Source organism: Esox lucius, chromosome 23 (assembly GCF_011004845.1).
Source record: "Esox lucius isolate fEsoLuc1 chromosome 23, fEsoLuc1.pri, whole genome shotgun sequence".
Classification (NCBI taxonomy): Eukaryota; Metazoa; Chordata; class Actinopteri; order Esociformes; family Esocidae; genus Esox; species Esox lucius.
This window is the reverse complement of record NC_047591.1, coordinates 3,968,279-4,112,457: the sequence shown is the minus strand read 5'-3', so window position 1 is coordinate 4,112,457 and position 144,179 is coordinate 3,968,279. Positions and strand designations below refer to the sequence as shown.

Sequence of the window (144,179 nt, the reverse complement as noted above, 5' to 3'; positions counted from 1 at the left end):
AATTACAGAGGTGTTCATTTGTACTGTTCCAGACACATGCTGACATTAATTGTCTCATAAATGGGTCAATGATGTGATGGTGAGAGAGAAAGAAAAAGAAATAGAATGGAAATGTGTCCATAATTTATAGTGAATGAAAAGGAATAATCGAGTAGGAGGCATAATAACATTGTTCAGGGGAAGACTGGACTGCAACACAATGGATCTTCACTGGCCTTTGTTCTCTATCAGTGGCTGTGTAAGAAATTCAATTTGAGCTACACAAAGCGAAGATAATTGTATTGCAATCACAGTTCATTGTGTGTTTGTGTGTGCTTTACAATGGATATGCATCATATTCTTACCATTTCCAGTATTAGTTTTTGGTAACACTATTTTATCTGTACACTGTAGCATTTACTGACTGATTATCTACAGACTATTAGTAACATTTCAGTAACAATCTACTAACTCTAACACTAAACCTAAACATAGGCTTCATCTAATCTCTAACCTTAACCTTTTCCTCAAGTCTAACTCTAACTCTTATTCTAAATGTAACCCTTATTTCAGCAAACATTCGCTGTTAGTTTGTTGATAGTATAAATGCATGTAGAACATGCACACATGGTAGTCTTGACTAACCAAATAAAGTGTCATCTAACATTTTATAGGAACCCTATCCAGTGGGGTCGGACCAGGAGAAAGGGGGTACTAACTATATAGGGCCCTAAGAGTGTAGAGGGGCCCTCAGAGAACGCCTATGTACAGGATGTTCTTCTACACCCCTGACCCCATCCCCAATGCATTTATGCCCTAATAACTCTTTTGTTAATGATGTTCCATAGTCACCAGGTGGCGGCATTGAGCTACAATGTGATTTATCGCGTTCCTATTTGTAGTGGAGAATGCAGTGTTTGAATGAGAAACATTTCAGAAAGCATGTGATTAGAACTTTTTTGCAACCTAATGCAACCTAATGTGTTATATTAACATAGAATGAAAAGTAATGAATATAATCAATTTAAAACAGAATGTAATTAATTTGCTACGCTTGCTAAAAGCAGGTAGGAATTTTAATGTGCCACCGCTCTTGACCTATTTCAGGTATAAACCTCAGTCAAATCCGAATTGCTTTAACTCAGCTTTTCGCTATCATTCAGGTAGTACTTCATGACTACAGTAAGCTTGATGCACCCCATTTAATTCAGACTATAACATTCTAAACAGAAATCAGTGCCGCAAACCTTACATTTTTAAACTGAAACACAAGACTCATTATTGGCCATCTACAATAGCTAACTAACCACACAGATAACTCCACACCTACTATACAACCTAAAATTGGTCTCCATAACAACACAGTCTGTGAAAACCACATGATCTAATATTACTCCAGTTCTATTACCGTCACTACCCATTACTACTGTTTCATATTGGAACATACTTCATGAGTAGCAAGCAAACCACGTTTACTTCAGTAAATGTTAATTTCTGGTTTATACACACAAATTGGCAACTACTTCAGAGGAATTGTACATGGGTAAATATTGAAGACCATAGTAAAAGTGTAAAGAGCTGCTAGTCTCTACAGGCTGAGGCCAATCAAGTCTGAACGATCCATAATTCATTTTTACACAGCATAGACAGAGACACATGAAATCTTCATGGTCTTCCCATGTTCTTACGCTCCAATAACCTCATCATTAAGTGTGTGTGTGTGTGTGTGTCTCTCCTGCCACATGTTATCTTCTAGCCCACACGCATCCCAAGGTTAGTGGGTGAGGGATGTCTGACGAGTCTACATTATAGATGTTGATTGGATGTAATCCACCTAGCAGTCTCCCTGTTATCTACACCCATCAGCCATAGCATTATGACCACAAATAGGTGACGTAAATAACACTGATACACCCATCAGCCATAACATTATATACCACTGACAGGTGACGTGAATAACACTGATACACCCATCAGCCATAACATTATGACCACTGACAGGTGACGTGAATAACACTGATTCACCGATCAGCCATAACATTATGACCATTGACAGGTGAAGTGAATAACACTGATACAATGATCAGCCATATCAATATGACCACTGACAGGTAAAGTGAATAACACTGAAAATCTCGACATCATGGCACCTGTCAGTGGGTGGGAAATATTAGGCAGCAAATGAACATTCAGGGCCAAATTGGGATGGCTAGACAACTGTATCAGAGCATCACCAAAACTGCAGCCCTTGTGGGGTGGCCTGGTCTGATTAATCAAGTTTGCTTTTACATCATATGTATGGCCGGGTGAGTGTGCGTTGCTTACCAGGAGAACACATGGCACCAGGATGCACTATGGGAAGAAGGCAAGCCAATGTGATGCTTTGGGCAATGTTCTGCTGGGAAAACTTGGGTCCTGCCATTCATGTGGATGTTACTTTGACACGTACCACCTACCTAAGCATTGTTGCAGACCATGTGCACCCTTTCATGGCAATGGTATTCCCTGATGGGATTGCCCTCTTTCAGTAGGATAATGTGCCTTGCCACAAAGCAAAAATGGTTCATGAATAGTTTGAGGAACACAACTATGAGTTCAAGGTGTTGACTTGGCCTCCAAATTCCCCAGATCACAATCCAATCGAGCATCTGTGGGATGTGCTGGACAACCAAGTTTGATCCATGGAGGCCCCACCTCACAACTTACAGGACTTAAAGGATCTGCTGCTAATGTCTTGGTGCCAGATACCACAGCACACCTTCAGAGGTCTAGTGGAGTCCATGCCTCGACAGGTCAGGGCTGTTTTGGTGGCAAAAGGGGGACCTACACAATATTAGGCAGGTGTCTCAGAGTCAAGTAGAAGGTATGAAGGAACATCTCTCTCCATCCCTCCTGCCTCACTTCCAGTCCCTCTCTTTTTCAGTTTTTTTCTCTTTCTGTCTTCCTTGCTCCCTCATTCTCTCTGCCCCTCATTCTGTCCCACTTTTTGTTGCTCTCTCTTCAACCATCCTCTCTTTTTTCTTCCTGTACACCTCTCTCTCTGGCTGCGGTGGGTTCACCCTCCCACCTTAATCCTGAAGGTCAAAGATCCAGTTTGATGCTCCTGCTCCTGCCAGCTACCAGTGACGCCTCAGCTACTGCATATAGTTCCTATCATACACACGTTTGTTCACTCTCTCCGACGTGCACACACACACTATATTTCTCTGACACAGACAAGCTTGTTTCACTATGCTTAAAATAACTTTCTTGAGACCAAAATGTAATCCCATTATAAATCATAATTTCCTAAACCCTAATATGTATTCTAACCCGAACCTCAAACCCCTAATCCTAACTCTAAACCTCAATCTAACCATGATTCTAATTCTAACCCTAAACCTCAATATAATCCTAACCTTAAGCCAACCTAAAATAGCACTTTTTACAATTGAGTATTAGCAAAATGTTCTCACTTTTCCGGATTTGCCATGGATTCCTCTACTTGCAGAGAATTATGATTCTTACAAGTACATCAACACATGTACACTCAGACACACAAGCACACACACACACACACTACTAATACACACAAACCACACACGTCTTGCCAAGCCAGCAGCATTGAGTCTCCGTGGTTGGAATTTGTCTTCATCGAGAAGGGCCATCCAATGTGTGGTCTGTAAACACAGTACTTAACACTAATGTGATCTGGAACAGTGGCTGACAAACTAATGGGATCATTTCATTATCAGGCAGAGAAAGTCTTGAGTTATTGATCGACTGGCCAATGGCCATGTTGAGATGTTGATGGTCAGCATGGTCCAATCGTCTAACTTTGACTTTTTGCTAACATCACAAATTAAGTTACTGTAGATTTATTTTAGGCTCTCTCTGGCCAGCTTGTACTGTGAGTAAATTGTCTTTTGATTCTCTAGACATACAGTTGTGCTCAAAAGTTTGCATACCCTTGGAGAATTGGTAATATATGTACCATCTGTAAAGAAAACATAAGTGAGCAGACAAAACATATTTCTTATGGGATTTATTTCTTATGGGATTCACATTCACAGGTTGTAACAGAATGGCACAGTCATAAAACAAAACATGGCAACAAAGAAAAAAATGAACTGACCCCTGTTGGTCAAAAGTCTGCTCCCCTAAATTCTTAATACTGTGTGTTGCCCCCTTGTGCAGCTTTTGTGCAGAAGAATGAAAATTGCCTGCCAGTATTTTCTGATAACATGCTGCATTCATCTTGCCATACATTTTCACAAGATTCCCCATGCCTTTAGAGGCCCCCTAAAAAAAATATATCCACTTCTTAATAAGTGATTGAAATGTACTGATTGCCATTTGCAAGGCTTTGGATATATTTTTTTATCCATTTCCATCTTTATAAAGTTCCATTACCTTGTTACACAGGTCTTTTGACAGTTCTTTTCTACTCCCCATGGCTCAGTATCTAGCCTGCTCAGTGCATCAACGTAAGAGATAACAATCTCATTGACTATTTATACACAGACACTAATTGCAATTTAAAAAGCCACAGGTGGGGGAAATTTACCTTTAATTGCCATTTTCACCTGTGTGTGTCACCTTGTGTTTCTGTAACAAGGCCAAACATTCAAGGGTATCTAAACCTTTGATCAGGGCCATTTGGGTGATTTCTGTTATCATTATGATTTAAAAAGGAGCCAAAAACGATGTGATAATAAATGGCTTCATATGATCACTATCCTTAAATAAAATAGTTTTTTTGCATGGTCAGTCATATTTTCAAAATCAATCCTTTCAAGAAGAAATTCCTGTGACTGTATTCATGATGCAACACTACCTCTTGTGCTTAATCAAAGGTTGTCTGTAACAGAGAATGTATTCATTCAGTACTGTAACATTTCTGCCAAGGTATGCAAACTTATGAGCACAACTGTACATGCCTTAAATGTTGTCAATCCTGAAATAGGTGTGTGTGTGTGATTCACATTTATGTGTAACCCCACAAAGATAGTAAAACCTGACAAATAGGTTTCCACAAGGAAAAATACAATTTGGGTTCATTGCATTACTTTTTGACATTACAGATTATGATTAGGGTACAGGTGGGGTTAGGATTTGTGTTAGAGTTAATATTAAGGAATATGGAACATGAAATAAGGTCAAACCTAGAAAATTAGAATAAGTTATGTGTTCATACGGGTTTGGTTATATCATAATGGTGTGTGTTCTGCTTTAATAGGCTGAATTGAGACCAGGGGTCCTCACAAGGATAGTAAAGAGTGTCTATTTCTTGTTCGGTATAGGTTTAGGGTCACATTTATAGGTTGAGCTTGTGTTAAAATTTAGCTTTATAAGGTTTATGTATTGCAGATTAGGTTAAATAAATAAAATAAAGGTTAGGGGTAATGCACAACTGTGTGTTTGTGTGTGTGTGTGTGTGTGTGTGTGTGTGTGTGTGTGTGTGTGTGTGTGTGTGTGTGTGTGTGTGTGTGTGTGTGTGTGTGTGTGTGTGTGTGTGTGTGGATTGTTGTTACTATTGTAAATGTTTCCACCACATTCCCTTGTAGGAGCTTAAACATGCTCTTTCTTGTCACTCTGCTCACAACCTTGTTTTCGTTTTACTTCATCATGCCAGAGGCAGGAATCTTGTCAAACAAGTATGTTAAAACGAAATAAGAAAAAAAGAACTGTTACCGAGATAAACAATTAGATAATCTAATTAGCCTTCTAATGTATTACGGTAGCCAAACTGGCCATATTAATTTTCATGGGATGATACATAACTATTCTGCATATTCATGGACTATCAATGTACGTGTTTAGACTCATATGATAGGCTACTGCAGTCTGCAGCTGTTTTGCACAATAACTGATATTCAGCATAAACCCAAAATATCATAATCCACACAGAAGAAAGTAATAGTGTTGATGGTATGTCGTAAGCCTATATGCGTTATCGCCACGGGTAAATACACATGTTAATATATTTATCTCGGGCGCGTGGTCGGGCGTGGTTGGCTAGCAGCGGCTGTAGTCTGGAGGCAGGATCTGATGGATGCGGAGTGACAGATCGGGGTTAGCAGCCAGGGGAGTCCATTTTCCTCCACAGTCACCCACCCCACCTCGGTGCCTCACGGAGCGGACAGAGAGCCAGCCAGGGTTGCGATCTCTTCCAACTCGCCGCTGTGTCACAGAAACACAGCCTACCAGCAGTTGCACCGCACTGCCGGGATTAAGCCCGACCCAACCCTGAGCCAGTGCTGCCTGATCCGCAACTCTTACCAAGGGAAATCAGATGGTCTGCAGATGAGGGACACGTACGCGACTGTGTTGTTCTGCGTGCGACATGTGGCTCAATTAGGAATATCTCGTTTGGTGAGGCATGGCACTTTCTAATTGACAAGGTATAGATCTCACATGAGGTGTCGGCTGCTGCTTGCACAACTGACTTGCAACAGAACTGCAGCACGACGGCAACCAAAACCGAAGCGCTGTATTTAGGTATGAGCTACAAGTTTGCAAACCGTAAGGTGTTTGTTATCCACGTTGGGCTGGTACGGTTAGTGTAATTTTAATCATTATGGGTGTAGATTGACCGAGAGCTTATTCTCGTCACCGAGATAGCGATGGCTTTTTGAAGGGGATAGCCTCTACTAGTCTGCGCTATGATCTGGACCATGCCGCTTCTGCTGCTGAGGACATTGTGTGTGTTGTTGGGGAATGCACATGTATTATCTCTCAGAAATAATGGCGACATACGAACTAGAGAAACAGCGGGTGGTTTTGAGCTTAACGCAACAGACGAGACCCTTCAAACAGCAATTGAAGAGGGTCGTCGGAACACGGTATACGACAGCATTCGCTCGGGGGGACACACCACAGGTGCAACCTATTCCAAACAGACTCTCCAAAAATGGATGAAACATTTTAATTCAACTTCTGCGAGACATTTTGGATTAAAACAACACCACTTTAACAGAACACTGACGCTGGGGGATTCCTCCGCGACCCGACACAGGGACCCTACGCGCCGCCACAACAAGAGGATAAAGTTGAATAGTGAGATTGGCGTGGCCGCTGCCATGGGTACGGCAGGTGGATACAATACAGCTAAGCCCCCATCAATGGGCCAGCCACGCGGGGGACAACTGGACGGCGACAGACGTAAAAGAGGGACAAAAGACGAGCAGAAAATATTTAAGAGGGGGAGAAAAAGGTTGAACAAAAGCTCAATGGCTTTATCTGAACGCGCCCCTTTCTCTCCATGGGCTCCAATGCCCAAACCCCTAGCTCTCACCTCCACCGACATCCCTCTGGACTTTTTCACCAGGAAAAATGAGATGTTTACATACCGGGAGGAAAACCCTTGGGATGCCACTCCGATGACCCCTCCCAACACAGGGGATTTTGGAAACGAAATCAGAAACCCATTTTACCCCGTGACAAGTGAAACTTTTGGAGCATATGCAATCACTGGCGTTTCTGCCGTCATCTTCCTTGCTGGAATAGCAGGGAACATAGCCATACTGTGCATCGTATGTCAGAACTACTACATGAAGAGCATCTCCAACTCTCTCATAGCTAACCTGGCAATCTGGGATTTTGTAGTCGTATTCTTCTGTCTGCCCCTGGTCATCTTCCATGAACTGACTAAGTCCTGGCTACTGGGAGAATTCACCTGTAAAATCGTGCCGTATCTGGAGGTATATATTCCATTCTATTACACATGTTCACCTAGTATTTGTGGAAGATGGGTCAGGGGTCATCTGCACAACAGTTATCTTATGCATAGGCACAACTTCAAATAGTACTGCATTGTCTGTAATATGATTGTCATGAAGGATTGTCATACTTTTGTGTTCCAAAAGTCTAACTTGACTCTAATCCATTGCGCCTAAACACGGTGGATTAGCCGCACTCAGCACAATGGTAAACAAGACGAGTTTCTGGCCTACCAAGCTCAGATGTCGCCTCAACTCAAAATGACACCCGATGTGGGACTGCTACACCTGCTGGTTGCTGCAGAGGAGTAGCTCCCCTCCCCTCAGGATAGCTACACTTAATCCTCCTTTCCATCTCTCCTTGTCCCTCTTTTGTTTTCTCTCTTTCTCTCTCACTCACACGCACACACATACTCTCTTCACACACACACACACACACAACTCTGTTTCTCTGCTATATCTCCATCACAGACACATACAAACTCCTGAGGCTAAGTCACAATCACCACACCCAGTTTCTAACCATCTGCCTTTATGCTGACTGGGTATCGGTGGGATGCAGTGTTCAGCCAGCATGTCCACAGCAATGCCTTTTTATTGTGAGGCCAATGGAATTATGCCATTATCCTATTCCCATGACTCCTAATGTCTTGCAGTGTAGTAGCAAGAACTGGGGGAGGACATATTGGGTGTCTGCTGCAGAGACAGGAGTGCTGGGGAGTGGATGAGGAGAGCTTGGAGAAGATGTCTGGCTAGGATGTGTTTGGAGTGGGGTGTGTGGGGGCGGGGGGCCATGCATCCATGTGTCATCCGGTCACGCGTGCGTGTCCTCAGCCCAGCGTGGTTCTGACTTGATCCTGTGTGACTGTATGTGGGTTAAGTGCGGAGTAAAGTCACTCCGCAGGCAGAATGTGTGAGAGAACACTCCACCGGGAGGAGAGGAAGCCTCAGGCTGCATTACCCACTGACTCATATCTCTCTCACACATTCACACACACACACACACACACACACACACTTGAACTTGACATTTTATAATCAGCGTGGGGACCCCAAAAATGATTCCCAAATCAAAATCCTACAATTCCTACTAACCCTAGTCTTGTGAAGCCGTACCTCCAAATCTGAACTTTTGTATTTCAAAAATGATTTCAGTTGAGTTAAGATTGTTTTGGAATTTTACATTTCAACAACCCTCGCATGCTTTTTGAAAGTGCAGTAATTGTTGTGTTTGCCAATTCCTTCAAAATCAGGCTCTATATACTGTTGTAGAAAACCCAGCACACACGTCCTATTTTATCCTCTAAAACTAGTCTGAAGTCTGGTCGCACGACTGACTGACTTGACAGAAGCATGCGGTTTACCAAAGACACAGAATACATTTACATAATGTGAAGGGGTTTAAGTCAGCAATTTCCAGGCAATTCCAAGGTGTTACTATTAAGATCTATTGAGCGCCATTTGGAACTCTGCCTAAGTAAGGCATTTGATTGGGTGACATGTTGCAAGCCAATACTGGTTTACCCATTTAAGACAGATTTGCCTGGCCTAATATAGCATGGTGTGGTCTAAGAGGCTCCCCTAACCCCCTTTATCTATGTGTAACCCAAAACCAAACCCCTAAGCTAATTCTAACCCGTACCCCAGTTGTCAGTTTGACCGTAAATGTATACCCTTAGCTGAAAATAGCCCTCATGAAAACACCAGAATGTTTTTTTTTTGTTCCCACAAGTTGGCAAAAGTAGTAAAACCTGTGTATACATAAATACACACAAACCTAGACAAACACTCACAAACACCCAAGAATCACCCCACACACACAGACATGTAGAGACTTGCATTTGCACATTTTTACACATTTTAGTAAATCGTAAGCTATCATTAGGTACATGTAGGTACATACTTGTGGTAAGTACATTTCTCCTCTGTAAAGAAGCTATCAGCAAAGACAGTGCTAGTATGAAAACACGAGGGCAAGCTTTTGTTTTTTGGAAGAGGTAACAAAAACACTCAAATAAATTATTCAAGACACTCATTAAAGAGGTCGATTTTCGGGTGTTATTTGGAAGATGGTCACTGCTCTCACCCTCACGCACGCTCAAATGTCTCAATCCTGAGAGTCCAGAGTTTTGGACCGGCTAACGTTACGATGACAATGCCTTAGAGACCACTAGAGTAGCAGGAGGGCTGCCCCTACTAGTCCACTGAGACGTGAACAATGCCTCTGTCATTGACGGGACAATCTTTCTGTCTCTGGCTTTCTGTCTGCAATGTTCGGCGGCACCCGTTTATCTAGTCAAGTATGTGCTGGCTTGTGGGGTATATCTACTGAGTCGGAATGGAGGAGTCTGTTGTGTAAGGTCAATCACGGCCTGGTCTAGCGTCTGTACCCTACATCATCAGCCAGAACCAGTCTCCAGTAGTAACAATATTGCATGTTAATTTCTCCCGAAGTGACCAGGAGCTTATCTTGACTGCTCTGAGGGGGAGAGAAACTCACAGGATGAGCAGAAGAAGCCGTTACCAGTCCTGAACGGTGTGATATATGAGTCACTGTCGGACAGTTCATCACCCCATTCCGTAGGCTATGTTTTATATTGCCAACCCTGTGCTGAATAGCGATACTCCGATGCAAGCTGTAGAGAATTTGTCTCCGGCAGCTTTGTCCATTCTCTGTGAGAGCGGCTGGGAGGTCGAGGGGCTGCAGTCTGCAGTGTGATATTCTCCACCCAGTCGAATAGACGTTCCACTAGAAGGCATTCAGGTCAGAGGGGCCGAGCACCTGAATTGCATCGGGATTGGTGGGTTGCCCGAGTTTGGTCATGAGATTGGGTTTGTGTTGGAGAATCTGTATGTGTGAGAGATTGAGCATGGATGTGTGCACGTGTGTGTGCGTGCATGTGTGTGATGAATGTCTAGCTGGTTCAGGCTCTCCCTGTATCATTTGCACACTCTTTTTCTCACACAGACGCGATTACAACCTCACCTGCAAAAAAAATCTCTCTGTCTAACACCCACACACACACACACGTACGCTTACCTGCAGACATATAAATCATCTCACTCTCTGTCTCACACTTTTTAGGTATTACTAATATTGATGGGAACCCAGATATTATTGCAATTTAAAATCCTATTTTCCCATACATAAACCTTAACCTTACCCAAAATCTTAAAACCAACACTAATTCTAATCCTAACCTCAACCCCAATCGTGATTGTTTCCCTAAACCTAACCGCTGTGCTGAAAATGGTTTCAATCCTCCTTGAAACAGACAAAATGTCCTTAAAAGGATTTTTGGTCCAAATCAGGATAGTCAAACCTGTAAATGCAAACACACACACACACACACACACACACACACACACACACACACACTAGGCGTTCTGTGATTCCAGATGGGTGGGATGGCCTGCCCACCACTGATCATTGCTCACGGCGATCCTCTCTCTGCTGGCGTTCACTGTAATTATGGAAAAGACTCCCACCATCACTCCCTCCCCCTCTCTCTCCCTCTCTCTCTCGCTCACTCACACACACGCACACACACAGACATTCACACACAAACACACAAATGGACACACGCTTCCAACGACACAATCCCTCCTACCCCAGCATGAATGTAGTAACACAACCAGGCTAACCCTTCCACACAGAAATCACCACTGGGGCCAACAGCAGATAGACAGCCCCATCACTAGTCTTGCATGCTAACGGGCACATGCATGGTCATTATTTGGAAGATAGGTTAATTATTCAGTGTATATTATTAGTGTTGGTGAATAATGGATGTTGGGTGGTAATTATCCCATTCAGGGCTTTGTTAGTTAGTGAATGAGTAGATGTTTAGTTTAAGAGGACCACATCACACGAAGCATAACTCTGAAAATTGAATTACTGATAAGAGCCAATATCAAACATTGACTTATTTATAACTATGTGAATCATGCATTGGTGATGGGGATTTTTTTTTTTAAATCTGTGAGACTGTTTGGGCATGGAAATGGATCAGTGTTTTGCAAATGTGTTTATTTAATGTGGATCCTAGGAAAAGTAGCTGCAGCTTCAGCAGGAACCGATGAGTATCCAAATAAACAATGAAGTCATGGATGTTATTTTTGACATTTCATCGTATCATCATATCATGTAGACAACATGTTGTGTTAGTTGGCTGTACCTGCGTGCCTAAACTCTTGTCCGCCAACTCCTTGTTACAGTCAGTTTGTTCATTTCCATGACAGATCCAGATATTTTTGCCTCTGCAGATGATATGTATTAAGAAATACATTTGGAACATCTACATTTGGTGGTAATAGGTCTACGATGTGGAGGTCTGTGGCAATTCTCATCACTGGCATAAACCAGAACGGTATTCTCAATTTAGAGCTCATTTTCTACAATGTATTTTTATCTGAGCAATAACCATACATAAAACAGGGTTAAAACTGAAAATTAAATCGCTGTTGTTACAGTTCGGAGGTTACGTCATCGACCCCTGCAGCTAGCCTATTTCTCCCGGAACTCAGGTCCAGAATTAACCCTGTCAGCAGGCTTATGCGAGAGGATCTGCGCAGAGAGACTGATGATCCCTGTGGCTGCCAGGGTCATCTCCTGTTGCGTTACAGTCTTGGGAATGAGGCAGAGTGAGTGTTCATGACACACAGTCAGCCAGTAACAGACCGTAACTGTAAACTCCTTTGTCTCAAGCCCGCTCTTGGCGGGTGTGCGTGTGCGCGCAACACATTACCCCATTCATCAGCAGACAGGTGTCATAGCCATGACAGCCGCTCAGGATCCAACATGGCCGCCCGCCGCGGGTCACCCAGTTGCCATTAAACTCCAATTAATAACACAGGTTTTGAATGCAACTGCTCTGGGGGTGGGGGGGGGGGTGCTTAATCAGCAGAGTGAATGGCTCTTTATTTAACCAGCGACTGGGGAAATGTCTAAATCACCTGCTTTACAATCCAAGGACGGGAGATGGAAACAATGGCGGCGTACTGGCTGGCGAAATGGTCACAAACAGGCGGACATGACAGGGGTTAGGTAGACCGGGAGGGGATTTGCCAAATTGGCCCGCTAATCATAATGAAGATGTCAGGCTGTTGTGTGGATAATTAGGACAGGGACTGGAATAGATGCAGGCACGTACACACACACACACACACACACACAGCTCTCAGAAAGCAATGTTAGCTCCAAGCTGCATCCGCTGCCATGGCTGTTGGCCCATATCTCTTATCTGCATGTCTTTAGAAAGCTAGGCGTTTTGATATTCTGCCCTCTCGTGCATTCTGAAATCTGATCAAATAATTGGTTGTTCTGTTTGACCTTGTATCGTTTGACTTCAGCCCATTGTTATGCCTGTGAAATATTTACCATGTTGGCACCTGTGCATGCGTGTCAATGTGTACGTGTACGCACGAACCAAGCAGGGAGGTGCCCAGGGACAGCAAGCTGGGACACAGGAAATGGTGCCGCATTGGCCAGCAAGCTTTCTCTAGCTGTAATCAAACACAACAACCTATCACAAGGTCCAACTGAAGGTCATCAATAGTCACTAGGCAGACTACTAAAGAGGCATTTTGTTAACATTGAGTTTGTTACTAACTCAATGTTTAAACAGATGCTGTTTTTTAGATTATTGATTAAAGTTTTAATACATACTGAAAAGTTGTGCTCCTTTGAAGTTTACCAGAGTAATACAACATTCAGGGTACGAAAATGATTTATGAAAGGCCTAAAAATACCTTCTCACATTCCTACACCTTTTTCTTGTCCACCAGAGCATAAGACAGCATGGTGGTATTTCTTTATCTTTGATAGGTCTCTCTAATGACTGGCTGTTAGAGGAAGTGCTGTTCCTGCACATCATTAGAACAGTAGCAGGCCTGGAAGAAATCCATAGTTTTGTTTCTCCTCACTATCTCAGAAGGAATTTGGTGTTCGGGAGTCTGTAGCCTCTGTGGCCTTAAGGGGTTGAGTGGGAAAACATTGTTCTAATTAGCAACTGGGGAGAGACGGCAGATCGAGAGGGAAAGGAGAGCGAGGGAGAAATGGAAAAGCAAAGCAATTCAAAGTTTGTGAGAAAGGGTAAGGAGTGTGAGAGGGTGAAAGAGAGGAGGAAAGGCACAGGAAATGAGAAAAAGGAATTAAGGGGAGTGAGAGAGGGAGGTCTCCACAGCGTTTGGTTTATGTAGCAAACTGCAGCAGCGGTAATCACAAGGCGGGACTATACAATCATCTGGAGTTGGGTCTGGCTACTTATTATTTTTGTCTAGTAATGGCCTGGCACATCCTCGCACCACAACACAGACTAAGTAATTGCAGTGGCTGTGGACTACGTTCAAGTAGCCTTTCAGAGTCTAACCAAAGCAGAGCAAAGACCTTAATTCTGAACAATTGTTTTCTATCGGGTTAGGCCCTACACACCGTGCAGGCCAAGAATTGCATTTATCTCTGTTAAATTTAAGTAACGACGACAAAGTGCAATCATCTGTGCTATGTCTGAGGTAACATTACCTTTCTTGTTGGACCATTGTTTAGCCATTAACCATTACTCCCTGTATTTCTCTCAGGTGGCCTCCTTGGGTGTGACCACCTTCACTCTCTGCGCTTTGTGCATCGACCGGTTCCGCGCTGCCACCAACGTCCAGATGTACTACGAGATGATTGAGAACTGCACGTCCACCACGGCCAAGCTGGCAGTCATCTGGATCGGCGCACTCCTATTGGCTCTGCCCGAGCTCCTGATCCGTCAGCTGGTCACGGAGGAACCTGCCCTCCCGGACGAGCCGCCGACGGATCGCTGCGTGGTTCGCATCTCCACATCGCTCCCAGACACCCTCTATGTCCTGGGCCTGACCTATGAGGGAGCCCGCCTCTGGTGGTGCTTCGGCTGCTACTTCTGCCTCCCCACGCTCTTCACCATCGGCTGTTCCCTCGTCACGGCCCGCAAGATTCGCCGCGCCGAGCAGGCGTGCGTCCGTGGCAACAAGAAGCAGATCCGTCTGGAGAGCCAGATGAACTGCACGGTGGTGGCACTGGCCATCGTCTATGGCGCCTGTGTGGTCCCAGAGAACATATGCAACATAGTTTCGGCGTACATGGCGGCCGGCGTGCCGGAGCGGACCATGGCGGTCTTGCACCTGCTGTCGCAGCTACTGCTGTTCTGCCGGGCGGCTGTTACTCCGGCGCTGCTGCTGTTGCTTTGTCGCCCGCTGGGAAGGGCTTTCCTGGACTGCTGCTGCTGCTGCTGCTGTAGCCACAGCCACTCCACGGGCACGGCCAGCGACGACAATGAACACGAGTGCACCACCGAACTGGAGCTGTCACCCTTCAGCACCATACGCAGGGAGCTCAGCAACTACACGCCGGCCGGATCCAACTGTTGAACGCTCACACAGCCAGCGTTACCCCGCAGAATCCAAATAAGTCTATAAATTGAGGCCAGGTTTCCCCAACAGGCTGGGATTTTAAAGTTTACAAATGTATGAATATGATTGATAATCCCTCATTTCAGATACTGTCTTAAGTGAATTCGACACCTATTTACAGTAAATACAGGTCACTGTCACAGGTCAACTGCATTACACTTAAATGCCTTTGAGTAATGATTACTACCTGCTAACTAAACTTCCAGTGTACATTGGAAGTTTATTTAACCCTGAAAACAAAATATTATGCCTTGAAAACAGCCAAATACATAAAAATCTGATTTTTGCAACCACATTTTATTCCCACAAACACTAACGAATATCGCTGGTTTTTTTTTTTCCACCAATGATCTGTGTACTGGTCTGCCATCCAGGCATCTCTGTCCACCAGATGATCTGTGTACTGGTCTGCCATCCAGGCATCTCTCTCCACCAGATGATCTGTGTACTGGTCTGCCATCCAGGCATCTCTGTCCACCAGATGATCTGTGTACTGGTCTGCCATCCAGGCATCTCTCTCCACCAGATGATCTGTGTACTGGTCTGCCATCCAGGCATCTCTCTCCACCAGATGATCTGTGTACTGGTCTGCCATCCAGGCATCTCTCTCCACCAGATGATCTGTGTACTGGTCTGCCATCCAGGCATCTCTGTCCACCAGATGATCTGTGTACTGGTCTGCCATCCAGGCATCTCTCTCCACCAGATGATCTGTGTACTGGTCTGCCATCCAGGCATCTCTCTCCACCAGATGATCTGTGTACTGGTCTGCCATCCAGGCATCTCTCTCCACCAGATGATCTGTGTAGGCATCTCTCTCCACCAGATGATCTGTGTACTGGTCTGCCATCCAGGCATCTCTGTCCACCAGATGATCTGTGTACTGGTCTGCCATCCAGGCATCTCTCTCCACCAGATGATCTGTGTACTGGTCTGCCATCCAGGCATCTCTCTCCACCAGATGATCTGTGTACTGGTCTGCCATCCAGGCATCTCTCTCCACCAGATGATCTGTGTAGGCATCTCTCTCCACCAGATGATCTGTGTACTGGTCTGCCATCCAGGCATCTCTGTCCACCAGATGATCTGTGTACTGGTCTGCCATCCAGGCATCTCTCTCCACCAGATGATCTGTGTACTGGTCTGCCATCCAGGCATCTCTCTCCACCAGATGATCTGTGTACTGGTCTGCCATCCAGGCATCTCTCTCCACCAGATGTATACTACAGCTTCTCAACTGCGGAGTCAAAACTGCTAAAACTGCCTGCCCTTCACAACAGATATCAAACGGCTTGACCACAATCTATGCCCGAAATCCTGAATGATATTCGACATCTGGACGAACTAAACAGCTGTCCAGTTGGAAGCTAGGACCACTCAACTACTGCATAGGATAATATAACGCCATGAAACAACTAATGTATATAACTGCACGCATGCAGAGAAAAGGTGCTAGGACGAGCTATGTACATCGGCAGGGAGCAAACAACATCTCAACAGCTGTACTGCCGGGACAACTACTCAGAAACCCAACTGCACTACCACACTAAAACCACATGCTACTAAGCCTAGACCCGGCACAGACAATTGGTCTGATACTGGGACCTGACGTGAACGGACAAAGCGGAACACTAGAGACAGGACTATACTGGACCGGGCTGAGCTGGACTGTGCAGACTACAGTAGGCATTGCAAATTATTGGCTAGAGTGGACTGGGCTGGACGGAACTCACTCAAGTCACACCTTGGTCCAGGTCTTCACTCGCAATCTCGTTTGCGCCCTTGCCTTACTTACGTACTGGACTGTAAATACAGTATATTACACCACCCTTAATGAATCTACCGAAGGAATAACAAAAGGATATGAAGTAGGGATGTATGGATATGACACGCATATTGTAATTGTTTTCCTTTAACGCGCATTAATATAACTGTACTAGTCGTAGTTGATTTTTGCCTACAACTCTGCACTGCCAAACACCTTTCCTCTCTTTCTCTATGTGTCGTGCCCTTCAGGTAGCATCACAGTCAGTAGCCCTGTTTGTACCCAGCTCATACATGCATCCTTGGTCCTGATCTCGTTTGTTTGTAAGATCTGATTGCAAGTCTTTCAACTGTCTACACCTGCCTGGAAATCTGGGCCTAATCAGAATGTGGATAATATCAGTTCAAAGGACTCATGTGAGAATGAGGTACAAACAGTGCTAGGGTCTCTGTCTCTTGCGTCTTTTCTTACAGTAACTTATTATAAATGGCTGAGTGTACGGTGTCGTGATTCAAACTCTTGATATAGTCAGTGATTCATGTAATCTGTTTTATGGAACTTTGTGAGTATCTTCTTGACTCTGTCTGTATTTGATACCAGAAGATGTAAGCGCACACAGTCATCTGTCTAGATTCTGGTTTCTAAATAGATTTTTTTATATAGCCAAAATAACTGTCCCTTTGATTAAAAAGAGAGCTTTTGTCTCTAGTGCAAAACTGTGTCACTTTATTATATTTTCAAGTGTACAAATTTCTTGATATTACTGAACGGAATATAATATTCCTCATTGCAATTAGAATTTGTTTTTGCATTTACATCTTACAAACACCGAGTGTAGAACACCAAAGATGCATATTATTCCTTATGCTCATCTGATTGTGTGATACAAGGATGACGATAGCAAATCGCAGGATTGACGTGCATGAGTCTGTTTGTGGCAATAAGGAGAGGTTATTGTTACAGTATGATTATTATCCCCGTAACAGAATTTGCTTTCTGTGGAAGATTAACCAGAGACGGGTCTGTTTTACAGGACTGTTCTGTGTACCCAGCAAACCCCATTCACTCTGTAGAAGTTACTAGAACATTTGTCCGTTATGTTGTGGCTAATGCAGCATCATCCCAAAAACATCACTGATACATCAGGTTAACTGGAAGCCTAGTTTGATGGTTTAAGTTATATTATGTGGTTGTTGCACAACATTTCAGTGAATGTTAGGATGACATTCCAAGCATATAAATGTTTAAAATCAATTTAGAAACAATACTTGAATATATTTCCTTTTATTTCATAGGTTAATCCTAGCTAAAAGTCTGGGGATCGTTCTGGTTTGCTGGGGATACTGCTGCACTCCCACTGCTTTGAGGAGGTGGTCTTTTCTGTCTCACACCAACACACATCCGCTCTTTTATTTGATGTGGCAGAGGGAGAGCAAAGAAGATAGAGAGAGGGATCTGCTATTTCTGTCTGGAAATAAACAGCTCAGAAGGACAGGAATAAATAGACTACACAACTTCCTATTACTGACAGTGAGATGTTATAACTTCAGACTGTTTAGACCCACTGACAATTCATACAATCAGTCCTCTGACATTTTATCAAAACATTATTACTGTATGGTAACATTCTACTGACCATCAATCAGCATTCAATAATCATTATGCTTACTAATAATGGCTGATCATATTGATTATTGTCATTTTGTGGGGAACTGTCATATGGTAAGTGTAATCTGGTGCAGAACTGGTAAATCAGGCTTTTCGCCTATGTCCTTTCCCTCTCCGATTCAAGGAGCTAAATGAACATCCTGAGTATTGGTAAGTGAGAGGAAAGACTGATCTTAAAAGGCCAATTGTCTGAAATGTCTTCCTTCTCCTGTTCTCCATCTGATATTAAACTGCATTGTGAGCTAATGCTGTCCCAGATGGCAGGGAAGGCGGCTGTGCCATTGAGGCTGGTAATTTTCAGAAAAACACAAGGAATTCACTTCAGACATGACATCACAGGAAATCAATCACATTCAGGGACCCAGCAGCTACAGCTGTCTGTCATTCCATCTTTGTCTCTGTCTGTCACTTAAGAAGGACAGTCTCCTCTGCCAAATTCAACTCATTGTAGTCGACAGCATACAGATCCAGTTTCCCCACTCCTAGACACGTAAAAAAATGTAAGTCACATGATCATCCAGCTGAAATCTCCATGCGTCGGATGAGTCCCACCTTGCGAACAACCGGTTCTAGCCTACTAAAACAGCAGAGGAGCAGTGCATCCCCCATCCACAAACAACCTGCTGCACACCTGCACTTCATTTGGATTGTGATTGGTGACGTAATGTATGAGACAGGATGACATCATTTTATAAGAACAATGTGATTTTGGATAAAATCTTGGCCATTTGAAGGGAGTGATCATTTGAGTACTGTTTATTTTTAAGATTCCCTGGGGTGCTAAAATCCTGGTCACTGTATACGGGCAGTGCCCAGTTTAAATTGCCACTGTGCCATCCAGAGTAGACAGTGGCTGCCTTGTGGCATTGTGCTCTTTGTTGTAGGTTGGCCACCTGCAAGCTAAATAACATCTGTTGACTGTAAAATGCACTCTCATCCAAGCATGTATGTACCGGCGAATGTCTCCCGATCACATAAGTGGATAGTAAGAAGAACAACTGCCTAGCATTCTTTCATGAGAAAATATAATTTAGTTTTTTGTTGATTGTAGTCAAATGCTGTTATTTGGTGCTCTAGAATATTCCCTAATGTCATATGTGTTCAGTTGGTTTAAGAACCGATTTACTGAGACTGACATGGCAGTAAAATATCAGTATGCTGAGAAGTCTTCATCACTGACTAAACATACCCCAGCAATCATCCCTCTTCCAAAGTCATTTTCTTCTAGCCATTAGAGACAATATAATGTGCAACTGGGCCTGCCCAGAATATTTATCTGTGACCCTAAGCCTGATGGGATGTTAATTTTCACACCTGTTCGCACCAGTCAAGTGCGTTATGATGGCCCTGTCAGTAAGGGAGATCATAAAGGTAATTTATTCAAGAGTCAGATGCAGTTAAATATTAGCCTTTAGACAAGCTCACAGCCCAGCAGTGCTAGTCAGGTACACCAGGCCAGCTCTGTTATATTAGTCCTTTCTCCTCACAACACTGAGTCTTAGTGCTAATGCTAACTAGCCCATTCGCCATGCATCATTGCTAAAGCTAGCTAGCTTAGTCAAGTGCTCATGCTTTATCCCTTTCTTCTCACATCAAAGCAGTCCTGAAACTAAGCTAAACCTAATCGCTAGTACCTTTCTGCACATATTACTGTCAACCCACTCCACTAAATGTGTATTCTCCTGCTATCGCACTTCATTATTTTCGCTTTATTTATACGTACAGTATAATATCATATGAGCTGGGTTGTCTGAGACGGGTTTTGGACAGAATCTGAGTTGTTGACTTTCTGTTCTACTTGAAACACCCTGATTTTGACAGCTGTGTATGCCATGCTTGCAATAGTATTCAGTAGTAGAGGAATATTCTGTCTGTGTATTCTGTCTTAGACATTCTATTTACCTCGCTACTTTTCCAACATCTGCCTCTCCCTTAAAATTTGCCCTTTTCTCTAGCAGCGTGCTAAACCTCATACATTTTAATGGATGAGTTTTGATCTGTCCAGTCAAACGCATTCAAATGTGGCACAGCACAGAAGGAAAAATGCATAATTCAACAACAGCAACTGAACCAGCAGTCAGCTGTACAGAAATGGGTTCAGTTTTGAGACATGGCACTAGGTTGTTAACCAGGAGCCATGCTGCGTAAACGTATAAGGATCCAGTCAAGATGCGATTCACTGGCCCGAGACTTTATTTCCAAACATTTTCAAATCTCTAAGACGATCTGTCAGCTCCATTTCAGTTTAAACGGGTGGGGGCGAAAAAGGAGAGATGGAGAAAATGTTATGGCTTGATGCTCCTCACGTACAATCTGTTGATTCTTGAGGTTTTTCATTTTCTCTGACCTCATTATGGAACAATCAATCTGAAACAGGAATCTTGGACCTAGTTGACCCTACTGGATTCTGTGTGGGCACTAGGGTGTAGAAGTGGGTGCTGCCTCAGTAGAGATCAGAGAAAGACAAAACGTATGAGAGTTTTTCTATATGGGCATATAGGCTGATCTTGACTGCATTTTTATTTATTTTTTGTGACAAAATTTTCACCCACCTTTGAGAATACATGTTACTTTTCTTTCTTTCTGTTTCATGATAGTCCCTCTGGCTTTTGTTTGCCTGCCATTCATTTCTAGGTCAGCGCCAGCGCTGAATGGTTGGGTGCATTTGAGATGAAGAATGTATTCTTGTGTCTCTGAACTTTAAAGAGACTTTGGAATACCTTGTAAGACTGCCATTCCTCAGCTACTCTCTTCTGTCTATTTCTCTTCATCTGTTTTGTTACCATGCATGGCCCTTTGCAGTTTTGTTGAAGCACCGTTGGTGTTGAATGAATTCACCTCAAGGTTTTATTCTATTATTTACAGCTGAGACATAGGCCATCATTCTTGGTGATTGCACGGTTAACATCTTTCCCTATATCCCTCTGCTAGCATTCTGGCTAACACTTTGCAGCATTAACATTGTTTTATTTCTAACTGCTGTGGAGATTAAAAACAGTTTGGAGGACAATGTCAAACAAAACATTACACACACTACATGACCTTTTAATCTGATTTGATAAAATGTAGTGTTATTATTATAACATTTCATTTTGTTGAGTCATGTAACCATTTACCATTACATTCACATCCAAATGATTCCATTCTATATTCTGGCTATATTTCCCATTGCCCCACTACTCCAACAGCCAGAAAAGAAGTCAACCCCACAGTTTGTTTGTACACGGAGTGTTTTCCCTCATGATTGTGCACAGTAATGAAGCGCTGTGTTTATTTTTTGGTGCATCTTTAATTACAGCATTTGTCCTTCAAGTGAATTTTGTCTTCCCCTGCAGTGTTTATCTTCATTGATTCATTAACTAAGGCTCCCACTGATCGTCAGATGTATTGAGGAGAGCAGTCCAACTCTCCTCTCCGTGTTGCCTGGCAGTATTCCAACAGTGGCAGAGGGGGATTAAGGTGTGGGGTGTCGTTTCTGTAGGTGGATCGCACGCACGCACACACATGCACGCACCCTGCTGGGCTGTCTGGGTTCATCTCTCAACTGAGAAGAGGGTTCTGAGAGGAGTGTTTGCGGGTGACTGGTAGGGGAGAAGACACCTGCTGCTTCCTTGATTGAGGAGTGGGGTTGACGGATAGCAGGGAGCGTTGCCAGATTGGTTCTCAATTGGCTCGTAACGGTTGCCAGGTTGTACTTGGCCAATCCAGATGTGTTCAATCCACTGCGACTGTAATTTGTGGCTTTTTTGTCAGACCCTGCTTTTTTCACTTTAGGATTTTGTATAATTGATTAGCCATTAAAGTTAAGACACCTGACTCTCATGAAAATAATTTGTTTTTCAGTCGGACTGCAGAAAATTAGATTTTGTAAAGAGGTGGCAATTTCCTATTTCAAGTGAGTTTTTTTAGCTCTTAATCTCCCCACCAAAACTCCTCCTTATGTCTGTAATTGCATTAGGCAATCTACCGCAATCTTTCATGGCAATTACGCACTAGTGAGCGTGGCAAAATGGAACACTGTCACTACGGCAACTCTACTCAACCCTGTTGCCTTGGCAATTTCTATGGTGATTGCTGATGTCACAAAGCCTGCATTTTGGAAGAGGCGTTTAGGACCCCCCCCCCCCCCCCCCCCCCCCCCCCCCCCCCCAGTCCTCTTTCTCTGTGTGGTGAGGTGTATTATTAGCTTCCTGGCAAACAGCCTGTCCTTTCCTCCTGTTGGGTCGGAACCCAGCCACGTAACACAGTTACTGTGTATCTACTGGAAAGGATTTTAGCTTTACAGAGCTGTGACTGAGGATCAATGGCAGATAAGCTGACAGTGATTTCATTTCACACAGGCTGAGAGATGAGATGCATTGTCCTGTGGTACTCCTCACCTGTGTGGTTCTGAGCCAGAGCAGGCTCTGTGTGTGTGTGTGTGTGTGTTTGCGTAAACGTGTGTGAGAAACCCGCCTGCTGTTTGTGTACTTCAACGCACGTGGCTATGCCTATGTGCAAAACGTGCTGCAGGCAGACAAAAGAAGCGCCTCAAGGACTACAACAATGACATCCTGAAACACTGTAAAATCACGACCTACAACCCTCGGCTCTTGGACGGATGGCCTGGCAGGTGTCCTGTGCCAGAGAGGCAGAACAACTTTCCAACAACATCCAACAGGAGAGACTGAGAGAAGGGCCCAATGACACCAGCAGACTGTCATTAACCAAACATCTGGTCTCCAACGCCCCACCTAGGGACGAATGTGTGGCTCACACATTGGCCTCCACAGCCATGTGATAAGTCAACAGCGCTAACCCCTCCCCACCTCCCCTCCCTGGAGCAAACATCATCATTGGATACGGTGGACAGCTAAGAGATGCCTATGTCCATTCACACGCATCTATTTGTCTCTGTTGGTATGACGGAGATGGATATTCCTCTCTTTCCAGTGCTTGTTTTTTAGATTGTTCCGCTCCACTGCGGCAGATGCCTCCTCTGGAGCTGAATGTTGATGGCATGACGCTGGGTTTGAAGCAAACTCAACTGTCCCACTGCTGTGGAGACGAAGAGCTGCGAGCTCGGACTATCACCTGCCGTTCATTTCCCCCCGGGCTGGAAGGCTTCAGGATGGTTGCTTGAGAGCCTGCGGGTGATCGACACCACTGACAGACAATTGCCCCTCACACCTACAGACGAAACCATCTAGTCACCGCTCCCGGTTTGTGTGGGCAAATCTCAAATGAACCATAGACAAAATGCTATGGAAATATGTATACCATCTCATTACACTTCAGTCTAAAAATTATACGTGCTAGTTCCCTTTCCAGTGTTTATTCAATATTACGCACTGTGGAGTTTAAGATGACACCTGGGGCCTTATTTGTCATGCGTGCGTACACACAAATCAGTGCGTAAACCACGCATGCAATAATTTCTAGGCAAAGTGGGGCGTTCAAAAATATGAAAGTTTGCTTGAGAATGTTTGCACAATTACGCAAAGGAATAAAATAACCATGAATTCACACCGTGCAAAGTGATGGAATGAGGTAACTCATTCTCAAATGTGGACTTATGTGGAAACTAGATTTTTATAGATAGTCAGAATATCTCCAGAATATTTTACTTTGTCAGTGAATTTGTAATATAAAAAAGTATTTAAAGAGCAGTCTTGTTAATTTATAGACCCCTGTAAAACCATTGTCAATTTTTGATAACACTGGCCAGTTCAGTAGGAGGCCGATCCTCTGACGGAGTGGAAGAGAGAGCGCATTTATAGTGAATGAAAATGTTTTGCAGAAATTATAGTTGATAACTGGCTTGTACCACATCTACAATGATCAGCCATAACATTATGACCACTGACAAGTTAATTGAATAACAATGATAATCTAGTTATCATGGCAGCAAAAGAACATTCTGTTCTCAAAATTGATGTGTTAGAAGCAGGAAAAATGGGCATGTGTAAGGATCTGAGCGACTTTGACAAGGGCTCTTTGACAAGAGCATTTCCAAAACTGCAGCCCTTGTGGGGTGTTTCCCCGACAGGGTCCTGGGCGGCCAAGGCTCGCTGATGCACGTGGGGAGCGAAGGCTGGCCCACGTGGTCCGATCCAACAGACAAGCTACTGTACTGTAGCTCAAATAGCTGAAAAAGTTAATGCTGGTACTGATAGAAAGGTGTCAGAACACAGTACATCGCAGTTTGTTGCATATGGGGCTGCGTAGCTGCAGACCAGTCAGGGTGCCCATGCTGACGCCTGTCCACTGCCGAAACAATGGGCAAGTGAGCATCAGAACTGGACCACGGAGCAATGGAAGAAGGTGGCCTGGTCTGATGAATCACGTTTTCTTGTACATCATGTGGATGGCCGGGTGTGTGTGCATCACTTTCCTGAAGAACACATGGCACCAGGGTGCACTATGGGAAGAAGGCAAGATGGTGGAGGCAGTGTGATTCTTTGGGCAATGTTCTCGCACCTTACAGAACTTAAAGGATCTGCTGCTTATCAGCAGTCAGCTGGTACCTACACAAAGGGGACCTACACAATATTAGGCAGGTGGTCATAATGTCATGGCTGATCAGTCTACATTATATTTTATAGCTATCCTCACTATCAACAAAGTGGTTAAAAATACTTTTTCCCTGCTTGTGCGACAAAGAAAACTATCATACATCGTTCGAGTGCAGACGACACCGCAAAACTAAACAAACAATTTTTTAAAAGATGCATAATTTGATTTTATTTATCAGTAGAGAGGAACAAATTCAACCCCCTTGATTGTAAGTAGAGTCCACAGAGATTTTAGACACGCCTTGCTTGGGAAGAAACTTTTGAGAGTTCAGATGTGCCAAAACCATAGGCACTGGTCACCGGGGATGTGGAAAAACATGATATGTTCAGATGAGTCATCCTTCACTGTATTCTCCACAAGTGAGCGAGTGCATACCACACTGTTTAGCCTTATAGATTCCTATGTTTTTATCCCGTTTTTATTATTTTTATATTTCTTATTCTATTTTTTATTATTATGATGTTTTCATTTGTTTTGATGTTTTCATTTGAGTATTTGTTTTTATGCTATTGTATTTTTATATGTTTTCCTTTTTCTTTCATATGAATTGTGCTATATAAATAAACTTGCTTGCATGTGTGGCATACACCAAGAGAATGGTACAGGCCTGAATGCTTGACACCTACATTGAGGGGTTCTGGACGAACTGTTAGTCTGTGGGAAGCATATTCCTAGCATGGTTTGTCCCCTTAGAAGGAAGAGTCACTGCACATAAAGTTCTTCAGTGTGATTACCTTCATACGATGGGGAAACATTTCTATCCTGATGGGAGTGGTCTGTTCCAGGATAACCTTGGCCCCAGGCAATTGCACACAGTGGGAGGGACCTACTCTTTTTGTCATTTAATTTTAGTGGATAATTTCACTCTGGGGCATGGCTGAAAAGGTAGCAGTACTCCTAAAACAGACCAATAATCAAATTGATAGTGACCGATACTGATGACCAATGTGAATGGGCAAATCACCAGCGTTCATAAATTTTACCCATGTATGTTAAATGTATACTCACCTAAAGGATTATTAGGAACACCATACTAATACTGTGTTTGACCCCCTTTCACCTTCAGAACTTCCTTAATTCTACGTGGCATTGATTCAACAAGGTGCTGAAAGCATTCTTTAGAAATGTTGGCCCATATTGATAGGATAGCATCTTGCAGTTGGAGATTTGTGGGATGCACATCCAGGGCACGAAGCTCCCGTTCCACCACATCCCAAAGATGCTCTATTGGGTTGAGATCTGGTGACTGTGGGGGCCATTTCAGTACAGTGAACTCCTTGTCATGTTCAAGAAACCAATTTGAAATGATTCGGGCTTTGTGACATGGTGCATTATCCTGCTGGAAGTAGCCATCAGAGGATGGGTACATGGTGGTCATAAAGGGATGGACATGGTCAGAAACAATGCTCAGGTAGGCCGTGGCATTTAAACGATGCCCAATTGGCACTAAGGGGCCAAAAGTGTGCCAAGAAAACATCCCCCACACCATTACACCACCAGCACCAACCTGCACAGTGGTAACAAGGCATGATGGATCCATGTTCTCATTCTGTTTACGACAAATTCTGACTCTACCATCTGAATGTCTTAACAGAAATCGAGACTCATCACACCAGACAACATTCTTCCAGTCTTCAACTGTCCAATTTTGGTGAGCTTCTGCAAATTGTAGCCTCTTTTTCCTATTTGTAGTGGAGATGAGTGGTACCAGGTGGGGTCTTCTGCTGTTGTAGCCCATCCGCCTCAAGGTTGTACGTGTTGTGGCTTCACAAATGCTTTGCTGCATACCTCGGTTGTAACGAGTGGTTATTTCAGTCAAAGTTGCTCTTCTATCAGCTTGAATCAGTCGGCCCATTCTTCTCTGACCTCTAGCATCAACAAGGCATTTTCGCCCACAGGACTGCCGCATACTGGATGTTTTTCCCTTTTCACACCATTTTTTGTAAACCCTAGAAATGGTTGTGCGTGAAAATCCCAGTAACTGAGCAGAATGTGAAATACTCAGACCGGCCCGTCTGGCACCAACAACCATGCCACGCTCAAAATTGCTTAAATCACCTTTTCAGGAGATTGTCTTGACCAGGACCACACCCCTAAATGCATTGAAGCAACTGCCATGTGATTGGTTGATTAGATAATTGCATTAATGAGAAATTGAACAGGTGTTCCTAATAATCCCTTAGGTGAGTGTATATATACACTGGTAAAATGTATCAATGTGTTCATGAATTACATTAGCCTACTGGCTGCATTAGGGTAGGTACTGTGCTTGTGACGACCAGGGTACTTAATGTATACTAAAAAACTATCGGACTACAGTGTGAATTACATGTTCACAAAAACAGGGTTCTGCAATCATCTTCTCCATTGACTTTACAAATAAACATCTCGGATGAGCCAAACATAATGCAGAATTCTCCTTGACCAAATTGTCTAGTAATGAGATCACTTCCAGGATCACAATGACCCCATTCACAGGTCACAAGATGCCAATGAATATTTTGATTGGTATTAAAATCCAATAGAGTTCTGGCAGCCCATGGTGGCCCAACACCTTACTGAGAGACTTTATGTTGGTTTTTCCTTTAATTTGTCACCTGACAGTATCTCCAGGGCAGCTACCCAAAGTCTTAGCGGAGGTATAGTTTAGGAATCCCCTGCTAATCTGGTTCAATAACCAATGAAACAGGGTGAGGACCTTCCTCCCTATCGAATAATGTTAATTCTCAGCAGAAGCTGGAGGACGTAATATATTTTGCTGGTCAAAGTCAACAGGGTATTGAATATGGTCCCTACACAGAATTGCTAATGTCGGTGCTATGGCCGTCTTAATTGGTGGACAAGCTTTCTCAGGGCGCAGTACTGGCAGTAGGGAAGTGCATGGCAATTACTGTGGGTTGCAAAGGGCAACCGTTGGTCCATCCTGTCGGTGGTTCCTGTGTGGAACAGCTAGACCTAGACGACGATTTCCCTAAGAGGTTCTGTTTGGCTACACATCTATCTTATCTTGTGTGAGGGCATACACCCGCTCTCCTGATGACCTCCATAAGCTTTGCAGGCACCCATGATGCCTGAGTACTGCCACAAACTGTTTGCATTCCCACCATCAGGCAGGCGGTACAGGTCTCTTCGTTCCTGCACCAGCAGGCTCAGGAACAGTTTCTTCCTAGCTACTGTAACCCTGCTGAATTCTGCATCCTCACAGGGACGTTGTTGCACTACTCTCCTTGTACTACTGGACTCTGACACTGCTTTACAGAGTCTGATAAGGACGTTTTCAGTTGCTACATGTACATGTCTAACTGGGGAACCTCACTGCTACTATCCCTACATTTTATTTACCTTCAATTTGCCTTCAATGCACATTTAGAATTGCCAAGTGTACTTGCATTTGCCTTCATTGCACATCTATGCATCTATACATAAATAAATCAATACATCCCATTTGAAACATACATTATACTTAATACTTTTGCATTTTTGCATATTTTCTGCCCTCTTCTATTTGCACTTCTGGTTAGATACTAACTGCATTTCGATGTACTGTACTTGTATTGTTCAGTGACAATAAAGTTGAATCTAATATAATCTAATTGGGGAGCATGACGAGACAATAAAATCCCTGCTGACATGCCTTCCCCTCCAGTTTGCATCGCCCATGGGGCTTCCCAGACACTTGAAAGATTGTTCCAGACCACTGCACCGCTAGGGAAGACATCAATCAAGTCAAGATTGGCAATTTTTTTTAAATGAGACGTTATATGGTTCTTCGGATTTAACGCATTTCTATTAATTATACAGTGCAGTACTTTCTTTGAAGCCACTGAAGCAATATTAAGAATTACTCTTGACCAGTGCAACCACTGACAGAAATAGAACAGTGAGAAATTGGATTTCTTTACGGGAGGAGCACATCAATGTAATACACCAAACTGTGTTGCACTTTAAGACATGCAGAGGGAAGAGGTTAAGGATATTCATCGGAATAAGAGCAGATAACCTTGGTGGCACATCACCTTATCTCAGAGGGGAACCTCGTCTGTTCTGTGCTTGCTCTCTCTCTCCCATTTTGACTCTCTTTCCCAATTTCTCTCACTCCTTCTCTCTCACTCCCCCATTGTCTCTCCCTCCCTCTCTCCATTTGTCCCCATTTTCCATATTATCCTTCCATCCCTCTCGAAGAATCCCAGAGGGCGCTGGCAAAAGACATGTATTCAAGAGGGCTGTCAGGTGAACGGGCAATTGGATACCAGCCCAGAACCAGAGGGTGTACAAAAAACAATACAAAGACCCCACCAAGCCACAGAAATGTGATACTGTACTCTAGTATATAGCAGATGTCATGTTTCACTGTCGCGCCCTACACTGCTAATGTTCCGCCTTCATTTAGATGAGTGATCTTTAATAAACTAAAACCCTTTTAGCAGCGTCATGCACAATCATTCAGACGAACCTGGGCCAGCTTTTCAAATACACACGCACACCCAGTAAATTCCTCTCCCTTTCTCTCTCTCACACACACACACACACACAGGCCAGCTCTTGAATGCGTCTTTTAATAATGTTCATAGCCCATTTTTAAAAGGGTGAAGATGACCGTAGTGCCCTTGTAGAAGTTATAGCTGATGATAGCTTCATTTCTCCTCCATATCCCCTCTGTTGTCCCTCCCTCAGGTTCTCCATCGACACTGTTTGTGTCTCTGAGTCCAACAGCAATGTCTGCAGCTCTCGCAGCTAACGCCCCCAAACGGAAATGTCAGCAAACGTTTTCCGATTCTCATTGCAAAATGTCAGCGGCTTAGACCAAGCAGACAGCCAGTGGCTGACATTTCACAGGCCAAGTCCAGAAAAAGAGGATGAATAAAGCTGAAACTTCAAAAGGTGTCTGAGTACATGTCTCTAATGGGTTCCTATGGTTTCACAGTGCAATATATTAAACATTTCTATTGCATTCATTTTCATTAGGGTCCATAGCACAGAGTGGTAAAATGGAGTGTACTAAACATGTAGGGTGACATGTAGGAACTACAGCGAGTGTTTACTCACACAGTATTCTGGATTGACATGTTCTAGTTATTTGTGTTCCATATCCAAACTAATCTGTGATTAAATATTGATGAAAGGACCACAGTTACGATACATTTTAACTACTCCACCATCGGATTTCCATTCAACTTTAAGATGACTACATCTCAGATTCTGACAGATTGTGAAATAAATGTTATTCCACAAAACAAAACTTTGGTTTGATTTTATATTTAGCAACGCTGTATCTGTGTGGTATCCTGCAGACTGAGGTGGACAGAGCAGGGATGGAGCTAGAAAAAGCTATTGCTTCTATCATCTGTTTAAACCTCACTATCTCTGGACTGAAGTGTGCATCTCCTTCAAACTGCTCAGGCAATAGTTTACTTGTCTGGTGTCTCAGGTGGTTTCATTGTAATCTAAAAACCAACTTTCTTCCTGCTTCCTCTCTCCCTCCACCCTGAGTAACTCTCTATCTTATTCTATCTCTGTGTCGTCCTCTCTGTCTGTCTCTTGTTCTCACTCACAAGCTGGTACTCACATGCATACACACACACACACACACACACACACATATCTACACCCTCTCTCCATATCTTCTTTCAGAGATTATTGTAATATTTCACTGGCTAGGGATTCAACCATCAGGAATAGAATATTGCTGCTGTGTGACTTCTCCTTTACAAGCTGTTAGGAGGAGAAACTACCTCAGAGTCTGCTGCTAGTATAGCAGACACAAACCAGCTAATAAAACACTGCATATCAATATTTAATGAGGATTCAAGACCGTATGACCTATTGCTTTGGCAAAATTCTGTTGAACCCGCCTATTCAGAATGGAATATGGCCTCTAAACATCCATTAAGTCAAATCATTTATGGATCATTGACACAAACACTGAAGCGTGAGCAGATGCGCGCGTGCACACAAAACTATGCATCATTATTAGACATGATTTGCTACACACCTAACTAGACAATCAAAATCTGTCTCCCACTCTTGCTTGTACCGTCTCTCTCCGAATCTGTTTTTCTCTCTCCTTCTCAACACTTACACACAGTCAATCACTGGCCTTTCAATGACCATTTTCCATTGGGCTTTGTCAACATATAAACTCCTTTGGGGCCATTGCTGGCTAGCCTCTATCTATATCTGTGACAAAGTAGGACTGAAGCTATATGTATGTCATTTTCCCTTTTCAGTGAGCATGTCTGAAAACACTGCAGCTGTTCTGGTCCCTGTATGGAAAACCATCCAATTAGAATTCCCTGCATGCAGAGTGCAAGGTCAACTGTGTTTACTGTGCCTCATATGGAGGAAAAAAAAAACATGTTTATTTGCCCAGTCTTCTGGACTAGCTAGTAAGCCTGGCCACGCTCAGACCCTCCCTCTAGGCAGTAGGGAGATGTAAGTCACAGTTGTCAGGGAGGGATGGGAGTTTAAGAGAAAAGGAAAGAGAAAGCCTAGTGAACCATAAAGCTGAGTTCAGCTCATATGGTTGCATAGTGTAATACTGTAGGCGACTGAATGTACAGAATCAGATGATGCTGTAGAGACCCCAAATCACAGGCAAGACAAAGGCATGAGAAACAGAACATAATGTGCCACTGGGATCAGATGTATATGACCTGAAGAACCAAAGATGCACGAATGAAGCATTTGTAAGTCAAAAATAAAATGTAAGACAGAATCCCTACAGCTGACTTACCTTAGTACAGAGGCTTTCGGTTCTTTATAACAGTGTTTCCTAATCCCAATGGCTGCAACCTCACCTCAAAAATAGAAATAGCATAGTCTCTATTTATTAAGATATGTTTCCTATGGTTTGTATTGCTTTGTCTATGTCCATTATCCATTTCATATATGTTAAACATTACAATCATTTAGTACTTTATAACTTCAATATGAAACAAAATATAAAATGTTCGATTCAATACATACAGATCGGTTGGTAGGATACTAATACTAATGTTAGCAAGGTAGCTAACGTTAGGCTAGGAGTTAGAGGTTAGGGGTTACAGTTAGGTCAAAGGTTAGGGTTATAGTAAGGATTTCATTCATGGTTGGATATTAAGTTAAAAGGTCAGGCGAAAGGGTTAGCTAACATTCTAAAAGAATGAGTTGTATGTAGTTTTAAATTGTATTTATCTTTTACACAAATGTTGATGTTTGAATATATAACCTTTGGGATGCTATACATTCTCCTTTTATTGCCCGAACCTTATGCCTTATGATAGTCAAAGCACACCAAATGTTACACACTATTTCAGTAATCCAGATTTACTTAAACTATGTAACGTTTAGTCTGTTTGACCAGGCTGATAAGCACCCCAAAGGGTTACCTAGTTTTGTTATTGCTTCAAATTACAGGACTGTTGATTGAATCAAGTATGTCAAAACAAATCTGCACAACCCTTTGGGGCACCAGGAACAGGACTGGGAAACATTGGCAGAACTTCCAAGAGATTGCAAAGCATTTAAGTATGTTCATTTTGAAATGTACTTGTGTTTGTGAGGACAGGAACCACTATGTAACCACTACAGCTGGGTGCAGCTGGCTCCGATTGACAGACAGCCACCTTCAGGCATTATTCTGTGATGTTAGCTAGCTACTCCGGCAAATTAAATGACATGAATACGTTGTTCCAACAGTAAAATAAGGTTCAGTTTATACTGACTACTGTTTTGTGTGCTCTGTCATGAATGATGTTCAGTGACCAGCCAACCAGATACTACTTCATTATTGGTGGAGAAATATTATACTTATATAATATTATACTTTGTAGCATTCTTAGTTTTCCAAACCTCTCAGATATGCTACAAACTTCAAGCAAAGTGTAAGCTCCAGCCAAGCCACATTCTTAGGTGTGGAATCACTCCTGAAAAAGTACAGTTGTCCAAAACAACATACCTTTATGCTTGGAATAGTTATCAAGAATAATTAATCACGAAAGAATAATCAACCAGAAACAAAAATCAAGCGGCCCTTAAGCCATGTATTTCGCATGAGATTGTTGCAGTGGATACAATCACATGCTTTGTAGGTCAGGCGATTGATGTGGCCACGAATGACAGCTGAGAGCTGAGCGGACAGACCCACTTGAACCTCACAGACCAACTCCGAGCCACTGAAGGACAGGGAAAATAGTTCCCTATAGATAACGGGCGACAGCGCTGGAGCACAATGCTCACTATATAATGTAGGCTCTCACACAGACCCTGCTTTGTGCATGCCTTTGTAAGCATTTGTACTGAAGGAACAAACTAAGAACTGGCAGGGGGTGGGTTCACAGACATGGTGTGGAGTGACTCACAAGCAAGCTGAAGGAAGAGCATTAGATTGCACACTCTGATATCTCAGGCCATACTATGAAATCTTCTGGATCACATTTGGATGAAACCGAACTCCTTCATAAAATTCTGTCGTTTTCTGAATGATCCAACTTTGGGACATTTAGTGGATTTTCAGACGCCACCCATTCAGTTGCTGATCAGCTGTGTTTTTCAAGCAGGGTATGTTTCAAAGAAGACTCTCACTGCGGTCGTAAAAAAGCATGTCCCTACTTTTCAGTGCAGCATGTGGCATCGGATTGTTTGACAAAGGCGGTCACTTGCGTCACTCTAAGTCACATGCGCTGTAGGAACAACGGTTTCAGTGTGACAGTGCTGTCGCAGTCTGTTCCCTGTGTGGGGCGACAAGGAGTGGGAGACAGAGGTCCAAACGGACCGGCCAGCCGGACCCACGTCCTACCTAGCGAATACACTGAGGCTGGCATGGTGACACAAGGGCAGACGCACAAACACATTGAAATACACACGAGCTGGCACGCATCAGGACGGAAGGATGCTGGTAGTACTGGCACAGGCTGTTTGAGTCATTGCAGACCCAACCTCTTTAAAATCCATTCAGTTTTTTCTATTCAACCCACAGCCCGGACAGACATTGTCCAGTGGACATGTTCGTGAATGAAGAGTCGACTAGGAGTTAGATTAGGAAGAAAGAGGTAGCGGGGAAACTGAAATCATATGGGCGAAAGCACACTTTACTCATTAGGCGATTCAAAACTATTTTTATATGGACTACACATTCTCCTTAACAGTTCATAACGAGAGCACAGAGGAGCTTCAGAGAGCAAAGCTACGTATATTATCTGACAAGTACGAAACTAGACCGAATACCGTAATAAGCCACGGGAAGGCCTTCCTCTTCATCTTTATTGAACAGCGATTAGCGCTAGCTCCCTGATTAAGCTTATTTGACTGCATTATGCTCGGAGGAATCAAACTCTGCCGACTGTGGAACAAGACAGCACTGTGCAGTAGTTACCTACCTACCATACAGTTTGAACATGGCCATTATGCATTCTGATAGCTGTTGTTTTTGACCTGGGGCCTGTTCACAATACCACTTAGGGGATGGTATTCATAAGACGGTTGGCCTAATGGTCTGTCAGAAACATTAGTGTTACAAGGTGATAGTTGACAGAACTAGGTCTGGGTTCAGCCGGCAGTGGGAAGCATAGGGAGTCAACAAAAATACAGTTGGGATGAAATGTTTTTAAGGAATTGTTTTCCATTGAATTTCATATCCTAACTCTTTCCGTACAGTTGCTTTGTCTCTATGAGTATCCATACATTCTAAATCATGCTAGTTAAAGATGCAGCCTGGAATGTTTTTAAAGTAAAATTTGTGTACTGGATCTGTAATTTGTTTTTATTTTGTGTATTATCTCTAAGTACAATCGCTATCATCTCAGTTAGCCATGCAATTCAAAGTTTGAAAGATTTTTATAGCCTCATCTCTATTAGTATGTGCTTTCAAAGGGGTGCAGTGCTTTTTCATTTATGTGGGGGGTCCATTCGTTTATTTATTTATTCATAATGATGTCATTATTTCTCAGTCACAGTCTGGCATCCCACAGTTTTTGTTGTGAAATGTCCAAAATTATTTTTGTCTCTTTGGTTCTGTTACAAAAACATTCCTCAGTATGCATATATAGTTGTTATTTAACTTAGGCTTTAAAACCAGTAACTTGCCTGCATCATCCAATGGAAACTATGAATAGACTTCCTGTCAAAACGTAAGTCAGTCCGCAGCATCACAATGCCCCATCACAATTGGGCTGCCTACACAAACGCAGCCTAGTACCTGGCCTTTTCACTGGCTCATGGACAGCATTGATGTTACATTCAAGAGTGATCTTAGTAGTTTTGCCGTAGTGCAATGGACTGATGTGTTATTTTTTACTGATCTGGCTCCAAAAAAGAGAATGCTATAACCACTAGCTCCTATAGGAGCTATTTAATTCAGATGACTACATGATTAGTAATATTAGTCATCTCTAACATAGTGAATCAGATTGTTCTAGTCGGATGTGTTTGGCATAACATTTCACAGCTGAATGATCAGGGATGCTTTAAAAAGGTCAGATCCCTCTAGGGCAGTTGTGTGTGTCTGTCTGTCTCACCGACTGAGTGGGAATAAAAAGCTCTCTCTAGATGCGGTTCTGAGTTCAGCTCTTTGTTTTCTTTATATTGATTGTCAGCGGCAGGAAGGGGACTAAGCTGATCCTAGACCTGCGCTTACAAGATACCCAGGAAGGAGGAAGACCGCAGACACACACAAGAATATTGCAAAGTCATGTACGTTCATTGAGTGACGTTATCTTCTGGTATTGTTTTTTCCCCTCAGATATTTAATCTATATTTTTTGTTCAGCTGCTTTTTGGAAAGCTGATGAGTTTAGGGACGTGAATTGTGTGCTTTGGAATGTCTGACGTGTGATCTCCAACTCAATAATTAGATGGTAATGTCTTCAATCTCGCCACAGTTATGAAGAGCTGCTCTATTCATATTTCTCCCATTGCCATAGTAACCGAAAGGTCTTTGCTGAATATCTCTCAGAGCAAAACGGAATAAGCCTTATCGACTGTCATTGGATATCCTTAAAGACTAATAACTGATAGACAGTTGGGTGTTTATGTGCACACCTGTGTGTATGTCTGTGTGTATGCATGTGTGTATGTGAGTGGGCTGTTGTATCTGTAGGTAGGAGAGAAAAAAATCCAAGCCAGAAGAGTTGGCTGTTGCTAGGTGGAGGCTGAAGCGAAACACAGCAGATAGTGTTAGGCTGACTCCCTTATAACATTGTATACCGCTCTAGCTTGCCAACACCAACTCAAACACCCCCAATCGGTGGCTTGGAGAAACCCACACAAATTAAAGAGGCTGATAATGACAGGAAAGATTAAGAGTGTCTGGACGACAAAGGGCCAGCTAAAGGAGGCCAAGGCCTAGAGTCTCTTTCTGCGTCTATGAGTCATCCAAGCTCTGCTCCCTCTCCTCAGGAGAGCTGCCCTTGCACAAACACACACACACACACACACACACAGGGAGTTCACCATGGCAACTGGGTGATCAGGGCAATGGGACGTCGTCTCAGTCTGACACAGGTGAGGGAACAGATAACACTCACTTCATCAGATGTTAGATGTGGAGAAGATGGAAACGGGGTGCAGATTTTGTCAATGACTCATCTAGTGGAAAATGCATCCAGAAGATGTTTCTTTAAGCGCGTGTGCGTGTGTGCGTCCGAAAGAGAAAGAGGCGTGGATAGAGACATTTAGAGATGGGGAGACAGAGAGGTGTGGGAGAGAGACATAGATGAGGAGACAGAAAAAGAGGTGGGGAGAGACAGAGATTTGAAGACAAAGAGAGGGAGGTGTGGAGAGAGACAAACCGAGATGGGGAGAGATCTGAGACTTCACTGGGAGGTAGTGATGAAAAGACAAATGTGAAAAGAGAGAAGTATTTTTTTTTACTTGTGTGTAATGTTTATTTAGACATTTTGATTTGCTTTCTTTTACTGTCTTGTCATTTATCATTGTATTTTTGTTTGTGTGTGTGTGGCTTTGGCAAAATACCCAAATGTTTCCTGTGCCAAAGAAGCCTTTCACATTTAAATTGAAATTGATAGGTAGGCAGAGACAGAGATGTGGAGATTGAGAGTGACATGAGGAGAGAGCGAGAAAGACAAAGAGGTGGAGAGACAGACAGAGAGAAAGAGATGGGGAGACACACAGACAAGCATACAGAAAGGTGGGCAGATAGACTGATGAAAATGGGGAGACAGACAGACTGACAGAGATGGGGAGAGAGGGAGATGGAGAGAGGTGGGGAGACAGACAGGCAGACAGAGAGAGAGAGGGAGGTGGGGAGACAGACAGACAGACCGAGAGAGAGAGGGAGGTGGGGAGACAGACAGACAGACCGAGAGGGAGAGGTGGGGAGACAGACAGACAGACCGAGAGGAAGAGGTGGGGAGACAGGCAGACAGACAGACCGAGAGGGAGAGGTGGGGAGACAGACAGACAGAACGAGAGGAAGAGGTGGGGAGACAGACAGACAGAGAGAGGGAGGTGGGGAGACAGACAGAGAGAGAGAGAGAGAGAGAGGTGGGGAGACCGAAAGTGAGAAAGTCAGAGCGGGAGAAATGGGGAGATTTAGAGCAGACAAAAAGAGAGTGAAGACAGACAAGTGGGTCATTGTTGAATTGACCAAAAAACACAATGTGTCATATCCAGACCCTACAATGTCTAGACTTCCTGGACCAAAACCCACAGAAAGGTGTTACATTACAGAGAGTCAATTTTGCATCGCTGATTGATAGTTATTACCACAGCCTACTGGGTGCATTTGTGGTACGACAACAGGTTTACGTACACATCTGTTTGTGTGAATCTGTCTGATTCTGGATGTAGTATCAGCAGAAATGATCATGGAATTAGGCTCGAAGAGGAGCAGACAATGGGGTTCTGAAGGATAACACTTTCTGTTCCTTTCTGGAGATTAGAGAGGAACGTCCAAGGGAAGCGGGTTGAACTGTAATCAGTGAGACACTTTGGCATGGATATTGAATGACAGAGGGATTTGTAGACATTGCCGGGGCTTCATACGGTCTGATGACATGGTGTAGTAATGGTTAGACATGGTGTGATCAGGGGCTAACTCCTAACATAATAAAACTCCCCTTCACTGCTGCTTCCCAAGGTCACTATCGAGGCCGAATGTAACATGTCGAATGTGTATAAATGTTAAGCACATTTCCTGCAATTCCACCTATCACTAGGTGGTTGAGAAATGCTTCAGTTTTAAAGCAAATAATTCTGTGAATGAATAGAAGGTCTAGCAGATTTGAAAGCTACTTTCCTGCAAGTTTTGTTCATTGGCCATCGACATATAATAATATCTGAGAGTAAATAATGAAATCACTGCTAAAAAATGAAGGCCCTCTGGAAGTCAGAGAGTCATTCAACATTATATTGTAATTAATTATTGGTAGAATTTAATGGAATACTGGAAACTTTGCATTTGTTTACTTAGATAGCTGACTAGACAATCTTAACTAGCAGGCTCTTTGCAATTGATTGACTGTCAGTGAATAACATGCCAAGAGGAAAGCTGCTGATATAGTAGTTGGCACCCTGTTTATTCTACTATAAGTGGCAGCCATGATATGAGACCCTATATCATTGGGATCTCATGAATTAACTTCACGCTGTTCTAATTGTGTCAAATAAAATATATAAGTAGTAAGATGGTGAATGTTCACCACCTTAGAAGGTTACTGAGGGGACATCTAGGAAAATGAGTGCCAGGGAATATAATCTTTATGATTAATTAATATTTTGATAATCTGACTCCATATCGTTTGTAAATATACATGATTTTGTCTTGACTACTGCAACTCCCTACTCATGGGCGTCAAATCTACATCCCTCTAGAAGCTCCAAATGATTCAAAACTCTGCAGCCAGACTACTCACTCACACTAAGTCCCAGCAGCATATCAGCCCTATCCTCTGTGAGTTACACTGGCTTCCTATCTCCATACGCATTGACTACAAGATCCTCCTACTGACGTATAAAGCCCTAAACAATATCGCCCCTGCCTACCTCTCCAACCTTCTTCCATATCAACCTACACACTCACTTCATTCCGGTACTGCGGGCTACCTCATAATCCCCAAATCAAAGCTCAAAGGCTTTGGTGACAGGGCATTCTCTAGGGTTGCTCCTAGGCTCTGGAACTCTCTCCCCAAAACAATCTGTGACTATGAAAATATCCCAATCTTCCAGCAACGCCTCAAGACTCATCTGTTCAAAATCGCCTACCCCTAGCCATGCCAAATCCCCTTCTCTGTTTTCTTTCTGTTTCGTCATGGTATTTTTTTGTTTGTATCTGTTCCATGTTCATTTTTTAAAGAGTCTTTGGGTCCTTGAAAAGCGCTACATAAATAAAATGCATTATTAATATTATTTATTATTTTAGGTGGCCATAATATGCTGGTAGTTCTGAGTAAAGGTAGGTAATCTTCCGACACTAGGTAATGTGTTTCACGGCCTATGAATCCTCAGTGCTTCTCTTCAGTCATATTCAGAAGTCAATTGATAGTGTAGAAATCCGGAAGTCAGGGATGACCAGTGTGGTCAGTTAGATTTACGTATGTGTTTGTACTTTAATCAAATGACAAAAGCATAACATGAAGGTTGGTATTCTGTCCTAGCAGTTGTGTCCTAACAATGCTTAGGCAGATAGCGAACAAAGCAATGAATGAAGATGGTTTGACGTCTTCTTAAGATGGAGATTTATTCAAGAGTTCACTCCACGCATTGTTTTCTTTTTGTAAAACTAAGGATTACGTAATTATGATATCTGCATACAACCACCAAAAGAACACGTACGGACGTATTGCTCCAAGGATCCGACATGTGTGGGAACTAACTCATCCACTAGTTAACAACAGTAAGGTCTCAAACTGCACTACCCATTTTCCGCCACTAGGCGCTACACTCACAACACCAATGATGCACAGCAGCCTAGCAAAGCAGACTCAAAACAATTACATTACATTTACATTTCTCAACCAGAACAGTGGGTTATCACAAATCGTAGGCTACATTAAAATGGCATGTGTTCCTGGAAATAAACAGACTGTTTAGAAACCCAGGACTCAGGGATGGCAAGCCTGGTCGCTTATGCTTACTTAAGTGTAATTATCAGTAGCTCTACGAACATGAGTATGGATATCAGTTCACAATTACTCCACAGAGAAATTGAAGATGAACCAGGAATGCGGTCGTAATCTATATTTCAAAGTAATACAATAGATTCCTGTCAAGTAATAAAGTTTTTTAGCAGTGATTTCAATAAAGTTAAATTGACTAACGCTTCTTATTGAGTTTACCTCCCCCAGAAATAACATCTACGAAATGTATGGCTTTCGCCACTTGCCGTTTTAATAGCTTAGCCCGTAATAGGCTTACTAGTATCTAACTAACTACTTGGAAGTCATAAGATTTGAGCAATTTCTAGCGAGACTGAATATGAACTTAACACAGCCAGGCAAAAGTTATTTCATTTAATGGCACAAAAACGTTCTATTCATAGCCCTCTATGATAACTCGCTTTGTCGTCAAGTGAAAAGACAAGACAATCATGGAAACCCGTACTCTTTTGCTGTCCAAGTGTTTTTATCTAGCCTATATTACCCCAAAAATCATGCACGGATGCGTACTTCGAAAATCCACCAGACATAGTCGTCATAGGCCTAAATAAATAGTTTTATTTTAGGCTTTAACGTAACGACTAAAGGTTGACATTTTTGTCTATCCTGACCCAACAAGCACGCATGGGATAGGCCTACTTGAGACCGATTAGGCGGTCAAGCATAAATCAGGATATTCATAGCTTTTCGCGCGTACACTAAATCTGCAGTAGTCTGCTTTGCTCCACAATCACCAACATTGTCAAAACGTTGCAAAAACCCCAGGGCAGCGAATGCACGTCCACAATCGTGATCACCCGCACACAAATACGTTTTACCCACGCGAACGTAACCTAGGATTAATATAGGGCCACCAGCGATTGATTTTCCAAACACAAATGAAATAAATAAACTGTGATTATGCATCTGCATTCTTAGCTTAAGGTCAATATCGTCAGCAGCCAATGATAAACAATGAATTAAATTTTCTGAAATGCATAGGGTGACCAGAGGTCCCGGTTTGCCCGCGATTGTCCTGGTTTCAAGCTGGGTGTCCCTGGTCCCCACAAATACCTGTAAAACACTGTCAATGTCCTGGTTTCCAACATTCACTACCAAATTAATGTGTGGTTACACAAGGGTCCCGGTTCGGGGGTTTGAAAATGTGGCCACCCTAGATATGCAAAGCAAGCAGAATCACATGACCTACCTGTATGGATGTAGTTGAAGTGGCTGAATCAAATGCAAATCATCATTCTTCGGCAGAGTGCTTCCCGACACACAGTTTTTCCTCAAATATTGTGATGAATTCCATTTAATGTTTTGTCTTGAAGGCAGCGCCATGTTACAGCTATCTAACAAATAGTTGCCTTATCTTCTAAACAATTCCTGTCTGATAAAGAATCATTCATCATTGTTCTGAGAGTTCACATATTAAATGGGAGGCTCATGGCCCACACCTGGTGTTCCAAATCTTTAGAGAAGCAAATGTTATGCAGGACACCTGATTAAAATCACCAAGGGTCTGTTGGAGCCAGATGCTCCTCTTCATGTATATATACAAGACGTGGACCTCATGAAGAATAGTTGTAACTTCAGCAAGAGCTAAAGCAGATACCAAAAAATGTATATATAAATCTGAGAGAATGTCTTGAAATTGCCATCTCATTTGTGCAGTGTAAACATTCCATCACATTTTACCCAAAAAGCCACACATCCTTCCATTGATTTAAACAACACGTTTGGCTGGCCTAGGCCATTGTTGCAATGCTGCCCAGCATCTGTAAGGTAAAGATGGACTGTACATAGTGCAGACTGTGTATATAGCTTCCATCTAGCATCCTTCCAGATGTTAATTGAAACTCATTCTGTCACCCTTGCTTTATTAAATCAGTCTTATCTTCTTTGGTTCTGACATAGGTTTACTTATTGTTTAACTAATATTCAGAATTGTAGCCAGGAATAATCATGCTAGACCTTTGTACGACAGCAAGAGATTATCTGTTCTACCTCTCTTCTTCCCTCCCTCCACTCCCTCCTTCCTTGCTGTATTCAAGGCTAAAACTTGACTGAAACTGACCTGCTTATGGCTGCCTGATGGCATGCCCTTCCACAAATGTTGGTTAGGTACTCCAGCCTCAATTTTATAACTTAATTTTCTCACTTCTGGGGCAGCTCAATAATTTATCTGTAACTGCAGCACGGCAGAACAGCAGGTCTGTTGAGAGGATCCCTACCCTTCCTTATTGACTAATGGATGAGGGAAAGTTGGAGGGGCGAGGGAAGTGAGAGGGAGGGGAGCAAAGCATGTTTGGATTTCATTTTGAATGTCTAATTCAGCCTGCCAGGCAGGGTTAGAGCATTGGGCAGAGCCGGGAGAGGCACGCGCGTGTGTGTGCACGTCCGCCCGTGCGTGTGTGTGTGTGCATGTGTGCGTGTCTGCATGTTAAATCAGCTGAGAGATGCATCCGCACACCCATCCGCACTAACAAAATTGACCAGCGAGCACACCCACCCACACACACACACACACACACACACAGGGATGGGTCCCTGCGGTGTGTTAGGGGAGACTGCAGCCCCAGTGGATGCTGAAGACAGATGGAGGGAGAAGTGTGTCACTGGGTCAAACCTCTGTAGCCATCTTGTCACCTTCTCTAACCTGGACTGTGCAGGGAGATTGTGGACTTGGACGAGCTGGGCTGTTCTTTCCCAAAGTGCCGCTACTCTGGAGGCTCCATTTATAAAATATGAATATTGTTTTTTCTACTCATCCAGTTTCTGTCATTGTGGCTTTGTTCCGTTAGTTCTGCTGCGTTTAATGCTGTTTTACAGCGAAAGCACTGTCTGTAACCAGCTTCCACCCCCAATGGAGACCATCACAGACCTACTATAACTCTCTTATCACGCATGCTCATTGACATACAAGTGTGCAGAGACACTCGTGCACATATGCCCCCACACACACACAAATACATATAGACTAGTGGTTCTCAAACCTCTCCTGGGGACCCCAAACAAATCCATGTATTTGATCTGTTACAGAACTAGCACCAATTGTCTACCAATTACTAAGACCTTGACCAGTTGATTCAGGTGATCTAGTTCAGGGCTTAAACAAGATTTTGAGACATCTGGGGTCCCCAGAGAAGGTTTGAGAAGCACAAATACATAAGGGGTGAAATTACCCAGCACCCCCCTGCTTAGTATAACTGCCTCAAAGCTGTCACGGCGTGGGATTACACGCCACCGTGTCCCTGTCTGCATGCTCTATGTGCTTGGGTGTGAGCTGCATGGCAATCCGGTCATTAGAACCACGCCTCTGATTATCACACACGCAGAGACTGCAAACCTGGGCGAGGTCTCCCGATTTGTCAGGCTCTGCTCCATCTCCTCCAAATATGCACTCTTTGTTAGTAGAGACTTTGACAAGAAATCACTTGGAAAATGCTCATATTGAAATATACTTCTGAATAATTTAGTGGCAGTGGTTGAAAGAGTGTAAGGGGTTCAGTGTGATTAACATAATGCCAATATTGAGCCATGACTGTGAAGGGGCCCAGGCTGAGTTTGATCCAGGCCAGATCGATCATTATGGATGGGACACCGGAGGAGTTACATAGCAGGAGAGAGAAGGCCAGAGGCTCCAACACTGGATTAAAGAAACTCCTCTTGCACTTTCTCCCCATAATGACGAATACTGCAGGCTCGCAGGGCTGCTGATGCGCAGGTCATCCACACCCCCCCACTCCACTCACACATGCAATATCTGCCTTATTTATTGACCACGAATGGATTTCATTTGGATCATTTCTCACTTGAACGTTGTCGTGCAGTTTCCCTACAAGGGAAGGGGAGGTGCGGAGACAGGAGAGAAAATGGGCGAGTGTCAGAGGAGAGACATTCTGTTTTAACTTCTGTTTGATCATTTCATCTGAGTAAACCAGCTGCTCTTCTTTGCCGGTCCTTTTCCCCTTTCTGACAAACAGACTGTTGCTTGTTTGATGATGGTTGGGCTGTTATGGCCGACACTGGCCTGACACTCTAGCGCCTAACTGGAGAGAGCATGAAACACAGACACTTCCACCCGTGCGCGCTAGGTGTCTGTCATTGTGGATGTGATGTTGGAGTCTGCAGGGGAAAGCCTTCAGAAACAGGGTTTCAGGTTGTATAAACAGACAATTCAGTATTTTTTTTATGACTTACTGTATATTCCTCTTAAAGGGATGGTTCGACTTACAATACATTTTTTGTGTAATTCCCTTTCTAGGGTTGTCTCATATTTCACAATAAGACATTATTCACTTCCATCCCTGTCTGTAAATAGCATTTGTTCAAATTCAAGAAACCTTAAAACTGGCAACACGTTCAATCAAAGAAGCAATGCAAGTAGACACTCAAAAATACTTCAAATGCAGACTTGTGGTATTGTTTACCTCAAAGAACCTGTTGATGTTCTCTTTCCTTGGAGCATCTTTTCATCTTTTTACAGTTCCTATTTTCAGCTGCCCTTAAGAATTATAGTTAGGTCCGGAAATAATTGGACACTGACAAATGAAACAACCATGAAGCAGTTGAAATGCTGTATCCTTTGTGATGCTTTGCCAGGCCTTTACTGCAGCTGTTTTCAATTATTGTTCATGAGTCTTTCTGCCTTAAGTTCTGTCTTCAGCAAGTGAAATGCATGCTCGATCAGGTTGACATCAAGTGATTGACTCGGCCATTGCAGAATATTCCACTTCTTTGCCTTAAAAAAACTTTGGATTGCTTTCACACGGTCCTTGTCCACCTGTAAAGTGAAGCGCCGTCCAATCAACTTTGCTGAATTTGGCTGAATTTGAGCAGACAATATATCCCTATACACTTCAGAATTCATCTGGCTGCTTCTTTCTTCTGTCACATAGTGACCCAGTGTCATTGGAAGCCATGCATGCCCATGCCATCACACTGCCTCCAGCATGTTTTACAGATGATGTGGTATGCTTCGGATAATGAGCCGTTCCAAGACTTCTCCATGCCTTTTTCTTCCCATCATTCTGGTACAGGTTGATCTTAGTTTCATCTGTCCAAACAATTCTGTTCCAGAACTGGGCTGGCTTTTTTAGATGTTTTTTGGCAAAGTCTAATCTGGCTTTTCTATTCTTGAGGCTTATGAATGGTTTGCACCTGTGGTGAACCCTCTGTATGTGTTCTTGTGAAGCCTTCTCTTTATGGTAGACTTGGATAATAATATGTCTACCTCCTGTAGAGTGTTCTTCACTTGGCTGGATGTTATGAAGGGGTTTTTCTTAACCATGGAAAGGATTCTACGATTATACACCACTGTTGTCTTCCGTGGACGTCCAGGACTTTTGGTTGCAGAGCTCACCAGTATGTTTCATTAATTTGGCCACTCCTAATTTTCCTGCTATCGCTGATGGAATAAAAAAAAATGTGCAACCTAAAGAAGGCCTTTTTCACTTGCATTGAGAGCTTGCATGTTGTGGGTTCACAACAACAGCTTCCAAATGTGAATGCCACACCTGGAATCAACTCCAGACCTTTTTCCTGTTTAAAATAAATTACTAAGGAATAGCCCAGTCCATGAAATAGCTTTTGAGTCAATTGTCCAATTACATTTGGTCCCTTGAAAAAGAGGGGGTTACATTACAGGAGCTGTAATTCCTAAACCATTCCTCCAATTTAGATGTGAATACCCTCAAATTAAAGCTGAGAGACTGCACTTTAAGCATATTTTCATTATTTAACGGTTACATGAATATATTTTGGTAAACAGCCAAAATAATAAAACTTGTGTCAGTGTCCAATTATTTCCAGACCTAACTGTATGTTTACTAGTCAGTAATTTTTTTTACATCAATGTTAGAATATACATAGCTGGCCATAAATGGAAATTGCGTTTAACCTTTAGCATAGGTATTTTTATAATCCATTTTTATTTTATTTAAATTTTTTGTGTACATTTCTAAACTTATGTTCTCTCAGATTTTCAGTCATTCCAGTCAGTCAAATACCCTGTCATTGTCAAAAAATGTGTTTGGGAATATTGATATACAGCTCCGGAAAAAATTAAGACACCACCGCACCTTTTTTTTTCCCTTTCCAAAAAAGTCGAAAAGGAAGGTTTTAAGTGAGGAACAGAAGTGTTCAGTTTGCAGTGGTCTCTTAACCCTTCTGTTCCTCACTGAAACATTCCTTTTCGAATTTTTTGGAAAGGGAAGAAAAAGTTGCAGTGGTCTTTTTTATAGCCCCAAATCAAAAGATACATCACCTTACTTGGTTCTTTTGTGGTTATGCTTTTATGGAGGACTCATTGCTTCAAAACATAACTGAAATATAAATGCTGCTCCCATTGAATATCCTACCTTGTGCAAAACAACACAGGACAAAGCATAACCATATGATGCATTAGCTATTCTTCCCAATTTATGTGCATCATTTAGACATTTCTAAAGAGCAATTCATAACCACAATCAATAAGGCATAAATAATTGAGACAGCATTAGTGTGACTCACATGATACACAGTATACACTTCCAAGTGGTATCTGTGCGTAATTTATTAGACTAGGCTACGGCACTGGATCTAAAACATTTAACTCCTTGATTCCTAAAATGACATTGTTTAAACCTTGCATAGTTGTTTAAACTTTGTGAATAGGGTTATTAGCGATAAACCGTAGCTTACACCTGCATTTTTTTTGCTTAAAGTTAACCTTGTCAGAAGCCAATATAAACTAGGGGTGACAGTATCATATGATCCATTGTTTGCAATAGAGGTTGCAGGATCAAATTAAAATCCTGTCTCGCTGTGGCTATCTATCAATGGGCAATGGGCTTGTTGCTGTCACCAAATATTTTAAAGATGAAACCTCTAGATAAGACCTTGTATTGTTTAATGTCTTTCATAGATGACTAGACTGTGTTTTATATGGATGAATAAACATGAACGATCAGACTTGAACTGTATTGTGAGGGAATTTGCAATAGGACATCTGAAGTTGTCGGTGTGCCGTAGATGGCAAGACCCAATCAGACACACTATAAAAAGGCTCATTTTGCAAAGTGTTCTGGACTTGACATCCAAGTTGATGTTTTTGTCTTTAACCACCAAATGAATACAACCCTGGTTACAGTTTCATATCTTCCACCTGCCCTGGGAAATGTAAAGGCACACCACTGGGTTGGCATCCCGGCTGTTGCGTATTCACAGATGAAATCCAATGCTTTTCTCTGCAGTGAGCTGAAATGTGATGACTATTTCTTCATCCTCCTATAGGACCTATACTACTGTGTTCTTTACAGTTCTGGATGCATTAAGACATTTATGCAGTCCATTAGGACTCTTAGTTAAGTATACCCCTACTCCACACATTTCATGTTGATTGACATTAGCCGCGTAGCAAGTTCAATCTCCTTTCAATTGTGACATATATATAACCTATGCGGCTGCTTGCTATTACCCTTCTATACCCTTTGTACAACATATGGATTGTCTGATGAGTGAAGAGGGATCACATCCCATTTCCAGCAAGCGTGTAACTCAATACCAGTCACCGATAACCCACCTACCCACCCCCAACAACCATCAGCTGTGCTGATAGGGTCATGATGTCCTTAACACAATAACTGACCTCCCGTATCCGCTCTCTCTGTTGACAGGAAGGCTAGTCGTGACAACTGTAACAGGAGGAGACATAGGGAACGGAACGAGGGTGGGTCCAGGACCCTGCAAAGCGTTTTATTAAGAAAAGCAGAAGGGAGAGGGGAGGAGGAGAGGTAGAAATCTAACTTAAAAGACAAACGCCTTTAATGGGGTGGCGGCTTCCTGTCTGGGCTGGCATCCCGGTTGGTTTTTGAGGAATGGTTGCTGGCAGTCAAAGCTTTGGTAGCTGCTCCCTCCATCTCCTGGCCGTCTTCCTCCAGCTTCGAGCTTTCTTCAGTCCATCTTCCTTCTCTTTGCTTCTACTGGCCTCTGCCCCAAGCTTATCCCTGGGAGAACTTAAATAACTCTTCTGATGGGGCCCCAAGGGGGGGCAGGTGTGTATGAGTTGGGCTGGCCTGGCTGGAAGCCCCTGGAAAATTCCGGAAGTCCAGAAGTAACCAGCTGTTTCTGTTGAGGGCATTGGTGTAACGTTGATTTGTGGGGTGCGAGATTGAGAAAAGACCAGACAAAAATATCTCCTGGCATAGAAAGAGTTTATTGTAATACAAAGACCACACGTACAATATATACCGTATAATTTAAACAGCTTCCATCATCCAGAAGAGTCCAGATTAGAGAAATGTGTTTTAAAGATCTAATACACCGTATCTCTGAAAGGGAGTTGTTCTCTATAGTGTTTTTGTTGTTCTCGGTGAGGGGAAGTCCATCAGAACCAGTGAGGCTAGCTTTGCTGCCACCTCATATCAACCTATGTGTTATTGTCTGTTACAATAAACAAGCACACACACTAACTCACACACAGAACAACAGTTACTCCTCTACTGTCGAAGAATTTTTAACGTACCCTGGGAGCTCGTTAAGGAGCAAGCATATTCTCATTCTTTTGAGAGCAGTGACACATCTCCGTCTTCGTGTCTATTATAAGAAGCAACGTCTTGGCTTTGCGTCTCTGTCATCAGGCGGCTACACCTCACTCTCAGCGGCTGAAAATCGGGTAGGCGTTCTTTTTCCATGCCACGTTAAAAGTCAAGCAAAGAAAGTTGAAGTTGGGTTTGAAGTTAGAAAGTGATAGTTTGCCAGCTGCCATGAAGTGAGCTGAAAGAGTGCAGCGCGAGCTGAGAGTGAAGTTAAACGTCAGGTCGAGTGTTAATGTAACTGTGAGAATGCGCTTCTCCTGTCCGGACATCACAAGTGAGCTTGAAGCCACTTTCTATTCTCCACCCCCACCAGCCACATCAGCTGCATGCACTACCAAACAGGACATCATCGTGTGTGTGCGTGTGTGTGTGATGATCCAGAACCATATCAATACCGGGCTTATGGTACACCCTCATAATAATAATAGATTTTATTTCCCCATAGCAGTCAGAGTCAATCAGAGCATTACACATGCTCAGAGACTGACTGCACTCAAAATGATGCTTCTGCATGGATCGAAAACATACAGGTCCTGCCCTCAACAACCTAAGACGTGGATGAGTGGCAACAAGACAGCGGACATATCCTTTGACCAGTCAAGAGTCTCGCTGCCGGCATACACCTAGCTCTTACTCTCCCGGTGCAAAAGAATTGAGGGTGGTGTCAGGGAGTGTGCAAATCAGAATGCAGCGGCAGACTCCTTACGTGGCTCGTCTTGTTTTCTGTGACCTCCAGGGTGAGAATCAAATGGCCCAGTCTTCCAGCACCGCTCAGTCAGTTACATCCAGTGGGTTCTGATAGTGGCCGAGGTTACAGAGAGGGCTGACTAACAGGAGGGCTGTAGAAGGAGAGAGTGTAAGCACACAGATAACTGAAGGGAGATAGTGGAGAGAGCGAGAGAGGGCATGGCTCACTGGTAGAAGTCCCATAGAGGGCAGATGCCTTACGCTAATTGCTTGAGGAGGAGCGCTCTGGCACGATCGAGTATTCAGAAAAGGGGAGGGGAGGGAGGTTAAATATGGAGGGTTAAGCGGTGTTGTTCAGCCAGGAGGGGAAGGAAGGATTGTGTTTTAGTGAGGAGGGGTGATGACGTGAGGTGATGGGGGCTGATGCAGGAGTGAGGTTTGGTGACTTCTCTATTCTGTCTGTTTTTGCTGGCACCCAATTACATTGGAAACTGGCTAAATGGGGAAGCTAGACCATATGCAGTGAGAAAATGGCAGTTTCGTACATGTCCACTAGGGCTCCTTTTACTGTATAGTACACGGTTTCCCAACCAACAAACATTGGACTGGGAGGTAGTAAACTGCTGGGATACATATATATATAAAAATGCCTATTATGTGAGTTCCTGTTGAATCTTTGTGAAAAACTAACATCTACTACACATAGAGCACCAAAGAGTCTAGAAACGAGAGGACTGACATTCTGTGAGTAGCTACCTACAAAAGTTGACTTCTAATGTAATGTTAACGTGAACCTCTTATCTAGGAGGCTAGAGGCGAGCCAGAGCATTTGGGATAATAGATGAATGTTTAAGATGCAGGCTTTGTGAGGGTTGATTGTTAAATCCCAGTACTAAGCACACCTTTTGCTTTGTTTTTTTAAATAAACTTGCCAAAACCATGTTAGCTTAAACAGACCAGATGCCTAAAGTTAACTTTAATCCTGCACCTAACCTTAACCATTCAGAAAGGATGCACGTTTCGGTAACACTTCTGTGGGGCTTGACTGACAGACAAGACGTCAAAATCTGCATTATGAAAAACTGCACCACGGAGACGATGCCACGGAGTCCTACGCTGCATTATTAAAGCGTCAGGGCATATTGTTGTTCAGCTGCTGAATTTCCAGCAAAAGGCGACATTTTATTTGGAGATAGGGTTGGGATTGGAAGGGATGCAAGCGAGATGAGTGTTAGCAGTCTAAAGGATTGAGTTAGGAGGGCTGACAGGGGGCTACTGCATAGTGTCGTGTTACTGTGAGTGCAACCTTCTGGCCCCCGGATGTGAGCAGAATTCCTAATGAGCTCTAAACTGTAAACAAGAGCCGGGATCCACACCCGGGAATTGTGCTGCTTCCTATCAGGAATGATATTCACTAACAAGAAATGTCCCTTTTACTCCCCTCCCTCTCGCCACAAAGACACAGATTCATGCACTCGCTTCTTCTCTAGCCCATCCCCGCTTGTGAGAGAAGCCAGGCTCTGAGTGAGACCACCCAATAAGAGCTCTAATTGGGGGAAATGGGATCTAAAATTACATTTCAGACAGTCTTATTGAAAGTACATGGAGGAGACCTGGTTCGAAATATATTCAGACTCAATATCCTGTGGGAACATCAGACACATTAGTCAGGCATCACATAGAACTGTATCATCTGCCCATTCCTGTGGCTTTTATCAGGTTAAGGTGACAGACAGGCTAGGAAAATGGTAAATGGGGACACGATATTAAACAGCTAATACAGTACATCTACATCCTAATGCATTTGCACACAGAAAGATTTATTGTTGTGATCAAATGGAAGGCAGGTGGAACTTACCCTGTCCAATGTTTTCATCCCTAGCACTCAGTGACTCAATTTAGCACTAGGATTGTAATGACAGTAATGATGAGACCACATTTCTACAGGTGTAACCATAATATCATAATACATCAGTGACAGTTGGCATATACTGTACAACAGGAGACGGGGCCAGACATAGAACGCCAAATGTAATGTGGTATGCTGTCGCCACCTACTGGTCACAGAGGATACATGTTTCCAGTTTATTCAGCAACTGATCTTATCTGTAATTTAAGTTTTTTTCATTTTCAGAAAAAGGCTAATGCAACCCGTGTCCACACTGTCTGATTAGATTAGACTCAACTTCATTGTCATTGAACAGTACAAGTACAGTACAATGATATGCAGTTTGCGTCTAACCAGAAGTGCAAATAGAGGAGGGAAGAAAATGTACAAGGATTAAGTATATGTATGTACAAGTGGAATGTATAGATGTGTAATTAATGCAACTGCATTTCATATAGCAATTCTAAATGTACAATGGAAGCAAATAAACAAGGGCAGAAAATATAAGTATAAAGTATAATGTATGTACAAGTGGGATAAACAGTGGCAATTCTCAATGGCATTCTGAATTTGCAATCAAGGCAAATTGAAGAAGTAGGGGAGCATGTGCCCCTCCAAGAACTGCCACCTTAACGTGGTGGAGGGGTTTGAGTACCCGAGTGACCCTAGGAGCTATGTTGTCTGGGGCTATATGCCCCTGGTAGGGTCTCCCAAGGCAAACAGGTCTTAGGCGACGGGTCAGACTAAGAGCGGTTCAAAACCCCCTAAATGAAGAAAAACATTTTGAGTACCGTGACGTCGCCCGGTATGGCGCAGCCGGGGCCCCACCCTGGAGCCAGGCCCGGGGTTGGGGCTCGTATGCGAGCGCCTGGTGGCCGGGCCTTCCCCCATGGGGCCCGGCCGGGCTCAGCCCGAACGGGCGACGTGGGGCCGCCCTCCCGTGGGCTCACCACCCACAGGAGGGACCATAAGGGGCCGGTGCGAAGAGGATCGGGCGGCAGTCGAAGGCAGGGGCCTAGACAACCCGATCTCTGGACACGGAAACTGGCTCTAGGGACGTGGAATGTCACCTCGCTGGCGGGGAAGGAGCCTGAGTTGGTGCGTGAGGTTGAGAGGTTCCGATTAGAGGTAATCGGGATCACCTCTACACACGGCTTGGGCTCTGGAACCACACTCCTTGAGAGAGGATGGACTCTTCACCACTCTGGAGTTGCCCATGGTGAGAGGCGGCGGGCTGGTGTGGGTTTGCTCATAGCTCCCCAGCTCTGCCGCCATGTGTTGGAGTTTACCCCGGTGAACGAGAGGGTCGTTTCCCTGCGCCTACGGGTCGGGGATAGGTCTCTCACTGTTGTTTGTGCCTACGGGCCGAACGGCAGTGCAGAGTACCCAACCTTCTTGGAGTCTCTGGGAGGGGTGCTGGAAAGTGCTCCGACTGGGGATTCTATCGTTCTACTGGGGGACTTCAACGCCCACGTGGGCAATGACAGTGACACCTGGAGGGGCGTGATTAAGAGGAACGGCTCCCCTGATCTGAACCCGAGCGGTGTTCAGTTATTGGACTTCTGTGCTAGTCACACTTTGTCCATAACGAATACCATGTTCAAGCATAAGGGTGTCAGTGCACGTGGCACCAGGACACCCTAGGCGGCAGGTCGATGATCGACTTTGTTGTCGTTTCATTTGACCTGCGGCCGTATGTCTTGAACACTCGGGTGAAGAGAGGGGCGGAGCTGTCAACTGATCACCACCTGGTGGTGAGTTGGATCCGATGGCGGGGGAGGAAGCTGGACAGACTCCTGTCTCCTGTCAGAGAGATTTTTAACTCCCACCTCTTTAACTCCAGAGCTTCGACTGGATCCGGAGGGAGGCTGGAGATATTGAGTCCGAGTGGACCATGTTCTCCACCGCCATTGTCGACGGGGCCGCTCGGAGCTGTTGCCGTAAGGTCTCCGGTGCCTGCCGAGGCGGCAATCCCCAAAGCCGGTGGTGGACACCGGAAGTAAGGGATGCCGTCAAGCTGAAGAAGGAGTCCTATCAGGCCTGGTTGGCTTGTGGGACTCCTGAGGCAGCTGACGGGTACCGGCAGGCCAAGCGGACTGCAGCCCGGGTGGTTGTGGAGGCAAAAACTCGGGCCTGGGAGGAGTTCGGTGAGGCCATGGAGAAGGACTATCGGCTGGCCTCGAAGAGATTCTGGCAAACCGTCCGGCGCCTCAGGTGAGGGAAACAGTGCCCTACCAACTCTGTTTACAGTAGAGGTGGGCAGCTGTTGACCTCAACTGGGGATGTCGTCGGGCGGTGGAAGGAGTACTTCGAGGATCTCCTCAATCCCGCCATCACATCTTCCATTGAGGAAGCAGAGGATGAGGGCTCAGAGGTGGACTCGTCCATCACCCGGGGAGTCAAGAAACGGATGAGATCCGCCCTGAGTACCTCAAGTCTCTGGATGTTGTGGGGCTGTCTTGGTTGACACGCCTGTGCAACATCGCGTGGCGGTCGGGGGCAGTGCCTCTGGGATGGCAGATCAGGGTAGTGGTCCCTCTTTTTAAGAAGGGGGACCGGAGGGTGTGTTCTAACTATAGGGGGATCACACTTCTCAGCCTCCCCGGGAAAGTCTATGCCAGGGTACTGGAGAGGAGAATACGGCCAATAATAGAACCTTGGATTCAGGACGAACAGTGTGGTTTTCGTCCGGGCCATGGAACACTGGGTTCATGGGAGTTTGCCCAACCAATCCACATGTGTTTTGTGGATTTGGAGAAGGCATTCGACTGTGTCCCGCGTGGCATCCTGTGGAGAGTGCTTCAGGAATATGGGGTCCTGGGTCCTTTGCTAAGGGCTGTCAGGTCCCTGTACGACCGAAGCAGGAGCTTGGTCTTCATTGCCCGCAGTAAGTCAGACTTGTTTCCAGTGCATGTTGGACTCTGGCAGGGCTGCCCTTTGTAGCCAGTTCTGTTCGTCATTTTTATGGACAGAATTTCTAGGCGCAGCCAGGGGCCGGAGGGTGTCAGGTTTGGGGGCCACACGATTTCGTCTCTGCTCTTTGCGGATGATGTTGTCATGTTGGCCCCTTCAAACCAGGACCTTCAGCATGCACTGGTTGGTTTGCAGCCGAGTGTGAAGCAGTGGGGATGAGAATCAGTACCTCCAAAGAAGATGATGATGATGATGATGATTCCTTATCAGACTTTTTAAGGCAGTGACAGAGTCCAGTAGTACAAAGGGTGGGTATGGTTAGTGATGGGTCACAGAGTTCAGCAGGGTTACAGTAGATGGAAAGAAACTGTGCCTAATCCTGCTGGTGTGAGAACGGAGAGACCTGTACCGCCTGCCTGATGGGAGGAAGGCAAACTGTTTCTGGCATGGAGGTGTAGGGTCCCTGGTGATGCCGCGCGCCCTACGCAGACACCACTTGCGCTGGAGGTCTACAATGGCTGGGAGCTGGGCACCAGTGATGTGTTGGGTGGTTTTCACTACCAGTTGCAGTGCCTTCCAGTCTGCTACGGAGCATCCACTAAACCACACTGTGGTGCAGTTTGTCAGATTGCTCTCGATTGTGTTGTGATAAAAGTTCACAAGGATCTTGAAAGACAAATGGCCCTTGTTCAGCCTCCTCAAAAGGTACAGGCGCTGCTGCACCTTTTTGACCAGGGCTGAGGTGTTGAGGGACCAAGAGAGCTGTAATCCACTATGTGCTCCTTGGTCTTCTTTGCATTGAGGGCCAGGTTGTTATCAACGCACCATGCCACCATGCACTTGACCTCGTCCCTGTAGGTTGACTAGTCATTGTCGCTGATCAGCCCTACCATCGTGATGTCGTCTGCCAACTTGATGATGATGCTAGAACTGTGTACAGGAACACAGTCATGGGTGAAAAGGGAGTACAGGAAGGGAATCAGCACACAGCCTTGTGGAACACTAGTGTTCAGGATAAGGGTGGAGGAGGTGATGTTGTCTTACCTGACAGACTGGGGTCTGTTGTTAGGAAGTCTGAAGTCCAGTTGCAGAGAGTGGGACTGATCCCTAGGTTGTGGAGTTTGTTGACCAGCCTAGGGAGAATGACCATGTTGAATGCTGAGCTAAAGTCCATGAACAGCATTCTCACATTGATGGTTTTGTCAAGGTTTGACCGGTAGGCAAACAGGTAGGGATCCAGTGTTGGGGGAGGGAGGACTTAAGGTGGGCCAGAACTAGTTTTTCAAAGCACTTCATGGTCGTGGGGTGAGTGCGACAGGTTGGAAATCATTCAGGCTGGAGGCACACAGCTGCTTCGGCACTGGCACAATGGTTGTGGCCTTGAAGCAAGTTGGGACAACCGCACAGACTAGGATAAAAATGTCAGTGAAGACCTCGGCCAGCTCCCTAGTACATGCTCTGAGCACATGCCCAGGGACACCATCATGAACCAGCAGGCTTGCGTGCATTATCACAGCCACTCAAGCCATTGAACACAAACATAACATTTAGTAATGGGTTTGGTGTATTCAATGCTAACTCATCAGCACCATACAGTGACCAAACAGACACACTGCTGGGGAATGTATTTTTATTCAAAAATAATTCACCTCTGACAGCCCTGTAAATGTGCTCTCATTCCCCCGAAGCATTGCAGCAGGCAGAAGCAGTGTCAGGGGAGGTTGCAAACTATGTAGATACACTATCTGTGTTTGCTAGCCTAGTCTCTAGCAAATCCAATTCCTCACCCCCTGCCACATATATGGGTTTGCACCAATGAACCTGTTGGTCTGTCCTGCACAGAGTTTGCATAACATTTGATTATGACTTGATAACACAGCATTGATTTAATTGATGTCATCATCGACTGGCAGCGGAGAAAGTCAAAAGGACAGCAAGGGGTGGTTGCATCAGTGACCCTCGAGATGTGTTCCTTCAGTCTGGAGTTCATGTTCGCCCCCAGGCTCTGAAGATAGGCACGGGTCCACCACGGGTGTGTCTTCAGCCCCCTGCTTCATTGGTCTGGTGCAAGCCTGAGTGGCTTTGCGCAAGACCAACTTCAGGAAGTCTGCTGATGAAACCACTTTTCTAGGACTGTTCACCAGCAATGATGAGTCAGTCAACTGACTCTGGGGAAGCGAGCAAGATGGCCGTTGACCAGTTACCTTTCTGTCAACGTCTGCAAAACAAAATAAATGATTGTTGACTTCAGGGACCAGAGGAGGGGTCACAGTCTGAGTCACATGAACGGGGCTACAGTAGAGGGAGTTAACTGTTTTTTTTTGTCTAGTACAACTTTGATGGCATTGACAGTCCGTCATTGCGACGTTGGTGGTACTGTATTGACGGACCACAACAAGTCCTCAACTTGCATGACTCCCAGAACATTCCAGATGGATGTGCTCACACATAAACACTAAAACTCTAGTATAATACTACTGTTAAGTAATTGTGTGGTACAGAGCCTTGAGAGGTCACTTGGTAAGATGAGGCCAATGTGGACTGTGAGGCACAACAGTGCCTGTACTACTTAAAGGGGCATTTCACCATAGCACAACTACTTAATGTACCGGTTACGAATGTTAGAAATGTTAGATTTGTGTTATAAAAAAATAATGTTCACGTTTAACTTGGTTACATATAATATACTAATAAACAATAGCATTACCACATTTACCTGTAGAAATTATCGTTTCCATTGTTAATTTGCATTCGACAAACTAATTCTGTACATCGAACATATGTAAACACATATTTATCAATAGAAATAATAAGAGTTAATTACATCTAGTTGTTCTGTGGAGGACGCCACTGTTTTTTTTGTAAGAACAGCAAAGTAAACATGTTTAAAAAAGAGTAGGCATTGACTCACATCATTTGGCATTTTAACTAAACATATCTATAAGAATAGGCCATATCCTTGTTGTATCCAGCTACAGTTGGCAAAAACAAATCTTAACACACATATACCAGTAGAAATGGTTAGGAATTCATGCTTTCTCAACTCTCCACTAAATTTGGTTGTTGTATTAAGGATGCCATCATCTGTACTAAATATACAGACAGTAGCGGGACACAGTCGAATGCCTTCTCCAAATCCACAAAACACATGTGGACTGGTTGGGCAAACTCCCATGAACCCTCCAGCACCCTGTAGAGGGTATAGAGCTGGTCCAGTGTTCCACGGACCGAACGAAAACTACACTGTTCCTCCTGTAGCCTTGCTACCAAGGAGTTTCTTGACTACCTCTGTGACTTCAGCCCGGGTGATGGACGAGTCCACCTCTGAGCCCTCATCCTCTGCTTCCTCAATGGAAGATGTGATGGCGGGATTGAGGAGATCCTCGAAGTACTCCTTCCACCGCCCGACGACATCCCCAGTTGAGGTCAACAGCTGCCCACCTCTACTGTAAACAGCGTTGGTAGGGCACTGTTTCCCTCTCCTGAGGCGCCGGACGGTTTGCCAGAATCTCTTCGAGGCCAGTCAATAGTCCATGGCCTCACCGAACTCCTCCCAGGGCCGAGTTTTTGCCTCCACAACCACCCGGGCTGCAGTCCGCTTGGCCTGCCGGTACCCGTCGGCTGCTTCAAGGGTCCCAGGCCTGATAGGACTCCTTCTTCAGCTTGACGGCATCCCTTACTTCCGGTGTCCACCACCGGGTTCGGGGATTACCGCCTCGACAGGCATCGGAGATCTTACGGCCACAGCTTCGAGCAGCCGCTTCAACAATGGCGCTGGAGAACATGGTCCACTCGGACTCATATCTTCAGCCTCCCTCAGGATCCAGTCGAAGCTCTGCCGGAGGTGGGAGTTAAAGATCTCTCTGACAGGAGACTCGGCCAGACGTTCCCAGCAGACCCTTACAGTACGCTTGGGCCTGCCGAGTCTGTCCAGCTTCTTCCCCCGCCATCGGATCCAACTCCTCCCAATCACGCCCCTCCAGGTGTCACTGTCGTTGCCCACGTGGGCGTTGAAGTCCCCCAGTAGAACAATAGAGTCCCCAGTCGGAGCACTTTCCAGCACCCCTCCCAGAGACTCCAAGAAGGTTGGGTACTCTGCACTGCCGTTCGGCCCGTAGGCACAAACAACAGTGAGAGACCTATCCCCGACCCGTAGGCGCAGGGAAACGACCCTCTCGTTCACCAGGGTAAACTCCAACACATGGCGGCAGAGCTGGGGAGCTATAAACAAACCCGCCTCTCACCATGGGCAACTCCAGAGTGGTGAAGAGTCCATCCTCTCTCAAGGAGTGTGGTTCCAGAGCCCAAGCCGTGCGTAGAGGTGATCCAGACTATCTCAACCTCACGCACGATCTCAGGCTCCTTCCCCGCCAGCGAGGTGACGTTCCACGTCCCTAGAGCTAGTTTCCGTGTCCAGGGATCGGGTTGTCGAGGCCCCCGCCTTCGACTGGTGCCCGATCCTCTCCGCACCGACCCCTTATGGTCCCTCCTGTAGGTGGTGAGCCCACGGGAAGGCGGCCCCACGTCGCTAGTTTGGGCTGAGCCCGGCCGGGTCCCATGGGGAAAGGCCCGGCCACCAGGCGCTCGCATACGAGCCCCAACCCCGGGCCTGGCTCCAGGGTGGGGCCCCGGCTGCGCCATACCGGGCAACGTCACGGTGCTCGAAATGTAACTCATCATTAAAGGGTTTTTGCCACAGATCTCAATTGTTATTTTAGTCATCTGGACAAAATAAGAAGTAATATGCCAGAGTTTGTTTAGAATTCACTGATTTGCTGCATTGGTCTTTCTAAACTGTTGTAGCCCAAATGCAATTAGTAAATACATTCTTCAATTGATATTACATTTGTTTCACCGGACAGGACAAAATCCCATAATATCAAGCTACCACTGTCTTTCAAATCCTTTGTACATTATCCAACTCCAACTCAAACATGTATGGTTAAATATCACAATGTAAGATCACTTTCAAAAATGAATCCATCAAATCATGACATCAAGCCATTGTGCTGCTTATTGTAAAGTTAGCCAGATAGCAGTATCCAGTCTACTGTGGATTTAAAGAACCTAACAAGTGGAGAGGAAGGAGGGACTATGGCAGAGAAGGAAGTGTAGAAAAAATATAGACACCTTGTACATGTATCAATAAATCTGCTGATAGGAACATCGCTGAACGACACCAGTGGCTCTTTCAATTAAGGCCCCCGGGTGAAGGGCCCCTTTAAGGCAAATGAAGAAATGGGTCCTCTCCACATTCTTTCACCTCACCGTCGAGAGCATCCTGAGACAATGGGTCACGCCTGGTACGGGACCTGCTCCACTAACGACCAAAAGGCCCTACAGCAGGTGTTGAAGATGGCTGTGCATCCACTCATCCAGGACATCCCTAGGGCTGTGCACCAATTGATCCAGGACATCTACCCGAATATGCGCCTGACAAAACCCTGCAGCAATATCAAGGACCCCAAACACCCCGACCATACGCTTTTCAGTCATGTTCTACCATTGTCAAAAAGGGACTGTATCAAAGCATGAATTGTTATACTCGGAGGCTCAGAAACAGTTTATTTCTGTAATCCATCTGGTTGTGGAACACTTGACCTGTCTGACCACCTACAATGACTCATTGCTCAACAGGGTACAGAAACAGTCACGCACATGCACGTAACCATACAAATGGACGCAAAGGCAAAGCATTTACTGTAAATACTCTACATCATTTGTGCAGTGTTCTGCTGTACTGGGATAGCGCAAGGGAGAGAGGAGAGGGCCAGCAGAAAGAGACACGTGTGCATATACTGTAGCCATCATCATCTGTTTTATGTCATGTCTTGCCTTACAAATTCACCAGAGTAGACACAATAGTTTGCCTCTTCATCTCTGGCTTTATTTAAATTACGCAACTTCCCCCAGGCCTTTACATCGTCCACTTGGCAAAGAATAAAACAGAGTGCAACTCATCTTACCTGGGGGGAAAAAGTAATAATAGCACAGAAATATCTGGCAAATATCTGTATGGAGGAGTGGGCCAAAATCCCTGCTGCAGTATGTGCAAACCTGGTCAAGAACTACAGGAAACGTATGATCTCTGTAATTGCAAACAAAGGTTTCTGTACCAAATATTAAGTTCTGCTTTTCTGATGTATCAAATACTTATGTAATGCAATAAAATGCAAATTAATTATTTAAAAATAATACAATGTGATTTTCTGGATATTTATTTTAGATTCTGTCTCTCACAGTTGAAGTGTACCTATGATAGAAATTATAGACCTTTACATGCTTTGTAAGTAGAAAAACCTGCAAAATCGGCAGTGTATCAAATACTTGTTCTCCACACTGTACATGTTTAGAATATTTGTCAGATTTGTCAAAATATGTAACCCGTTAGCTAAGGCCAGTCACAAATAGACATATGCAAAAATAAGTCATTTTGTATGTAAATGATAAAAGACACATTCCTTTTAACAGGGAAGATATGCCCATTTTATTTTTAACCCCTGCCCTCCGAAATATCAGCACACGGTCCTGGAAGCATGTCTTAGTTATGCTGGATATAGAGAACCCACATGTACCACTAGGTCCAGATTTGTATGTGGTGCTAGTACATAGCTTATATAGCCAAATTATGTTTGTTATTATTATTAAGAGGCAGAATTATGTGAACATTTGATAGAAAATTAAAACTTTGCTGTTTTTAAAAATGTATAACAATTCAAAGAATGTACATGAATAATGCATTGTAATTATGCAAATAAATATCTAGGTCAATGTAAGCCTGATTGTTCAGCATTTTTTTTCGGTAATTACACATTTCTTGAAAATTATATATGGGCTACTATATGTATGTATAGGCCTAGGTCCATCATCCTTTTGTGCATAAATTCTATTTTGTGGTAATCATTTTAGTTTACACTGAACGAGTTTTATCATCCCGAAAAAGGATTAATAAAATAAATAGATGTGAACCATTTCAGGGTCCCAAACCAGAGTTTGGGAACCCCTGCATTACTGTATAGCGTCACGCCGAACACGTATTATTTTTATTTTACAAATTACGCCCCCTTCGCTGCACTCGCGTATCTTCTCAAGGCTAAGCTACTGCCTGCAGATACCTACTCGCTGTCAAATGCAAAGATTCTTAAACCACTGTAGGCGCTCGTTTAAAATGCAGTATATGCCGGAAATAAAGTGAGTCAGATTATCTTCAAAACGAGAGATCGGCAATGGACAGCCGACGTAGAGAGAGGCCGAGAATACGGGGAGTAGAGGGAGGTGACAGCATGAGAGCAGCCAGGAAGCCCCGGCAGAGAGATCCATCTATCGAGGGGGGAGACGCGGTTGAATCGATGACGGAGCTGCCACAATGGATGCGGCTTTATTTCTATGGAATGCACGGAGTCACTTTAGATATCCTTCTGTCGTCGGCACAGGGACTTTTGGCTGATAGTGACCCTAAACTGTTTGGCTTTTCCTCCCCATATCTCTGCATCATGCACTCGCTGAGCCATTTCGTGCTTGAGAAAATATATTCTCAGAAGAAGCGCTTTCAAGGACGCACTGTAGTTTTTCACCTTGTATTCTATCCCTCAGTGTACGTCGGGTTGCAGATCCTGATTGGGAATATAAACACGCAAACTGGAAATGTTAAAACTGTCTCGGCATATCACCTCGTAGTTCACTACCTACTGGCCCTTTACTTCAATCAAGTGTTCCACAAGGGGCTGGCGCGCCTGCGTTACCACTGCCCCGGGAAACGGACCCTGGCAAGCACAGCAGTGCCCATCCTGGGGCCGCACGGTCTGCCGGATGTTGTGCGGTTCCTCTTTTTCGGAATGCACGGCTTCCTGGACGAGATTGTTTTCACCTCTGTATTCAACCTTGTGGAAAAATCAGACCGGACCATGAGCGGCCACACGTCCCTGTGGTCCTTTCCGATGTACGGGAGTTGCAGCTTCGTGGTGGAAAAACTCTACATGCATTTGCACTTCGAAAGGGGCTGGAACACCTGGAAGCGGCTTCCCATCTATGTCTGTTTCATCTATACCTGGGAGTTCTGTTGGGGGCTGGTGCTGCGGCAATACGGAGCATGCTCTTGGGACTATTCTCACTACCCCTTCAACTTCATGGGCCTGATAACACTGCTATACTTGCCCGGGTGGGTCTGCATCAGTCTTTACCAGGATATTCTGTCCAACGTTCTTTTGCGTGTTGTGGTGTGTACCAAAGACGAGGAGGAAAGAGGCCATTCTGGTCAGGACACGGGCGCCAATGGCCACCCTGTGAGCAGGAAAAATAATTGATTATAGGTTTACGTCACATTTCATAAAGTAAATGAAGAGGGCATTTAAAACATTCTGTGCTGTTACCGCACGTTGTGCTGTTCCAAAGTGGAAATGTGGAATTGATGTAGCTGCTAGACAGCGTCTTATGTTTCTAACTAGACTATCAATTTCTGACAGGTAGCTTAAACACATAGACATTCCTTGTCTAGCATTTCGACAACTGCCATTTCTAACTGATTTGACGAATATGATGTAAGATTAATATTTTACAAATGTAACTTCACTTGCTCTTAATTTTAGAGCTGTGAATTATTTTCTAAACTTCGAAAGAGTAACCCGACAGACGGTATGGATGGTGACAGACTGGGCTGGTTTCCTCAATCCCAGAGCAATGAGCATTCTCTCCACTCATTTCTGCATGGCTGAATAATGCAGATTTAAATGCACTTAATTGCTTAAATCTTATTACCTTTACAATTGCATGACGTTTAGAAAGTTGCTGCAAAAATAGTTTATAAAAATGATTAAAATGTATATAACAAGCTATATTGTCAAATAGAGTGGGTGATGGACCGAAATCATTTTACTGTGAATCTTTTTCTGAACCAAACCTTTATCTTGTGTTTAGTGCCTTTCTGAGTACACCTATGGCAGCTGGACGGTAGACAGGCTGAACTACAATAAACACAGTCAGACGATTTTGTCCTTGCTGAAATAAAAGAGAAGCTGTATGTGGAATTGGAAGTGCTTTGATTGTACTTTTTAGTCTTGCTGTAGGCTTAATCTAGGTGAGGTAAATAGGAATTGTGTGTCAGTAAGACACTACATTATGATAGCAGCGTCCATTTTCACTTTTGCTTTAGGGATTCCTATCACCCAAGGGTTGTTGTCCGGTCCACATTTAAAAAATGATGAGCAAAAAATATATAATTTATACAAAATCTCTCATCTGCCATTAAGTATACAAATATAACTCATGTTGAGAGCATTTCTCAGTGTTTGTATTATTTCTTTTTTGCTGTTTTTGGATGTTTACAAAGCAGCCAGGGCACTTGTCAGCTGTTTTATGTTTACATGCTGGTTTGCATAGAGTAGCTGATGCCAGGATTGAGCAGACCTGGGTTCAGATACCATTTGAAATCTTTCAAAATACATTCACTGTTTGATTTAATTTGCCTGGTGGGAGAGATGGACATGGTTTTGTGGGACATTGGTTCTATTACACCAGGTAAGCTAAATCAAGTCAGGTAAAATATTTAAAAATTATTTTAATAGTAGTTTAACCCAGGCGTGGCAGTCAGGTGTGGCGTTTATACAGCATAATTACTGGGAATCAATATCCAGAGAACTGGGCACTTGCCCTTTGGCACAGATAAATCAGCTTTCTGCATGGTTTATTTCCTGATTTCTTCTTGTACCACATGGTAATCTCATGTTCTCTCAGAGGGGCCAAAACATGTATGAATACTTTGCACTGTGACTTCACTAGTGACTTGAAATGGAACATTGTGCTCTTTAGAAAGTGTGCTGTATGTTTGGAAACTCGTTGTTTTAGCACTTAATGTTTTTATTATTCTCCATCATTTTGAGTACTTTCAAATTCCTGCTCCCGCACATTCTGGGGATTAGTTGAAATTAGAGTAGGAGGTAACTGCTAAGTGTTGTTAACTAATGATAAGTACATGTCCTGGGTAACAGATCTCATAGGATATGTTTAAGAAATATTTCTACTTTCAGAACTGTTTATTGAAGTCAGAGGATTGTAGACATGGACTTCACCTCATCAGACTTTCTCTGTCCTGCACAAGCAAGCAACCTTCAGGAGTCTCACACTGGACTAACTGAATGAATGTATGGTAGACTGGGGAACGACAACATCATATGGATATGATTTCCTTATGGTTTTCCTTTTCAAAATGATGATTTTTCTGCATACGGGAGGTGCAGAAGAAGAGTATATGCTGGGGCCAACAGCTAATGCCTTAGTAATGATATGGATCAGGAGTTTTTAATTCTGCTGTCATTCTTCAAATTCTGGTCTCTAACATTATCTGAACCATTACAATGTTTTTTAGTCATTAGAAATTGATCAACTGCACTTTTAAGAATAAAATATCTAACATATGGCTCAAAATGTGGACAATTTTTTTTTTATTGTGTGAGGAATGCATGAGACCAATGTACTCTTGTTAAAGTATAATCATTGATATATTTAATTCAATCAATCCCTATTGTAGCTTATTCTGTTCAGTGAATTGGGGGTTTGTATTTTAATGAAATCCACTGTACATTACTTAACCTTACTTAACTTTTTTATTGAATGTCACCACATTTGCAGTTTTTCCATTTTGCTTCCTTCAAATTAAATCTAGAAATGTGTTGCATTTTAACAAGAATTATACCAATCTAAAGAACCAACCCAACTATATATTTTGAAAGGGAACACAATACCCCCCCAAATGTCTTGATTCCATCTTCACACTACAGAGCAAATAGAAGCACTTTTGTGAGGCATTATAGCTGTGAAATAGTTTTAAAAACGTACTACTTTTTACAACCCTTAGAACAACCAAACTGTTTTGTTTAAAACTGCTTAAGCTTAGTAAATTTGGTTGTAAGTAAGTAATGGGCAGTAATTTTTTGTAAACCTTTTCTATGATTTTTAAATCACATTTTATTGCTTAGGATACCAGCTCATACGATACAGTAAAATGTCTGACAATCTAAAAAAATAACTAAAACAATTGAACAAATAATTCAGTTCAAATTTTAAAAGCTGCTGATGAATTATACAAACAAAATAATATATGGATATCTTTGAATGCAGTTAACCTGATCACATTTATGCGTTGAGCTCATCTCAACATACTGTTGAGCCATCTAGTACAGGTGCTGTAACAAACGGTGAAACATCCCATCAGGATTCTCCTACTGGGGCGTCTGTAGATACTTGTGATGTTTTCTCAGTTGTAGAATAAATGAGCCAGTTCTGAGCCGTTTTATCAGAATTTTTACTTTTCACCACAGTGTCGTTGTGATTGGATCATCTTCACTGATGTGCACCCCTAGAAAGCTATTGACCTATTTTTACTGCAGCCACACTGATGTGAAAGGGAGACCAGGACTGCATGATTTGTTTTCTTGAAATTAAGAAAGAGGTTATTTTCCTGTCAGCACTCCACCACTGTTTTGACCCCATCCTTTAGATCATGATTGAAGGGCTTAAGCTGTCTGTACTGCGACCAAACCCGTCGGTTTTTCAGAAGACTGCGTTTTAGATGATTGGGTTTCCTAACTTGTGTCTGGGTTTTACTCCTTTCATATTTATTTTGATAATGACATTTTCCCCTGTACCTGCCACTGACAAGCATATCAGTAACATGATGCTCGCATCACCATACTTGAATACTTGTTTCAACAAAAAAGCATTTTAGCCACGAGATTGCCTGTATGATAAAAATTTTATGAAAATCCTGTAACATTACAGCAACTGCAAATAAGTTAAATATTTGGTCTAAAATATGCAGGTTAAGCTTTCAATTCAATACAACAGAGAGTGCATTTACACTTGGACTACAGTATCTCACAAAAGTGAGTACACCACTCACATTTTTATAAATATTTGATAATATCTTTTCAACACTGAAATGACACTTTGCTACAATGTAGTGAGAGTACAGCTTTTATAACAGTGTAAATTTGCTGTCCCCTCAAAATAACACAACACAGCCATTTATGTCTAAACCGCTGGCAACAAAAGTGAGTACACTCCTAAGTGAAAATGTTCCCTCCCTGGTGTCATGTGACTCGTTAGTGTTACAAGGTCTCAGGTGTGAATGGGGAGCATGTGTGTTAAATTTGGTGTTATCGCTCTCACACTCCTTCATACTGGTCACTGTATGTCCCAGTTATTGTTGACAATGACACATCAAATTTGCTTTTCCAAGAGGTGTGGAGTGTTTTGAAGTGGTTCAGTCACAGTCCTTACAAATGTTCAAGCAATTGTGACCAACATCAATTTCATCTTATATCAATGTTGTTGAATATTTTATTTTAATTGAAAATGATTCACAGGTGTAATGGCTGCCAAATGTGGTATCATCAAATATTGTGTATAAAGACAGAATTATGGCATATTTGTGTTATTCTTTGAAATCTCAAAGGATTCTACGTTAAACCACGTTGTCCCACATTAATATTGTCTTTGACATTATGCTGTCATTTACGTCTATCCAGCTTTTCCCCTTGCTTTTATTAACAGACATCTGTACGTCTCTCAGGTCACTTAGCTAGGGAATTTGTGCAACATTTTAAAAACCACAATGTGCCTGACATACAAGAAACCACATGTCGTGTGCAGTTTAGCCTGCTAGACCATAGCACTAGCAATGCCAGGGTTCTCACTGCAGTTATTACTGGAGGACCAGGCTGAAACAGTATGAAAAGTTGTGCACTCTGGAGGAGAGCATCTGCTTAAATGAATATCTAAATACATTTGACCCTGCTCTGTGAGTGGATTGAATGAATACTCAGTGATCGCTATGCAACTTCCCATATCTTTATATCTGATATAGCATGCATGCGAGACAGAAAAAAAACAGTGGTTTACCACCACTCTGCTGTTTCTTTTTTTTTTTGCATGTGTAGCAAGTATTCAAGGAGACCGTTCAACATTCTCTCATACAAAGCAGTTTGGAGGTAAGAAGAGCTGGACAGTTACTGTAGAAACCTGTTATGTTCCACACACATCTCACACCCAGGTACAACAGCTCCTATCTGATTTGGCAAGGAAGCTCTTCAGGGACAAAACACTGGCTTATCTCATTGGCCAGATGAGTCCCAGGAGAACAATCATTCACTTCTCCTTCTGGACTTATTACCTCTCTGCAGACTTCCTCTATTTGTCAGTTAGAGCCTTCTGATGCTAATACTGCCTTTGGTATTGATGTCTACAGCCTCAATCCTTATAAGGAACATGCATATAGTCATAGGCCTCTTTACAGAATTAAGTTTGAAGGTTCCTGTCCACAGGGTAAATCCTTCTAACTTTTAATGACAAATGACCCACAGTAATCTATGTTAATGCTTAATAAGGCTTTGGGCTGTACTTGAGTTACCCCCTCCCCTCGAGTTTCAGCAGGGATGAGAACAGGCTACATAGCATAGCAGGGGTTGTCAATGCACACCCAAGAGGCATTGTTAGGGCTGGGCGGGGAAAACTTGTATTACATTCTCAGGCCGTGTACTCCTGGGAAGAAGATGTGGAACAAACTAGTAGAGGCTCTTGTCATATTATTTCAAAGAAAAGAGAATCCTGCACAGTGCTCTTGCTAGTATCACTTTATTCATAACTTGAATTAGGTTACGCCAGCAATGGTGCACATTTTTCTTATCTCTAAGTCTGTTATAATGTTCCCATGAACACGCAACATGATTTTTGTTTTTATTTCCCAAGCCTTATTAGTAAAATAAAGCTGCAGCTGTAAAAGGTCTCTCCACAATACCAAAACCATAGGTTAGTAACTAATCTGCGAGTCAGAGAGTGAGAGAGAGAAAGAGAGAGAGAGGCATCAGTCACTGGGAATCCAATTTTGTGCTGTATTTACATACAGTCAAATGACAGACAAATAGAAAGTTACAGGGACAAATGCTTTACATGACATAGACTCATCTGTTTTCCGGCTGCAGCATGTTTATCTTGAAGCAATCTTTTGATAGCTGAAATAGAAGCCAAAACAGCAACCAAGCAGGTTGTTCAATACTGCAAACACAATCATTTGTTCGAATGTGCAATCATCTTTGTCACCCTAACCATCTTAATGTGACCTTCAAATACTTACATATTATTAGTAGTAGTAGTATTAGTAATCATAGTAGTACATTATTTGTATTTCAAGTCCCTGATCTGAGTGTGGAGAGGATGAGAAGGCCTCTGCTCTTTTCTACCAGGATTCAAGAATGTGGTGCAAGGTTTGCTTCTCCACACAGGGTTTTTTTATGTTGGTGAGGCATGATGGGACATGACTTGAAGGAGGATCAGGAGACTTGGCACCCATACCACCTTGTCTGTGCTTAAACAGTTCAGTCAGAAAAACCTAGAGCTATACGATCAATTGTTGATCTTTCAGTGTTTTAATGTTTTCAGGTTCTACTCAACAGTTGATTGTTCCATATCAGCTGTTACTTTATGTAATGTCTTTGTCTTGTTGGAAAGACCCAAATGCTTCTTCAGTCTGAACAGCAATGCTTTAGACAGTTGTGTGGGAAGCTTGGGGTGGCATGTCTGTCCTGTATAGCATTGACAGGTGAACCCCCTGGCAAAGGTGGTCAGGTCAGCCAGACTTAGCATGCCCAAAGCCATGTACCTGCCCCTGGCTCGGACGATACGGAAGTTCTCTGAGGACAGGTGGAGGTAGTGGTCTGACTCATAGTGCTTGCGGACACAGCGCCCGTTCCCTTGACACAGGAAGTCGCTGCAGAGCTGGGCGGCCGTTGTCACGTTGGCGACGTACGGGTTGAGCGTGGTGGCGAGGTACGAGGAAAGAGCCTCACATGACCCCTGGAGAACAGGGGAGAACAATGCATCAAAGGAAGATCAAGCAAATTCATGTGTGCTAGAGTTGTAGCGTATCATTTTGAGGCTACTTCCTACCTGCTTCCATTTATAGTTTTGCTCCTCTAACATATTCTACGTCATTTCTTTAAGGTGCTCTACCCCACATAGTTCACTGCTTTTGAAACATGGCATTTCACGCGCAGTGTCTGGTGAGCCATTCCGTTAGGTTAGCACACCATCAACTCTGAACCTGACAGGGGTCAGGGGCGTTGGCATTGCTTTCAGTGGGAACAGGGAGTGTAACATTGAGTTTTGTAGATTGGTGTCAGGGTGTCGGCTAACCTTGTCATTGTAGTCGGCACTGGCCCCCCACAGAACGGCTCCTGAGGCCCCCACAGCTGCACTTTCTCCAATAGTGTTAACCAAGTCCCCCTGGATACCAATAAACAGACAGGCACAGGTCACCGTGCTGGTCAGGGCATGAGGGGAATGACTGCTCACTCTGCTTCATATTTTCACACCTCGGTAATGCTCACACATTACACAAATAGCAAATGAGGAAATATATTTATTTTTTTAAGTTTCCATGAGCCTCACCAGGCTGAGGAAGCGTCGGTTCTGGTCGATGAATACGGGCCGCGTGTACACATAGATAGGTGCGGTGACAGGCCGGGCAGGCAGGGCCGACACCCTCAGGGCCTCCTGCACACGGTTCCTCGACAGCAGGGCGGCACTGTGCCGGTCACCTAGAGATGCCTAACAGAGATCCAGCAGCCATGTAGGAGTCTCTCTTTTACCAAACTAGGAAGTGCTACACATTCAGTACAGCCTACCCGACCACACGGGACACGGGAAAACCTGAAAGAAATGACATTTAGCAATAGCGACCAGGAGAAAGGAAAAAATATGCGTTACCTGCAGATAAATTGAGGGGTAGAGTGCGGAACTAGCCTCCCATAGCCAGAGCAGTTGGTCATTCTGCTCCATCACCTCCCTGGAACACCTTCCCGTGTAACCTGGCTCCGTCCATCCATAGTTGTAACAGTTGGGGAACAGGTAGAATCCCCACAGGTAGTTGGGTCTGAGCCGTGCACCCAAGGACAGGGTCTCTGCCATGTAGCTGCGGGCTGCAGCCTGGAAATGCTCCTTGGCTGCAGCAGTGGCTTGCTGGGCTATGAGGGAGCTGTCCCTGTAGCGGGCGTGGGCTAACGACAGGGTCCTATAGATGAACTTAGGGCCCCAGTTTCTAGTCCAAAGGGGGCGCCAGTCTTCCCAGTCAATCACAGCCAAGCCACGGGCTGTCCTAGAAAGGGATGAATCAGCAAAGTTATGAACTTGCTGTAGAAATTTGAAGGTGAGATTTGTGATCCCAACTCACTGAAGTGGTTCATTGCATGTCTTCGTTAATCTAGGTGTTCATAGTTGAGGTGCCGTACCCACCAGATTTCATTCCTGTGATTTCTTAAGATTGGGGTCTTCAATTCCAGTGTGGCTGACTGGAATATTTTAAGTGTGTGTATCTAAGGTAGTTTTTTCTGAATGGACAGCTTTCCATTATCCCCAGATAAAGCCACTCTGAGGTTATTGCTATGGGTGTGTTTTTTTGGATATTTAATTATTTATGCAATTGCATTGTGCTGAGCACAAGGACTTACGTAATCTGTGAAATTGGAATGTGTAACCTTAGCTGAGAAACAAAATTAAATGTTATTGGAATCTCACAATGTCATTACGGTGCTCCAAACCTGATATGAAATAACCTGTTTTTTGTTTAAATCTTTAGCTTCACTTGGTTATTTTTTGGGGACCTCTCCTTTTGCAATGAACTCTACGAACTCTATGAATACAGTATGCATGCCATTAGGTTCTACTTTAAACAGGGTGGTTCGCTTTCTGAATGCTGATTGGCTGAAAGCCATAAATATTTAACAATAAGGCAAGGTGGGGTGGTATGGCTAATATACAGCTCCGGAAACTTATTTTTCCAAAGTGTGAGGAACAGAAGCGTTCAATTTGCAGTGGACTCTTAATTTTAACCCTTCTGTTCCTCACTCAAAACCTTCCTTTTCAATTTTTTGGAAAGGAAAGAAGAAGGTGCAGTGGTCTCTTAATTTTGGTTAAGTGCGGTTCTTGGCACAATGAATCCATCATATTGTGGATTCTGACTTCATATAACCTTCTAATGAGCTGAGATTAGAAGCACACTCTTAAAGGGAGTGCTCCTAATCTCAGTTTGTTACCTGTATAAAAGACATCTGTCCACAGAAGCAATCAATCAGATTCCAAACTCTCCACCATGGCCAAAACGAAAGAGCTGTCCAGTGATGTCAGGGACACGATTGTAGACCTACACAAGGCTGGAATGGGCTACAAGACCATCGCCAAGCAGCTTGGTGAGAAGTTGACAACAGTTGTTCGCAAATGGAAGAAACACAAAATAATTGTCTATCTCCCTCGGTCTTGGGCTCCATGCAAGATCTCACCTCGTGGAATTGCAATGATCATGAGAACGATGAGGAATCAGCCCAGAACTACACGGGAGGATCTTGTCAAATCTCAAGGCAGCAGGGACCATAGTCACCAAGAAAACAATTGGTAACACACTACGCCATGAAGGACTGAAATCCTGCAGCACCCGCAAGGTCCCCCTGCTCAAGAAAGCATATGAACAGGGTCTCCTTTGTCATATTTTTCATATTATAATGCACCAAATATTTTGACTGAAGTTTGCCAATGAACATCTGAATGATTCAATAGAGAAGTGGGTGAAAGTGTTGTGGTCAGATGAGACCAAGCTCTTTGGCATCAACTCAACTTTCCTTGTTTGGAGAAGGAGGAGGAATGCTGCCTATGACCCCAAGAACACCATCCCCACTGTCAAAAATGGAGTTGGAAACATTATGCTTTGGGAGTGTTTTTCTTTTAAGGAGACAGGACAACTTCACCGCATCAAAGGGACGATGGACAGGGCCATGTACTGTCAAATCTTGGGTGAGAACATCCTTCCCTCAGCCAGGGCATTGAAAATGGATTGTGGATGGGTATTCCAGCATGACAATGACCCAAAACACATAGCCAAGGCAACAAAGGAGTGGTTCAAGAAGAAGCACCTTGAGGTCCTGGAGTGGCCTAGCCAGTCTCCAGACCTTAATACCATAGAAAATCTGTGGAGGGAGCTGAAGGTTCGAGTTGCCAAACGTCAGCCTCAAAACCTTAATGACATGGAGAAGATCTGCAAAGAGGGGTGGGACAAAATCCCTCCTGAGATTTGTGCAAACCTGGTGGCCAACTACAAGAAATGTCTTACCTCTGTGATTGCCAACCAGGGTTTTGCCACCAAGTACTAAGTCATGTTTTGCAGAGGGGTCAAATACTTATTTCACTCATTAAAATGCAAATCATTGTTGTCATGAATTTTTCTTGATTTTTTTGGTTGTTATTCTGTCTCTCATTGTTCAAGTGAACCTAGCATTAAAACTATAGACTGATAATTTCTTTGTCAGTGTGCAAATGTACAAAATCAGCAGGGGATCAAATCCATTTTTCCCTCACTGTAAATATCTCAAGATCTTTTTTTTTTTTGGAAAAATATATTTGTAAGTTGACTTTAAATGTTATCATAACTCGGCCTCTCTGTACCACTGACACTCTGCCTACTAGTGCTTTCTGAAGACCTCTCCCAGCCACTGCAGAACGCTACATGGTTTTTGTTTTATTTTATGATATCCCCAAATTATTTTCAATTTTACATTGAATTTTTTTTTTTTAATTGTTGCACTATTTGCCTGCACAGGGATGAATCCCTGCCCATCCTCATTTCTGACAGACCCATCCTGCCTGGAATGATAATTTAATACCCAATCATGTTACTGACCTGCTGCCAATTGACCTAATTGGTTGTGTGATATTCCACCAGGTTTAGTTTTTTAGCATTACACCACTTTTCCAGTCTTTTTTTGTGGACATACATTTTTCCCAAAACAATAAAATGTCTCAGTTTCAAAATTTGATATGTTGTCTTTGTACTATTTTCTATGTGGATACATATTCAATAGGGTTGAAATGATTTGCGCATTATTGCATTCTGTTTTTATTTACAGGGTTGTATTTTTGGAATCAGGGTTGTATTATTTTAAACCAAGTGCACTATTATGATATTACTTAGTGTATATCAAGTTGAAAAACAATGAACTAAGACATAATATTAGGAATCTCATGTAATTTATTGCAACCTGCACTGTCATTTGTCGATTGCAAAAGAAAAGGAATTCAAAACACATGCTTAACATTAGTGTCTTGTGTTACAAGACATCATAGCTCATCTCATGCCTACGAGACAGGTCTAACATTTGAGCAACTTGGCTTTCTAATATATTTGGTATCCATTCTAGGCAAAATTACAACACTACATATGTTAAGTCTGACAGAAATGTACATTTAAATGGGCATACAGGTTTTATGCATAAATATTTTTCTCAAGAATTCACATTTATATGAAAACGTCTGAGCTCAAAGTGTATCAATAAAATGTATTGATACGCTAACTTGCTCTCTCTGTATCAGTCTGTGTCCATCACTAAGTGTCTTTATATATATATTTATATAAATATTAAGTATTTAATAATAATTTACAATGTCCATATTATTTAATGTTTCTCAACCGTTTATTGATGTTTTTTTGTATGTTTGTTGGGGAGGCACAAAATTCCATTTAGTTAGTTGCCTCCTAAGACTCCCTAGCAGAGCCGGTACTGTATTCATGTTCCTGAAGGACATCCTATATTCTAGCTGCACTCCAATAAAGAAGAAGCTCAGTTGTGGCCCCCTTGGCAATTATCTAAACCAACTGTTGGCCAAATGGTGAATGGTTCAAGTTGGAGTTTTGGAGCTTATTTTAGTACCTGGACGGGATATAATAGTTGATGTCAGCATGGGCCTTGGCCAAACTGGCCCGGAGGTTGCCTCTCTGGGGGATGCCTCCGTAGAACTGCTGCCTGGAAGGCAGGTCCACCCGGGGATAGAGGCCGAGACGGTCAGTATAGAACAAAGACAGGAATTGACCAGGCACCTTGGCAGTAGAAAGGAAGGAAATATTGTTGTTGGGAGTACATCTGACAGATTCTCAACAGAGATGTATTTATTGGTTTCTTCAGGTCATTGCCCACCATTTGCAAATGACCGAGCATTGCGTGCGGTCGTTTCTAAACATTTTGGAATTGAAAAAGTATCTAGAGCTGCGTGTGAAAAGGGCACTCTGTTGCTGAGCTTGCTTAGTTTAAGTGTGAAGTGTGTATTCTGTTTCAGCCCTATTTCCATGTAGTGGACATTTTGAACTTTCACACTGTTTCTATCACATTCTCTCTTGTATTTTCTCTTACCTTGGCAGGTGTGGCCACACCTCTGTAGGGTGAAGTGTCCAGGGAGATATTGTATCTGTTACAGACCAGGTCAGGAATGTTCCAGCTGACTATGAAGGGCTCATTGTGAAACAGAGGCGGGGCGGTGTGGGGGAGAGGAGGGGGAGAGGCTTTGGGGGTGTGAGGGGAAGTGGATTTGGGTAAGGGACGTGTGTTAGGGGGAAGGGGAGCGATCGCCCTTCCAGAGACTGGGTGGACAGTTGTGGAGGTGATATAGAAAGGAGCAGCAGGTGAGGAAAGAGAGAAAAAAGTGCTGATGCTTTTGGGAAAAGGTGCGATGGTCGATTTTGGATGATAAGAGCGTGAGGCTTTGGAGGGACAATTGGGGGAGGTTTTGGGGCGGGTACCGTTGGAACGAGGAGGTGGACGTGGGGAGGTTGAAAGGAAGGGAGGGATGGTAGATGTGAAGCATGAAGTAGCAGTAGTGGGACGGGAAGAGGACAGAGGTGTCAGGGTTGACTGGGAGTGTGATGCACTGCTGGTGTGGGGAGGAGGGACCGTTGTTTTCAGAGGAGGATGGCGAGAGGATTTTGGCTGATGAATGACAAAGATTTTGGGGAGATATTGGGGGGATGTTTTATTTTCGGGATTGGAGGTCGTAGAGATGGGAGGGACTGTGGGTGAGGAGGTGTTGATGAGAAGATCAGTAGAGGATAGAGTGAGGGGAGGGGTGGTGGTTTTGTGGTAATGAGCGGTGGAGGTTTTGGGAAGGGGATAAGCTATGTGGGGGAGAGGAGATGGGGGGCTTCTGAGGAGGTGAGGAAATGTATAGGGGAGAGGAGGAGTAGAGGTTTCAGGTACCGAGGTGGAGGTTGGATGAACGACAGGAGAGTGGGTGATGCTCAAGAGGAGAGAAGCCGGAGAGGACTGATACAGAGAGGTTTCAGGCTGATGAGGGTGGGGAATTTTGGGGAGGGGCTGACTGATAGTCCGTGGGAGTCGAAGGCGGGAGGTTTTGATTTGAGTGTGGGCAATAAGGAGGAGAGGAGGGGCAGGAGAAGGCTGCGAGAGAGGAGGTGAAAGAGATTGGGTTATGGGGGAGAATGTGGTTCTGGGTAGATGTGGGAGGGCAGGTTTGAGGAGACTGTTCGGGGAGATTTTGGGCAGTCGAGTAACAGTCGTTTTGGGGAGACGCCTGTAGGTATGGGTTAGAAAACGGGAGGTATCGGGGAGTCGCGAGCGGGTGGTTTTGGAGAGAGTGAAGGCAGTGGTATTGGAAGGAGGGTGGATGGTGGTAAAGGTAGTGTAAATAAGAGGAGCGGGTGAGGACTGAGAGGGAGGAGGGGCTGAGGTAGGAGAAGAGGAAGAGGTTTTGGAGGAGAGCATCGTGGTGGAAAGTTGGGTTTGAAGAGAGGTGGAGTTTCGTGTAAGAGACCGACTGGAGGCTGTTGGAGGGAGGGGGGCAGTGGAGATGAGGACACCCAAGAGAGTGAGGGTGAGGGTGGATGGCAGCAGCTGTCCGCTGCCTTTGCTCTTCTGGTTGTACCAATCCATCTTTTCCCCTAAGTTTAACAAACCACAGTAACCACTGATTCAAGAATTGAACAGGATGAATTGCATATTCGGTATGTCAATTGTGTATAGGTCACTATCCTAACCAGGCTCCACTGTCTACAATATAATTTATGACTTTAATTTGACAGAAATGCATTTGGGTTGAGAGAATCAATACAGATTCACCAATCTTCCCACAAAACATATTTCAAACCTGTTTGAGAGTCTCTCCCAGGCGATGGGCTTTGTCAGGTTTCTGGCTATGAGAGCTAAGTGCCAGCCTCAAAAATGCCCACAAAGATGACTGCTGCTGTAAGGAAAACCTCCCAGGGAACTGCCATTTGGATAATGACTGTTCACTATCCCTATCCTGCCAAAACGAACCCACAGGCAGACATCACAACAAGGTAGAAGATAGAGGGTACCTGGACATCCCTTCACATCAGGTCTTCACCACAGCTCCTGGATCTGACAACACTGTGGATCCAACAGAGACAGCTCAGTTTTTCGGAAGCTCATCGGACTGGACTGGGATGGTGCTGCAAAACAGCCCTCTGGCGTCCCACAGAGTACAGACTTGACACATATCCGACGCAGACCAACCTGAGGGAAAGCTGGGCTGGATGAGCTGTGTACACGGATACAGCCTGTTTGTCGATAGAGCACGATCTGTTATGGTAGTGGCCGACCAAGTTTGTCTTGGAGAAGGGGAGGATAAAACACCCGGGTGTGAGGTTGTGGAGCGTGTTTAACCTCCATAATGTAGCGGGTGGGGGGGCAGAGAGAGGAGTTTGCCCGGAGTAAATATTTTTGTGGTTCTGTAAGATATTTGTCCAAGCAGGACAGCAAACAGGGCTTGAGTATGTGAAGCGCGTTGGGCCATTGTATGGGGATTTTGAGGGGTTAGGTTCGGCCTGTTTATGAGGCATGTTTTGGACTGGGCTATGCGGCATATGGGGACTGGTATTGTGTAGGGTATGTGTATAGGGCTTGTTTCAGGTTAGGTTAAGGTGGAATTTAAGGGTTGGTATGAGCTTGGGTAGGTTGTTGTAAATTGGGAAAAGGTTCCAGAAGGGAAGATGACAAGCTTTGAATGACAAACAAAGAATGGAACACCGATAGCGGCATAAAAAAACATATTTAACTAATGCACTAATTTCCAAACTTCTTTCTAATTGGCATGATTGTCTTTACAAAGTTCCATTAAATAAGTCGTACCATGGAGGTACCTTACGGTCAACGACACAGGGAATCAGGGCATTCATATCCAGAGGGCCATTCTGCTCATTGGGAACACTGGTTATCTGTGCAGCTTTTAGCTCTGGCCAGACTAGTCGTCTATGCAGACCATCTGACACCTTAGTGAAAGGAATATTACATAACAGGTGTTGCAGTGAATGGGAGAGATTTACTGCAGCGAGGGGCCTCAGTGTTTATGGAACAGACATGTTTATCATCCTGGGCCTCCAGCAAATAAGTATGATTCAGACATACATAAACACATTCTTCTGCCAGCTATGGAAATGCCAAGCCAAAAGAGGGCAGGAGTTATTATCAAGTCTCTCCTCAGCTGACTGTTACAGCATTGTGTACAGCGGGATTGTTCTTGAATTACAGTGGCATATGGGTTTTTTGAAAAATACATTTCAAATAAAATGTATTGTGGGGCATTGTACCAATAAGAAATGTTTAATTAGTTAGGATTTATCTTAAATGGAGACCAGACATGGAATAATCTTTGATATATCTTTTTATTTTGCTCACAAAGGTTAGCCGATGTACTGACACCAAGTGACACAAATTATGCAATCATAAAATGTACTACATACTTCATTTGTGGGATTACCTATTCATTTTATTCCAATTTGGCACTGTTGAGAATGCTCATGCTCTTAGTCTGTATACTTTTCGAAGTTGTTTTTACTGCGTGAACACCAATCACATAAAACTGCGGAGAATATTCTTTTTTGCCATTTAAAACATACGTATGTTTTCTAAATTGATAGCAGGGACCGAAAATTTGCTACTTGACATGTACATTTTATAGGGTGCTCAAGTCAAGAGACAGCTGTGACCACAGCTATTCATAATGACCAACAGGTCAAGCAACGGGCAAACATATAGGCTGGAGAGCTCACATAGAGATGAGAAACCATACAAAACCATAAATCAGACAACAAAATGGCCATTTGAAGTAAAAGTATTTAATTTAGTACACTACACTGAGAACCATTGCGAAGCCACACTGAAATTGAAAAAGGTCTGTATTTCATGATTCACAAAAGCTCCACAACTCTGATAAAGACAAGGACCCTTAAATGCACTTCAAAACCGTCACCATCCAAGTGCTGAATCCCAAATGAACATGTTCCCCTTCTTTTCTTTCCACAACAGTGAAGGGAGTGAAAACAATCGAGGGTGTAGGGCAGTGGTATTCCAATCCGGCCCTCGAAGACAGTTCCACATTTTTTCCATTGCAACCCACTAATCAGGGACTCAGCCCTTTGTACTACCACATTATTAATTGCACCCACTTGGTGTCCCAGGTCTAAATAGGTCCCTGATTAGGGTGTTTCAATTAAAGAATGGAGTGGAATTGACTTCCAGGGCCAGATTTGAATATTTAGACCCTCCAAGGCCTTTGCTAGTGTGCTAGAATGAAGCCTCTCTGAGCGGAGTGTAATCCCATGAAGTATATCACATTATTATAGTGTGATTTTAAACTAAATAAAAGTTTATTTTAAAAGAACACATGATTTAGTTTGTCTAAATTCAAGATAGCTAGGTCTGATGTCTGAATCCAAGGTGACACAAAAATGATGAAATACATCCTAAACAGTTTATAGCTGTTACTTCTAAAAGGACAGGATTTTTTTGTTAATTTTATTAACCCTTAAATTAGGGTCAAATTGACATGTTTGACTTGGATTAGTCAGAAATCCCATTTTTTTTTTTTTGATCTACACAAAATTTTATGATATCCTTAACATTGTGTTTATGAACAAATAAAACCTAAGGCGACCAAACTGAAGAGTTTCAAGGGCCTCTAAAAAAGTGTTAGGGTCAAAATGACCCGATGGTGAAGAATAGATAAAAATACTTGTTGAAAATCCTGCTGAATAGAGATATAGAGTGGAAACTGTCTTACTACATCTCAAAACACACACACACACACACTATGCCTGCCATGGTCAGTGTTTGTCTCAGTACTTCATTACCAGGTCATATGAGGTGTAGAACTGTCACCTGTTGGAGACATTTCACCCACTGAGACCCTGTAATGTCACACACACTAAAAGTTAAATCACCCCTCACCTTTCACAAACACAAGATATTATCTTTGTTATTACTGGTAATGACCTTTTCACGCAGGAAATCTTTGTTGTGTTGTGTGCTGCCATTTGAGATGTGTGGGACAAGTGGTTGGAGTGCTTACCATTTCTTTCCAATCCTGGACCTGAAGTCACTGTTGATGAACGGCTAGACCCTTTTAGGGGACGTTGTCCTTTTTAACAATGTTTGCCTAAATATGGAATACAAATGTGTGGCATGTGACGCAAAAAGAAGTTATGATTGGAATAAGCAGATCTACACTGGAAAATTTGCTGGTGTTAGCCCTGAGAAGAACCAGGGCATGAAGGTGGTGCTAGACATGACTGAAGTCTGGCCTTTGGTTCTACAATATGCATGCATACAATGCATTTGTGCTCTGGTCTGAGATAGTCTCTGCAAACATCATCATGGCTTATTGTGCAGAGATGACTAGCCCTGCTTCATCTGATTTGTGTGTAACGTGTTGACCCGAAACATAAAAGTTGTCACTGATCATAATATCAAGATGTGGGTAAGCAGAACATTGTCTAGAGCTAGGAACATTTAAAAGTATTTGTTAATTTTGTCCATATAGCAAATATAGATACATTTTTGTTTTTTGTTATAAAATATTATGGTTTATCATAAGGTAATGTGGTTTACATCTAGTTCCTGGGAAAATCGAAAGAAATCTGCCAAGAACTCAGAATTCTTTTTTGTTGACCTCCACTAGTCTGGTTGGAATTTGCAGCAATTTCCAAATGCCTGAAGGTACCACGTTCATCTGTACAAACAATAATACGCAAGTATAAACACAATGGGACCACGCAGATGTCATACCGCTCGGGAAGGAGTTGCGTTCTGTCTCCTATAGAGGAATGTACTTGTGTGAAAAGTGAATCAATCCCAGAAGAACAGCAAAGGACCTTGTGAAGATGCTGGAGGAAACAGGTAAAACAGTATCTATGTCCATAGTAAAATGAGTCCTATATTGATATAACCTGAAAGGCCGCTCAGCAAAGGTGAAGCCACAGCTCCAAAACCGTCATAAAAAAGCTAGACCACTGTTTGCAAATGCTGCATCAGGACAAATATCATACTTTTTGGAGAAATGTCCTCTGGTCTCATGAAACATAAATTGAACTGTTTGGCCATAATGACCATCGTGATGTTTGGAGGGAAAAGGGGGAGGCTTGCAAGCTAAAGTACACCATCCCAACGTGAACCACGGGGTGGCAGCATCATGTTGTGGGGGTGATTTACTGTAGGAGGGACTGGTGCACTTAGATTGCATCATGAGGAAGGGAATGTATGTGGAGATATTGAAGCAAAGTCTTAAGACATCAGTCAGGAAGTTAAAACTTGGCTGTGAATGGGCCTTGCAAATGGACAATGACCCTAAACATACTTCCAAAGTTGTGTCAAAAGGGCTTAAGGACAACAAAGTCAAGGTATTGGAGTGGCCATCACAAAGCCCTGACCTCAATCTTATAGAAAATGTGTGGGCAGAACTGAAAAAGCGTGTGCAAGCAAGGAGGCCTACTGTACAAATCTGATGCAGTTACACCAGTTCTATCAGGAGGAATTGGCCAGAATTTATCCAATTTATTCTGGGAAGCTTGTAGAAGGCTAAATGTTTGACCTAAGTTAAACAATTTAATGGTAATGCTACCAAATACTAACTTAGTAAACACCTGACCCACTGGGAAAATAAAAGCTGAAATAAAGCTGAAATAAATTCTCTCTATTATTATTCTGACATTTCACATTCTAAAAATAAAGCTGTAATCCTAACTGACCTAAAACAGGGAATTCTTACTAGGATTAAATGTGAGGAATTGTGAACAACTAAGTTTAAATGTATATGGGTAAGGTGTATTTAAACTTCCGACTACAATTGTAATATAAAAAACCTAGTATATGTTATCATTTATATGACTAATGAGTTGGTTATAGATGTCAAACATTTGTTGGGGGCTAAAATATCAATAGTAAATATTGGGTTGGGATTTCACATCTCGGGTCAATATAACCCTCTAACATAATGAGTGTAACCAAAATGTAGTGTTAATGTAATTTTAATATTTAACAGTGGAACATAATTTCAGTTATGAGTGTGTCCCAAATGTGATGGGCTCATTGATCCATTCGCCATAAAAAAGTAATCAACTTTGAGGCACACTTGTGACTTGAATCATGAAATTCTTATTCCACTTTTATTCAATCAAACAAGCATGAAATGTCCTTTGTTTCATGTTAACCTCAGTAACCAATGAATATTAAAATGTCAAGGTATTTGTTTTGCAGGCTAATTAACCCCTACACCCTGGGTAAACTCCCTCAGTTTTGTGACCTTAGTGCAAATGGACAAATGGAGATCTGAGAATGGGGGGGGGGTTGGGGAATGGGTTGGATTTGTGATTCAGCAAAATATTTTAGCGGTCGATTTGAGATTGGGCTTTAATGTTCTTATAATCTAACTGTAAACTCTGTGACATCCTGTTTGACCTCTAAACTGGTGGTACCCAGCTAAAATAACATAACAATAATGGCTGGGAGAGTTGTCAGTGGAGACACAGGTCAGGACCATATACAGCATCTCACAAAATTGAGTACACCCCTCACATTTCTGTAAATATTTGATTATATCTGTTCATGTGACAACACTGAAGAAATGACACTGCTACAATGTAAAGTAATGAGTGTACAGCTTGTATAACAGTGTAAATTTGCTGTCCCCTCAAAATAACTCAACACACAGCCATTAATGTCTAAACCACTGGCAACAAAAGCGAGTACACCCCTAAGTGAAAATGTCCAAATTGGGCCCAAAGTGTCAATATTTTGTGTGGCCACCATCATATTCCAGCACTGCCTTAACCCTCTTGAGCATGGAGTTCACCAGAACTTCACAGGTTGCCACTGGAGTCCTCTTACACTCCTCCATGATGACATCACAATGCTGGTGGATGTTAGAGACCTTGCGCTCCTCCACCTTCTGTTTGAGGATGCCCCACTAATGCTCAATAGGGTTTAGGTCTGGAGACATGCTTGGCCAGTCCATCACCTTTACCCTCAGCTTCTTTAACAAGGCAGTGGTCGGGGTCATTATCATGTTGGAATACAGCCCTGTGGCCCAGTCTCCGAAGGGAGGGGATCATGCTCTGCTTCATTATGTCACAGTACATGTTGGCATTCATGGTTCCCTCAATGAACTGTAGTTCCCCAGTGCCGGCAGCACTCATGCAGCCCCAGACCATGACACTCCCACCACCATACTTGACTGTAGGCAAGACACACCTGTCTTTGTACTCCTCACCTGGTTGCCATCACACACGCTTGACACCATCTGAACCAAATAAGTTTATCTTGGTCTCATCAGACCACAGGACATGGTTCCAGTAATCCATGTCCTTAGTCTGCAGCTCAGTTTCAGGGTCTTGGCAATCTTCTTATAGCCTAGGCCATCTTTATGTAGAGCAACAATTCTTTTTTTCAGATCCTCAGAGAGTTCTTTGCCATGAGGTGCCATGTTGAACTTCCAGTGACCAGTATGAGGGAGTGTGTGAGCGATAACACCAAATTTAACACACCTGCTCCCCATTCACACCTGAGACCTTGTAACACTATCGATCCTCATGAAAATGGTGAGGGAAAATGGCTAATTGGGCCCAATTTGGACATTTTCACTTAGGGGTGTACTCACTTTTGTTGCCAGTGGTTTAGACATTAATGGCTGTGTGTTGAGTTATTTTGAGGGGACAGCAAATTTACACTAATATACAAGCTGTACACTCACTATTTTACATTGTAGCTAAGTGTCATTTCTTCATTGTTGTCACATGACAAGTTATACCCAAATATTTACACACATTTGAGGGGTGTACTCAATTTTGTGAGATACTGTAGGCACAGGTGACTGGTGTGGAGGTCAGAAGTATAATTCAATCGTTTGATGTTGTAGAGAGTTAATAGATTATTGCACATACCGTAGAGTACACTGATTACACTGGCTTTTAAAACGGGGGAGCAGGAATATTAACCGTAAGACCATCTGCCCAGTAAGCTAAATATTGTGAGACTGAATCACTCAAATGGCAAGATGAAGACTCTGTGGTTAACCCTTATTACTATCAGGTTTTTGCTGGAAATAACAATTTGTTCTCCATCAACTTACCTGGAAAATAACATTTATAAAAGTAATAAAAGGCTTTGAAAATGTCTGACCTGAGTGTATTTTTAAATGCCAACCACAAGTTGGAGCTCCTGCTATTACTCATCAATAAGTTGCCATTATCTTCCACACCAGTGCAATAAATCACATTTTATTTGTCACATATACAGACTGCAATTGCAGCTATGTCCTTGTGTGCTAGTGTCTTTAGCATTGCAGTACTTATGATAGTCAATACTAAAACAGTAAAGGCAATGGCATTTCCTTGGTTTCCTGCCTTCTCCTGGGAATATATTCCTTTAATACCTTGTCAGTATAAGCCTACATATCAGGTCCCTGTTCGCATAAAAGGTTTCTAACCTGAAAGATTTTCTTGTTAAATAATGCGTCTGCTAGTAATTTTAATGAGTGAATTGTGGGATACATTATGATGATCCTTCTGCCTTGAATATACTGCCCTCTTGTGGTACAGCTATATGTATTCTCTGTATCTTTACAAATGAAAAAACTCAAGAAGTGGCTTCCACATCCACAGAGAGGCTATTGTTTTATAATAAACACATCAACTTTGGGACACGGTTGTGGGACACACACATGTCCCTGAATGATGCAATTATTGGTCCACTTAATTAATAAAATGAGCATTAACAACTGCAAATATTATTCAGGGTTATGTGCCAAATCTGGAAATCGGACATGGAAAAAATGCTAATGTAATATCATATGTTACATTAATACATTCTTTTGCAATACATTGCACTAAAATCTCAAACATGGTCCCTTATGGGATTCCAATTTGCCCGTGCATTGTTGCACACTCACCAGTAGGGACCACTAGATGGTCAAAGTAGGTACACCCTTGATCATTTTCACTCAATTGGAACACTTGTGCAAACTGAAGGCCAGGGGTCAGTTGAAGCAGGTAGGGGTTAATTTAGGTGTTACCATCCCTTTCTATCTGTCACATTCCATTCTCTCTCCTCTCCGCCTCTCATAATAACTTCCCTCTTTACTGTCGGTTACATCATCAGTTATTTCTGTTCTGTTACAGCACCGCTTCCCAATCACTCACCACCTCCATGTGAGACAGGGAGAGCGACACGTACATTTTCATGTGAGTCTGTGTGCAAGTGTGTGTGCGTGTTTCTATGTGCTGTGTGTACAGGGCTGCCAGTGTGTCCGAAGCAGTAGTGTTTCCACCTCCTGAAGTCCTGGTGTTCACGTCTGGGTCAAAGGGTAGCCCTCGGTCGCGTGTCAACTTGTTTCTGACAGTAAGTAGCAGAACACAGCAAATGCAATAAAACATTTATTTTTTCCCCCTGCAGTTTTTCCATTGCTATGACACTCAATAAACCATGTAACCAAATATTTAGTTGGGCTGGTGAAAGGTCTAGCCTGCTATCTAAACTTGTAGTCCAGTAATAATGTGTGAATAATGACCAAGTATGTATGGCCTGTGGCTTGGGCTTCCGGGCCTTTAGCCCTAGATCTTTTAGAAGTAGGCTCTTTTGATCCAATTCCAATAGAGATTTCAGATTTGATTTGGTCTGACAGGTTTGCCTAACCTCGCATATAACTGCCTGAAGATGTCTGCTTGTTTTGTGAGCTGACATCAACGCAGCTGAGATGGTGTTAAGAAACGCGGGTAGTGAGCCACTGAGAACCCACCCACCCACTCAGCCCATGACAATCTGTACAAGTCCCTTGCAAATTTGGTGACATCCCTAATCATGATATAAGCCCGAGGCTTTAAGCTTCAGGGGCCCCCTGTTAATATTAATATTCTCACTCAGACAGAATATTAACATGACTACACAAGGTATAGCAAAGTTGACTTTAAAATGACAACGTTTCTGTCCTCCCTGTGACAAAATGGGTAGAATGTAGGTAATTGCCTCGAAAACTGTATTCTTTTCTGTGACCCATCCATCTTCTTCCGCTTATCCGGAGCCGGGTCGAGGGGGCAGCAGTCTAAGCAGGGATGCCCAGACTTCCCTCTCCCCAGACACTTCCTCTAGCTCTTCTTTTCTGTGACATTTAATTTAATTTAATTGCAGGAAATCCCTCATCCAGCGGTCCAATGGAAACACTCCCTGGTCCGTGCACATATGCGGATTCTGGCTAGGGACCCGGATTCAATAACCGTCTACCCCCTCACCATGATGTCTCGTCTTCACCTGTCTCCCTATGACTATCACTGTCAATTATGCCTTATTATAAATGATGGCCTTATTATGATGGCTCTGCTGTAATGTTGGGGCCCCCCAACTAAATTTAGCTAAGGGCCTTAACAAATAGAGCTTCCCCTGTCTCTCTTTCTCTCAATCACATTCTCTGTCTGCTTGGGTTTGAAGCTGTCATATAAGACTTGGTGACAAAGAGTTAAACTTCAATCAAGTACAATAATTGCTGGGCTACTCCTAAGCTACATAGGCTGGAGGGTAATGGTTAAGTATCCAGAACAGGCATGTACAATTGTGCTCATAAGTTTGCATACCCTGGCAGAAATTGTGAAACTTTGGTGTTGATTTTGAAAATATGACTGATCATCCCATACAAACTGTCTTTTTTTTTATAGCTCCTTTTTAAATCATAATGATAACAGAAATCATCCAAATGGCCCTGATCAAAAGTTTACATACCCTTGAATGTTTGGCCTTGTTATAGACACACAATGTGACAAACACAGGTGGAAATTGCAATTAAATGTGAATTTCCCACACCTGTGGCTATTTAAATTGCAATTAATGTCTGTTTATAGTCAATTGCTTTGTTAGCTCTCACGTGGATGCACGGAGCAGGCTAGATACTGAGCCATGGGGAGCAGAAAATAACTGTCAAAAGACCTGCATAACAAGGTAATGGAACTTTATAAAGATGGAAAGGAATATAAAAAGATATCCAAAGCCTTGCAAATGCCAGTCAGTACTGTTCAATCACTTAAGAAGTGGAAAATTCAGAGATCTCTTGATACCAAGCCAAGGTCAGGTAGACCAAGAAAGATTTCTGCCGAAACTGCCAGATTAATTGTTTGGGATACAAAGAAAAACCCACAGGTAACCTCAGGGGAAATACTGGCTGCTCTGGAAAAAGACTGTGTGGTTGTTTCAAGGAGCACAATATGACGATACTTGAACAAAATTAGCTGCATGGTCGAGTTGCCAGAAAGAAGCCTTTACTGCACCAGTGCAACAAAAAAGCCTGGTTACAATATGCCTGACAACATCTTGACACGCCTCACAGCATCTGGCACACTGTAATTTGGAGTGACGAGACCAAAATAGAGCTTTATGGTCACAACCATAAGCGCTGTGTTTGGAGAGGGGTCAACAAGGCCTATAGTGAACAAAATACCATCCCCATTGTGAAGCATGGTGGTGGTTCATTGATGTTTTGTGGGGGTGTGAGCTCTAAAGGCAAGGGGAATCTTGTGAAAAATGAATGGCAAGATGAATGCAGCATGTTATCAGAAAATAATGACAGACAATTTGCATTCTTCTGCATGAAAGCTGCGCATTGGATGCTCTTACACTTCCAGCACAACAATGGCTCTAAGCTCAAGGCCAAGTTGACCCTCCAGTGTTACAGCAGAAAAAGGTGAATGTTCTGGAGTGCCCATCACTGTCTCCTGACCTTAATATAATTGAGCCACTCTGGAGAGATCTCAAACATGCGGTTCCCGCAAGACAACCAAAGACTTTGCATGACCTGGAGGCATTTTGCCAAGACGAATGGGCAGCTGTACCACCTGCAAGGATTCGGGGCCTCATAAACAACTATTAGTAAAGACTGCACACTGTAATTGATGTTAAAGGGGGCAATACACAGTATTAAGAACTAAGGGTATCCAGACTTTTGAACAGGGGTTAATTGTTTTCTTTGTTGCCACGTTTTGTTTTATGATTGTGCCATTCTGTTATGACCAACAGCCTGAATGTGAATCCCATTAGAAATAAAAGACGTGTTTTCCCTGTTCACTTATGTTTTCTTTACAAATGGTACATACACTCACCTAAAGGATTATTAGGAACACCTGTTCAATTTCTCATTAATGCAATTATCTAATCAACCAATCACATGGCAGTTGCTTCAATGCATTTAGGAGTGCTGTCCTGGTCAAGGCAATCTCCTGAACTCCAAACTGAATGTCAGAATGGGAAAGAAAGGTGATTTAAGCAATTTTGAGCGTGGCATGGTTGTTGGTGCCAGACGGGCTGGTCTGAGTATTTCACAATCTGCTCAGTTACTGGGATTTTCACGCACAACCATTTCTAGGGTTTACAAAGAATGGTGTGAAAAGGGAAAAACATCCAGTATGCGGCAGTCCTGTGGGGGCAAAAATGCTAGAGGTCAGAGGAGAATGGGCCGACTGATTCAAGCTGATAGAAGAGCAACTTTGACTGAAATAACTACTCGTTACAACCGAGGTATGCAGCAAAGCATTTGTGAAGCCAAAACACGCACAACCTTGAGGCGGATGGGCTACAATAGCAGAAGACTCCACCGGGTACCACTCATCTCCACAACAAATAGGAAAAAGAGGCTACAATTTGCACAAGCTCACCAAAATTGGACAGTTGAAGACTGGAAGAATGTTGCCTGGTCTGATGAGTCTCGATTTATGTTGAGATATTCAGATGGTAGAGTCAGAATTTGGCGTAAACAGAATGAGAACATGGATCCATCATGCCTTGTTACCACTGTGCAGGCTGGTGGTGGTGGTGTAATGGTGTGGGGGATGTTTTCTTGGCACACTTTATGCCCCTTAGTGCCAATTGGGCATCGTTTAAATGCCACGGCCTACCTGAGCATTGTTTCTGACCATGTCCATCCCTTTATGACCACCATGTACCCATCCTCTGATGGCTTCTTCCAGCAGGATAATGCACCATGTCACAAAGCTCGAATCATTTCAATTTGGTTTCTTGAACATGACAATGAGTTCACTGTACTGAAATGGCCCCCACAGTCACCAGATCTCAACCCAATAGAGCATCTTTGGGATGTGGTGGAACGGGAGCTTCGTGCCCTGGATGTGCATCCCACAAATCTCCGTCAACTGCAAGATACTATCCTATCAATATGGGGCAACATTTCTAAAGAATGCTTTCAGCACCTTGTTGAATCAATGCCACATAGAATTAAGGCATTTCTGAAGGCGAAAGGGGGTCAAACACAATATTAGTATGGTGTTCCTAATAATCCTTTAGGTGAGTGTATATTATAAATCCTCCAAGGGTATGCAAACCTTTGAGCACAACTGTAGTTACAGGCAAACAAACAGTATGACAAAATGTCTTACGGTTGTCCATGCAGTCCCACGCAGCATGTTAGTAGATTACTTGAATTGTCTGTGTGACTTCTCAAGCTGTGTCTCACACAGTGATTCCCCGGTATCATATGTTGTCTCATCCAATAGGGGATGACATGACATGAATTTCTAGAGCACAGCACCCATATATAGTAGATCTAGGCAAGTAGGCCACACCATGACCTATCTGTTAACCTGACCTACATCTAGTGTTAGCCCCAACAGTGCAACAATATGCTTAGGAAAAAGTTAAAATCTCCTACATTTCTTAGAGATCCTTGTGATTCATTTAAATTTATGATGAAGGGATGGAGAAGAAAATAATTTGAACATTTGAAAAATCTGATTTATTCAGAGTTTATATATATATGTGTGTGTGTGTGTGCTTTTTAAAATACTGTATGCCTATTTGCCTCTGAATTTTAAAACAAACCGTTTACCTACTCTGCTGACTTTAGTGAATACAGATCATGTTAAAAAAAAATCTATTAACCTATATAATTTCTGGCCATTGTGGACATTTAAAGAGGTGTAGTATAATACAAATGTTTTAGTCTGTCACAAAGACCACACTGCTGCTGGTTAAAGCTAATATTGATATCAAGCTGCCTCACCACACACAACGCTGGTGTTAATTCGAAATAGGCGTTTGTGTTTGTAAGGTTCACCACCACAGCCTGTTTAAAACTCAGCTGTTATCGTAACTTGTAGTTCACAATTGTCGTAATTGTCATAGTAGTCAAAATTGTTATAATGGTCAGAATAATCATCCTCATCGCCGTTCCACTTAGACTCACAAATGAAGCAATGTGCACAACATTTTCTTTCTTTGACAAGTTTATACCCTGAGCGGACATTCCATGGGAATCTGTGTCTCACTGACCCATAGTAAAAAGATCTTTCTCCCACTGCCTTCTTGTTTGCCTGCCTGTCTAGCTGGTTCCACAGGTTCCTACAAACATCACTCCGCAGAGGGAGGTCTCCGGAAACCAAGCACTACAGATGAGTTGCATCATATTACTAGAACCACGTGAACCATTTCCCAATCATGTTGTCCTACTCAGGTTTGGTTCCTCACTGTTCACTCACCGTATAGCCTCGCCAAACTTTAGGGAGAGGCCAGAGCCTGCTATCATTCAGGAAGCCAAAAGAAAAAGATAAAAGCCTATTGTCCTGATCCTCGTCTCATCGGGTTGGTTGTGTGTGTGTGTGTGTGTGTGTGTGTGTATGACTAGTCAATCTGTTACAGGCTGAAATTGGGAGGTGAGGGGGTTGGACAAGATAAAGCATAGTGCATGCATCTCAACCCCTCTAGGCTCCATTATGAAATATGCATCAGAAAGACAAGCATGTTGCCCTTGAATGCCTGTTTAGGATTTGCTCCATGTTGGGCAGGCAACTGTCAGCTGTGGAAACAGAAATATTTATGTGGGGTACTTCAATTGTACTGTTGAAAAGAAAAGGTTTAAATGTGACTTCATAGAGATACCGTTTCTCATAAGCAGTGATTAATTCCTGCCATATGCACACTATTGCCCCTAACGCTACACTTGACAACTGGAGCAGAATCAAATTATTTATTCTACTTATATTCTTGTTATTTTCATTGAAATAAAATTATCATTCCCCATTGCTTAAAATATATAATCATATGAACAACGAAATGTGTATTTAATGGAAATGTATTAAGGTGAAATAATAAACAATATACTTCATGTCATCCTACTCGGTCCTTTTCATCTTATATGATCCCATTAAGTTCTAGGCCTATCCCACACCTCCCCTCCTTTTCCTCGTGATAAACATATCCTGCTAGCATCAAATTGGCAACCTGCACCTTCTGTCTCCGCCCGGTTTTGCACGAACGGTCCATTAACCCACTGCCCTTCTCGCTAGTTACATTCCAGTATAAAACGGGTTGTCCGACTGGGTCGTATCATTCTCTTACTTATTCTTTTAATTTTGGTTCTTGGGATATATTTAAATGTTTTTAATATACAAATAGTTCATTGTTTGGGATATATTAAGTGTAACACTTCCATGAATGCTCCTAATTATGTAGTCATCCATTTTAAAAGCACGTACCCCCCTGCTCTTTTTTTGGTTTGTTCCTAGAGACTGCCATGTTGGATTCAGCCACAGATCTGATTCTGCAATTGTGCTCGCATTGGAGTTCTGATGAAAGTTTAGTGGGCATCTACCGTCTTCAACACGTATCGGGAATTTTGTTTCGGATTGAAGAAGGACCTTGCCTTTTCTTTTGACGTAGCAAAAATATTATAATACTACAGCTGTTTGTACCGGGTCGTAAACAGACCTGCACCGATGTGAGGGTCGGGTGGCAGGCCATGGGAGATCAATGTCAATGACTGTTTATTGTATCGTGTGGGTTTCATACAACGACCAATCGGAATCATAACACACATTTTGACCTTTGGGTGACTATCAATAATGAGTGGACATCCGCCGCAAAGACGGCCCACTAATGTTGGATCCATTCTCCTAACCCAACAAGAGAACGACTGTATCTACAATTACCTTGGCAGGAAATGCATCGTAAGTTACATCAGTTTTACTTTCCTAGCCTATTCTAGCTCGTGGATAATATTTTCGCCAGTTTCGGGATGATTTGGAACCTGTGTAAATGTGATACCTCAATGTATTTGATGTTAAACATTCGAAGGAAAACAACCCTTGTCACTGACAAGGTCCTTCCACTTAGCTAGACCCGCGGTGGAGAAGGGATTGTTGATTTCCTGGGACAGTGACATTTGGGCGGTAGAAAGTTTCAGTCAAGCCCCGAGGCCTCGGGTGTTCCCTGACACACCTGGGTAGTATGGATGGAAGCACCCAGAATATCAAAAACACTTAACTGTCTCTTAGACATTCCTGCTCAGTCTTGTTGGCCTAGACCAAACCAAGTATGTGGATCTGGTAAACTATTCAACCGACTCACGAATTATTCGCCCTATAATAAACATTGCATAATGAGCTTTGGCTAATTTTGGAATTAGCCTGTGTGTGTTCTGGATAATTTGTCTGGCGGTTTACACACTTGGCGTCCACATAGCTTTTTAAGTTGCTTTCAGCTGATGAGAAAAATGATGCTGGAATCAGTGTCAAGAATGTGACAACGTAGCGCTACGATGTAACATTGCAATTTCGCAGCGTGGAAAATTAGCTTTAATCAGCAGCAGTATTATTTTTTTTCACGTCCTGAAACATTTATAGCCTACTACACCCCTTTAATTGTCCACTATGCCCTGAAATATTTTAATAGAAACGAGGTTTTTTTACATTCTATTTAGCCATTCACTAACGTCAACAAAGTAGGAAAATGGTATCTGATCGTTTTCGTACTCCGGTGTGTCAACCTAATCTATGTCAATAAACTTCATCTGACTGACCCAGGTGGTAGCCTTGGGTGGTGAACTGATGACATGCCGTTAAGAGAATTCTCAGTACAAGACGGCAAGAGCAACCTGAACATAAGTTAGCTTGATACACATTGAGGCCAGTTTGTTATTTTATCAACAATTCATAAGGCATGTGGTTTATTCAGATTTCCTCGTAAATGGATCAGGTTGTCTTGCGTGATGTTATGAAAAACGAAGTTTTTTGCAATTTGGCTGGAATCTGCAGTGAAGTGGGATACTGTTCTTACACGTTCCCTGCAGTGATGCATTCTACAGTTGTTCCAGCATAGACTAGAGTCGAACATTTTATATTTGTATTGAAATTCCGTATTATCACACCTGTTGTACTTCCCCATACAATATGCCCTATCGTTGTAATCTTTATGTTCATAAAGCTAAGCTAGTGTGGAGGAAGTAGGCATATCTTCCTCTTTTGGTTGCTTAGACTCAAATCCCACCTGTCTGTCAGTAAATCACTGCCATACCTGTCCTAGGTGTGTCTATGACGTCGTTTCGCAGACATCCAAGCCATGTCATTCTCCATGTGACACATACCTCACTCGTGAAGAACAGTCCTGCCGTGTCGTTTCTCTCTAGCTCGTTCTTTCTCTCCTTGACGTCCATGGTTGAATCTCAAATCGCGTACTTGCATACTACATAGTATGGCAGATTAGTATGGCCCAAACCATAGCACCCTGAAAATAGTATGCCAAATGTTCCCGGATGGTCTACTATTTCTGGTCGATTATGCAAGTATAAGTCAGCTCATGCTTTTTGGGGTAATATAGAACAAAACCCAATGCGCAGTGAAAGAGGGGTTTCCACGATTCTCTCGTCTTTTCACTTGACGAAAAGGTCAGTTATCGTCACCTGATTTTATTGCGTCAATGTCATTCATGTAAGAAAGAAAAATGAATGTTTTTGTGCCATGAAATTGCTTTGGCAGTGTAAAGTTTGTCTTCACTCTCACTAGCATGGACTCAATTCTTAAGACTATTCCAAGTTGTGAAATTCTAGTATTACTGGCTGTAAACTATTAAAACGTCCAGTGGCAAAAGCCATACAGTTCATGCCATTTGTGGTGGAAGTAAACTTCATAAAGAAACGTTAGTCAGTTTAACACAATACTCAATGGTGTCTAGCTAAATATTCAAACTTTGCGTGATGTTAATGCGCAACAAAATTATCTGTGTTGAGATATATGTCCCAATCGGTCCCAAAATACGGGCTTATTATATACTGAACAGTACCTACTTCATCCCCCCGCTGAGTATGTACTATGTACTGCAAGTATGTAGTATGCGATTTTGAGATTGAGCTCTGGACAACTAATTGCTTCTTATGTAATGGCCTCATTATCTAGCAAGAGAATAAACACTAGAAAATCTAAATGTCGTCATCACCTGCTGGGGTGTCTTTTCGCCCATTAGCTGAAGAGGGCCTGGTCTTGACTTGATTCCATTTTTAGAACCCTAGTAACATTATGGTAGCTGCATGCCAGAAGCTAACACTGTAGTCTCAAAATCATTGTATTTCATATATTTGTGTATTTAGAGAAATACACTGTTAATCTGAAGTGCTGAATGATTTATGAAAAAGTTGATTACTTATTTGATTGATTATTTATTATTCAATTTACAGTTCAGTTAATTGGATTACATTCCAGTAAGGATTTTTGGTGAGTTTAAGTTTAGAGAAATGAAAAAATGAATGAATTTGTGAACAAAACAGCCTGGGAATCTGGTCTTCCCAAACTGTACAGCATTTCAAAGAACAGGTTGCTTATGAGATCTGAGATCTCTGAAAATATAATGTGCTTCTTGTTCACATAATTAGTCTAGGGCTAGGGTTTTGAAACAGCGCCCGTTCACTCATTGAAAAAGTGCAATTATTTTCCAAGTGATGTTTTCAATCCCCAAACCATAAGTATCTTTGGCCTAAGTAATATATAACTATTATTTCATAGTTTCATATAAATAAGTAATATAAGCTAATCATAATCAAAACAGTAAGATTATTTCCCTGCCAGCTTGTTCTGTCCATTCAAAAAATAGGTTTGTTATCCAAACTGTGCATTGTCTCCATCTTCCCCTCTTTTAAGCATATTACCCACTCTGGAATGCTGGCCCTGCCAGATGATGAGTTGACATGGAGTCAACCTGTGCTACTGTGATTTCACTGACATTCAACTTATCGGTATTCCTATTGCTGCAGCTTTTATTATCAGCGCCGGCCTATGGGTAGAAGCCATCCAATTTGGTTTTCGAGAGAGACACAGAGACTGTCTGATCAGCAGTCCTCGTCGGCAGGAAGTGCGCTGGTCGACCTCCTCTAGTGTTTTGTGCTGGAGCGGCAAAAAATGTCAGTTTTCCTTTTGCCCTCTTCTCCTTCCCAACCACTCTCCCTACCTCGGCATACTGATGCCACCCCAACTCTGGGCCTCTGCCTCCAAGTAGCATTTTCTGGGTTTTCTTCTACGCTCCTCATTCCCAGGCTGACTCTGACTTCTCTTTTCCCTCCTTTTCCTAACAAATCTCACTATAGGTTTCAACAGAAATACTGTTGGGGCATTTCAATTGTATTTTAATATGCAATTGAGTTCTCGCACTTATCCACAATGACTTCCCTTATTAACTGGGTGTGCTGTTTTTAGTTCCTACAGTAAGAAAAAAAATACTGTTACAGTTGGGGAGGAATGAGCCAATTGGAAGCTGGGAGTGATTAGATGTCTTGATGGTATAAGGGCCCTATTGGACTTTCCTGGTACATCAAGGTTAATAACCCAACTCTTAAGTGCCATGGGATCTTTAGTGGCTGTAGACAATCAAGACGTCAACAAGACGTTTCATGTCCCTTCTGAAAATGTTCACCCGATACGGGGGCAACGTCTCCTATCACTCTCCTTGTCTTTGGGGTTTAATATTAAAACACTGGGCAATGTGCCCCCTACTGTCCCTCCAACACCTCCAACAGCTTTTGATCTTCCATCCGTGGACTGACCAGCAGTGACCCTGCTTAGTGTTAGAAGCAAACCAGCGGTGGGATGAAGGGCAGAGTTGAATGACGTACAGCAGGGTACATTCTACTTCTTGTTTTTCTTGCGAGCCCTCTTGCTGTAGTGTAAACTGGTAGCAGCTGCCTGGAGATGGCTGCTGCGGCGAGCTTTGATGATGTCACCAGTACTGGGGCACTTCCTGTGGCCTGCTGGGATGTTTCAGCCAGGCTCCCACTGGTGATCAGAGGTGGAAATGTTGATGGATGATACAACTCAGCTCTTTGCACTTAGTCCTGCTGTGTCCAACGAGATGTGACTCAGTCAGCAGTGACAGGCCAGCTCTCACCCAATAACTGAATGTATCCTCTGGCCTGCTATAAGATTTTTATAAGATTCTTTTCATGTCTGGTCCTGGAGGAAAGAACACTTATTTTCTTAGTTTCCTATCAAATCGTTATCTGCCCTTAATGTAGCAGTACTACTAGGCTTCTACTACTAATACAAAATTATTTGTGTGAATACTTTATTTTTGTGTTTATAGTTACAGTCCTGGATTAGAAGGAAAGGATGAGAACAAATATTTCAGCCCTCCAGGGCCAGAATTACAAAACCCAGGCCTATAGCTCAGTCCTGACTGTCCCAGAATACTGCTGGTTTTTATTCTAGTAGACTGATTCTGACCTGGTACCTTGCTCTTTTATTAACCATGTTCAAATCTATATCAAAATTAACTAAATACAAGCAAAGGATGTCACCTTATCCTGACAAGATGTACACAGTTATTAAAACCCTAAGGTGGGGTAAGCCTAATTCAAATGCAGAAATTATTTTAAGCTATTCCAAAATTCCTTTTGGGATAAGTGAATGGTGAAATGTGGAAAGAACTTGTCACAAATTGTTGATCGGTTTTCTGAGGATTATCACGCATTGACTATTTCAGTCTATTAACTACCAAGTAGAATAGGAAACTAGCAGCCTGCTTGGTTGAGGACCCCTGCATAGCCTACATTGCTCATGTCAAGCCGCTTGTCTGTGTCCATAGGTCATTCAATACATTTCCAACTTACTGTAGAGAGCTTCATGTCCCCAAACTATGCACAACCTGTCTGTTTCTAGTTAGTCAGCAGGGCTTCTAATAAACTTGGTTTACTGCTCTGTGCTAAAGCCAACCTTTCATCTCCAAAGTAATGGTCTTGCACCCCTCTGAGGTGGCTAGCAACAAATACGAACCTTGCATTGAAGCAGACCTTGAAGCAGACCTCCAGCTTTGCTGTGTCAGTCAAAGAGGATCGCTGCAAGCCTGTCTGCCCCAGCAGGATCATCTTTAATGGACACGGAAGGAAGACTCAGCCACGTCAGTCTGTAGACACATGGGTGGATCCCTCTTTGATACCTGGCCAACAGTGCTGTTAAAACATAGACACTGACAATTTCTGCCATCACACACATTTAGCTGTGTCTTATGACCTGGTTAATGATTGTCTGGTTTTCAAGTCAGGACTAGAAAACATTTAAAGGATGTAGTGACAGTTAAAAAAAGCATTTAGATTTTTGACCATGGTGGAGTGGAAACGATTTTAAGTCTGGGTGATGTACAAAAACCCTGTCCCAAACCAAGGAAGGTTTCAGTTTTCTGAAAGGGCGGGTTTTGCCATTTTGTATTTTGTCCATGAGTCACTCTTAAGAATTTTGACCTCCCATTTGGTGCATTCATCTGAGTTTGTGAATAAAAAAAATACAAATATCTTCCAACCCTGTTGGGCAGCTGCAAAAAATGCAAATAAAAACAGAATACAATGATGAATCATTTATCCCTATATTTAATTTGGAATAGTACGAAGACAATGAATGGTACATTCCTCAATATTCAGTGTAGATTCAATGTACATGAAAACACATCAGAGCATCTGGAATGTTCATGCGTAATCAGTATGATAATAGATCAGTGAGGAGCCTTATGGCATGAGGGAAAAAACTCTGAGTCTGGAAGTGCGTACCCCGATTTGTCTACCAGACGGCAGCAGTGTGAACAGACCATAGCCTGGGTGGCTGTAGTTTTTGTTCCATTCTTACCTAAGCCATTGTGTATGGTAGATGCCTTGCACGGAGGGAGGATGGCAGCTGATAATGCAGTCTGCAGCGAAGCAGCTGCTGTACTGGGCAGTAATGCAGCCTAAGAGGATGGAAGTATAGTCGTTTTTGGGCAGTCTTCACTGCCTTGTTTGCTTGCCTGGGCCAAGTGAGTTCGTCTTTGATGAACACACCACAAAACTTTAAGTCATTGACTCCACTTCAGCCCCCCCCCCCCGCCACTTCCTGAAGTCCAAGATCATCATCTTAGTCTTGCTGACATTGAAAGAGAGGTTGTTTTCCTGGCACAATGTAGCCAGCTTCTTTGCCTCCTCTCTCTAAGCGGTCTCATCATTGTTGATGAAACCCAGGATAATTGTTTCATATGCCAATTGAAAGGGGTCCAAGGTGTCAGGAAGGGTGGAGCAGGTGTCAGCTGCTCGAAGCACTTCATGATGATGGAGGTCAGTGCTACAGTGCGGTCTTCATTTAGGCAGGTTATTGAAGGTTTGTTCAGTACAGGGACGATGGTGCACTGATGCTCCCCCATACCATCACGGATGCTGGCTTTTGAACTCACTCACCTCAGTCCATCTTAAATGACCTTGGATCCATGGAAGGTGGCGGCTGTTCTGGATCTTGTTTATATGTGGTTTCTTCTTTGCATGGTAGAGTTTTAACTTGCATTTGCGGCAACGTACTGTGCTCGCAGACAATGGTTTTCTGAAGTGTTCCTGAGCCCATGCAGTGATTTCCACTACAGAATCGTGTCTGTTTTTAATGCAGTGCCACCTGAGGGCCCGAAGATCACGTCCATCCAATATTGGTTTTCGGCCTCAACCCTTCTATACAGATTTCTCAGGATTCTCTGAATCCTTTAATGATATTATATATCGTAGATGACTTGATCCTCAAACTCTTTGCAATTCATCTTTGAGAAATGTTATTCTTAAATTGTTGTACTATTTGCCTGCATCGTCTTTCACAGAGTGGTGAACCCCTCTCCATCTTTACTTCTGACAGACCCATCCTCTCTGGAATGATCTTTTAATACCAAATCATGTTACTGATCTTTTGCCGATTGACCAAATTAGTTGTGATATTCCACCATGTTTCCATCTTGTAGCATTACACAGCTTTTTCAATCTTTTTTTTACTGTTACCTCTGTCTTAGTTTCAACTTTTGATATGTTGCCTCTACTATTTCCAATTAAATGTAGTGATACATTATTTGCACCTCATTGCATTCTGTTTTTATTTGCATTTTATGCAGCCTCCCAGCTTTTTTGGAAACGTGTCTGTGCGCCGGCACGTCGTGTGTCTTAATTTTAAGACACACGAAGTGAATCCCAAAGACATCTGAAAATGAAAAAAAATCCAATGTAGCGTTCTGTAGTGCCTGGGTGAGGTCTTCAGTATACAGTACTTTCTGTTCTATAATTTGCACATCATTGCATTCTGTTTTTATTTACATTTTATGCAGCATCCCAACTTTCTTGGAAACAGGGTTGTACATCCTTTATATCAGGGGTACTAACATCCTATTCTGATCAGTAATCACGTTGTTTGTTGACCGTCTTTGACTTACTCTTTCTACAGTCGCTGTCTTCTGCGGTGGTACAGGTGTATTCGGCCGAAAGGAACTCAGCCTGGAACAAGAGATGCTGTGGCGTGGCCTGTCTGGTCAAAGACAACCCGGCGCGATCCTACTTCATCCGGGTGTTCGACATCAAGGTGAGTTCAGATTGCAGTTTTTTTATTAATTTTTTTTTACAATACATTGTAGTGGCCTGTATTTTGCTAAAACATTTTCAACAAGTTTGTTAGATAAGTGGTCCTTATCTAACAAACCTGGAGGGCAACTTTAGAATAATAAACTCCAGTTATTATTGCTAGTATTTCTATTTTCATCTGCTTTTTGGTCATTTAGTATCCAGAGCAATTTGTAGTCAGTAGAGTCAGCGGAAGTAGATAAGTGCATATTACATGAAAGAAAAGTTACCGTTTTGTTTTATCTGGGTTGTTTCCAATTGATTTACCTGTTACGATTTTAAAATACACGGGAACTCATTTATCAATTTTGTGTAGAAACTATTTTGCCTTTCTACTTATGAACATAATTTAAAATGCTTAGAAAATTGAAGATTTATTACAGTCCTCCAAATATAATTAGAAAACCAGTAGATGATCACAATTGATTAATAGTCACCCTCAATCATCGTGCATGACCCTGAGTATATTTAATTACTATGGCTGTGGTTTACCATATATGGTCAAATGCATCCCTTTGTAGCATGTGGGGAATGACTTTTAACAAACATTTGGACTATTAAAGTTTCTTTGGCCTCAGCGACTGTACATCCATTTAATATAGTCATTAATAAAACATCCATCCTCATCAGCTCCCTCGTGTAGCCTAGGTGCATTGGGCCATTTACCCATATACAGTGGGGAGAACAAGTATTTGATACACTGCCGATTTTGCAGGTTTTCCCACTTACAAAGCATGTACAAGTCTGTCATTTTTATCATAGGTAATCTTCAACTTTGAGTGACGGAATCCCCAAAAAAATCCTGAAAATCAAATTGTATGATTTTTAAGTAATTAATTAGCATTTTATTGCATGACATAAGTATTTGATACATCAGAAAAGCAGAACTTAATATTTGGTACAGAAACCTTTGTTTGCAATTAGAGATCATACGTTTCCTGTAGTTCTTGACCAGGTTTGCACACACTGCAGCAGGGATTTTGGCCCACTCCTCCATACAGACCTTCCTCAGATCATTCAGGTTTCGGGGCTGTCGCTGGGCAGTACAGACTTGCAGCTCCCTCAAAAGATTTTCTATTGGGTTCAGGTCTGGAGACTGGCTAGGCCCTCCAGGACCTTGAGATGCTTCTTACAGAAACGCTCCTTAGTTGCCCTGGCTGTGTGTTTCGGGTTGTCATGATGGAAGACCTAGCCACAACCCATCTTCAATGCTCTTACTGAGGGAAGGAGGTTGTTGGCCAAGATCTCGCGATACATGGCCCCATCCATCCTCCCCTCAATACGGTGCAGTCATCCTGTGCCCTTGGCAGAAAAGCATCCCCAAAGAATGATGTTTCCACCTCCATGCTTCACAGTTGGGATGGTGTTCTTGGGGTTGTACTCGTCCTTCTTCTTCCTCCAGAAATGGCAAGTGGAGTTTAGACCAAAAAGCTCTTTTAGTCTAATCAGACCACATGACATTCTCCCATTCCTCCTCTGGATCATCCAGATGGTCATTGGCAAACTTCAGATGGGCCTGGACATGCGCTGGCTTGAGCAGAGGGACCTTGCGTTCGCTGCAGGATTTCAATCCATGACGGTGTAGTGTGTTACTAATGGTTTTCTTTGAGATTGTTGTCCCAGCTCTCTTCAGGTCATTGACCAGGTCCTGCCGTGTAGTTCTGGGCTGATCCCTCACCCTGCTCATGATCATTGATGCCCCACGATGTGATCTTGCATTGAGCCCCAGACCGAGGGAGATTGACCGTCATCTTGAACTTCTTCCATTTTCTAATAATTGCACCAACAGTTGTTGCATTCTCACCAAGCTGCTTGCCTTTTGTCCTGTAGCCCATCTCAGCCTTGTGCAGGCCTACAATTTTATCTCTGATGTCCTTACACAGCTCTCTGGTCTAGGTCATTGTGGAGAGGTTGGAGTCTGTTTGATTGAATGTGTAGACGGGTGTCTTTTATACAGGTAACGAGTTCAAACAGGTGCAGTTAATAAAGGTAATGTGTTGAGAACAGGAGGGCTTCTTAAAGAAAGTCTGGTCTGTGAGAGCCGGAATTCTTACTGGTTGGTAGGTGATCAAATACGTATGTCATGCAATAAAATGCAAATTAATTATTTAAAAATCATACAATGTGATTTTCTGGATTTTTAATGATAAAGATTACAGACCTCTACATGCTTTGTAAGTAGGAATACCTGCAAAATTAGCAGTGTCTCAAAAAATTGTTCTCCCCACTGTATTTCCCGCTTATGTTTAAATTTCCTCAAAGGTTTTGGAAAATGACTGTATTTTTATAATCATAAATTCACTTATGTGGTCAGCAGTTGACTGTGTGTATTTGGACTGTGGTACAAGTTTTGGCTTTACTTTGCAATAACCATGGGGTAAAAGGGCAAACTGTCAGCTTGAAAAGAAAGGAAGTGGCATACCAACTTATCTGAAATAAGGTGGAGGTGATGTTATGTTTTTGGCATCTACGGCTCTAGCCTGAACTAGCTTATCTTCATTGATTATGTAACTGCTAACAGCAGTAGTTAGGAGGAATTCTGAAGTGTATAAAAATCTTGTCAGCTCATTGGATGGAACTTGCAGGACAATGACCTGGACATACTGCTAAAGCAATCAAGGAGTTTTTCAGGGCCAAAAAGTGGAATGTTCTAGAATGGCCAAGTCCATCACCTGACCTGAATCTAACTGAGCAAGCGTTTGACTGGGTGAAGACCAGACCAGAGGCCAAAATGACCTGAAACAAACCGGAATAGAAGATGGCTACATTGCAGGCCTGGCAGAGCATCATGAAAAGATACCCAGCATCTGCTGATGTCTATGGGTTGTGTACATCAGGCATTCATTAAATGCAAAGTATTTGCAACAGAGTGCAATGATGACTTTAAGATTGTTCATTTGTTCAATTATCTTATCCCCTAAAATGTGGGTGACTATAAATAAAGGGTGGTCATTCCTATGCCATTTATTGATGTGAATACCCAAACATTTTATCGGACAGTCTGTATTGTAACCTCTTATTCATTGTTTCCTATCCAATCAATGTCCTGGAGTAGAGAGCCAAGACTGCAAGACCTGGGTCACTGTGTGAATTCTAATCAATGGCGCTGTATATGATTAGCACAATTAGCCTATTATGAAATGTTGCATGAATGTAAACATTTTATTAGTACATGATTCATTATTGCAATTTCATTCACAGATTCCTTCAAATGTGGTTTCCCATCAAGTGGGTTATGTTTGAAATATGTCGACTGCTTTAAAAATATTTAAATGTGTATGTAGTTTCCATGAACCGTCAGTATTTATTGATATCAGTCAGAAAAGTGCAACGTAATGAAAGGGCCACTTCACCCTGGGGGACATTAGCTGGTGTGTATCATGTCTGAGAGATTTGTGGGGCATTGAGGTGCTTCACACAACTGGCTTTATTTTTTGCACAACAAAAAGCACATTCTATTATGTCACTGTGTATTAAAGGGTGAGCGAGATCTGAATAGGGAATGTAGTCATGTTCTGTTTCATTTGGCTAAGACTACTAAATTGTATATGTAGTCATGGTTGTTCTTGTTTGATCGAGCCACTGGATGTCTTTCAGCGACGTCCTCATCAGCAGATCTATTGATTCATGTACAAGGTGTCAATATTTTTCCTTTCTGAAAGACGGTAACTCTAAAGCCCTAACCTCCTTCTCTACCATAGTCCCAATCCCTCCGCTCCACTCGGTGGCTTCTCTAAATCTGCCGGAGACAGGGTACTGCTAGCTAGGTAACTTTGCAAAAGGCAGCACATTGGCTTTTCATCTTGATTTGAAGGATTCATTATTTGAAAGTGATCTTACATTGTGATATTGAACCATACATCTTTGAACTGGAGTAGGCTACAGACAGTTCTGAGACCCCCCCCCCCCCCGTTGGTCTCTCTGTCTCTAACATACAGCCCCTCTAATTTTTCTGTCTCTCTCCACAGGATGGTAAAACCATGTTCGAGCAGGAGCTATACAACAACTTCACAATCAGTGCTTCCCGATCTTACTTCATCACATTCGCAGGAGACGTGAGTGATAGTTTTCTGTGTCTGTGTGCTTCTCTCCCTTGAGCTAATTCCTTTCACATGACGTGAGCAGTGTTTCTGGTCAAAACACCTGCAGCTAAGACTTCAGCAGACCTTAAAGTATTTTGAGGGGACTGGGATAATACGAAAGCTATTTGTGTTGCTTTTGACTGTGTGTGTGTGTGTGTGTGTGTGTGTGTGTGTGTGTGTGTAGTCGTGCCAGATTGGGCTGAACTTTGCCAGCGAGGAGGAGGCCAAACGTTTCCGTGCTGCCATGGGAGAGCTGCTCGGGAGGCGACAGAAAAAATCTGGTGATTACTTCCAACACCGTCTTTGATTCTAATGACTCTCTGATTGTAGAACCACTTTGTCGTATGTCCTCTGTCTGGTCTGCTAAAGATTGGACGGATGCGTTCAATTGGGTGTGCCTTCTTTTAATACTTTCTGATTAAATAATTCACAACTGTTTGTCTTTGTCTTTGGCCCGCCTTTAAGGGCTTTTGCTCAGGTAGAAGGAAAACATCTATATCTGCTTAAACCTCTTCTAAATCTTAACAAATATTGGGGCAGGACCATCTACCACTATGTTCGTATGGTCAACAGTGGCTACTTTGTGGATGTCTCCTGGAGATTGGTTTGGTATATAAGAGATCAAATGTGTTTTGCTCTTGTCCCAAACCAGGAGCCTTATTTACAGATTCTTTAAGGATACTTTTTTCACCAGATTGTCTTGGTCTCTAAATGTTCTATTAAATCACTAACTCGTTTACATACACCAGACTATCAATAAAAAGATATGATGCCCGTCAAACTGTATTTCTCGCACACTAATTCCATCAGAGCCCTTGACTTGTAGATGACTCGTCGGTCACACCTGTGACTCCGTACTAACAGCTCCCACTTAACGCTTCCCTTCCACTAACACTCACGTCCAACACCTCCATAATGGGAGTTTTAATTCTACACATTTTGTTTTACAGAAAAAAGACGTGACCCTCCCGGTCCAAATGGTAGGTTCTTCATGAAATTCACAAGTCTTTTTGGGGTGGGGGGGGGGCAAATAATAATTTGGACATTACATGTTAATTAAAATAACTCAGAAATTATGTTGAAGTTAATTATACTGTAGGTATCATCTACGTAAACAAACCTACTGGGCACTCACTGGCCCCATAGCTGTAAAGGGATAGTTCACTGAAAATTACTTTTCTTACATTGCCAGGGGTCTGATTGGTGTCACAAATTCTCCCTAGCCCTAATATACCCAATTCAAGTAAATGGGTTCTTAACTGAAGACAATCAGGAATTGATTATTGCAGGTGTTTTTTTTAAGCTGTTTGGAGGATCAACGTGTGATGCCAATCAGGAGCCTGTTTACTGGATTTGCCTTCCTATAATCTGTCTTTGGGTTGACAGCAATCCGTACTTTGGTTTAGTTTCCCTGCTACTTTTCCATTTCTAACATATTATCATTTGTTGCACAGTTCCAATCCATGTCCTGATTCGGATATCTGCGTTTTCCCTGCATAATGTTCAAATAATTCAAAAGTAACTCTGATTGTGACCCATAACAAAGTCACATTTTGAAGATGTACATAATATTGGGGTGTTGTTTTTGCATGTGTTTTGTTATGCAAATTCCACAGTCATTTTATTATCTGCCTTTGATCTTCGCAACCAACGGCTTCAAATGTTTTTGGGTACTTCGACATCAATTGAACCTAATCTCATTACCAGGACATGGGATTTGGTCAGCAGAAAAGGTTAACATTTGGAAACGGTGACAGGGAAACTAAACCAAAGCGTCAATCATGGTCATACACTGCTTACAGTGGAGCGAAACCTTTAATATTGTTGCTATAATTTTAGGGTAAACTATCCTTTAATTGAATGGTCACAGTGTAAATCTGTAGCATAATCCCCTGAGAGCAGGGTGTCTCTAACCCACCATCAGCCTGCACCTCTCCCAAGCCCGTAACTACTGTGACAGATTATACAGCCTACCCCCAGATTATTAGAGGCATGGATATCCTGTACTACATATTGTACTCTGGCAATGTGGTGAAATAGTTTGTACCTAGATGGACCCACTTGTCTTACAGGAACTTTAGTTATTTCATTAATAATAATAGTATTAGTAATGATAACGATTAAACATTTCCTACTTAATTTGCAGTATCCATGTTGCCCCTGGCCATCACACTCGAAGAAACAGTGTTTGGCAGCTGCTTTCATTGAGTCCTAAAATAGCAAACCTGTATTTGAGGAGCACAAACACATTCCTTCCCACACTTCAAACCAGGCCAGACCTCCACTTCCACGGCAGATCACTTAGCCTGCCGTATAGATAAGATGCTATATTTAACCATGAACAGTTTAAGAGGCGCCTCATTCCCAAATCCCTTCTTCATCAGTGCCCTGGCAGCCTTAAGATCCATGCTGAGGGTGAGATGGTTCATTGAGCTCTCTCTCCACTGTGCAGATACTGTAGCAGCCAAAAGCTCTTTAGAGATGATCTCTGAACCGCTCATACAGGTTTTTCTGCAGTGTCCCTGTTCCCAAGGCCACACCATAATAAGAAAGTCCTTTTCATCACTCGGCAACAGCGCATAAAGTTCCTGATTTTTAGAGCTGCACTCGCCACACTCGCCACCTTCTTAGCACAGACTCTTGGCGTTTCCTCTGCCATTGCGTTCATGATGCACATTGCTGCCCTCTGGCTCTGGAAGCCAAAATACCGGTTATCGGCCTGCTTAGTCCGTCTTAGAGGCTGATGTTAGTTACCACAACACAGACGCAGAGTCTGTTATGGCTCTGCGTCCCGTGTAGCTGACTTGGTAGAGCGTGGCCAGGGTTGTTGTGGGTTGCTGCCAGGGAGGGCCGGGGACAGAGAGAAAGTACTTTGACAACCTATGCACTCTGGATAAGTGTCTGCTAAATGATGTAAGTGATGCAGGTTATTGTGGGGGTAGAAACACTGTCCAGGATGCACTTCTGCACTCCGTCCTCCAGGAGGCGGTGCAGACCAAGTCCGGGTGCTGTCCTGCCCAGCCTTGACAGTTGCATATGACATCAAGGGCAGGCACTGACGGCATTCGTCAATATGTTAATATGCACACCCATCCTTCAGTATGAGGCAGTTGGCCGTTGAGGCAGAAGTGATGTAAACACCGGCTTAAGACTGCAGTCCTCAGGACTCTGGGTTTCTGTCCTCTAATTAAACACACCAGATTAAAAGTACAATTAACTATCAGGTTAAAGTGAAAATCAGAATTGCATTGGCCCTACAGGACCAGAGCTAGCGTAGCTAGGTTTGCGTCAGTGTTACTGTAGGTTTCAGTCTGGTTCATTGGCTGATGGTTGTAGGTCAACAGATGCTGAGTCTTGAACCAGCACCTCACACTTACCAACTGGCTCAGGGCCCTTAATTGTAATGTGTTGCTGAAAAACTGCCAATCTGAGGGGAAGGGGATATGGGGAATGTTTGATTTAACCAGACATTTATGGTTTGATCCCGCCAGAGAATTTAGTCTGTTGGCTGCTGGTTGACGTCGGCTACTTAAGGATTGTGTTGTTTGGATTGTGTCGTTCGGATCATTTCATGTGGTCTTGGCTAAGGTTTTGGTGCTGTTAGGACTAGATTCCTGTTTGAGTGTCTTGTCTTGGTTGGTTTTACTTGAGCTTGTGGATAAGTAGGAGGATTTACTGGTTTAATATATTGGATTTTAATGTCTTTTGAAGAAGGGTGTCGACGTCATCGCCTGTATTGTTTCAAGGAGATGATACGGTCAGGTCATGAATTGGCATAGACAGTCAAATTTCATCCGGGGCAGCTATAGCTGGAATATCATCTGCAGCACTTATACAACTCTCTATTATTAGAAAAACAACAGAGTTCACCCAATTGCATGTTCCAAGTTCACAATGATCATTAATCCACATCAGGAGGTCTCCTTGCCATTTTTTTAGTTTTGGGGTTTAAAGTGCACATCTAGCTAAAAGCAGTTTAGCTGTCTTTCCGTAGCATACTCGTGATAATGCAAATTGATTGCCAACTGGAACAAGACAACCAGAACAAGACAACATTGCTAATACATACTTCCCATCTGCACACCGTCAGGGACATTATTTCTGCCTCTTTAGAAAGTTATAGATTACAATCACAAATTAATTCTGTTCATGCCATTTATGCAAATTAAATCTCTTAACAAAGGTGTTTCCCTCCTATGTTCTATACGTGTTCTGCATTGCAGATTTTGGGTAGCACAATATCAATACATTCCTAACAAGCAGAATCCACCAATACAGAGAGGACAAGCCCGAAGCTAGAGGGACCAATGCTCCACTGTTCGGACATCCAATCACATTGTTAGAGTAGAACCACGAACGTCTGGTTTGCTGGGAATCCAGACCCACTGGTTTTGGCCATTTCTGTTGTTGAATAATGGTCCACAGTTCCAGCAAGATTCTGGCCAGTATGTCTTCCATTAATGGAGGTGCAGAAGATATTTCTAGCAGTAAACTACTAGTGAGTCTTCTGGGCTGGAGAAGAGAGGCGTTTCGGAACGGTATTGGTGTTCCTGGTAAGTTATTAAAAACCTGTGGTCATTGGTGAATGGTAACCGAAGGTGCTCGCTTTCATTGCTGGGTGCCTTGCAGATGGGGCTTGGGGCTTGTCACCATTAGCTTTGTGAACAGAAAGTGTCTTAATGTAGAACCAGTGGGGTTGCATTTTTTGCTTGTTTTTTTTCCAGAGACTCCGTGCAAGAGCAAATTTACGTGCTGTATAGTGAATTTTAGGTTTAGTTTTTAGCTGGCTAAGGACAACAAAGCCTTACAGCTGTAACTGGTGTATTTTTTAAATATTTTAGTTGGGTAGTAAATTCTAAAATGTGTACTTATGAGTGTATATATATATATATAGATTTTTTTTATAGTATTGTGTGATGGTTACTATTAGGACACCATCTAGTAGGCTTCCCGGCTGCATGTTTTGTTGGTGGCTATAAGGCAGTTTGAGTTTTTTGTACAACATTTTGGGCTTTTCCATTATTTCTATTGTGGCCATCAGAAGAGCTGGTTCTAAACTGAGACAGCCATCTTCAGGAAATAATACTGGATTTAACCGCTGGGCCCAATATGCTTATCTCATGTCTGCACACAGGTCAAATATGACCTGTATCAACATTAGAGCAGTGCCCTGTAAACAGATTGGACAACCACTGGGCAAGTGGTTGCAGTTCTACAGACATGTTAGGTGAATTGATGTGCGGCTGGGTCTCTTTGGGTCTGATTCCCTCTTCACCCCAATGCTTATGGGTTGCCGCCACAGAGGAGGCCCCCCCCTCCCTCGGTCCGGCTGTCTCCCTCGCTGTCTCCCTCGCTGTCTCCCTCGCTGTCTCCCTCGGTCCGGCTGTCTCCCTCGCTGTCTCCCTCGGTCCGGGTGTCTCCCTCGCTGTCTCCTTCGGTCCGGGTGTCTCCCTCGCTGTCTCCTTCGGTCCGGGTGTCTCCCTCGCTGTCTCCCTCGCTGCCTCCCTCGGCCCGGCTGTCTCCCTCGCTGCCTCCCTCGGCCCGGCTGTCTCCCTCGGCCCGGCTGTCTCCCTCGGCCCGGCTGCCTCCCTCGGCCCGGCTGCCTCCCTCGGCCCGGCTGCCTCCCTCGGCCCGGCTGCCTCCCTCGGCCCGGCTGCCTCCCTCGGCCCGGCTGCCTCCCTCGGCCCGGCTGCCTCCCTCGGCCCGGCTGCCTCCCTCGGCCCGCCTGTCTCCCTCGGCCCGCCTGTCTCCCTCGGCCCGCCTGTCTCCCTCGGCCCGCCTGTCTCCCTCGGCCCGCCTGTCTCCCTCGGCCCGCCTGTCTCCCTCGGCCCGCCTGTCTCCCTCGGCCCGCCTGTCTCCCTCGGCCCGCCTGTCTCCCTCGGCCCGCCTGCCTCCCTCGGCCCGCCTGCCTCCCTCGGCCCGCCTGCCTCCCTCGGCCCGCCTGCCTCCCTCGGCCCGCCTGCCTCCCTCGGCCCGCCTGTCTCCCTCTGTCTTATGTATATTCATCATGTTGAAGAGAGCCTCAGGGATTATGGAGGATTAGCTGTGGGCATTAATGGTTATGTAAAATCCAATAGCACCGTAAATTTCTAGGATTAGAGGTGGGCTGGGGGTGCGGTTTAACAAGCTGATGGGAGGGCAAAGGAGGAGAGGACCTAGTCTGACTCGGGACAGCTGACCTGACAGTGCTCCTAGGGCGAGGAGCGGGCGCTCCATTTGCAGGCGGAGCCAGCTAGTGTCCCACGTCAACCCCTCACCCTTCTTTTCTCCATCTCCACGCACCGCTGCGTCTCCACTGGATGCTGCTCGACGTGACTCTGTCCGGATCTGTCAGCAGCTCAGAGCCGCTCCTCTAGTGCACTGACTTGTGAATCCTGGGTTCTCCGATAGTCCTGATTGTCGGCATCTCTTGGTCTTTGGGTGAGCTATAATACGGGGCAGCCCACCCCTGATGCCGCGGCCACCGCTCTGAGATGATGTTCTGCACCACCTTCCTGTCCGCTCCCTCTGAGGACATACCCGAGGGCGCAGGGGGGGGAGGAGTGACTCATCCGGGCGGTTGTCTCTCCACCCTCCACTGCTTGGTTCTGCCCCAGGACGAACTGTATGCGCCCCTGTCGGACCCGGCCGCCCGTCTCTCGCTACGCCACGCGGACCATGCCTGCGGCCTGGTGGGTAAGACGTTGTTGGACGTCAGTATGGCGGCGGATGTAGGGTTTAACGGGAGGAGGGGGGAGGGTTCTCCTAGCCCCCGGAATCGCCGCGGTGACCGTAGTCCATCTATCTCGCCCTCGGTCCAAAAGAGCCCCTGTGGGTCATCTGGACAAAGAGGTAGGTAGCTCAGGCATCAGGACCCTGACTCGTCAGTATGTCCGTTTGTGTACCCCACTATGTGAAGATACCTAAACCATTTGCGGGCGCTTAGTGCATGTCTGATCTTGTGAGCGGAAACCTCTGGCTCAATTAAAGTGAGCACTGAGACTAAAGTAATTTACAGTGGTCTATAGTGGGTATTTGCCCTATGAGAATGCCCTATAAATAAAACTAATAGTGCAAATCCTATAGCAAGTAAATCATTTTTGATTTATATTATGTACCTTACCATTTTTGCTAAATGTCTCTCTTGTTTGGTGTTCAATGCAGACTAGACTTTTTTTTCCAATTTTTATTAATTTTTTACCATTTTGCTTCTTTTTTTTTGCATTGAAAAGAGGCTAGTACAATGATTTTTCTATTGATTTAATCTGGTGCTACTGTGAGAGCTTGCATTTGTCCTGCCTGGCAGATGAGCAGCTTAGAGGGGGCAGTGGTCACGGGACCAGTAAGCCACAGGTAGTGGGAGAATAACCATTCTGTAGGTCTTTGTTTTTCAGTTTTTTTGTTGGTTTATCTCCTCAGTCCCCCTCGAAGACCACTGAATGGCTGCATTAGAGAAGAGAGAAGGGATGGCTTTACACAAGGAGGTCTTATTTGGGGAATGTGATGTGATCACTGCTGCAGACTGTGTTTTTGTGACATTGGCTGAACTCTCAAAGGGTATAAAGCCAGCTCACTGTCTAACCCTGTTCCCTTCTATTCCCCTAATTGGAGCAGGACATGTCAACAATGGAAGGAAACCTTGTTAATGAGATGGCAACAGTAAACTTATTCATTCCCCATAAATTACCCCCCTCCCCCGGCCAGTGTGTAAATTGTGGATCCCTTTGACAAGATGCACAAAACTGTGACTGTAACGTCTGTTATCCCATGTTTCTGGTTAGCTAGACTCCTGTCCCTGAGCATGTGTGCCAAATGTCAGCACTGAGTAAGGTCAACCTATACTCAGTCTTGGCAGTGTTTGAAACATGTACCAAATGTTTAGTAAATTAATAATATTCTTGTTGCTATATTGTAAATGCATTTGTGCCATACCACCTCAAGGTACATTTTTATTGGTTTTTGGTACTTATCTGAAAGAGTGCTGTTATTGTGTCCATAGATGTGACATAACATTTTGTTCATATGGGTAATTTGGTAGTGTTTTGCGGGACCACATTTTTAACTTGACTAAATGTGTTTATCCCCCACCCCCAACTCAAAATGCTCAGGACTGTTGCACCATTCTGTTCTCTTCTCTCCCCCTTCCCCAGGCCCTGCCCTGCCCATGGCCACAGTGGACATCAAGAACCCAGAGATCAACAATGTGACACGGTTCCACACCAAACCCCAAATGAACAGCATAGTGAGCAGCAGCTTCAACAACAAGAAGGAGAAGAAGGTGAAGGGGAAGAAGGGCAAGAAGCTCACCAAGGCAGACATAGGAACGCCCAGCAACTTCCAGTGAGTGCTCTTATTCAGTTCTGTAGGTGAAAACGCCTTGGAGAGAGAGGTCAAAAGAGAATGGCCACACTTGTTCAACCGCAAGGTCACAAACTCCGTTAACCTCTCTTTACTACAGTGGTGTATAAAAGGGCATCTCTGAATGCACAACATGTCAAACCTTAATGTGGATGGTGACAAAAGGGGATCCACCAGATAATAGATAGGTGTACCTAACAGTGGCTGGCTTGTTTCTATCAAAACTGATCATTGATGTATGCAGACATTCTTATCCTTGTATTCAGTAATGGGTGTTCACAGTGGTAGTGTAGATTAGCCCAGTAGTCATTTTGGGCCGTTTGTGGCTTTATAGACTAGAAGGAAAGAAATCTATTATTTCAAAGACAGGAAGCCAATGGAGATCGATCGATTGGGTAGGGGTGAATGAGGCGGTCCTCGCAGTACTTGTTTAATAAACTCATTTTTAAGTTGCAAGACAAGCTCTTGTACTGCGTTCCCTAAATCGAATCTATTCCTTAATAAGCATTTCTGCCTCAATTTGTGAAAGAGTGTTAGACAAGATTTTTCAGGTTAAGGAATGACTTTTTACAGACATGACTACTATAGGCCTTTAAAGAGAGTACGGTCGAATTTCACCCCCAGGCTGTTGATGTCTTGGAATGACGTGGCAGGTCTCTGGCAGGGCAGAGACTGCAGGTGTTAGTGATCTTCTGTCTTGCTATTAAGTTAAAGATTTTGCCTCATCTCAACAGCTGGGCAATGTTGACGTTGCCAGGTCTGGTTTTAGCGTATGTTGTTTAAGAAATGTGAGGCATTGCAGTAGAGCAGATTGCTCTGCTGTGTTGAGAGCAGCACTGGCCGCTGAGGGTCACAATCTGTACTGCATGGAGTTGGTGGATCGGGTGCCGGCAGGTTTAACTTTTTGGCCTTGTGAACTAATGTCCTGTCGCTTCGTTGTCCTCCATGTTTGAGATTTTTTTTTTTCTTTTGGATTCCAAGTTGAAAAAGTCCTATCTTTAAGCTCCTTACTCTGAGTTTGTTTTATCCTCTTAAAATTGAGATGTTGCCCATTCCTGTACTTTCTGAAGACCTCCAAAAGATAAGTAAAACTCTTTGATGCAGGCATTAACAAGAAAATAGTTGGCTCTACTTTGATGATAAATACACTTGTCCGATTTTTTGTCTACTTTAATTTCAACTCCTTTCTTTGTTTGGGAATCAGACGGTGTTACATTTGTCTTTAAGACAAAGGCAGAAAGAAAAACATTAACAATAATAAAAAGTCACTAAGCCTTTGAAAGTCACGATTGCGACCAAGTGTTCAAGTTATTATGGGCTATATTAACTTACTGTGTATGAACCTATTTCAACAGTTCATAGACTTGCTCAAGTCGACTTGAGGAAACATTGATTGAGCACTGACCTGGGCTCAATTAGGGTGAAGTGCCTTGCTCAGGGACAGAACTACAGACGTGCCTCTCTCAAATATATGGTGCCTCCAGTAATCAAGAATAGTTATAGGCATCAGTTTGACACTGACCACTCCCACCCCTCTCTCTATCCTTTGGTAGTCCACCCTGGGTTGTTCCAGTATTGAGATGGCACAAAATGGAACCTCTCTGTTGCTTTCCTTATCCTTTAATTATGTTGGAGCGTTTAGTAGGTAGTGTATGTGACTATTCCTAACACATACTATTAGCACTGTGCTTTGTGTACTTGTGGGCTTTTTCTGAAAGGTGTTTTAAAGATGTCGTTTGGAATTAAAGATGAGAATAATTGCCTTCCGAGGTCCCATACTGCATACTCTAGTCTGGTAAAACATGGGGATTGAGGTAACATTTCTTCCAGACTCCACTCATTAGATGGGTTTTCTTTCCAGGCATGTTGGCCACGTCGGCTGGGACCCGAACACAGGCTTCGATGTGAGTATGACTGACTCTTCTATTATCGATCACCTGGCTTCAATGTACCGATATGGATCAGGATCCGGTTCCCCAACTCTCCTCGCCATCCACCCAAATCCTAGACGTTCAACATTTTCTAACCGTAAACTGACACAGCAGATTCAATTATTCAATTAATGTAATTATTTTGGCTAAGTGAATGGAAGGTGCCTGTTGAAGTTGAGATGTGAAATGTCTCAAGGGGAGATCAGAGGTGAGGACCCGGTGAAACGTGATTATGTGATTTTCTTACGTAATGCTGTGGGACCTGTAGTCATGGATGTCTGGACAGTGGGTTTGTTTCTCCGTAAGATCGGCATCATCCCTGGGGGAAGGGAGGGGCCGTGTTAGGTTTTATCTCTCTAACCGGTCTACTGGCACAGGACTTGTTTATTTCTAATACAGTGTGCGTCAGACATGCCTCTCTTTGGAAAACAAAATATTAAATATTAGTATGTCTCTTGTCTCTGCCCAGTTCAGTGAGTCACTGCCAGTCCCTGGTTACACAAGGAGATTTCATGAAATAAACCTGTGTTCGCATAATCCACCATCTTTTACAAAAAACTGCATCATAAGTAATAATTCCGTGACGTTCTACACACATCAGACCCAGCATACAGAAGAAATGAGAGAAACAGGTTTCCATTATCTGAGTATGACCCATAATGCTTTAAAAGATTTGAATAAAAGGATATGAGAAAAAGATATAGCAGTTATTTGAAGAGGTGCAGAAGGTGCTCCTAATGAATCTGTGGTTGGTTTGTATTTAACTTGCTCATTGCCCTGTTTCGCGAAAGGTTAATACTGAAATCACACAACCTGAATTACATGAAATTAAACCAACATACTGCGTTTCTGTTTGTTTGCAAAGTACTGATTTAAAGTAGATATGATATAAGCTTGTATAATCTGCTTCTGTGGTTTAATACTAAATAATCCCACTGTCCTGCTCTGTAGGCTGGGTAGTGGGGCAGTGCCAACCTGGCACCACTCCCTTTCAGCCACCAGGGGGTGACAGAGGGGATGTTTACAACAGCGGTGCCAATGTCAATAAAATGTGGATGTTAAGAGATGCCAGGTGGATTAGGCTTTTTATTGGTCTTGATAACTGTATGCATCTACACGCGTTCAACTTATCTAACCCAGTGTGGTTCTAACTGAACAAGATTATACACATCCATTTCAGTTTGAACCCTAGCAAGACTCTTAAGCAACAAAGTTGCTGTGTTTTAAAGTAGAGGGAGATGGCAGGTTTGTTCAAGATGCTTCAAGCTTTTTTTAGTGATTAGCTTTAAGGTGGACTAATTCCTAATTTGTGTTTCTCTATTTAACTTTTTTCGTCTCTCCTGCTCATGAATCACTGATACAATCATCCTCTAAACCAGTGTTCCTTCACTTTATGTCAAAATACACCAGGCCCTTAAAAATTAATGTTTACTACAATTAAGCACCCAATATGCTTCCCAAATACGGTTTAAAACATTTAGCATTGACCTAAACTGTTCCTAGAAAGATTGTCAGTTGGATGTTTCTTGATTCATCTTGACAGTGTTTCATAATCAGCACTTATTAGCTGGGAAGATGATGGGTCCCTTTGCTCTCACCATTCTCTTTGATTCGGTTTGGACCAGTGGTTCTCAACCCACCCCTCAGTAGGGTTCTGACCCAGCAAGGCGATAACTGTGTGTCTCTTCTGTCCCAGTTGAATAACCTGGACCCAGAGCTGAAGCACCTGTTTGATATGTGTGGCATCTCTGAAGCACAGCTGAAGGACAAGGAGACCTCCAAGGTCATCTATGACTTCATCGAGAAGAAGGGAGGGGTGGAGGCCGTCAAGAACGAGCTCCGGAGACAAGGTGTGTAATGTGGAAATCAAGTATTCAACACGTCAACAGTATTGTACAGTATTGTCATAAAACATTTCCAATGCAGCTATTCACATGAAATTCAGACCAGACGTTGGTATTAACTCAATAAAACCACACCGCTAAAGGTCATAACATTCCAATCCATAAACAAATGTGCAATAAAGGGACATTACACAGGGGAAAAAGGCTTTCTTTATATATGTATTAATTTATAACTAATCCAGAGGTGTGTATACAGTGCTCTTGTTGGAACTAAGCCCTTATGTCATACATTTTTTTATAGGAGTAGTATTAGGTGTTTTAGGGCTCCAATCAGTAGAGACCTAAACTGTGTTGAACAGTGTAGAATGTAGTCTAACGACAGTCTGTTCTCTCAGGTCCTCCACCTCCAAGGTGGTCTGGTAGGTTGCTCCCTCTCTGCATGTGGCTGCTGTGGAGTAACTCTGTCCCTAGTCTTAACGCTGCGGTTCCCAAATCGGGTTTTCGAGGGCCTCGATTGTACACATTTTGTGATCGTAGGCGCAGGACAAACACGCTGGTTTAATTTGAACTGCTCATCAAGCCTGTGAGTTGAATTGGGGGCTAGAACAGATATGATGCTGTAGCAGTACTGATCGGCCGGGGCTAATTATTTAGGGATGATTAAAATTTTTCAAGGATCAAGATGCGCAGCTTATTATTTACACCTCAGACCATCAACTACCCCAAATGGTTTTCAGGGTACCAGGGTATGTTCATTCTGCCCAACTTATCGGTTGCGGAACGTAGTTGTCCAATAGTTTCTATTGAGCAAATATGGGTCTGCCTAGGAGTGTTTGCGGCGTGCTGCAGTGACGTTTGCGTTTGATTTATAACAACCGTTTTGTCAATGGCAATTGGGGATTTGTGTGTCATTAGCATAGTGGCCCCTAGCCCCTATGCTCATTGTTACTGCATGGTGTGAAGCCACTTGAGTTGTCCTCCCTTTTCTTTGAGCTACTCTTCGAATCTAAGGTATGGTGTGAAGTGTTTACCAGTAGAGCTAGAAACCCATGCCAGAGTAATGTTTCCTGTCCACTCTCCTCCAGCTCCCCCACCCCCTCCCTCCCGAGGTGGCCCAGCAGGCGGTCCTGCTCCACCCCCTCCTCCTCCCCACACCTCCGGCCCCCCTCCACCACCGCCTCCGCCCATCAGGGGCCGGGGCGCGCCTCCACCTCCTCCCCCCTCCAGAGCGCCCACCTCGGCTCCCCCACCCCCTCCCCCCTCCAGACTGGGCATGGGAGCCCCCCCGCCTCCCCCTCCGACCAGGGGTCCTGTACCCCCTCCTCCCCAGCCCTCGCATGCCTCCCTGGCTCCCCAGGCCCCGCCTCCTCCCCCGCCTCCCTCCTCCGCCCCAGCAGGCATGGGTTCTGGAGCGCCTCCCCCACCGCCTCCTCCTCCCCCGCCTCCCGGGCCTCCTCCTCCACCCATTCTGCCAGAAGCTGATGGCGGGGGAGGTGCAGGCAAGCCTTCGGCCCTGCTGAGCCAAATCCGTGAAGGGGCCCAGCTGAAGAAGGTTGACCAGAAGGAAAGGCCTGTTTCCACCAACACGGGACGGGACGGCCTCCTAGAACAGATACGACAGGGCAAACAGCTAAAGGCTGTGAGTAAACATTACGCAACCTACCATACTACACATGGCCCTGTTTCTTATTAATGTTATATAAAGTACTCAGTCAGCAGTTTAAACACTTAATACCTAATAAAGAAGTATGTGGAAATGACAAATGAACATACACTGACACAATTTCTTACTTAGATTAAATTGACTAGGCTACATCAATTAGCATTTTTGGATCTCGAATGAGCTTGCCTATATTTATCAAGACTGTCTCCAATAGGGAAATATTGACAACGAGAAAAAAGTATCATGAAAAAGTTTTTCATTAGACTTTTGCAAAAAGATATTGGGTCATGCTGAGACAACCTGGTTTAATTTGACTCCAGAGTCCAAACCAGTAGAGAACCAGTGATGTTGAGACACACGGCATACGTTCCAGAAGCAACATACAGGAGTGTGTTGACCAGCGGATTCTTGTGTGTGTTCCAGGTTACCGACACCCCAGAGTCAGGAGGACCTCCCACCCCTTCAGCAGGTATCGTCGGAGCTCTGATGGAAGTGATGCAGAAGAGGAGCAAAGCCATCCACTCTTCAGGTAAAAAAAAAAAAAAAAAAAAAAAAATATATATATATATATATAAATAAAAGGTTGTTTTCATATCAGTGTTTTTTTTTTTTAATAACTGTCCGTCTCCCCCTAGATGATGACGATGATGATGATGAGGAAGAAGACTTTGAGGATGACGATGAATGGGATGACTAATGACGCACAGCCCCTGTACCTTGGATGATTACGATGACACTAAATTGTTCCTAAATTGTCTTTCTAAATCGTATTTGAATTATAATGTAAATGTTTTATCAATTTGCTGTATATTTTTGTTGCCTTTATGCTTTTTTTTATTAATCTGTGCAATACCTCATTTAATCTGTAAAGGTTTGTCATGTTATCTTTCTGTAAAGTTTTTCTTTTCTCTCGTGGGTTACCATGTGCAATTTTACATCAAGTTTTTCTTGATCTGTAGAGTTGAATAATTTCTTTTGGGGGGTGGGGGTGTTCAGTGATTAGAGGGAGAACAAACAAACTGACAATTCCTTCATGTTGTGATTTGTTAAAAATCGAGAAACACTATTTTCATACCGTTACTTCTCTCGTACTTTATTTTTACTTAAAGATCCTAGTTTAGCACTCTTATTTTCTTAAGAAATCAGCTCTTTTGGAATATCTAGCCCCACTTGTTGTCAATTGTAAATTTACAGAGTTTGAGTATTTTTGCACAAATCAAAAAGAGGAGACTCATTAAGCGAATACAGAGCAGTATATCTGCAACATTATGCTTTAAAGGCTACCAGATATCACTTACATTATCCAAAACTGTCAACCCTTATCCTATACATGCCTGTCATAGTCACACTGTGAACTACGAACTAAACTACAAACCGTTATCAAAGAAACATGATGGTTTTAACTTTTTTTTTTTTTTTTTTACAGTAGCAATCTGTCTGCTATAGTTATGTTTGAATCAGGTCAGCGATGATGCAAATTTCCAGGATGATTTGCAGTTTTTCAGCTTACTGTGACATGCCTGGTTTAAAGGCTTATTGTCCCATTAAGATGTCTTACTAATGAACTGTCATTCCAGAATCCATGAACTACACTAACCCTTGGCTGTCAACACTAACTTACTCCCTGTGAAGAGAAACCAACGCCAGTTTGAACTATCAGTCTCTTGGTTTTCATGGTTAGTGAAACTTGAGTTACCAGGATATATGGACCTCAAACCTTCAGAAATTAGGTCAGAAGGATAATGGACTATTAAAGTGTACACTCAAATAAATAAATGGTAATATTTACAGAGATGCCCTCTTCTGTTTTCTTTGGAACTGATGTTAAGTATATTACTTTTTTACCATCCAAAGTGGTTTCATGGGTGAAGCTGCAAACTTTGGCTCCAATGAGCGTGAGTTCAAACCCATGCAGATTATTCCCAGTCAGTCTGTTAGTGTTTTGTGACTTGTCTCATCATGGATTTGAACTCACGACTATTGGAGTCAGTTTTCTGCTTTACCTGTGAGACTACTTTGAATACTCTCTCAAGGTGGTCTGCGAGTCAGTCAACCTACTGCCTTGACCGACTTGCCGACTGCTTCGCCACCCTGACTGTCTTGCCCAATTGTCTTGACCGCGGTATGCCACCCCAACTGTTTTGCCGACCAGGTAGATAGGATGGTCAAGGTGCTGACGCGGTTGGCGAGTCAGTAGACCTATCTTACCAACTGTGTGGTCGGCTAACATTCGACAGGTGGTACAAACCGCACACTTCAATTCGAAGGGTTGTGAGTTTCAATCCGAGACGGTCAGTTAATACAGTCAAGGTGGGGAGATGAGTCATTTAACTCAATTTAAAATGTTTTCCAATTACTTGAAAATGACTTAATGTCATGCTACTGGTCTTCCTCTCTGAAAGCAAAACATTTTTTTCTTTTTAATGACTTCATTGCACCACTGCATTTTCACTGCATCCCAGTGCTATGATCCCTGTTGGAGGCTGACCTGTGTGCCATAGCCAATTTGAGCTTCATTAAGGCTGTATGCAAATTAACCATTTACACACACTACCAACCTGTGTTTAAAGTCAATACTAAAGACAGACCTTTAGAGCATTAGAAAATATTGATCTAAGCCGGAAAATGTTTCTAAATGCGTTTACTACGAAGCGAGGTAACTGGCTTATCGAGGTAACTTCAGGAGTAACTTGGTGACGTCGGGTGTAACTTCCCGATTAACCCGTACTACGAAAGGTGAATACGTTTTACCCGGGGTATGCTGCCATGGCAATTTACGCTGCATCTCTAAACTCCTCAGAGCGGGTTATCCTCAGAGCGGGTTATCTTACGTAACATCGTAACTCGATGTTACGTAACTTAAGCACCGCTCTTCCGCCCACAAAAAGGCACATTTGGAAGACCCAATCGATGAGGGTGTTTAAAGACCGTGTAACTCTTTTAGTTTACCCGGATGATGTTTTCTAAAAAAAGATATAACACCACTTAAGCAATCGTCAACCCTGACTTTCCTTGATAACCCCGAGTTAAATCTGAGTAAAATGAACAGCGTTCGTAGTATACCCCTCAGGTATGTATGCAAATAACACTTATTTACTTCAATGACCAGAAGCTGGAAGGACAAATTAACAAATATGTAACAACCATACTTACTTTTGGGAACATGATAGTCCTGATCAAACTACCATGCACATGTAGGCTCTGTCTCACCTAATTGTGCACATCAAAAATACAGTAAGAGAAGCTAAAATCTGGAGATAAGTAGTAAGACATGAATATTGCACTCCTAGTTCTGCAGCACGTACAATGATGAGCAAAAACATGAGCACTCACAGGTGAAGCCAAAATTGATAATCTCCTAACCAGGGCACATGGCGAGGCCTGGGTAGATTAGATGGTAAGCGAAAAATCAGTTCTCATAGTCAACTTGTTGGATGCTTAAGAAATGGGCAGGAGTAAAGACCTGAGTGACTTTGACAAGGGCCAAATTCTTATGGTCTGACGACTGGGTCAGAGCATCTCTGAAATGGCAACGCTTGTGGGGGGCTCCCAGTCAGTGGTGGTGAGTACCTACCTACGGTGGTCTAAGGCGGGACAAATCGACAACAGGTTGTTGTGTGCCCGAGGCTCATTGATGCACGATTCTATGCAGCCCATCTGGTCCAAACCGGCAGAAGATCTAATGTCGCACAGGTCACGAAAATGTAAATGATGGTTACGGGAGGAATCTGTCACAACACAAACAGTGCATCTGCGCCTACACAGCCTCATATGTAGCAGGGTGCGAACAGTCCATGACCACGATGACCCCTGCATCAAAAGCGCCTACAATGGGAACACGTGCTTCAGAACTGGACCTTGGAGCAGTGGAAGTTTGCCTGGTCCGATGAGTCCTGTTTTCTTTAACATCACGTGTATGGCTGTGTACGTGTGTGCCATTTACCTGGTGAGGTGATGGCACCAGAATGCACCATGGGACGATGACAAGTGGGTGGAGGAAGTGTGATGCTCTGGGCGATGTGCTGCTGGAAACATTACCAAGAGCATCACACTCCCTCCATCGATGAAGCATCTGTGGGATGTGCTTTACCAGCAAGTCCGATCCACTGCGGCTCCACCTCATAACTTTCAGGACAGATGTGCTGCTAATGTCTGGGTGCCAGACACCACAGCACACCGTCAGGGGTCTTGTAGAATCCATACCTTGGTGGGTCTGCACTTTTTTGGCGGCACACGAAGGACCATCAGCATATTAGGCAAGTGGTCATAATGTTTCGGCTCATCAGCATCTGTTTAAGTTCCAACCTGGTCCTAATCCACATCACAAAATAGCAACTAATTTGTTTTACCTTGGCACTGCATCTGATCATTAAAGTAATGTACTAGCTTTGGATAACATCCATTCAACACTCATTACGTTCAGTAAAGCTAGATAAAGGGATTCGTATTTCTTGCTTTGCTGGCTAACTGTCAACTGCTTATCTATCCTCTATGCACTGGAAGATTTCCCCGCCTAGAGGCTACTGCATATCAAGATGTACTTGGTTTGGATAGGTTATGTAACATACAGTTTGTGGCTCCTTTGGCCAATATTTTTTAGCCTATTCATGACACTGGCTGCACCGTATCTCCTTTTACCTTTGGTTCTGAACAAACGTATCTGGTCAAATCTGTTCGGGCGGGATTCATTACGCAACGTGTCAACCACTACTCCACTTAGCCTAGAAGGAAGGCATGTCACTTGTGCTGCGAAGCAGTGGATTATCAGGAAAGGGAGCCATTTTTTTTTGCAGTAGCATGTTAAGGTTGGTTTAATTAGGTAGGCCAAATTTTTTATGTTGGTCATAATCTTTAGAGAAAGGAGTTGCACGTTTTTTTTTTAATACAAGGGGATGATACAGTGGAAATAATTCTTTACCTTGGGGAAGGTCATAGTAATTTTTTTTTTGATGGGTACCGACAGCTTGTTCAGCCACTCTCCCCAATTAAAAAAGAAACTCTCCCTTAATGGAGTGTGCCAGATTTACTTACACTATGTAACATCTACCCCTGAGACCAGATTGGGAGTTTGGGTAGCTAGGCAATGGACATCACAACAAATGCACAACACTTCAGATGTGCTATGGTTACAAACACGACAATAAACCAACTGCGTCCACAGATTACAGTGCAAACTCCTGTCGCTAGGTCGGAGTACAGGAGTGTGGTTACAGCTGTTCACTTTGTTTCAGTGTGACATACATTGTCCCAGTTCCCCGTTCACATCCCATTGTCTAAAAACACATGTGAAACATGAAACAGGATCCACATTACAAAACTCCCAGATGAGCGCGTGAAGATCTTAAGAAGGAATCAGTGGAGGGAATGTGGTAGAAATGTTCTTATTCCATAGTACAATGAAATCATATTGCTTATTCTTAGTGTAATCCAGTAATTTAGTAAGGCAACTTTGTGTTTCAGCCAGGCTTGGAATTTCGTTATATTTTAGGGGCAAGGCCATTTGGCCTTTCGGTTTCACAAAAATGTTTAGGGCAAAAAGGCTACTGAGTGAAACAAGAGGATTTGGAGCTTAGAAATACATTTCTGATAAGTAAAAAAACATACATGGCATAAAAACATACATTATTCACTTTTTTTATATCATGTTTTGAATAATAACTTATTATAACTGATGTGTTTTTTCCCCATAAAAAGTTAAATAGTCATGTTTTAATCCTTGAAATTACATCTACTCCTCCCTCAACATTTGAATAGATTCTGTAATATGTTTCATTTCAGAAGTTTTAGTTGGGAGCGTTCGCATGACAACAGCAAACAGGCTGCAGTATTGACAGTTGAGGCTAGCTAGCCAGAGGCATAACATTACCTCAGTTACCCAAAAGTAAACCACGAAGAATACACATCAACTTTTTTGGACAGGAAAGAAAAAGGTGTACATACAGCTGTATATACAGCTCCGGAGAAAATTAAGAGACCCCTGCAAGTTTTTATTTCTTTTCCCAAAAAGTTTAAAAGGAAGGTTTTGAGTGAGGAACAGAAGCGTTCAATTTGCAGTGGTCTCTTAATTTTAACCCTTCTGTTCCTCACTCAAAACCTTCCTTTTTGACTTTTTTGGAAAGGAAAGAAAAAGGTGCAGTGGTCTCTTCATTTTTTCTGGAACTGTATATATATATATATATACAGTGGGGAGAACAAGTATTTGATACACTGCTGATTTTGCAGGTTTTCCTACTTACAAAGCATGTAGAGGTCTGCCATTTTTATCATAGGTACACTTCACCTGTGAGAGACAGAAATCTAAAACAAAAATCCAGAAAATCACATTGTATGATTTTCAAATAATTAATCAGCAATTTATTGCACGACATAAGTATTTGATCACCTACCAACCAGTAAGAACTCTGGCTCTCACAGACCTGTTAGTTTATCTTTAAGAAGCCCTCCTGTTCTCCACTCATTACCTGTATTAACTGCACCTGTTTGAACTCGTTACCTGTATAAAAGACACCGGTCCACACACTCAATCAAACAGACTCCAACCTCTTCACAATGGCCAAGACCAGAGAGCTGTGTAAGGACATCAGGGATAAAACTGTAGACCTGCACAAGGCTGGGATGGGCTACAGGACAATAGGCAAGCCGCTTGGGGAGAAGGCAACAACTGTTGGCGCAATTATTAGAAAATGGAAGAAGTTTAAGATGACGGTCAATCTCCCTCGGTCATGGGCTCCATGCAACATCTCACCTCATGGGGCATCAATGATCATGAGGAAGGTGAGGGATCAGCCCAGAACTACACGGCAGGACCTGGTCAATGACCTGAAGAGAGCAGGGACCACAGTCTCAAAGAAAACCATTAGTAACACACTACACCGTCATGGATTAAAATCCTGCGGTGCACGCAAGGTCCCCCTGCTCAAGCCAGCACATGTCCAGGCCCGTCTGAAGTTTGCCAATGAACATCTGGATGATCCAGAGGAGGAATGGGAGAAGGTCATTTGGTCTGAAGAGACAAAAATAGAGCTTTTTGGTCTAAACTCCACTCACCGTGTTTGGAGGAAGAAGAAGGATCAGTACAACCCCAAGAACACCATCCCAGCTGTGAAGCATGGAGGTGGATCTTGGCCAACAACCTCCTTCCCTGAGTAAGAGCATTGAAGATGAGGCGTGGCTGGGTCTTCCAGCATGACAACGACCCGAAACACACAGTCAGGGCAACTAAGGAGTGTAAGAAGCATCTCAAGGTCCTGGAGTGGTCTAGCCAGTCTCCAGACCTGAACCCAATAGAACATCTTTGTAGGTCCGGCAGAAAGTCCGTATTGCCCAGCGACAGCCGCGAAACCTGAAGGATCTGGAGAATGTCTGTATGGAGGAGTGGGCCAAAATCCCTGCTGCAGTGTGTGAAACCTGGTCAAGAACTACAGGAAAGTATGATCTCTATAATTGCAAACAAAGGTTTCTGTACCAAATATTAAGTTCTGCTCTTCTGATGAATCAAATACTTTGTCATGCAATAAAATGCAAATTAATTACTTAAAAATCATACAATGTGATTATCTAGGTTTTTGTTTTAGATTCCATCACTCACAGTTGAAGATTACCTATGATAAAAAGTACAGACTTCTACATGCTTTGTAAATGGGAAAATCGGCAGTGTATTAAATGTTTGTTCTCCCCACTGTATATATAATACACATAACACAACTACTACCACATTTAATATGTGTATCTGTTAATAAGCTATAATATTATTGAAAAATACACTACAAGAGAATGTTTCCTCTTGTTACACGCGGTATTTTTTATATAAGCGTCTTGGATTGTAGATTTAAAACAGAGAGGGTGATTAGGGATGATCAGGTGCATGGATGTAGCACAAAATTCTGGGCCCTGTACATAGGCGGTCTCTGAGGGCCCCTCCCCACTTTATTCAAGATTCAAACATTTTTGAGGGCCCCTCTACACATTAGGGGCCTATATACTTAGTACCCCTTTTCCCCCCAGTCCAACGCCCCTGATCAGGTGCGTAACCAGTTCAGAGACAAACGCGACCACTCGTACTTTACACAACTGCAAAGGTCCTCGCTGGACGCAGGAGGTTGCAACGGTAGAGAAGTACAACGGTAGAGAAACTCGTCTTTCTAAAAGTGTTTTCCGAGTTAGTGTAGACCAACATTTAACAAAGCATTTTATTTCATTTCAAGTCAGTTTTAGAGTTTTGTTTTTACATCAATATACACAATGTATATGCTAGTTAAATGCTGAGCGCTTAATTTTTGAAAGCATGCGATATGCAATTTCTTGAAATGTAGCCCATTGCCAGTCGATTGTGTATCGAAAATGCTTTACTATTTTGTTGTTGTATTAAATTAATGACAAGCAAATAATATAGTGGTACTTGTTTGGGTGTATATTTTTTGGTTAATAGACTGATAGGCAGATAATGATTATTTGTATCCTCATTTTCATGTTGTTAAAAGAAAGCTAGACTATATTGAAATACTGTATGGCTTGGTTATATGACAAAGAATACTCAAAAGAATTATGACTAAACAAAATGAATGGAGCGAATTTGGAGTGGCAGTTATTTTTCCTTTGAGCAAATAGTGTTAGAGTAGAGCAATGGGAAAGACATGGAGCAGAGTGTAACCTTTGCTTGAGAGGTTACATGTTCTGGAAGGTATCACTTAATGTAATATTTCTTACTATCATAAAAAATATTTTTGTATTCAACATTCACAAACGTGTGTTTGTATTCAGTGTGTGACTGTCAAACCTCAGATGGGCGGGGTCCAATGTGGGCAGGGCAAACGTTTGACTCCGCACACATTGATCCTCGCCCCGAACTGCACACTGCAGTCAGGGGTACTTGCTTGGATCTGCACACTGCAGTCAGGGGTACTTGCTTGGATCTGCACACTGCAGTCAGGGGTACTTGCTTGGATCTGCACACTGCAGTCAGGGGTACTTGTCAAAACTTGGTTTAATGAAAAGATGAGTCGAACAAAGGTGGGAAGAAATTATAATTGCAAGAAGAAACAACGTGAAAAAAAATCGTTTGAATAAAGAATTGTAATGATGGGACGTGAAAATACTTTTAATGAGTAAAACATACACTTACCACGTTTGAATCTATTTTCTTCATACGATTGAATTTCGTTTTTTCATACGATTAAATATTTTTTGTTAATCTTGCTTTTATTTTTATTTTCAAAAATATTTCAGTTATTGCTTTTCTTACATCAATACATTTGAGCTAAATTTGGCTCCATAGTTGTCTCCCAGTTAGTTCTTCACTAAAATAGAGGCCCACTGTTTTTTTGAGTCTGACATTGTGTATTGTGTGTAAGCTGGGATGGTTGAATGAGGATATTTTTTCTCCTTTTCAAATAAATCCAGCGTTTGCTTTGAACAGCTGCAGAGTGGATCTGGGAACAGACTATGGACCTACTCCAGTACACACAAATCGACAGAGAGTCAGTAGGACGCCGTTACATAGAATCATGAGTAATGCACTGTACTCATCTGCAAACTGTTTGTAGGAGTGCAGGAATAATCATCTGATGGCAAAAAAAAATGAAACCAAGAATGCTGTCAGACCGCCTGATGGATATAACTTTTGGACAGAATTTGTTTTGGCCAAATATTTTGGACAGGAGCCCGATGACAGTCAATTTAAGACGAGAACTTTTGGATAGTCACTAATCCTCGGATTGTACCCAGAATCAGATTACCAAATAGGCATGCCGGGCACGTGATCCAGGACCCCAGAATAGCATATTTCAATAGATCATTTTGAATTGTGGTTAGTTGGAAGCACTTGAGGGGCCCCAAATGTGATAGTCTCCCCCTGACAGTGCAATGGTTTAAACCTCAATAAAACAAGATAACACTGCATTGTGTGGTTACTTTTATGTTCAGTTAAAACAGTACATATTTTCCCTCACACACCAAAATAAAATATTTACAATTATACAAAAAACTTTTCTCAGTAAACAATTTGTTAAACGTTGCAAAAATCTTGACAAGAAAATGGCTTTCTGCAAAAAAATACAGCTTAAATTATAAGTAAAAGGTGATATTACAGTGCAAATTTCCAGTTTCTTCTAAGAGGAAAGTCAAGTTTAATCTGAAAGTTGTTATTGTGTGCGCAGATGTCTCGTCTCCGTAGTCCTTTCTCCAAAGTGTCTTCAGACCAGCATGGTCTCTTCATCAGGGACAAAGACAAACTTCCTTGGTGGTACCACCACCTGGTAATTATAAAAGTATAGTCAGTTTCTCACTGCAATTAACCATAATGAAAAAAATCTACACTTGCTTTAAACCCCCCTGCTTTGCTCCTAACACCCAGTGAATAAAATTACGTTAAGTAGATAATTTACATGTAACTTTCATTCCATCATATTCCGCCTTAGCTCGCTATCACTTTAACAAATTGGGGACCCTGATAGTATCACCAAATAAAATAAAGCAGTTAGTTTGTGTCCTGCTTTATTTATAGTGTATTGTTGTTTCCTTTCTGGTAAGGTCTTTCCCTTTTCCCTTATCGTAGCAGCAGCCCAACAGTCTTATTTATAACTCAAGTTAAGTGGCAGGCATTCACAGCCTCTAGACCCTAGCCTCCTGAGGGCAACCATGATTTTCCACAGCAACAACATAGCAAGCAGTTACCACAAGTTAATGAACCCAGAGAAACATTACAGGCTACACTCTAGCCTCTCTCTGTGTGTTTCTCTCACTCCCTTTTGTTTTTACTTGTTTCTGTCAATTTTTAATTGCCCTGTTTCTTTATCTCATTCCAGTTCCCCACCTGGTGTGGTGTTTGGCTGCGTTCAAAGTACCACAGCTCTTGATAATGGTAAGGTATCAATGATTAGTTGTGGTGGTTAATCTGAAAATAACATCAACGCCAAAATCTGACTCAGATAGCAAGGTCAAAATCTACCTATGCACTCCTTTGTAAAAATGCATCTTAAGATACACAAGGCTATTTATCTTAGACCGTTTAGATCAGATTCTCTCTCACCAATTTTCTTTCATTTGTTTTTGAGCTTTTCCAAGATGAAATAGTGTCTGAATACGTTGGCTCTAGAGAGAAACACTTTCCCAGATGGAGCCATGCTAATTAATTTCCAGTGTGTGCTCTTAGGCTGGTGCTAAAGCATTATAGCATTAAGTATTAACAAGCCCAGGATACAGCTGGAATACCCAGCCAATCTTCATATTATTAAGGCCAGTATGTTTTCCTAGCCATGAAAACAGACCAGGAAAATATGTGCCACGGGATGTGTTTTCACTGACATTTAAGGCATTTAACAGACACTCTTATCCAGAGAGTGACTTACAGCAGAGTGCATACATTTTCATTCTGGACACTCGTGGAAATGAATCCACACCCACTGTTAGCACCATGCTCTACCCATTAAACTTTCAGTAGTTGACAATCTTGTTCTGCAGACAATTACACACACACAGACATACACTGACCTTTCTGAGGGAATGGATACTGGCGTTGCGGATGGAGTCCATGAGCTGATCGTGTGAGGAGCGCATTGGGGTGGGCGGTCTGCTGTACTCCTGCTCTCGCTTCTCCGCCACCGGCCTTAGTGCGTTTTTCAGCTCCTTAAGGATGCTTTTGGTCTCCTTCTCTTTCAAGCCTTTCTTCCCCCTCTTTCCCTTCCCCCCTTTTCCCCTCTCCCCCTTAGCGACCCCCTCGTGGAGCCTTATCACCTCGGCTATCTTCCTAGTCGGCTTCTTCTTCTCCGCCGGGGGGCGGCAGGGCGGGGGAGGAGGGGGCGGCGGTGGAGGGGGGGGCGGCGGCGGCGGTGGACCTGGCGGGGTCTGTCTTTTGGGGAGTTTGGGGGACTGCCACGGTGACACCCGCGGGGAGCCGTACGGCGAGGAGCCCGGTGTGACCTTCATCAGAGCGTTGGTGCGGGGGTTAACCACCCCCTCCAGCCCACCTGGCTGGTTCTGTCTCTGCTCCTGCAGGCGTTTCTGCCGCTGTCGGTCCATGTTACGGGTCAGGATGCCAGTCATGCTCATCCTGGGGCCCGGGAGCTGGAACTGGTAGCCCAGTTTGATCAGGGTGTAGTTCTCCCTCAGCACCTTCACCATCTCCATCTCCACCTAAATGGGGCAGGGGAAACAGAGAGAGAAAGGGAGGGAAAGAGAGTGAGAAAAAGAAGATGGAAACAACATTTATTTTCTCCCCTCCCGATTATATGATGTCCTTCATCACAGCAACTCCCGGGCAACTCTGACGCACAAGCCTTTCTGCTTCCCATAACACTGTCCGCTAAACCATGAATTACTCGCCAGGAACCAGTATGCTTGGAGGTGTGCGCATTCTCCAGCCAACAACCACGGCCGAGCATGCAGGCACCTAACATACAACAAGCAGTCACTACAGTGCAACGAGTGAAGGCAACCCTGTTAGATATCCTGCCCATCTGCCCCTGGACTTCGTAGAGTAAATTTACACCACCCTTTGTGGTACCACCGGGCACTGTCAGTTCACCGTGGCCTGAATTTGAACTCACAGCCCTTGAGATGATGGTTTACCTTTCTACTGCTGCAGTAAAATGTGTGTTAGGGGAGAACAGCAGTAACATTCAGACTGACCTGTCCTCCACACATGTGTCTCTGGTTGTGAAAACGCAGCTCAGTCAGGGTGCTGTTGCTAGGAAGCGCCTGGACCATCGCCATAACCCCTTTCCCCGTCACATAATTGGACTCAATGTTCAGGCTGACAATGGAGGTGTTCTCCCGCAGCGTTTTGGCGAGGGCCAGCGCCACAGCATCGTCAGCTCGTGTGTTGGCCAGGCTTAAGACCCGCACGTGCATGTTGGAGCACAGCGCCTTGGCGAAACGGATCAGGGTATCCTGGGAGATGTCTTCGATGTTGTTGAGGTTAACCTCTGTGAGCTCAGGGTCATTGCTGAGGACTTTCTCAAGGGCGTCATCGACGACGGTCGGGTTGCCGTCTGTGTTGGGGTCAATCGGGGGTGGAGGCGGGGTTTGTCTAATGGGTCTAAGAAGGCTGGGGGAGGAGATGGTAATCGATGGTGGGGAAACAACAGAATCCTTCGGGGCTGCCGTTATCAGTTTCTCTTCCTCCTGTTCATCCTGCTCTTCCTCTGTTTCAGTTTCCTCTTCTTCACTCTCCTCTTCCTCCTCTTCCTCCTCCTCCTCCTCCTCCTCTTCATGCTCATCCTTTTCTTTCTCACTCTCATCTTTTGTCTCCTCTGCTTCACTGTTGCTTTCTGTCACGCAGCATTCCTCTCTCTTCTCAGCGTCGTCATCCTGTTCAGAAAAAGTGTACATTGTCATTAATCAGACCCCAACATCTAATTAAAGCTATACCCTAATGTAATGGAAGGCAAGCAGAACACATCCTTCTGCAATTTTAGGCCAATTTCAAATCTCTAAGCTAAATCCTTGTTGTTTTTTTTACATTTAAATTACTATCTTAGCATACATTCAGTTTTTGAAATATACAACACCTGTACTTGTGAACTCGAGCACGTTGAATTTGAAATCAAACATCACTAGGTGGTTAAATTACAGGCTGTCAGCTTTAATTGTAATGTATTTTCATCCATATCAGATGAACCAATTAGGGCAACAAACCTTTTCAAAATTGGCAACAGGTTTTCTTAAGGCCAAAAAACATTTTAGTTGCAAGACATTGGTGCCATCCATGTATTTATGAGGGTAATACATTAGATCATTGCGTATATTGATCTGGGGTTACAGAGATTTTTACAGTTCCTTCAGAAAGCATTCAGACGCCTTCACTTTCTCCACATTTGTTGTGGCTTAGACTTAATATATAACTGATCGAAGATATTTTTGCCAAAACTCTACATAAAATTTCCCATAATGACACAGCAAAAACACTAGAAATGTGTGCCAATTTATTGAAAATGAAAAACAAAAATATCTCATGTACTCTTGTGATGAATTTAACTGATTGGACATTATTTAGAAAGGCACACACCTGTCTATGGCAGACAGTACTACGCCTGAATGCCAAGTGCTACATCTGGAGAAAACAAAAGGTACATCACCTGGCTAATACCATCCTTAAAGTGAAGCAGGGCGGGGGAGCATCATGTTATGGGGATGCTTCTCAGCAACAGGGGAACTGGTCATGATTTTAGGAATGATAAATGGAGAGGTCTGTGAAGAACGACCTAAAGCACACAGCCAAAATCAAGCTGAAGTGGCTTGAGGACATGTCTATGAATGTCCTTCAGTGTCCCAGCCAAAGCCTGGACCCTATTACACATCTGTACTTCACAGATGCTCCCCATTCAATCTGACAACTTGAAAGAATTAGAGATTGACACTGAATCCAGGTGTGCAAAATTGGTAGAATCATACTCAAGAAGACTCAAAGGCTGTAAGTGCTGCCCTCATGTACAATTACACAAATTAAAAAAATGTTATTACTGGGTAAAACATATTGAATAAAATATACATTAAGTCAATAACAAAATAAGATGTGGAGAAAGTGAAGGGGTCTGAATATTCTGCGAAGGCACAGGGCCTGTGTGTACCATCTGAGTAGCTGTAAAAATTAAGAAACATGGCAAAAGTGCCTCTGTTGATTTGCCATGCCAATACCGAAAGACACATTGACTTTAATTGCATTGCTGATGCAGCCCAAAAATGGGGGTTGGTCCCTCCGATCCTTTGGCAATAGCAGTTGTATTAAATAGTTAGAACCGAATAGTTGGCAAGGCATTTTACAGCCTGAATGTTCCTATACTTTAAAACAGCCTGCTCAAAAATCTGACAGTTTAAGTCTAGTCCTGGACAAATAAACTGAACTAAATGGAAAATCTTCATAAGAATTTATTTTTAGTCCTGACCTAGACTTAATCTTTGTCCATCCTCAGAAATTATAGAAATTTTTCCAAAGATCTATTTAAATCTATTTAAAGAGCGGTGTCTGTTGTTTATTATATAGGTTTACCTATTGCTTTCTTTATGTACTTCATGTTATTTCTTTCTTTTATTATTCATGTTTTATCTTCTGTTTTTACTATTTTACTTGTGAAGCATAATGGAATGCAATTTAATTTAAGAAAAAACTGCTTTACAAATGCAGTTAATGATATTCCATAATATCTTTTCCATTACTCCAGTGTGGCAGTATGTTATCATAATTAAACAATTCAACATGACTACTAGTTGAACAGAATCCCTATAGACCTTACAACACTAAGCTAGCAGAGTTTCGGGCCTGATCACTGACCTGTTTGGGGCTGCTTGCTTCCCCTCTCTCATTCTCCAGTATCCGCTTGGTCTCGTTTTCCCAGTACTTCATCAGGGAGTCTCTGCTGAAGGTGCCAGTCGGGGTCTTGTCCGTCTGGTCCCTCTGTCTTAAGCCGATGGGTACATTGGCATCAGGGTCTATATCGGCAAGTTCCTTCTCCAGCTCTGCTAGCTCCTCTGGGCTGAGGGAAGCCAATAGTTCGTCCTCATCCACGTCCTCATACTTACTAAGCTCCCGACGGTAACCAAAACTGTTCATCGCTGAGGAGATTGGCCCCTGGATAAGGCTCCAGGTAGATTAGTGTAGAATCTTTCCTAGACAGATGTCCAGTCAGAGTGAGGTTTCTCTGGATGTGTGGGTCCAGGGAGTCCTGCTCGGTTTGATTTCTCTGCTTCTGTTCGAACAGGACCAGTGGAGTGTTTGAAGGGTCGTGTTGGATGTCTGGGTTGATGTGTGTACGTGTGTGCGCACAAGTGTGTGTCCTTTGCTCCTCTGTTCTAATCTTGCCAGCTGCTATGGAGGCCTTAAAAGAGAGATCAGGGGAGCGCAACAAAGCGTCGGACCATGATTCACAGAGCTTTTTTGGGAGGCTCTGCTCTAGAGCCACAAAAAGCATGTGAGCTCAGAAAGCAGAGTGGCCCTGGTCAGGCATGACAAACACATTGTGCACTACCATAAAAAGCCCAACCAGACCCAAGAGAGACATGAGCAGAGTGACAGACAAAAAAAGACATGTGGACAGAGAGAGACACAAAACAATATTTAAATCAAGACCGACACACAACAACAGTAAAAAAACAACAAGGGACACAATGATGAAGAGATAGACAGAGACACATGCCAACACAAAAATAGACAGACAGACAAATAACATGAAAACAAAGGGAGACATAACACGAAGACAGCGAGACAAACAGACTCATAACAACATGAAAACAAAGAGACAGATACAGAACAACATAAAAACAGGCACAGACACATAACATGAAAAAGACAGACAGACAGACCCATAAAAACATGACTCAAGACACAAACAGACTCGTAACACAAACTGAGACGCATAACAACATGAAAACAGACAAGATATAAAACAAAACAGACAGAGACACCATCATAGTCTGGGCTATCGTTTGGCGGCTTGCTAAAAGAATCATGACAGGTTAGCTAAATAGGTATGAAGTACTTCTGGGCTTTTAGTGGCTCTCAAAAGTATTCACACCCTTTGGACTTTGGAGTTACAACATTAAATCAAAACTTATTTAAATAGGGGTTATTGCCACAGTTCAACACAAATTGTTGAAAACTAAATGGAAGAAGTTGATTGCAAAGTATTCACCCCTTTGCAATAACAAACATGAATGAGCTGTGGTACAAACAAATTCCTATAGAAGTCACATGATTTGTTGAGTCCACCTATGTGCACTCAAGGTGTTCCACATGATTTCAATTTATATTCACCAGTCTATGGGAGATCCCACAGTTGGTTAGTACAGTTCCTAAGAAAAACTACATCATAAAGCCAGGATAATTCAAACTGATTCTGGAACAAGGTTTTTCAAAAGCACCAACCAGGGACGAGGGACAAGGCCGAAAACAAATACTGGATTGCCGTGATCATGGGCCCTCAGGTGGCACTGCATTAAAAACAGACCTGATTCTGTAGTCCTGTGAAATTATTTTTGGGAATCATGGACGCTGCATCCTCTAGACTAAATAGGAGAGGGACCATCTGGCTTTTTACCAGCGCACAGTTCAAAAGCCAGCATCCATGATGGTATGGGGGTGCATTAGTGCACTTGGCATGGGTGACTTGCATATGTGAAGGCACCATTAATGCTGCCATCTAGATTACATATTTTTCAGGGAAAGCCTTGCTTATTGCAGCAAGACAATGCTAAACCACATTATGCACGTATTAAAACATCCTGGCTCTGTAATAAGAGGCCAGGTGCTACACAGGCCTGCCTGCAGTCCAGACCTGTCACCCATTGAAAACATCTGACGCATTATGAAACAAAAATATGACTAAGGACACCTCAAACTGTTGCGCAGTTGAAATCCTATATTTCAGCTGCTTGAGCAAGAATGGGAGTACATTTCACTTTCCAAACTACAACAATTGGTCTCTTCGGTTCCCAAACGAGAAGAGGTGATGCAACACATTTGGAAACATGTCCCTGTCCCAACTTGTTTCTGGCATCACATTCATAATGGACTTGCATTTTTACAAAAACAATAAAATGTTTTAGTTTCAACATTTGATATGTTGTCTTTGTACAATTTTCAATAAAATATAGGGATAAATGAATTGCAAATAATTGCATTCTGTTTTTATTGGAAACAGGGTTGTACAACAATATCAACATTATTTTAAACAATAAGCACTGTAACTAATGTTTGGTACAACACCTGTGAGGTATGCTGTTGGCAGCATAGCAATATGGGGATGCTTCTCTGCGTCAGATTCTGGAAAACGTATGAAGCGAGAGGGTAAAATGTATACAGAGAAGCACAAAGAAATCATGGAAGAACACCTACTGAAGTCTGCAAGAGACCTGGTAGTTGGGAGAAGATTAACCTTCCAACAGGACAATGACCGCAAACATACAGCCAAATCCACACTAGAGTGTCTCGGGAAAAAAAATGATAAATATCCTGGAGTGGCCCAGCCAATCCAATTGAGAATATGTGGAACGATTAGAATATTGCTGTTCACCAAACGTCACCATTTAACCTGACGAAGACTTTTCCAAATAAATGTAATGCTGCCAAAGGTGTCTCCACCAAATGTAGGGGTGAATATCTATGCAAACAATTATATTCTGATTTGTAATTAACTTAGAACAATTTGAAGATTGTATTTATCACTTTTATCAAAATTATGGACTTGGTGTTGATCAGTATGTTGATTTGCATGTTTTCCCACTTGCATGTAGAAGTCTGTAATTTTGATCATAGGTACTCTTCAACTGTGAGTGACGCAATCTAAAACAAAAATCCAGAGAAATCACATTGTATGATTTTCAAATAATTAATTAGCATTTTATTGCATCACATAAGTATTTGATACATCAGAAATATTTGGTACAGAACCTTTGTTTGCAATTACAGAGATCATACGTTTCCTGTAGTTCTTGACCAGGTTTGCACTGGTCAAGAACTTCAGCAGGGATTTTGGCCCACTCCTCCATACAGACCTTCTCCAGATCCTTCAGGTTTCGGGGCTGTCGCTGGGCAATACAGACTTTCAGCTCCCTCCAAATATTTTCTATTGGGTTCAGGTCTGGAGACTGGCTAGGCCACTCCAGGACCTTGAGATGCTTCTAACGGAGCCACTCCTTAGTTGCCCTAGCTGTGTGTTTCGGGTCGCTGTCAAGCTGGAAGACCCAGCCACGACCCATCTTCAATGCTCTTACTGAGGGAAGGATGTTGTTGTCCAAGGTCTCGCGATATATGGCCCCATCCATCCTCCCCTCAATACGGTGCAGTTGACCTGTCCCCTTGGCAGAAAAGCATCCCCAAAGAATGATGTTTCCACCTCCATGATTCACGGTTCGGATGGTGTTCTTGGGGTTGTACTCATCCTTGGAGTTTAGACCTGTCACGTCCTGGCTGTGCCCCTAGCCATCTCTGCGCTGGGCTCGGGGCATAGCCAGGACAGGACAGGAGGTGGCCTTTAGCCACCTCTACTCCTTTTTTTGGTTTCCCCAATTGGAGGCAGGTGTTAGTCATTGCCTCCAATTGGGGACCCTATTTAAGTTTAGTTTGTAGGCCCCAAGGCGTGGTTCATTTTGGTTTTGTTTATCCTGTGTAAGGAATACCCACGTCACTGGTTGCTGCTTTTTGTTTTGTTGGAGTCCTGCATTCTTTATTTTGTATTAAATGGATTACCTTACCTACCTCTACTCTGCGCCTGTGTCCTCTTCATCCCACATCCGTGACAGAATGAACCACCACCAAGAGACACAGCAGAAATGGACGGTAGGGGAACTCCTCGGTTGGCCGGACAGCGACACCGAGGAGGAGGAGAACCCCTACTGTCCTCTGCGGCACACCGGGCCTCCACAGCATCCACCCCGGAGGAGACGTCGACAGAGGCGACGTAAGCAAACCTCCGTGTGTCCGCCCCAAGAATTTCTTGGTGGGGTGCTGTGGGGGCAGGCGGAATGGAAGGACGCAGCCGTGCCACCCGTGCTCACGTGTGGGGTAGTCCAGGTGCCCCAGCCCTGCCCGGTGCCAGCTCCTAGGCGTCGGGCAACAACGCCGGGGGGGCCTATGAGGGCTTTCCCTGATGTTGGGAGATGTGAGGACTGGTGGGGCTATCGGGACCCGCCGTACCGGTTCTCGCAGCCAGCGCCCCCTGCTGCCCGGGAGCCGCAGCCGGCGCCGCCAGCGCCCCACACTGCCCGGGAGCCGCAGCCAGCGCCCCCCGCTGCCCGGGAGCCGCAGCCAGCGCCCCCCGCTGCCCGGGAGCCGCAGCCTGCGCCCCCCGCTGCCCGGAAGCCGCAGCCTGCGCCCCCCGCTGCCCGGAAGCCGCAGCCTGCGCCCCCCGCTGCCCGGAAGCCGCAGCCTGCGCCCCCCGCTGCCCGGAAGCCGCAGCCTGCGCCCCCCGCTGCCCGGGAGCCGCAGCCAGCGCTCCCCGCTCCCTGGGAGCCGCAGCCAGCGCCGCCAGCAACCCCTGCTGCTTGGGAGTCGCAGCCAGCGCCCCCCGCTGCTTGGGAGCTGCAGCCAGCGTCCCCCGCTGCCTGGGAGCCGCAGCCAGCGCCGCCAGCGCCCCCTGCTGCCCGGGAGCCGCAGCCAGCGCCCCCCGCTGCCTGGGAGCCGCAGCCAGCGCCGCCAGCGCCCCCTGCTGCCCGGGAGCCGCAGCCAGCGTCCCCCGCTGCCTGGGAGCCGCAGCCAGAGCTCCCTGCTGCTTGGGAGCCGCAGCCAGCGTCCCCCGCTGCTTGGGAGCCGCAGCCAGCGCCCCCCGCTGCTTGGGAGCCGCAGCCAGCGTTCCCCGCTGCCTGGGAGACGCAGTCAGCGCTGCCAGCGCCCCCCGCTGCCCAGTGGCCGCAGCCGCCAGCTCCTCCCGCTGCCCAGTGGCCGCAGCCGCCAGCTCCTCCCGCTGCCCAGTGGCCTCAGCCGCCAGCTCCTCCCGCTGCCCAGTGGCCTCAGCCGCCAGCTCCTCCCGCTGCCCAGTGGCCGCAGCCGCCAGCTCCTCCCGCTGCCCAGTGGCCGCAGCCGCCAGCTCCTCCCGCTGCCCAGTGGCCGCAGCCGCCAGCTCCTCCCGCTGCCCAGTGGCCTCCGCCGCCAGCTCCTCCGGCTCCTACTCCTCCGCCGGCTCTTCCGCCGGCTCCGGACCCTCCGCCGGCTCTTCCGCCGACTCTTCCGCCGGCTCCGGACCCACCGCCGGCCCTTCCGCCGGTTCCGGACCCTCCGCCGGCTCCCCCGGCTCCTGCTCCTCCACCGGCTCCTGCTCCTCCGCCGGCTCCTACTCCTCCGCCGGCTCTTCCGCCGGCTCCTGACCCTCCACCGGTTTCCCCGTCTCCTATTCCTCCGCCGGCTCCCCCGGCTCCTACTCCTCCGCCGGCTCTTCCGCCGGCTCCGGACCCTCCGCCGGCTCCCCCGTCTCCTGCTCCTCCACCGGCTCCTATTCCCCCGCCGGCTCCCCCGTCTCCTGCTCCTCCGCCGGCTCCTACTCCTCCGCCGGCTCTTCCGCCGGCTCCTGACCCTCCGCCGGTTTCCCCATCTCCTGCTCCTCCGCCGGCTCTTCCGCCGGCTCTGGACCCTCCGCCGCCTCCCCCGGCTCCTGCTCCTCCGCCGGCTCCTATTCCCCCGCCGGCTCCCCCGTCTCCTACTCCTCCGCCGGCTCTCCCGCCGGCTCCGGACCCTCCGCCGCCTCCGCCGGCTCCTACTCCTCCGCCGGCTCTTCCGCCGGCTCCTGACCCTCCGCCGGTTTCCCCATCTCCTGCTCCTCCGCCGGCTCTCCCGGCTCCTGCTCCTCCGCCGGCTGTCGGCCCTCCGCCGGTTCCCCCGGCTCCTGCTTCTCCGCCGGCTGTCGACCCGCCGCCGGCTCTCCTGCCGGTTCCTGTCCCTCCGCCGGCTCTCCCGTCTCCTGACCCTCTGCCTCCCTGGCCTGTCCCTGCGGCTCCGCCTCCCCGGCCTGTGCCGGCGGCTCCGGGCGCTGAGCCTCCGCCGGTCCGGGTGTGGTCGTCCCGGTCTTGCGGTCGGGAGCCCGCGCCTTTGGGGGGGGGTACTGTCACGTCCTGGCTGTGCCCCTAGCCATCTCTGCGCTGGGCTCGGGGCATAGCCAGGACAGGACAGGAGGTGGCCTTTAGCCACCTCTACTCCTTTTTTTGGTTTCCCCAATTGGAGGCAGGTGTTAGTCATTGCCTCCAATTGGGGACCCTATTTAAGTTTAGTTTGTAGGCCCCAAGGCGTGGTTCATTTTGGTTTTGTTTATCCTGTGTAAGGAATACCCACGTCACTGGTTGCTGCTTTTTGTTTTGTTGGAGTCCTGCATTCTTTATTTTGTATTAAATGGATTACCTTACCTACCTCTACTCTGCGCCTGTGTCCTCTTCATCCCACATCCGTGACAAGACCAAAAAGCTATATTTTTGTCTCTTCAGACCACATGACCTTCTCCCATTCCTCCTCTGGATCATCCAGAGGGTCATTGGCAAACTTCAGACGGGCCTGGACATGCGCCGGCTTGAGCAGGGGGACCTTGTGTGCGCAACAGGATTTTAATCCATGACGGCGTAGTGTGTTACTAATGGTTTTCTTTGAGACTGTGGTCCCAGCTCTCTTCAGGTCATTGACCAGGTCCTGCCGTGTAGTTCTGGGCTGATCCCTCACCTTCCTCATGAGATCTTGCATGGAGCCCCAGACTGAGGGAGATTGACCGTCATCTTGAACTTCTTCCATTTTCTAATAATTGCACCAACAGTTGTTGCCTTCTCACCTAGCTGCTTGCCTATTGTCCTGTAGCCCATACCAGCCTTGTGCAGGTCTACAATTTTATCCCTGATGTCCTTACACAGCTCTCTGGTCTTGGCCATTGTGGAGAGGTTGGAGTCTGTTTGATTGAGTGTGTAGACAGGTGTCTTTTATACAGGTAACAAGTTCAAACAGGTGCAGTTAATACAGGTAATGAGTGGAGAACAGGAGGGCTTCTTAAAGAAAAACTAGCAGGTCTGTGAGAGCCGGAATTCTTACTGGTTGATAGGTGATCAAATACTTATGTCATGCAATAAAATGCTAATTAATTATTTAAAAACCATACAATGTCATTATCTGGATTTTTGTTTTAGATTCCATTTTTCACAGTTGAAGTGTACCTATGATAAAAATTACAGACCTCTACAAGCTTTGTAAGTAGGAAAACCTGCAAAATCAGCAGTGTATCAAATACACGTACTCCCCACTGTACCTCTAGTAGACCAGTGGTTGCTGGAATCAAGAGAAAAGTGCTGCATTGAAATAATGACTTTTAAGTGACTTTATCACCGCTCAAGACTATTCTGACACCACTGGCCTTTCAGCTCTATAAGCTACTTCAGATAAGTTTTTCAAGGTAAGATATTGTTTCTATATAGTAATAATGTAGAAGGAGATTGATCTATGACTTGAATTGACTTTGATTTAGTAAGATTGCTCCTAAAATAATGGGAAAAGAAATGCATTAATGAGTCAGTTGGCTTATTTGAAAGACTATGTTATCATTTAGGCTTGTCAAAGAAAAGTGAAGGAGCTTTTCTGTGAGCTGGCACACTAGTCAACTCTTTATCTCTCTCTCTCTGGTACAGTGCTAGCGTAGAGCTTTTCAACAGACCTTATGTCACTACTCTAATTATCTGAATAAATGAAAAATTGCAGTCATTTGGAGAACAACGATGGTCTTAAGTTTATCTATGAAGCTTTGTAAAAGCTATTCTCTTCCTGTTCAATTTAATGTGGAATGTTAAAGTTGTTACTGAACAATTATGTCCATATCACATGTCCAAGGCAAATTTCTCTTGGCTAGATTAAAGTTGACCATATTCAGTAATGACATCCAGAGAGGTGCTGCTGTGAGGGATGCTCTCTGATGAAAGCAGAAGGATCCCAGTGGACAAAATAGTCAGGCGAGGCATTTTCAACATATTTTCAAGCATTGTATTTTCAACTTTTTGGGCTCAAAGGAAATTTACATGGGATTACTTGTAGGTAGCAACACATTTTCCACTGAAGGTGCATTGTGTTGACAGGCCAGGAATGCAGATGTTTAGACAACAAAGGTCTGGCAACATTGGAATTCTTAAGATCACACAGCAATGGGAATATTAGCTTACAGAAAAGGCACATACTGTAGATCAGGAAACCAGAACCTGCGTGAAGTTGGCACCCCATCCAAGGCAAAACTTTGGCAAAATAGGCTCAATCGTTTGTGCTCAGTTTGTGCTGGTTTGTGCCATTAAAAAAAATTGTTAGTGCTGCTATCATTTTATAGATATTAAAGAATATTTTATAGGTCATTCTGAGGTCACTCAGCCCCCCAACATGCTCCAAATAGTCAACCAAAATATTCTTGTTTGTATGTGCTTCGGTAAGAAAGTTGCTAAAACAAAACTTGAACCGGCACAAACAGAACACAAACGATTGAGCATATTTTGAGTGAATCTGTAGCATGTTGGGGGGCTGAGTGACCTCGGAATGATCTATAAAATATTCTTTATAGGTAAAATTCACTCAAAATAAGCTCAATCGTTTGTGCTTCTTTTGTGCCGATAAAGGTTTTGCGACTGCTTTCTTACAGATATCGTGGAAGAATAGTAAAGCCATATCCAGTAGGAATGTAGGTTATGTACCAAAAACAGTAGCAGCACAAACAAAACTTTTAGTGGCACAAACTGAGCCTATTTTGAGGCAGTTTGGAACAAGTTGGTGGGCTAGTGACGCCTTCATCTAAAATTAAATGTCTAACAGCCTGTCCACAGAAGCAATCATTCAATCTGATTCCAAACTCTCCACCATGGCCAAGACCAAAGATCTGTCCAATGATGTCAGGGACAAGATTGTAGACCTACACAAGGCTGGAATGTGCAACAAGACCATCGCAAAGCAGCTTGGTGAGAAGTTGACAACAGTTGGTACGATCATTCGCAAATGGAAGAAACACAAAAGAACTGTCAATCTCCCTCAGTCTGGGGCTCCGTGCAAGATCTCACCTCATGGAGTTGCAGTGATCATGAGAACGGTGAGGAATCAGCTCAGAACTACACAGGAGGATCTTGTCAATGAGCTCAAGGCAGCTAGGACCATAGTCACCAAGATAACAATTGGTAACACACTACACCATGAAGGACTGAAATCCTGCAGTGCCCGCAAGGTCCCCCTGCTCAAGAAAGCACATGTACAGGCCGTCTGAAGTTTGCCAATGAACATCTGAATGATTCAGAGGAGAACTGGGTGAAAGTGTTGTGGTCAGATGAGACCAAAATCGAACTCTTTGGAATCAACTCGCTGTGTTTGGAGGAGGAGGAATGGTGCCCATGACCCCTAGAACACCATCCCCACTGTCAAACATGGAGGTGGAAACATTATGCTTTGTGGGTGTTTTTCTGATAAGGGGACAGGACAACTTCACTGCATCAAAGGGACGATGGACAGGGCTATGTACTGTGAAATCTTGGGTGAGAACATCCTTCCCTCAGCCAGGGCATTGAAAATGGATCATGTATGGGTATTCCAGCATGACAGGGGCTAAAGCCTCCCTAAAATAGGCCTAACGACGTTCCTGGTATGAGAACAAAAAACGATTGAGCCTATTTTGCCAAAGTTTTGTGTTGGTTGGGGGGACAGCTTTACGCAGGTGAAAGCAGGCACTGTGCTTGGGCTTACAGTTAGGTCCGGAAATATTCTGACTGACAAGAATAATTTTGGCTCTGTACGCCACCACAATGGATTTGAAAGGAAACAATTGAGATGCAATTGAAGTGCAGACTTACAGTTTTAATCCAAGGGGTTGAACAAAAATATTGTATGAAATGTTTAGGAATTGCAACTATTTTCATACACCCTTATTCCAGGGGCTCAAATGTAATTGGACAAATTAACACATTCATAAATAAAACATTCATTTTGAATACTTTGTCGAGAATCCTTTGCAGGCAATGACTGCTTGAAGTCTGGAACGCATGGACATAACCAAACACCATTGTAAAAATATTCTTTGCCTTAAAAAACTCCTGGGTTGCGTTCGCAGAATGTTTTGGGTCATTGTCCATCTGTTAAGTGAAGCCCTGTCCAATCAAATTTGCTGAATTTGGCTGAATTGGAGATGACAATATATCCCTATACACTTCAGAATTAATCCAGCTTCTTCTGTCACATCATCAATAAACATTAGTGACACTGGGCCATTGGAATGCCATGCCATCACACTGCCTCCACCATGTTTTACAGATGATGTGGTATGCTTCGGATCTTGAGCCATTCCAAGCCTTCTCCATACTTTTTTTCTTCTCATCATTCTGGTACAGGTTGATCTTAGGTTATCTGGAATATATGCTATTCCAGAACTGGGCTGGCTTTTTTAGATGTTTTTTGGCTAAATCTAATCTGGCCTTTCTATTCTTGAGGCTTAGGAATTGTTTTTGACCTTATGAAGTCTTCTCTTTATGGTAGACTTCGATAATGATATGCCTACCTCCTGGAGAGTGTTCTTCATTTGGCTGGATGTTGTGAAGGGGTTTTTCTTTTCCATGGAAAGGATCCTACGATCATCCACCACTGTTGTCTTTCTTGGACGTCCAGGCCTTTTTGTGTTGCAGAGCTCACCAGTGTGTTCTTTTTTTCTCAGAATGTACCAAACTGTTGATTTGGCCACTCCCTGCTATCTCTCTGATGGATTTTTTTTTTTTGCAGCCTAAGGGTGGCAGGTTTCATTTGCATTAAGAGCTCCTTTGACGGCACGTTGTGGGTTCACAGAAACATCTTTCAAATGTGAATGCCACATTTGGAATCAACTCCAGACCTTTTACCTGCTTAATTGATGAAGAAATAACAAAGGAATAGCCCACATGTCCATGAAACAGCTTTTGAGTCAACTGTCCAATTACTTTTGGTCCCTTGAAAAAGAGGGGGCTACTTATTAAAGAGCTGTAATTCCTAATCCCTTCCTCCAATCTGGATGTGAATACCCTCAAATTAAAGCTGAGAGACTGCACTTTAAACTCATGTTTAACTGTAACTTGAATATATTTTGGTAAACAGCCAAAATTACAAGACTTGCGTCATTGTCCAATTATTTCCAGACCTAACATGTTTAAAATGTGGACCACCAAATGACCTGGATTCAAATATTATTTGAAAACATATTTAATATAAAATGTATTTGAAAAGCCAAATACTGGACTATGCTAATGCATTCTGAAAAATGTAAATATGCTCCCATGAATCTTACCCAGTTGTTGAAAACAGTATTTAAAATAAATATTTTGTAGACTAAAATTACTGAAATATAATAACTTTTTGTAGTGACAATATTGAAATTCTCATAAAAAGTATTTTAAATACCATCTACTCAATTAAATACATATTTAAACCCAGGTCTCATGTGCCCCTAGTGTTTTTTTTTTAAGATTAGTCAACTGATCTGCTTTGGGAAGATGGCCCAAATCCTAAAATCTATTTTGGGTCTGTTACCTATGACATCTGGCAGATAGAGTGTCTGTGTGCCAGGGAGAGTTAAGCTGCTGTCAGTAACACCACCGTCTCACAGACCCAGATCAACACAACAAACAAATATTATTCAATTTAGTATTTTTTTTACATTCATATAAGCTCTGAAAATAAGCACAATTATTGGTTAAAAGGCCAAAGAGTGGACATATAAAAACTGGGGTGAAATTACATTGAAAAGGAGTCTACATCAGTGACCTGGATCAGTGAAGCTGCTGAAAAGTAAACCTAACTCTATCTAGACCTAACTCTTTAGATAAAACTTTATTAATTGTGATTCAGGT

The 144,179-nt window shown here is 43.6% G+C and overlaps 6 protein-coding genes across 7 annotated transcripts; 3 read left to right on the top strand and 3 right to left on the bottom strand.

Moving 5' to 3' along the window:
* The first annotated feature begins 5,894 nt into the window (after nt 1-5,894).
* gpr37b (G protein-coupled receptor 37b) lies at nt 5,895-17,596 on the top strand. Of its 2 annotated transcripts, XR_002195957.3 has the most exons (3): nt 5,895-7,661; nt 14,259-15,170; nt 15,491-17,596. XR_002195957.3 is itself a non-coding variant. In XM_013140108.4 (2 exons), the coding sequence occupies exons 1-2, from the start codon at nt 6,624-6,626 to the stop codon at nt 15,072-15,074; spliced, it is 1,854 nt and encodes a 617-aa protein (XP_012995562.2). In that variant the 5' UTR covers nt 5,895-6,623; the 3' UTR covers nt 15,075-17,596. The 2 variants fall into 2 exon arrangements, 1 of the variants encoding a protein (XP_012995562.2); XM_013140108.4 differs by having other exon boundaries at nt 14,259-17,596.
* On the bottom strand, nt 15,194-16,365 carry LOC117593807. The gene is made up of 3 exons (XM_034290255.1): nt 16,330-16,365; nt 15,476-16,284; nt 15,194-15,227 (listed from the first exon to the last, which is right to left on the bottom strand). The coding sequence occupies exons 2-3, from the start codon at nt 16,264-16,266 to the stop codon at nt 15,194-15,196; spliced, it is 825 nt and encodes a 274-aa protein (XP_034146146.1). The 5' UTR covers nt 16,267-16,284; nt 16,330-16,365.
* A 43,696-nt stretch (nt 17,597-61,292) lies between the features above and the next one.
* LOC105020141 (transmembrane protein 229A) lies at nt 61,293-64,656 on the top strand. The gene is made up of 2 exons (XM_010886881.3): nt 61,293-62,402; nt 64,267-64,656. Exons 1-2 carry the CDS (start codon nt 61,471-61,473, stop codon nt 64,277-64,279), a joined length of 945 nt encoding a protein of 314 aa, XP_010885183.2. The 5' UTR covers nt 61,293-61,470; the 3' UTR covers nt 64,280-64,656.
* A 4,021-nt stretch (nt 64,657-68,677) lies between these two features.
* On the bottom strand, nt 68,678-75,996 carry LOC105020148 (hyaluronidase PH-20-like). The gene is made up of 8 exons (XM_010886886.2): nt 75,882-75,996; nt 74,850-75,036; nt 74,464-74,518; nt 73,987-74,153; nt 70,001-70,388; nt 69,683-69,841; nt 69,428-69,517; nt 68,678-69,088 (listed from the first exon to the last, which is right to left on the bottom strand). The coding sequence occupies exons 1-8, from the start codon at nt 75,994-75,996 to the stop codon at nt 68,678-68,680; spliced, it is 1,572 nt and encodes a 523-aa protein (XP_010885188.2).
* A 14,777-nt stretch (nt 75,997-90,773) lies between these two features.
* Nucleotides 90,774-118,697, top strand: waslb (WASP like actin nucleation promoting factor b). The gene is made up of 11 exons (XM_013140112.4): nt 90,774-91,349; nt 98,874-99,008; nt 103,015-103,101; nt 103,313-103,409; nt 104,079-104,108; nt 111,258-111,447; nt 113,327-113,369; nt 115,093-115,246; nt 116,326-116,879; nt 117,327-117,432; nt 117,539-118,697. Exons 1-11 carry the CDS (start codon nt 91,245-91,247, stop codon nt 117,598-117,600), a joined length of 1,563 nt encoding a protein of 520 aa, XP_012995566.3. The 5' UTR covers nt 90,774-91,244; the 3' UTR covers nt 117,601-118,697.
* An 8,129-nt stretch (nt 118,698-126,826) lies between these two features.
* On the bottom strand, nt 126,827-132,805 carry lmod2b (leiomodin 2 (cardiac) b). Its single transcript, XM_010886880.5, has 4 exons — nt 132,169-132,805; nt 129,528-130,208; nt 128,391-129,032; nt 126,827-127,153 (listed from the first exon to the last, which is right to left on the bottom strand). Exons 1-4 carry the CDS (start codon nt 132,445-132,447, stop codon nt 127,094-127,096), a joined length of 1,662 nt encoding a protein of 553 aa, XP_010885182.4. The 5' UTR covers nt 132,448-132,805; the 3' UTR covers nt 126,827-127,093.
* Nucleotides 132,806-144,179: the final 11,374 nt, after the last annotated feature.

Excerpts from the sequence above, each read along its gene's own strand:
- lmod2b (XM_010886880.5), bottom strand. The coding sequence starts at position 132,447 with ATGAACAGTTTTGGTTACCGTCGGGAGCTTAGTAAGTATGAGGACGTG. Across the intron at positions 129,033-129,527 it reads GACACATGTGTGGAGGACAG|GTGGAGATGGAGATGGTGAA; the intron begins GTCAGTCTGAAT and ends TGCCCCATTTAG. Across the intron at positions 127,154-128,390 it reads GTATCCATTCCCTCAGAAAG|GTGGTGGTACCACCAAGGAA; the intron begins GTCAGTGTATGT and ends TATAATTACCAG.
- LOC117593807 (XM_034290255.1), bottom strand. The coding sequence starts at position 16,266 with ATGGCAGACCAGTACACAGATCATCTGGTGGAGAGAGATGCCTGGATG. Across the intron at positions 15,228-15,475 it reads GATGCCTGGATGGCAGACCA|GTGTCGAATTCACTTAAGAC; the intron begins GTACACAGATCA and ends TACTGTAAATAG.
- LOC105020141 (XM_010886881.3), top strand. The coding sequence starts at position 61,471 with ATGGACAGCCGACGTAGAGAGAGGCCGAGAATACGGGGAGTAGAGGGA.
- gpr37b (XM_013140108.4), top strand. The coding sequence starts at position 6,624 with ATGATCTGGACCATGCCGCTTCTGCTGCTGAGGACATTGTGTGTGTTG. Across the intron at positions 7,662-14,258 it reads AAATCGTGCCGTATCTGGAG|GTGGCCTCCTTGGGTGTGAC; the intron begins GTATATATTCCA and ends TATTTCTCTCAG.
- LOC105020148 (XM_010886886.2), bottom strand. The coding sequence starts at position 75,996 with ATGGATTGGTACAACCAGAAGAGCAAAGGCAGCGGACAGCTGCTGCCA. Across the intron at positions 75,037-75,881 it reads CCTCCCTCCAACAGCCTCCA|CCAAAATCCTCTCGCCATCC; the intron begins GTCGGTCTCTTA and ends GTCATTCATCAG. Across the intron at positions 69,842-70,000 it reads ACCCCTCAATTTATCTGCAG|GCATCTCTAGGTGACCGGCA; the intron begins GTAACGCATATT and ends GATCTCTGTTAG.
- waslb (XM_013140112.4), top strand. The coding sequence starts at position 91,245 with ATGAGTGGACATCCGCCGCAAAGACGGCCCACTAATGTTGGATCCATT. Across the intron at positions 91,350-98,873 it reads ACCTTGGCAGGAAATGCATC|TCGCTGTCTTCTGCGGTGGT; the intron begins GTAAGTTACATC and ends CTCTTTCTACAG. Across the intron at positions 99,009-103,014 it reads TCCGGGTGTTCGACATCAAG|GATGGTAAAACCATGTTCGA; the intron begins GTGAGTTCAGAT and ends CTCTCTCCACAG.